The 144179-nt window shown below is 33.1% G+C and overlaps 1 protein-coding gene across 1 annotated transcript; it reads left to right on the top strand.

Moving 5' to 3' along the window:
• The first annotated feature begins 62896 nt into the window (after positions 1-62896).
• GABRG1 (gamma-aminobutyric acid type A receptor subunit gamma1) lies at positions 62897-128145 on the top strand. Its single transcript, XM_006183377.2, has 9 exons — positions 62897-63276; positions 78507-78655; positions 93701-93768; positions 105243-105463; positions 106292-106374; positions 109452-109589; positions 109714-109866; positions 114105-114316; positions 122501-128145. The coding sequence occupies exons 1-9, from the start codon at positions 63173-63175 to the stop codon at positions 122768-122770; spliced, it is 1398 nt and encodes a 465-aa protein (XP_006183439.1). The 5' UTR covers positions 62897-63172; the 3' UTR covers positions 122771-128145.
• The last annotated feature ends 16034 nt before the right edge of the window (positions 128146-144179 follow it).

Below are 144179 nucleotides of genomic sequence, written 5' to 3'. Positions count from 1 at the left end.
TGATAAACATGGGCAATGCAATCTATTTGGTGAGAAGAAACTAATGGACTGGATATTAAAATATGATAATGTCAGAAATCAACAGTATTTCACATTGGTTTTGCTCATTAGCAATTAAGTAGATCTAAAATAAAGAGGGGATTGAGAACTCTCAGCTAGAGTTCTTTAAAAAATGCAAAACAGCCTGCATACAGACCACAACTGACGCTCTATAAAACTATTGAAAATGTAGAAATGTTTGGAGAATTGAGTTATGAAATGCCTTAGAAATGTACATTGGGCAAAAGTGGCCAAAAAAGGGTCCCAGAATGATAGCATTCTTCAAGCTAAAAAAGACATCAGAAATGAAATGCTGTACATACTAGATAAATTTCCATTGCTGTTATGTGATGATTTTGTGGGTAGTGAAGAGAGAAATTAAGGGCATGGTGCAATCTGTCCCTGAGAAGATTCATTGTGAAGTGCTCTCAAGAGAATAAAAGGGAATAATGAATGCATGAGAAGGGAGCAGTTTGTGAAGCAAAATATTGATGAACTAAGAAGGGACAACTCTTAGGAAAGAAACCAAGCCATGGGAGGCAGGTAATTTTTAAACTTCAGTTTCTTATTGAAATATAGGAGAGAATGAACGTGAGGCGATTCTGAAATTCTAATTATAGGGAAATCTATAACAATCACCTTTGCAAACACCTTTAAATGTGACAGTGGGAAAGATTTTTAAACAAATAATTTTCAGGTCTATTGAAAAGATAATGAAGTGTGTAGTTCTTTCTTGGCAGGGACAACAGCTCACTCTGTCCAGAAAATTATAGGGCAAGGAAAACAGAACTCTTGGGCTTCATTAAGAAGCCCACAGCATTCTGTCTACCAGGAGACAAGTAGCTGCTGGAACAGAAGGCCCAGAAAGGCACCCGCATCTTGCTTATTTGCCGTTTCATTCAAATATGATTGTAAGCGTTTTAAATTATTCTCTCATCTCATTCTCAGTAGAGAAAAAAGAATGTTCTGTGTATGTAATGAATCCAGCTGTTCACGTAGGTTAAGAATAATGGGATGAATGGGTATGCATATTTAAAGCTATCGTACAGAGACAGAGAAGTTATTTGTGGTGTAACAATGACAGACTGAAAGTCAAGAAAAATGAGATTTGTCTTGTTGAGCTTCTGAGCAAGCCGATCACAGCTGCATGTGTTTTCACTTTTTATGCGATTGCAATTACTACTCTTTGGCTATTCTGAGAACTCCATGGTAAACTCACATCTGGCATCCTGAAAGGCATTTTACTAATCAGATGACTTTCTGACTTAATATTATATTTTAGGTCCAGATTTTTTTGCATCAAATAAAAACTTTAGAGGCTCAATAGATATGCACCCCCACCTCTTTGATACTGGAAATCAAAGAATTACATTTTCTGAGAACTAAACCCTAGAGTCAAACAAGAAGTTTCAATGTCATATTTAAAGGGCAAGATATCTTCCAGGTCATATGGACAGAAATTGATTACAAGTTTTAACATTTCTAAATAGTAAATTTAAATAGAAGTGTTGTTGGTTATTCACGAAAGTCTAACCAAAGTAGATCCTTAGAAGGAAACATCTGCAGTACCCATCCTAACTCTACCCCAAAAGAGAGAGACTTAGCAAACACTGAAGAATATCCTTGTCCCTGAGTATGGGCAAAATCATGTCTATTGTCAGATGGTTGCGTCAGGCAAAGTAAGCTTAATTTAGTTTAATATTCAATTTAGCATATTCTGTTGTTCTGATTTCTTACTAAATTGGGTGCTTTGGCACCAGTTCCAAAGTGTGTGTTAGGCAGTGGGGGGTTTCCCCACACACATCCTAAACAATGCTTGGTACACTAGCCAGCTGTCCTGCAATTCAACTCAATTCTGACACTACCCAGAGATAGTTTTAGATTCCACAGGTTAAGGGTTCAGTCTTATAAGACCTCCCCTCCTTACAGCGCCCACCCCCCACTTCAAGTACCAACCATAAGCTCTGGTTGTCACCTATACTTTTGACAGACCAGCTATAGATAGGCATTTCCAATGACCCCCACCTGGGACTTCAGAAGTCATTCACGAGTCTAGGCTTTACATATGCTCTGACCAACTGGCTATAAATCAGAGATTCCCAAAACTCTGTCCTCAGGTTTGATTAATTTGCTAGGACAGCTCATAGGACTCAGAGAAACATTTTACTTACTAGATAATTAGTTTATTATGAAAGAATATAACTCAGGAACAGCCAGATGGAAGAGATTTGTAGGGCAAGGTATGAGGAAAGGGCATGGAGCTTCCAAGCTTTCTCAGTTTCCAATCAACTTTCTGGAGAGTTGCTAAACAGACTGATAATGTAAGTATGGGTTTTCTATTTTGAATGCAGAGGAGACATCAGTAGTAAAAGACAGGTCTTGCTTCTACTCTCAAGTGACAGAACTGCATAAATGGTCAATGTTTTATATTAAAATAAAGTATCATCATCCTTGTAATTAGTGAAAATGCTTTGTAAAGACTAGTAATAGGTTTTAGACCCTTTCTACTGTGATAAAATTTATTTATTTACTTATTTATTTATTATTGTGTATAAATGTGTTGATATTCAATGAAAAAGTGGAGATCTGTGTCAGACCCTGCAAATCAGAACCATGTGTAACAGGTGAAGTGTCTAATGCTGACCTAGCATATGCTCATAGAGAAATCTCTATCTGCTCACTTCCAGTCCGACCTTGATCACAGGGTGAAGCTGACCCAGTATGCCTTGATCCTCTACCAGGTTACCATACACATGGCCAGAAGTGTTTCGGGATGCCTTCATCATCACATGTTTGGCAATCCACAAATGTCCAGGCTCTGGTTTGGTAATAAATTCCTCAAGCAACTGGCCCTGAGTCTCCTTCTCATTCTGCTCTCAGGTAGCCTTGATGGAGAGAGTCTTCCCTTTCATTATCCTCCTCATGTGGTCTGCGAGGATCCAGATGTATCCATTTCTTCATTTTCTTTTTAAGCTATCCCGTTTTCTCTTCCTTTCTCCATCGTACAGTTCTTATCAATGACAGTTAACATGTACTGCTCCAGATTTACTTTGGCAGCCACTATGCAAAGACGTTTCCATAAATCCACTCATTTAATTATCATAAAATATATAAGGCAGGTACTAATATTGTGCCCATTAACCAGCAGGATGCCTGGAGCACACTGGAGTTAAGTAACTTTCCAGTGTCACACAACCAGGAAGGGGTAAAGAAAGGGACCTCAGCACCAGCTCTGTTATTATGCAACACTGATTATTTCCTGAAGTTGGGCCATTTTGCTTGGACACATGTACTTCTGTCCAGTTATAGTCTGTGTGATTGCTTATGAAGTGAATATCTAAAACCTATATAAAGGGGATGAGGGAAAATACCTTTGAGAAGAGATATACAGAAAACATCAGGATAAATACTTCAAGTTAAAACTCAGTCACATCATAGTATATTAGGCTCTTACAACCACACATTGTACTAGATTCTTTATTGAATAGTTTCAATATATAAAATATCCAAGTTTTTACTGGTTTGCTCAAGATCCTGATTAAGATACAATCTTTGCTGCAACTTCCTCTTTAATAAAAGTTTAACAAAGTGCTCATGTATAATGGGACTCACTCATTTAGCTGCACCTTGGAAGCTGTTTTAAAATATAATGATGTCATCAAAACATTTTTATTCTTAGAGAATTTTTTTTAGTAGACTCTCAAGATTTATTTGCATAGATATAGGGAGGTTAAGGAAACCTGGGAGCAAATGCAAATATGATGATCTAATTTTGTGTTTTACATTCATTAATATCATCTTGCAGGATAAAGAGAAAAAATTTCTGATACACAATAAAAATCATTTTTTTAAGTTACAGAGACACAGTTGCTCATAAAGAAATGACTAATAAGCTAAGAGCATTTGTGGTTCCCTTGAGGTACATGATTCACCCATTAAACATCTTTCTCAAAGAATATTTGCATAACTCTGTAACACTATCACTTTGGTAACTTCCAGAGTTCTTGTGATGGATGAAGATCATAAAATAATGAACTCACCTGGGATTCTGTGAAGAAGGTGGCAATAATTGCTCGGGCAACCTTATATTAGATCAATAAACTTTGATATGGAATGCATGAGGCTCCTTGCATTACAAATCAACCCCAAAACATCCATATATAGTATGGTCTCTAATAAATGCCGGGTAATGATGCTGAACTCACTGGGAAGAAACATTTGAGAAGGTCATTGTTCTTTCATAAAGTTTTGTACCTTGGTAGTCTCTGGAAGATGTGGTCTGTATAATTTATGCCACCACTCCCCAACATTTTATATCTAGGTAAGTGTTTTAGAAAAAGAAATTTGTTAGTAATAGTGGTAGAATTTAGGGGAAAGTCATATATATTTTTTCATATATATTGAAGAGCTCCATATTTGTAGTCAGTGTCTCCATTTAACAGAAGACACTTGTCCAAGCAATATATGATTGACTGCCAAGATTTGCTAGTGAATGTAAAGAGAAACTCACCCTCTCTGCCAATTAATTTTATTCTGTTTCATTTTGTTTCCTGATAAGAAGTCATTTCTAAGAAAATGGCATCTGGAAGCCTCTGCAGAAACATATGCATTAACACCTTCACATGCATGAAAGTTCCGATACTCACCACTACACAAATGCCTCAGTGCAGAGCCGCCTGCTCAGAAAGCTATCTAAGGTTCTGCCCATCTGGGAGGCCATGCCCACACTACTGGTCAAAAGAGAATGCTGATACTCACTGTTGTTTCTATTCCCCCTACCCCACTCTCATGTTCAGTCCTTCATCAGTTCTTGTCTCTTCTTTCTTTGAAGTGTCCCTTGGACCCTTTCCCTTTCCTTCACCCCTAATGCCACTCCCCTCACTTGGGCCTCTGTCTCCTTTCCTTTGCCTCTTGAACAAATCCCTTGCCTTGTCTCTCTCTATTCCGACTCAGCCTCCATCTCACCAGCAGAGGTTTCTTTCTAAAATCCAAATCTGATCACTTCAAGGTACTGCTTAATAGCTAACCATTCCACAATGAGAAAAATCCAAACTAAGCATAGAAGGTCCTTCATAATAATATGAACACATCCTGAATTACAGACCCTATTTTTTTTTTTTTTTTGCTATTTTATTTTCTCTTTCCTTAAAGCACTTTATCCTCTATCTGCAGTGGAGGATTTCTTGACCCCCCAAATGGGTTGTATGTTCCTTCTTTGTGACTTTTTATGTGATTCCCCATCTCCTTGCCATGTGTTCCATCTTCCACTCATCTCTGCCTGTTGCAAACACTTTCAGAACTCAAGACACAGCCTGGGGAGGGATAGGGGAGACATAGCTCAAGTGCTAGAGCACATGCTTAGTATGCATGGGGACTGAACCCAGGACTTCATCTAAAAATAAATAAATAAATAAATAAATAAATTTTAAAAAGACACAGCTTTGCCTGTAGCTTCTTCTGTGAATTATTTTTATCCTTCCCAGAGTTACTTTTGTCTTTGTGTTATATTAGAACTTTAAATTAAATGTCATTATGTTTAAAAAGCATAGAACAATGCCTATTGATATGAAGTATATTCATTTGGTGTCTGGCTACAGTTTATCTTTTAGGTTCTGTCCAATGTGTCTGAGACTAATAGCCTATGGATGCCTGTGATTTCTGTAGCTCATTTTAAATCATGCCTTTAATAAATTCTCAAAGTCCATAATTCTTCATGCTCTATACATTATACTGATGTGGCTTTTTTTTTTTTTTTTGCTTCTCTTTTTAATGCAAATAACAAGGAGGTTAAAGCTTATGTCTGTTTCAAGAATCCTAATTCCACTTGGAATGAAATTAACTCCTATAATCATGTATTACAATTTATGATCTTCCTTTGTCTGTAGACTTTCAACCATCTGAAATTATGTTCATAATAATTTAAATCACTTGGCAATGCTAATGAACCCCACCTGGGAAATACAAAAGAGCCATAGATATCCATTAATAGTAGCAATATCAGCCAAGCCTGACCACCTCTGCACATTAAAGATCACTCTTTGAAAATGACTTCTGACATATGCAACTGTTTGAAATCTTACAAGCCATTTTGCATGAAAACACTTCAGAAAAATAGATTTTCTATGTATTTTTAATTTTTTTTAAGACTACCTTTTAAAAAAATAGCCAAACGAAGAACCAAAGAGAAATGGCTTAAAAACGTTTGAGGAGGCAGAAAGCTTAAGACTGAAGCCAGCAGGATATCACTGAATATATCAGATACAGTAAATGGAGAGGTAAAGAAAAGCTCTGGAGGATAATATTAAAATATTTTACAAAGTTTATTAATAACATAGTACAAAACATTTGGAATGAAAAATTAGATTGAAGATCAAAAGAAAAATGTAACATATATACCTAAATGGATTCCCCTACTATGAAGACATATGTGACTCCCCATTTCAAATATCAAGGAGAGTTCAGGTAGTAAGTGTTTAGATAGTAAAGGATATAGTTTCCTTCACAAGAATCTATGAAAAAAATATACTCAGTTCTGTTAGGTTTGTGAGTTCACTTAATGAAAGTTTGGATAATGGGAATGTTTATATTTTTATTAGCATCATGCATGTCTGTATTAATTTCTCGGATGATTCTTTAGGCAAAAGTGGTTCTATACCTCAAGAAGACTAGATAGATAGATAGATAGATAGATAGATAGATAGATAGATAGATAGATAGATAGATAGATACAGCCATTGGGAGTGGGTTTCTCTGGAGATCATTTTCTTTCTTTTTTTTGGGAAAGTTTTAAATTTTTCTCATTAAACAATACTGCTTTTATTTTTAACTGCATAAGACAGTTTGTCCTATCTTTTGTTTTTAGCAATTCCAAGGGGGGAAAAAAGATCTTTGAACTGAGCAGTCGGAGAGAAGTTAGAATATCTTGAATGAAATCGTTTCACTCTCAGATAATGAACTTCAAAATGTCCATATCCCTGCCTGTGTATCTACAAAATTCTTGACCTTCATTAAGATCCACAGTCTACTGACCTCACAATTTCCTTACTTATTTTTCCTTTTGTGCTGATCTAGGTCCTATGCTCCTTTTATTATAATAAATACTTGGCAAAGACCCTCAATGTTTTGCCACATTTTCTCTCCTTAATACTTTCCTGGCAAAATCCATATTTGGTTGTTTTGAAATATCAGCCTTCTCTGTACTTCAACCCAAACATTTGAAACATGCTGGAGAAAAGCTACACTACTTGGCAAATTGGTACAATTTAAATCAGTGTCACCACCAAAGGTCACTGAAAATTCTCTGTCAATACCAGCTTGTTCTCTGACATGCTTCCTTTATGAAATGATTATTTTATTTCTCCTCTCTGATCAGATCTTCAACTTCATCCCCTCAACCAAATTCATTCCCATTTGATGATTCACCTCATTTTTAATTGAAAAATAGACGTATCTATTGGAGAGTCTTTTCCTCCTGCAAAATTCTTTGTCAGCAAGTAAGCGGTGACTAAAAACAACAGTGACAAGACAAAAATACATTAATTTACTTCTGTTTAGGTCTGAAGGCAGGCAGATCAGGACTGAATTAAGGGCTTTGCTTCTAAAGTCTCCAGGGATTTGTCCCCTAGCCTTTTCACCGTTTCTCTGCCTCCACTCCCAAAAGCACTTCATGGACTAAGATGGCTCCTTTAACCCCACCCATCATGTTTCCATCCAGCCAGAAGGAAGGCAATACGGAGAAAGGAAAAGGGAATGTGGCATGTGCCAACTGTCTTATAAGGAGGATGCTGCTTTCATCTAATTGCTCAAAACTTAATCACATGGGCAAAACTAGCTACCAGAGACGCTGAAAAGTGTAATAATTATTCTAGGCCACCAAGTGCCTAGCCAATAGTAAGGATTCTAATACGATAGAAATCTAACTGGAAGTTTTCTAATTTTATTAATATTTTATAAGAACGAACAAAGCTTTTGGCTTTGGAGATGATCTCTCTTCATATGCATACGTCTATATCCACAGGTTCCACAACTACTGGCAGGGAGGGACCACTAAGTTTCTTTTTTTGTTTATTTCTGTTATTACCTTTATTTTTTTCCCCCAGCAATTCTTATGTTTTATTCTTTTGCTACCTTCTTCATTTAAACATTGGACTTTTTAATTTTGAAGTTTTCTGTTCTTCTAATATAAATACTGGTGGTCATATATTACCTTCAAAATATTATTTTTACTTCATTTTACAAATTTCCTGTGTAATAGTTTCATTATTCCACTATAACTAATTTTAAATTTCCTTTAGGGTGATTTCTTTCTTTACTCATAGTTACTAAGAAGTGTACTTTTAAAAAGTTTACAAAATAATCGGGAATTTTTATTTATCTTTTACTGTTGATTTCTAACAAGTTGAGTTAAAATGTATTATGTTGATTACAGATTTCTTTCTGACTATTGATACTTGCTTTATGAGTGTATGGAGAATGTTTATTGTTTAAATACTGGGAGGGGAGTTCAAACTTTTCAAACAAAATTGTGTTGTTCAAAATGTATAAATATTTATAAAAAATTTTCTCTACTTCATCTGAGAAAATTATGACTGTGTGTTTATAATTTTTTCCTTTAGTTTTATCAATTTTTGCTCTCTATAATTGAGGCTGTTTTATTACAGGCATATGGATTCACAATTATCTTATCTTCTTGGTGAAATAAGCATCTTAAGCTTGGTAGTAATCTTATTTACTCCTAATGAAGATTATCTTAAAATATGTTGCCTGAATTTAATATAATTTTCATTTGGTAAATATTTTTCCTGAATCAATTTTTTTTCTTTGTTTTTTTACTTTATGTCTTTAAATTATCCTTATGTTTTAAATAAGCTGTTTTTTACAAACATGTAGCTGGATATTTTTAATCAGTTTTGAAAATTGTTCTTAAATATTAAACGTATTCCATTTTTGCTTATTGACAGTTCTAAAAAATAGATTTGGATTTATTTCTATTTTTGTATTCTTTTGACTCCTATTTATCCCTCTCTTCCTGTAACATTTTTCTTTTCTACCCTTTTTTTTTAATACCTGAAGTTTTCTTCTTTTAAATTCTACTTTTTCCTTTTTATACATTTAGAGGTTATACTTTCTATTTTCTTATGCATTCTTTTTCTATTCTTACTTTTTCATTCATATTTTTATTCTTTTAGTGGATCCCTATCCTTTCTGTGCTCTCACATCTTCTCCAAATTCATTTCCTCTTTTTCTACATTTTGTAGAAAGTCTTTTCATATATTTCTGTCAGTAGGAACTCTCTCCAAAATATATCACCTTTACTCTTAAGGTATATTTTTCCTTAAAATTTTTTTTCTCAAATATTTTATAACCTTTGCTATGTTCTCTGGCTTACACTGTTTCTGGTAAGAAGTTTGATTTCAATACTTCTTACTTCTTTTAGGATCATATCTTCGTATTTAATGTTCTCTGGTTTATACAGTTTTTTTTTTTTCACCCTGTTTAGAATATCTTATGCTTTCTATGTCTGTGGGTTTGTCACTAGGGTATACTCAGTTATCATCTCTTCAAGTATTAGATTTCTCCTATTTTCTCTAATCTCCTTTCTAATAGTTTGATTAGATATACTTAAAATACCACACTCTATTCTTTATATTGATTCATTTTTTTCCCTCATAATTTCCTCTTTTGCCTTTCTGTGCTGCATTCTGGATTATTTCCTTAGATCTTTCTGTTCACTATATTTTTTTTCCAACTATATCTAATATGTTTAACTCCTCTATTAACATTTTTGTATCAATATTTATGGGTTATATTTTTTTAATTTCCTTCTTTTAATTTTATATTCCTCTGGGAATTTTTTATACTTTACAGTTCCCTACTTTTTTCTGTATTTTTATCTTTTACTTTAAAAATGTTTTCTATATAATTACTTTTATTATTTTTTTATGTTCTATTATATGAAGTGTTATAGGAGATCTAAATTAATTAAGAATGTTTCTTCAATTAGTTTCTCTGACTCGAATAGTTCCATGTTGTCTTATATGTTTGATGATCTTCGTTTATGAGTAAAATAATTTGCACTTCAATCTGTGGGAATCCAGAGAACCCACATTGGGTTTCTTTTTTTCCAGAAAAAATCTGCATTTGCTCCTGCAGGCCTCCAAGTGTACTACTTTCCTGAGATAACTTTGGCCCTTTTAAAGAGGCTAAATATAGGATACACAGCACTTTAACTAAGATTCAAGGTTCAGTCTCTGAGTTGATACTAGTATTTCTTCCCAGCTGCTTCATTCACCTTTTAGCTTACTGGTTTTTGTTTATCTGCATTTGCTTTTCAAGTAGGAGAGCTATTCCACAGGGATTTTTTTGTTTGTTTTTTTCTTTTGTAGGAGTCCAGACATTCATTAAAATAATGTTTTGAGTAGGATCTAGTTATATTAAGATTCCCTTCACATTTCCTAGTCTATCATTCCCTAGGGAACTTCGTCTCATATTGTTTTGGTTGTCTTTTGTTTGTAAATGATTTCTTTTGTGTGTAAATGATTTCTTTTTTAAGGTCTTATTTCTATTTGAGCAAAGTTTATAGTTTTAACATCTAGAAATATTCAGTAACTTAAATATATGAGAGTTTATAGGGTACATATTATATATATATAGCATAAATAACCTCCATGTACAATGCTGAATAGTGAAAATTGGTTGGTTATTTATTAAACTGTAAATGACAGTTTAAAACTGGAACAACATGTGTTGTTTAATACTCGTTGACAATGAGAATGAAATGACATTTGAATTTCCATATTATAAAGAATTGTTTTTAACTGGGGAAACAATATAAAGTGAATCTTTCACTAAGAAGTTAGACTTCCAGGCTGCTCTGACTCATGGTTTATTTAATTAATCTTATATATTACAATGTAGATATTAAATGATTTAATAATACAAAATGATTATACCAGTGTGCATGTATAAAGCTCTGCAAAATACATCGCCTCATTTAATCTTCACAGCAAATTTGTAGAAACAATGTTGTGGATTTTGTAGATGAGGATATTTCCGTTCAGTGTTTAGGTAATTCACCAAAGCTCAAACACATGCTGAGCCCAAACAGATTTTCCACTTCCAAGTTGAGTGGACCTCCCATTGAATCTTCAGAAAGCACTTTATTTTTCATTCATAAAATACTGATTTGTCTTTACAACACCAATCAAAATGTATCTATTAACTTTCATTTTCTTGTAGTGTCTGTATTTCATGTATGGTTTAATCCTTTTATAATTTTTCAGACAGTCTTACATAAGAATAAGAAAATTACCTTAAGTCATTTTTAATTTTTTCTGAGTTAGTAGTCTGACAAATGAAGCAAGACACTGGAGTATTGTTGCTGATTGAAAATTAATCATCCTTGTTCATATTTGTCCATATCTCTGTCAACTGGGGTTTTACAAACTAATTTAAATTGGGCATGATTTTGATAAATTGCCCAAGTGTCATTCAATATTAGATATAAGGATTTGGTGACAAGAACCATTTCTTGATGAAAAGTTAATTTTAATTATCTCAAAAACTATTTCTACATAAATATCTCAGATTGTAAAAGATAATATATTTTCTTTCTACCCCTAAGAAATAAATGTAATTGGTCTAGCCAATAAAAGTAAGAGAAATGAAACTATTTTTCTAATTTATTATAACTTATTCAAAGGAATGTAATTTTTTTGATACAGTTCAGCAAAATTTAAATAATATAAACATTGTAAGAGTAAATATGAAAACAAAGTTATATGAAGTACTTAGTTCAAAAAATGTGCAAGTTAATATTGTATTAAGAAACACATATACGTGCTATGTGGCTATATTTTAAAATATTATACTCCTCTTTTCATTTTCTCTTTTTACAGAAGTCACAGAGTAACTTCCACTTCTGCTGAAACTGGAATAACTGGGATGTTGATTTGCTCCCACATCCGAAAGGTCTAAAACAAATAGACAAAATACATAAAGCAACATTTTTTAATACATTAGACAGACAATGGAGGACAGTAATTTCTGAGAGACAGGAAATAAATGAGGTGAGCCCTATAGCTTTGAGAAAGTTTAGAGGCCATAGTGTAGGAGTGACAACTAAAGGTGAGCCTGGAGGATTCTGTGAATTGAGGAGAAAGAACTGAGATTCCAGAGAAGCCAAGTCAGCTATGGTTCCTAGGGTACACAGAGGGAGATAACTCTGCAAATCAGCAAAAGGTAATCTGGAGTGTTCTGAAAGTTACCCATCAGAGCAAATATATGAGGAATCTACTCAAGTTTAGGGAAAGAACTATCCAGACAGAGGGAACACTTCCCAGCTCTCACACAGGGATGTTCTCGATGCCTTTTCTCAAGAGCTGGACTAGAGAAACTCATAATTCACAGAGCATTGAATAGAGAAGTCAAAAAGGTCTTGCCTCAGTACTCACAGATAATTAGCCATAGACTGATCCTTGCTTAGAACCCACCTAAAAAATCATAGAAGTGAGACCTGAAATAATCAAACTGTTTTCAAGTAAATTAACTACATCCCAGAACAAAGCTTAAGATTTATAGGGATGCAAAAATATCCAGCACTCTCAAGGTAAAATTTGAGACAGTTTGAAATCATAATGGAGTAATCATGGTTCAGGCATACAAAATGGAGTTGGGTGGCCATGGAAGACCTGGTCTCAGACATGTCCCTATACCACTGAGAATTTGAACTTTCTGTGAACTGTACCATATGCAAGGACACTAACAATCATTTTTAAAACATCGGCTAGCTGTGACCTTGTGGTCTCAAGATTGTTCCCCATTATAACTATGCAAACATTTGGAACCCCTATCAATTCTTGCTTAACAAGAATTCTTACTTCCTGCCAGCTCCAATTAGAATTCTTTATAAACATCTCATGTACCTAACTGTGGCCTTGTGGTTTTTGCCTTCATAAGCTTTCTTCATTTTGTAGTCCAGCAGAACACAATTCAAGTACTTCCTGAATCTGTGGCTCCCAGGCTGTAGTCCTAACAAACCTCTAATAAATGCCTCTTTATTTTGATCAGGTCTTTGATTCTGAAATTTTGGTTAACAAATGCATAATGTTTTGTATTCAATCAAATATTACTCAAGGCAATAGAACACAGCCTACAATGGAGAGAATAATCAACCAGTGAAAACTGACATGAATTTTAGATCATCAGAAAGGGACATTATAACCATGTTACATACTGTCAAATAGTTAGGTAGGGACACAGATGATACAAATAAGATCCAAATCAAACTTCTAGATGTAAAAACTCCAATCAAAGATACACTGGATGGGATTTATGGCATTAATATATAATAGGGTTTAATTAGGCATGGAAGAAGAAAAGCTTAGTGAAATTAAAGACACAGCAGTAGAAGCTATGCAAAATAAATCACACAAAGGAAAAAGAATTTAAAAACTGAAAGAGCAGAAGTGGGATAAATTCAAGCAGAGAGGGTCTGAAAAAAATGTAAAGACATAACGACTGACAAGTTTCCAAATTTAATGAAAATTATACATTCACAGGTCTCAAATCTCAGGATATATTTGAAGGTGCAGCCACAGTAGATTTCATGATAGGTTGGATGGGAAGTTTAAGAGAAATACAGTTAAGTACCATATGATCCAGCAATCCCACTTCTTTCTGAATGTTTATCCAAAAGAATCAAAATCAAGTTTTCAAAAAGTATATTAACATTTCTTTGGCCTTTGCAGCACTATTTACAATAGCCAAGATGTAGATGTCCATCAACAGATGAATGAAGAAAATGTGGTATATACATACAATAGAATATTATTCATCCTTAAAAAAGAAGGGCATTGTGCAGTATGTAACAATCTGGATAAACCTGTAGATGTCAAGACAAGTGAAATAAGCTAGTCACAGAAAATAAATACTGCATGATTTCAGTTAGATGAAGTATCAAAAATAGAATCAAAGAGTGGAACGATGGTTTCTAGGGGCTGAGAGAAGAGGGAAATGGGAAGTCACTAGTAACTGGGCATACATTTTCAGTTAAGAACGATGTGCAAGCTCTAGACATTGGCTGCACAACATTTTACCTATAAGTCAACAATAAATACACTGAACAAATTCACTCAGAGTAATTCTTATGTTAAGTATTCTTACCATAATAAATAGAATTTTAAAAATTTTAGAAGAATGGAATTAATATGACCTCAAGATTTTTTTTTATCTGAGTAACTGAAAGATGTAGTTTCTTTCACCTGATACGAAAATTAAAGAGAGAATCACTGTTTTTCTGAGTTGTAGATATGTTGAGTTTGGAAAGCCATGAGATGTCTCAGTAAAGGTAATGAGATTATATATAATCTGGTGTCCAGGTGAGCAGTCTAGACTGGAAATATCTAGCATGTAATGATGAGACTAGATGGGATACCCAAGGCACTAAATTTATACAGAAAAGATAAAGGTCCAACTAAACCTTGGGGCATTCAACCATTAAGTGATTGAAGAGAAGAAAAACACACAACAAAAGATTATTAGAAGAAACAATGTTGGGGCAGTAGGAAAATCAAGAGTGTGGTGTATCCTGAAAGCCAAGTGTATCTAGAAGAGGCGTATTTGTCTCTGTTAAATGCTACAGAATGGTCTAAAATGATAACTGGAAGTTTACCAGTGAACTTAGCCACGTGAAGGTCATGGTCAACTTGAATAAGAGTAGTTTCTGAAGAGTGGAAAAGTCAGAACCAGATGAGTAAATTTAGGAAGGAAATACATTAAAGAAGAAGTTGGACATAAGGACTATCTTCAGAGTTTTGTTTTGGAAAAAAGCACCAATAAGTGGGACAACTACTAACAGAAGAAGAAAGGTGCTTTTTTTTAATGATGGGAGAAATTTCACCATGTTTGTATTCTGACAGAAATGTGTTCAGCTGCACAAGATCAGGAGTAGAGTAGGTGGAGGGCCGAATTTAACTAGGCTGTGGATTTACAAGTGAGTATGCCAAAGTAATAGGGGAACAAGTGGGGCATTCTGTAAGTATTTGTGAAGTTATATTTTTTCCTTTATAAAATTCCCTATTTTAGAATTGTCAGTCAACCGGGGTAACTCAGATTCAGACAGTTCTTGGTTTGAATCTGTGTTCTACTGCTTAAGTGTCTAATGTTGAGTAAATTAATTAGCCTCTCTGTGCCTCAGATTCCGCCCCTAAAAGATAGGGTTAATAATATCCATCCTCATGGGATTATTGGAAGAATTAATTGAGGCAATGTGTAAAGCATAGAGCACAGTTCTCTAACACCGTACGTGGCAAAAACTCAATTATTGCTGGCTATTTTATATATTAAATATAATTCTGGCCCATTACTTACTCATCTTTGACATAATTACATTGTTCTTACTAATTTGAAATTAAACTTATAATTTAGAAATTTTTAATATGATTTCTATTATATGTAATATAAATTATAATATAATTATATGTTTATAATTATAATTTATAACAAAAATTGACCTTTTGCTGCCACTTGCATTGTAAATATTTTTCCCTGGTTTATATTGCTTTAAAATTTTTTCTTTCACATTACTTTACATACACAAAAGTTTTCATTTTCATTTACATGTGGTTAAATCTACTAATCTTAATTGCATGCCCATTTACTGCTTTTATACTTAGAGACAATTGTCTTATTGAAGAATCAAATTAATGTTCACAAATGTATATCGGTGTCATGGCTGGCTTATCTCTATATAACCATTGAATTAATTTGGGACTAATTTCATGTTGACAAACATTTATGATGTCTTTCAGGGACATCATAACAGGGGAAAAGCCATCCACCTTCAGCTTTTTATGTACAGCCATGCCTCCTTTTCTTGTATTCATGAGAAATCACATTAGCATATGTGTTATATTGTCCATTTTCCAAGGTTTTATTGAACACATACTAGACATTTGCTCAAATGTTAGGTTCCAGAGATAAAGGGATGAATGAGACAGAAATTATGCTTTCTTTTGTGAAGTTTAACTTCTTTACAAAAAGAAAAGCTAAAACTCACAAAAAAAAAACTGTTTACATTGTGATTTAAATGGAATGAAAGAAACAGAAGACAGAGATAAAGAATAGGAAAATATATTAAAGATGGGAGGATGAAACTACTTCCTAAAATTTGGTCAAAACTACTTTTTTCCTCTTTTTTTATTTTTTAACGGAGGTATTAGGGATTGTACCCAGGACCTTGTGCATGCTAAGCATGCACTCTACCACTGAGCTACAACCCACCAAAAAAAATCTATATTCTATAAGGTGGTACTGAACAGAAGACAAAAAGAATAAGAAGAAACTTTGCAGGGTTAACAGCACTCCTCACAGAATAAACAGCAGTGGAAAAGTGAGGAAGCAGTTGAGGTTACTCATGTAAAGAAAAGGGTGAGTTGGTAGGAGATGAGGTTACTGTCAGGGGGTGGTAAGAATAATCATAATTATGTTTCATAATAAATAGTTCATAAATCAATGAAAAGTTAGAATTTAAAATCGAGGGCTTGGAATTTGTATTGTATAAATGAACAGGTTTTTATGAATTGCTCTTGAAGCTTAGCTGGCTTGTCAGAAATCATTTTTATATTAAATAAGAGTGGACTTCTGATTTTATAACCATTCTATTTGAAGCTCATATTTCTCAGAGGTACCACTATTATTGTTATGGTGGGAGAAAGTGTCTTTCAAATCTAATACCACACACTTTGTACAATAAAAAAAAGTGTAAGTATTGGAGATGATGAATGATTGTGATCAAGATATAAAGCTGGATGAAATTCTACTATTCCTAGAAATAAAAACTACTTAACAGTGAGAATTATCCTCATTTATAATATTAAAGGCATTTTGTGAAAGGGACCACTTGTATAATTATTTTTGATCAAGAAATCTTTTGTCCAAGGATGCTGTTTTTTCTTAATTTATAAGAGATACTGAATGTTCTAAATTGCTTTTTTTTCCAGGATTTTACTTATCTTAAAACAACTACCAATACTACTACCAATAATAACAACATTTATTAAATGACTGCTTTGTACCAGATACCATTACAACAACAGTTCTTGTGTATTAACCTTTTTAATTATCTTAATAGCCTTTTGAGATAGATACTGTTTTTATCACTTTTTTTCAAGCAAGAACACAAATTCAAATGCATTAAGTTACTTTCTACATTCATAGAGCTAGTAAATATTGAGGATGGACTATAAACCCAGGCAACTTGGCAAATAATAGGTAGAACTTAATATCTCTGCATATATTTATATATATGTAATTTTTCTCCTCAATTAATTCAGCCTTAATGATAGTCGATTCACTTTAAATAATCATATGAGTGGTATTACTTGGGGTGTTGAAAAAATGATGACTCTTGTTTATTAAAATCTTCCTTTATGATAAAACATAATTTAGTTTGCAGAAAGATGTTTGTTCTTTAGCTATATTCAACTTACAATAAATATAAGCAGTCACTTTAATCACGTTGTCACCAGAATAGTCCTATAAGGCAGATTGTGTATGGAACTGCCTGACTCTGCCTTCATCCCACTGACTTTGGGGAGGATGGTGGAGAACCTGGTTGAGATTTGCAGATACTGACTACTATATATAAAATAGATAAACAACAAGTTCATACTGTATAGCACAGGGAACTACATTCAGTATCTTGTAGTAACTTATGTTGAAAAAGAATATCAAAACAAATATGTGTATGTTCATATATGACTAAAGTGTTGTGCTGTACACCAGAAATTGACACAACATAGTAAACTGACTATACTTCAGTAAGAGTAAATTAAAATTTTAAAAAGGGGCTTTGAGAGGCAAGGACACTGGAGTGGGGTATAGGTGGGAAGGGAAAGATAATGAGTTTGATCTTACTGAGTTTGAGGTATGTAGGTCCAAAGGAATTTACAATGGTCTTCGTTGTAGATAGAGATTTGGAAATAATCAGGAAATTGGTGTTCCCTGAAGCAATGAATGTGGATGACATCAGGAGAAAATATATTAGTGAGAGAATTGAATTCTTAAGCCCTAACATGGAAGAACGTTGTCATTTATAAAAGGGACATAAACATGCAAAAAAATCCCCAAAACCCACAACAGACCAAGAGTGGTCACTAAGTGGACGTATGGTCGATAGAAAAAAATCTTAGGAGAGTAAAGTTATTCCACATCCCCAGTGTTTCAGTGACCTTTTCCCCTACATGGATGGACTGTTTCTAGAACTATATTATTCAAATATGCTAATTTTGCTAGTCTCAGGAAGACAGACAGAAAATGGAATTTATATGTTGGGTTCAACCCCAAAGAACCTAGATCTAGAACAATTTTAGAACACAAACATCCCATTAGCCTGAAATTATAAATTGGTTTGGAGCCCTGTAACATTAGAATCAAGACATGCAGATTCCTGCATTTTAATCTCAGATGAGTTTCAATCTCAAAATATCTAAACAATTACATTTGAAGGTAAACACTTCAAGAAAAAACGATGTATTGTATAGACGTTAAATAGACATAAAGATTTCTCATTATTCAAAATCTTTAGAAACTTGAGAGTCTAAAATTTATTCCTGCTCTTGTTTCTCATTCAGAAATGGCACTAGCTATAATTTTGGAAATTAAAAGGGAAAAATAGTGTTGTGGTTCTCAGCTATATCTACTCATTCATTTATTTGTATTTTAAAAAAGAACAGAGACTGATTTTTCAGTTGTATTTCTCTGATATACATTAAAAATGTGTATTTGTGAATACTTGGTTGTCTCTTCTCTTGCAAAAAATGAATATTCAAATGAGGTTTTATATAAAATTTGGTATAAATTTTCCTCTTTTCCATTAGCATAAGTAGTTAACAAATGATTAGATATACAAATTCTTTGAAATATTTAGCAATGTACTTTTAATCAAAAAATCTTATTGTGAAACAGGTAAATACTATGCTTCTTTGAATTTTGATCATTCTTTGGCTCTCTCTAAATAATACTTTTACAATCATTGCTACCATCAGCAAAGAAAACAATTGGAAGATTAAATAATATTTTCAACTGTATTTTTCTAAAATAAAATAAATTTAATCCTTGTGATTATAAGTTATTGCTTGACTTCTCTTTTAAACTCATCTCACAATGTTTGTAAGTCTTACCAGCCTGAGTTACAGCCATCTTTTTGGTTGAATATAAAGATAAATCTTGCTGTGGTAGAGAAAATGTCAGGAATAAAATGTGTCATGTTTTATTTGTGCAATAGTTTTCATTCTTTGGAAGATCCCACACTGTGTGCTTTTCTGTTGCTTTGCTGAGCAGGAGTATAAAATAAAATGTGACATGTTTAGGTGGGATGATTCATTTTGTCTCTCTACCTCTAATCTACTAACACCTTGAACATTGGTTATTTTACCCTTGCCAAGTGACTGTAGGCTATAAAAAACAAGTCCTACTCAGATATCAAAACAAATAGAATAAGTGAGGGAAATGTATTTTGGGGGACGTTTGTATGTATTTGCTGGAACATGCCTCTAATTACATCATTGGATTCATGGAACAACAGTTCAAAGTAGGAATAATGTGCACATTTTACAGATTAGGAATTGAAGCCCCAAAGCCTTACATAGTAGACTAAAGTCTGATAGATGTAAAGGCGGTAGGAGTCAAAACTTTCCTGGTTCCAAGACCGCATTACTCTGATTTTCTTTTACTTTGGTATTTCACAGATAATGGTATTTCAGAACCATTTGATAATATTTATAATATTAATTATCAATACATATGTGGCACTAATTTTGTGCCATGCAGGAGTACCTTACATCAATCTAGTTACAACAACTCCATCAAACAGATCTCATTATTATTTCCATTTCACAGGTAAGGAAGAAAGTTTAAGTAATCTGCCAAAGGTCATCAGCTAATGAGCAGCAAAACTGAGATTCAATCCCAGTAAGTTATGTCCGGATCACGGGTCTCTTTAATAATACATTTACTACAATATTTTGCAAACAATTCTAGGAGTTTGTGGCTCTTTGAAATTTGCCCAGAGTTAAATCTCCACAGAAATTACTCAATCCTGGGGCTGAAAGATAGGTCTTAAACAAACCTTAAAGAAAGCAATAAATATATTGATGACAGAATTTAAACTGTATTACAGATTTTTCATTTGCTTAATATAGCAGATTACAAAAAAGCAATGCAATGGAGAAAGAAAGCAAAAAAGAAAAATGATAACTTAAAATTATGACTGATCCAACCGGTTTGCAGGACTAACGGAAAGTGTTATTTTAAGTTAAATAAACTTGGGTTTAAGCAAAATACTTTGATGGGCCCAACTTGGCCTAAAAGGAGAGACAAGTGGGGCCACAGGTGATGAGAAGAAAAACAATTCCTCCACTTAGTCTGCAGCAGGCAGCCAGGCATCTTGAAGATAAAAGAAGTGTCTTGGGTGTCCAAATGAGTGGATGAAGAGATACTAATTTTATTTGAATTATAAAGGAAAAGTAATACCAGCAGTCTGAAAGACTTGGGCCATTTCAACTGACATTTATGTTTTCATCATGAGCTATAATATAGACCTTCTAATTCAGAGGCAGCGCGTCTTGTCAGAAGTCTCCATCTGATTGAGGATCATTGGCAGCAAGCCAAATAGTCTGGCTAATGCAGAGGAGTAGTCTTATTCCTTGACACATGTATTTAAGGATTTAACTGTTCAATTTCTCTTTAATCATGATGCATGATTCTTTACAATCCCTCAGGGCAAAGAAAGCTAATTCCTCACATATCGTGAATAATATAGCTTCTCTGAATAAGATGTCAGAATAAGCCCTTTACTGTCGAACAATTTCTAAATTGAATTCCTTGGAGAAGTTTTACAATTATTTGTTAAAAGTCTGAAATAGAAGATTGAAAAACAGAGCTCTGATCTCCACATGTCAAAATATTGATTTGTCAAGATTCATTCCACTAATTGCAATAAATTTGATTTCACTGCATATATTTTAAGTCATACATGAGGTTTTCATAGTTTTTAAGAGTATTCATTAAATATATGTTTTTAACTTTTAAAAAAAACACTTTAAAATAAGAGCTGTGAGAGCTAAGTCTCATATGTTCAATACTCAAATACGCATCAAGTGGAGTGTATAAAATAATTGTAGTATAGTATCGTTTTTTATATATATAGTATATATCTAGTAAATATATACAAAATATATACAAAATATATCCATAGCAGTATATATAGATTGAGAACAAGCAAAATTACACCCACTACTATAAATAAATACATAGGGTTACATTAGTTAAAACAAACTGATTAAACTAACCCATTATTTTAAGAGTATTTACACCTGTGAGGTTATAAATTAAAAGGATATGAGGAAGTTTTCTTGGATTCTGATAATCTCCTTGGCTTGGCTACTGATTATATAGGTGTGTATAGTTGTAAAAATTTACTGAGCTGTATACTTATGATTTGTGCTTTCCTGGTTGTATATTCTACTTCATAAAAAGCTTACATTAAAGAAATGCATATACACACATATTCATATGCATAGATATTCTACATTCTAGATGTATGGATATTATTTGAAAAATAGGTAAAAATAATAATATTGATGAGTTTTGAGAAACAGGCTTGTCAATTAGTCAGTAATGAATGTTTGCCAAAGCTAAAATCACTGTTAAGTTGTTTTATTTTAATAAATATTCTAATACTAAGTACTAATTAATTTTAAAATATGATCACTTCCAGGTCTACTATTTGTTCTAGAAATGAAAAAATACACATGGATATACTTTTAGTGGAAGGGACATTTGATAATTTATGCCTTTAGAGTCCATAACAAAAAATATCTATGAAATATTTAATACGTGAATATTAGTGATACATTAAAATGTTGCTGAATGCTAACATTTTAGATTATTTTTCCAAAGACAATTTTCAAAAATGTTGCTACACAATATGTATTTTAAGATTTCCATACACCCTTTTGGGGGGTATAAAATGGGATAAAATAAACAAATTTACAGAGTTCTGAAATTATATAGTTACAAGCTTAAAATTGTGCTCAATTTGTTTCTGAGATCTTTAAGGTCTAGAAAAGTTCCTTCATTTTGGAATCACCTCCTAAACCTAGTATAATACTCTATGCTTAATGGGTTTTAATGAATAATTGAGAGTGAATGTATGAATGCCCTTGATCCTCCATTTTGTTTGCACATGCATATCCTGATAAAAACAAAGTGGCATGTTTATTGTGATATTCATATTCTATAGCAGTTAGATGGAAGCGTCTCAACGAAGTTACAAAGGAAATACAGAACAGAAATTGTGCCTGACCTGAAGACGCTGACTCACCAGTTTATGCTAAATGAACAGCCTTATCACTTGCTTCTCTTACTTCCACAGATCTAAAAATACTCTCAAATTATTTTCACTTGCCTTGACATCCTTTGATTTGGCTGAAGAAAGTTGTCTAGGCTTTTTATTCCTTAATCTGATCAATATCTAATTTTATACTATCAGTGACAGAAGTTAGCCTTATTTTGGTTTTGTTTGAGTCCATCCATTCTATTAACAAAAGTCTGTAGTCTGGAGAGTCCAAAAGAAAACAAACTCTATATCTACGTAATTCAGGAAAATAGAAAATCAAAATATCCATACACTAATATAGTCTAGAGTTTTCTGGTCTATTTTAGTACAAAATATATTTTTGATCTAAAAATAAAACCCCTAAATATTATAAATGTCCCCTTCACTATCCTAATGAGTACCCGAATTATACTTTAGAAGTATGTAAATAGGAATATAATCTACTTTAAGATATTATAAAAGTGTTATGCGTTGAACTGTGTTCCTCAAAAAGATATCTGAAGTGCTAACCCTCAGGTTTTCAGAGAGCGACCTTATTTGGAGAAGAGTCCTTGCAGATGTAATTAGTTAAGATGAGGTCATAAGGAAATGAGGTGGGCTCTTAATCCAATAGACTAACATCCTTATAAGAAGAGGAGAGAGAAATACTTGAGGAGAGAGGCATATGAAGAAGCGGGCACAGGATGAAGACAGCCATGTAAAGTCTGAGGCAGCTCGGAGTTATGGTGCTATCAGGCAATGGATGTCTAGGGCTACAAGGAGCCAGAAGAGGCAAGAGAGGATCCCCCACCCTCAAGACGCTTCAAGGGAGCATGGCCCCACCAACACCTTGATTTCAGACTTCTACCCTCCAAAATCTGAGGGAAAATTTTTCTATTGACATAAGACACCCAGTTTGTGGTACTTTGTTTTGGCAGCCTAGGAAATTAATGCAAAGGGTATGTTAAAAATCATCGTCAGCAATCTGATCCAAACAAATGCTAATAAGACATATGCCAAATATAATAGCACTTATTTCTAATCAGAGGGTTTCTACGTTTATAGTGAGACCCCCCCAAGCATTTTCCTTTTTGTTATATAGATCTCATCTCCAGTGTCATTGTGTTAAAGAGGTCTTTCCTGACCTTCCTATGTAATGTTTTGCTTTTCATCCCTGCCCCTGAGTCACTCTCTATCAAATCACTTTATGTTTTTTGATTATTTGATTGTTTATTTATTTTTGTTTTGTTTTCCCCTCATGGTATTTAAACTACCTGAAATGATCTTATTTACTTATTTGTTTTTTATCTCCTCCTTGTATTCTAAGTTTGACAACTTGTCTGTCTTGCTCATTTATTGATGTGTTTCCAGACCCAAGAACGATGATTGGCATATGGTAAGTATACAGTCAATATATGTTGAAAGCAAAAGAAGGTAGGTAGATAACTGGGTTAGAGAAGCTGATATTTGTCCATCTTCATATGTAGAGTAGTTTTGAAATTGATCAATGAACGCCACATTTCCCCTGGAATACCCTTTGGATGAAAGATCTTCTCATTAAAGCTAAATAAACTTCTAAGCCACTTACCATCTTTCTATGGTGGCTCACAGTGGGAACTGCCCTCTCTCTAATATCTAATTGATCCTGGTAGAACTGTGTTTATATCTCAGACAGCTCTAAATGATTTTGATAATGCTGGTTCAGAGAGTCACCCAGTCAGTATAATGTGCAAAATAATTAATTCTATATGATCATCATTGTGTTACATAAAATAATTAGGCTTTGCAATTATTAAAGATAGCAATAATAAAATTTTATAGTTATTGACAACCTAATTAATAATGAATAGCAATCATTATCGGTTCAATAAATGTTGTAAACAAAAGTGCTCTATTCCTCCTTACACGTAATAACACTGAGGTTCAGTACTCTAAAAAAATCACAAATTCAATAATGACAAGGCCAGTTTTTCATTACAAGTTGTACTGATGCTAAAATTTGTGCACTTTAGCTCACAGTGAAAAAAAAATGTGACAATGAATGTATGTATGTTCATGTATAACCGAAAAATTGTGCTCTACACTGGAATTTGACACAACATTGTAAAATGACTATAACTCAATAAAAAAAAGTTTAAAAAAATTTGTGCACTTTAAACATTTTGCCTAATTGTTATCAGCAGCAAATGTTTATTGAGTTTTTTTTTTTTTAATGGCTCACAGAGCTTGAATATAAACCCAAACAGTCTGGTTTCAAAGCCCATGTTTGTAACAAGTGCTCTAAGCAACTTCCTCTCTGGTTTTAAATGTTTCTCTGGTCTTCAGTAGAAATATACTTTTCTCTTAAAATGTTAATTCACGCTGCATTTTATATTTTTAAGGATAAATTAAACACGGTTGTCTAGTCAGGGACTCTCTTAAAATGAATTAAGATAAATTTTGAAAATGTACAACAATTATAATTTGGGTGTTATAGTTCTCATACACGCTTATTGTAGTAAAATTAAGAAGAGAAAAATTTTAAAAAATCATTTATAATCCCTTCCTTTAGAGATAACTACTGTCAAGAAATCTTTGACTCAGAAACCAAAATGGTACCTAAAGGTAAGGGAGAAGGAAGTTTAGAGAGTATAAAACACTTCAAGCTCTCAAGAACAATCAAAAGGTGTTTTGATCATTAGGAAAACCATTGAAGCCTCCTCATTTTCACGTGGTGTTATAAATAGAAATCACCAAAATATGTGCAGAAAATGCCATACAGCAAGGTCACTTAACCTTCTGGCATCTCAGGTCTTCTTTGAAATATAAATATAATAGGCCCTAGCTTACTTGCCTCAGGGATGTTTAAGGATAAAATTAGATTAAAAATGTGACAGCTCTGAAATATTTTCTCTCTTGCTGAGCACTTCCCCACAACTATACTCTGTTAGTCTGCCCTCTGACCTTTCTTCTCACTTGAGAATCAGTGTCTAAGCTGGGGCTCTCTTTGCCTCCTTCCTCAACACAGCATAGAAAATCAAGGGACTGCATACTCTCCAGGCTACTTTCTGGCTCCGTGCTGTGATTTCTGGGAAGAAATTAATTCCAAATTGCTAGGAGGAAAAAGGCATGCAGAAAAATGTTGAAAAATAGCTTAAAAATGTTGTCTTCTGATGGTTTAGTGTGCCATTGGTCTAAGCTGTCCAGGTCTTGTGAATTTCTCCTTATTAGTAAGACTGATTGTCAAATAATGAACCATTGAATTACAGTTGACCTTTGAACTGCGTGGATTTTGTTCAATAACTATATTGGAAACTTTTTTGGAGATTTGCAACAATTTGAAAAACCTTACAGATGAACCAAGTAGCCTAGTAATATTGAAAAAATTAAGAAAAAGTTAGTTGTGTTATGAATGCACAGAATATACATAGATACTAGTCTAGTTTACTATTTACTACCATAAAACATACACAAATCTATTCGTGGATGGGCTAGGCTACTGTGAAGCCATCGTATTCATTACACTAGGCAACCACAAAGTAATCATATTGCTGCTTCTTCATTATTAACGCATGAATTGTTATACCTGTAAATAAACACAATTTTCTTTTTCACATTATCTTTTCATTTTTGACGTCTGGTGTTGGCAGTATGTATAACATCTACAGTGTCTTGTATCATATAAGACAATATTGATACAGGTAGTGACAGATCATTCATCTTGTAAACAGATGATGTAAACTTACAGTGTTGATAAAGATAGTACAGGATTGTAAATGTGTTTTCTCTTTCTTATGATTTCTTAATAATATTTTCTCTAGTTTACTTTATTATAAGAATACAGTATATAATATAACATACAAAATACGTGTTAATCAGCTATTTGTTACTGGTAAGGCTTCTGGTCAATGGTAGGCTTATTAGTAGCCAAATTTTGGCAGAGCCAAGAGTTATAAGTGGAGTTTTGACTGTGAGGAGGGTTGGCATACCTCATCCTCAAGTTGTTGAAGGGTCAACTGTATCATATCTACTACTTTCTTCATTCTTGGGACTCTCATTCTACCATTACTTACTTTCTTTTATTTTCAAATTCTCTTTCTTTACTTCTGTATTTTTTCTAACAGCATTTACATATCTCATTACAAAGGAAATCCTCAACTTCTCATATCTATCTTGTTCCTGCCTTATCTAATGTCTTGTTTTCACAAATAGTCTCCTCACACTGTTGTCCATATGCACTGACTCTAGTTACTTCCCTCTTCAAATATGCTTTCTTAGAATCCGTTATGAAAGTAATGTACATAATGATTAACACTTTAAACAGGTTGAAAGAGTTTATAATTATAGCCCAGAGTCTCCATCCTGTTTCCCAAAGTAAAGTTTTCACAGTCAGTCTCAGGTCCTGGAGGAAACCCATTGTCCCCTGCCACACGGCCCTTTTACAGGTCCTCTCACAACCTGAGAGTTTAGTTCTTCAAGTTGAGAATGAGAATTTCTGCTGCTTTGTGTCTCATTTTCCAGGGAGAGTCTGTATCTTTTTAAAAGAGGTTCACCTTTTAGATCAGGACAGGCTTATCTCCCTTTCAATTAACTCAAAGTCAATCATCTAGGATCTTAATTACACAAGTAAAATTCATTCTCCTTTGCTACGTTCTATTGATTAGAAGCAAGTCATAAATTCTACACACACTTAAGGGGGAGGCATTATAAAACTGTGTGGTTATCAGAGCCTGGAAATCTTGGGGACCATCTATAATTCTGTTTGCTGCAGATTCCTCAGTGTAAAATTCACATTTGAGTCTGTTTAGGATGGCTTTTCTATAGATGTATTGTCCAGTAAACTCAATTTTATCAGTCTGCTTCTTTCTATCTTTTGGATGTGTGCCTTGTTTAACAGAGCTTTCCCCATCCTAATACTATGAGAACAACATCTATTGTTAGTGTGTTTTTCCAAGTGCTTTTACAGTTTTATTTCCTTCTTTATTTTTTTCTTTCTTCATTTTGTATATGAATTCTTTGATACATCTAAATTTTTGTTGTTGCTTTTTTTGTTTGTTTTATGTTATTTAGAGATCTTGCTAGCTGTCCTAGTGCTATTTATGGAGTAATCCGTTTTTGACCTACTGACTATAAATGCTACCTTTATCACATAATAAATACTGTGAACAGTTCATTCTCTTGCTAAAACTTTCATTCTATTGAATGGATCTATCTATTTTTTTTTTCCTGATCCAAAACAAAATACTTTTTATTTCTGTGTTCTTTTACATGTGTCTACTCCTTGGAGAAATACTGTCAATTTGTTTATTTTATTCAAACTTTTCTTGGATATTTCCAAATGTTTATTACATATATATATATTTCAGAAACAGCTTTCCTAAATACAAATAATATTGGTAATTTTAATAGGACCATAATATGACATATTAATTAGGAATACTTTACACTATAATAATATTACATATTTTATTGATGAAAATGGATTTGCTTTAGCTAACTCTTATGTCCTTTAGTAGTTTTGATTTTAGGGCTATTTATACATTTGGTTCAGCAGATGTCTTGAACTTTATTTTCATGTGCGATTTTATAAGAGGTATGTATACTTTCTTTCCTTATACTTTTTAGTTGTTTACTTTCATTGTTTTTTGCAAAATAACTTGGTGTCAAGAATCATTATTTAAATACCTTATTTCATTTTAATAGTTTTTAATTAATTATTTTGAATTTTCCAAGTATATAACCAACCAAGTGGAAATGTTGATTTTTTCCTCTTTCTTTTTCAGTTTTATTCCTCCTACATTTTGCTTTTGACAAATGACATTGAAAAGTGCAACCAAAAAGAGTAAATAATGATAATAATAGTGAATATTCTTTGTTATTTTACCATGGGTGCTATTTGTCAGAAATAAAGCATTAAGCTAGAAATTAGATTGAAATTTGTATATTACGATACCAAATAAATAACCATCTAAACTATTTTAAGAAGCACTTAAAGCGGAATTTGATATTGTACTTTATCAACTATATTTTAAAATTCCATAAAGTTGATTATATGTTTATTCCATCATATTATTATAGTGAATATTTTCTAATGTTATTAAACTTCTCTTGCTTGTGGTGTATTAATTTTAAACTGCTGCTATAGCCTAATAATAATATATTGCATTTTTACATCAGAATATATCAGAGAGATTAGAATCTTTTGGTCAACTTTTTACCTATTTTCAACTAAATGTTATGCTGTTTTTAAAATAACTTTCCGTAGAACTCCATGATTTAGAAGCTTTCTTTATCTCTTTATACTTTAAAACGCTTTAATGACTCTAGAACGATCTGTTTCTGGAATGTTTGAAAAAGTTCACCTCTGAACTTTTCTCAACTCTAGAACAATGTGTATTGAACTTCATGGTGAATATGAATCATTGAGGATTTTGTCGGAATGCAGACTGATTTAAAAAATGTAGACTTGGATGCAAGATTCTCCACCTCTAACGAGCTCCCAAGTAATGCTGGTCCTGAGGACACACTTTGAGTAGCAAGGTCTAGAGTTTTTTCAAGGTTAAATTTTCTCTGTTACTTTCATGACAATGGGTCTCTCAGGTTTTTTTTTTTTTTAATTTATAGGGGTAAATTTGGAAGTTACATTTTTCTAATTTTTTTTCTTTCATATCAGGTTTTAAAATCTATAAGAAAAAAGCTGACCAGATTCATAATTCTAAAAAAAGATTCTCCATCCTTACAGACTTGTTTACTTTTATAATATTATGAATTTAAATTCTATTTTATATTTATTTATTTTATTCTTTTAAAAGGAATATCTCTTGATATTAACTTATGTTTACTGATTTTATGTATTTAATTGCTTAACTTATGCTTATATTTAACTTTTTTCTGGTTTTGTGTTATTTTTTAATTTCAATTTTTTTAACATTTTATATTGATTTATAATCATTTTACAATGTTGTGTCAAATTCCAGTGTAGAGCACAACTTTTCAATTATACATGAACATATATACACTCATTGTCACATTCCTTTCTCTGTGAGCTACCATAAGATCTTGTATATATTTCCCTGTGCTATACAGTATAATCCTGTTTATCTATTCTACAATTTTGAAATTCCAGGAAGACATACAAATGATCAATAGACACATGAAAAAATGCTCAATATCACTAATTATCAGAGAAATGCAGATCAAAACTACAATGAGGTATCACCTCACACCAGTCAGAATGGCCATCATTCAAAAGTCCACAAATGGCAAATGCTGGAGAGGCTGTGGAGAAAGGGGAACCCTCCTACACTGCTGGTGGGAATGCAGTTTGGTGCAGCCACCGTGGAAAACAGTATGGAGATTCCTCAAAAGACTAGGAATAGACTTACCATATGACCCAGGAATCCTGCTCCTGGGCTTATATCCAGAAGGAATCCTACTTCAGGATGACACCTGCACCTCAATGTTCATAGCAGCATTATTTACAATTGCCAAGACATGGAAACAGCCTAAATGTCCATCAACAGGTGACTGGATAAAGAAGAGGTGGTATATTTATACAATGGAATACTACTCAGCCATAAAAACTGACAACATAACGCCATTTGCAGCAACATGGATGCTTCTGGAGAATGTCATTCTAAGTGAAGTAAGCCAGAAAGAGAAAGAAAAATACCATATGAGATTGCTCAGATATGGAATCTAAAAAAAAATCAAAAACAAACAAACAAACAAACAAAGCATAAATACAGAACAGAAATAGACTCATAGACATAGAATACAGACTTGTGGTTGCCAAGTGGGTGGGGAGTGGGAAGAGATAGACTGGGATTTAATTTTCAATTTCTTGAGTTAGATGTTTAACTCATATAATGTTAATTGATAATAACTGTATTATTACTTCATCATAGTAATAATCTTTAATAATTTTATTAAGCTATACTTTATAAAATTCACACATTTCAAGTATAAAAAGTTAACAATTATTGATTTTACCATATTGTGCATCCATCACGATAAAATCAGCTTTAGGATATTTCACAATCCCAATATAATATTACTTTTTGATAAAAACTAGGAATGTTTTTCTACAGATTTTTACTGTATTCTTTAGCCTTATCATATAGTTTTACTTCTTAATGTCTTAATTGTTAGTACTTTCTAGTCATTCTGCAATTTTAGTGTTTTTGACCAATTTTTTTTAAATTAAGAAAGAAGATATATCTACACCTCCATATTATGTACTTGGGATTTTATTTAATATTTACTAAATTAACTCTTATTTTTATTGTACCATGTTGTAGTTCTCAGGCTTCTAGAATATCATAACCTTCTGGTTCCTCATCTTCCCTTTTTTGTATTATTCTTAAGTCCTCTGGTCTCCTTTTACATAACTGTTTCCTGAAGACTTTATTATTTTTCCTATTTCCTCTTTCTCTCTTTCTCTTTCTCTTCTTGTTTCTCCCTCTCTCTCCCTCTCTCTCTGCCTCTCTCTGACCATATTTTTACCTGGGTATTACTCAACCACAAAGCTTAATTACCACTCCTTTGTTAAGTTTCATACCTACATATCCACCGTATACTGCTTGCCAAGCTACAGACTTATCCAATGGCGGAGGAACATCTCCCTTGGAATAACAATGCATAAGCACCTAAATGTAAAATGTTCAGAACAGAGTCCATTGACTTTTGCACCTTATCCCTTAACACCCCTATATGCCTTTTTGCTTATTCAAAGCCAAGTAAATTACAAGATACTGTTACCTGCCTTAGAAAGAAAGCCTGTTGTGCTGTATCTTGGGCATGTTGGTTTGGAGTGTGCTCTGCCCTAGTTTCTCTCTGCATTCATGTCCCCCTTCCTGCTTCTCCATTGTCAACTCCCTTCATTTACATAACTTACATTTCAGTGTATGGTTAAAGGCATGGACTCTGGCACCAGACTGCCTTCTTTCAAATCTGATTCAATCAGTGTGACTTTGAGTCTCTCTGTGAACTTAACCTCTCTGCCTCATAAAATAGTACAACCATTACAGGGCTGTAACAATGATTTAATAATGAACATATAAAGCAGTGGTGCCTGGCAAAAAATTAGAACCCAGGAAATGTTTGCTCTTACTTTAGGTCCAAAATTATCTCTTTCCCATTACAAAAATCAAAAAGCTTGAGAAACAAAAAGGATTTTAGAATTTATTTGGCAAGAAAATCAACCCTAGCCTGACGTGGACTTACTTGGATACAAGACCTGATTTGAACTAAAGTGACACTATTATGTTATTTATAAATTACAGTGTATATTTACATTTCTACACAGAAATAGAAATGTTTTGAATACTGGAGTACTGCCCCAAATCTCATTAGAGATGTTACATAATATACTAAATATGTACCATCTTATCTTTCTAAAATGTGAAAAATTCTGAAGTCAGAAATGCATCTGGCTCCAGGATTTCAGAAAAAGGATCGTGAATTGTACTACAGTTTAGACCTTAGCTTCAGTATTACCCTCTTGTGAAAGCCTTTCCTGAATTCCAAAATATCTCTTATGTGCTGTAATTGTGCCTTAAATTTATCCTATCATAGCGTTTTTGAACTATTTTATTTGTCTATAAAGTGTGTGCTTTTTTATTCAACATAGTACCTGGCAACTAGTAGTATTCAGCAATTATGTATTGCAGACTATCTGAATAAATGTATTGGGTAGAACATCCTTACACCAAAACAGACAGTCATATTAACACTTATTTAGTGCCTTGCTGAGCAATAAATTTATTGCATAAATTCATTGATGCAACAATGAATGAGACACAGAATCTGCCTCTGAGTCAATTATAACATAGTGGTTAAAACAAGAATATTGACATGCGATTCACTTTTAAAGAGATTCATACTCTGATAGTGAAATCCACAAGGTGCTATGGGTACTTTGAAGAAGCACCTTTGGAATTCTGGAAATATTTCCTAGAAAAAAAAGACATTTGAGCTGAGAGTTGAAGGAGGAAATGCTGTTAATTCCACGAAGAGAGAGTACTCTGAGAAGACATAGCTAAGGCTATGAGCAAAGGCGTGAAAGCATGGAACTGCCAGATGAGCATGAGGAATCAGAAGCATAATGATCTCCCGGCAACGAGGACGAGTAGGAGAGGAAATTAACAAGAGCCAGAGTCAACTGATATCCCTCCTGGAGATTAATAATCATTGTTTTTCATTTGTAAATGAGAGCTCCAGACAGCAAGTGATAACTGTGCATGAGAAGAATAAACTCTTCATCTATACTAATTGACTGACTCTTCCAAGGGAGGGTCCCCTAACCTGAGATTTTCTTTAAATTTAACCTTTAACTAACCATAGTTATTTAATGATTGGGTTCTATAAACATTGGTTTTCTTGTCTGAAAATTATACTGCTTGATTTCTGCCTCTTGCGAAGATGACAAGAGAGGAAGTACAAAATTATCTTTGTCTGAATAGGTGACTATAAAAAATCCAGGATACAATAAATGTCTAAGTTATTATCAAGATGACTGAAGATTAGAACATCCTGCTTTGAAATAATTTTGTTAGTAATATTTTGAAAGAATATTAAAAAAATTCAAATTACTGCCCTAAGGAAGGTTAAGATTAGGATTTACTAGATAATCTTCAATATGAACAGCTGGACTAGTGACCTTTATTGCAGTAAGAAGAGGAGAACATCATCAGATCTCTAGAGAAATCCTTCATGTTGTTGGCTTTTACAAACCTTGTATACAGTGTTCAACCTTATCCTATTTAAAATACAGCTACATGGTGCACCAGGAACTAACATAGTGTTGGGGGTCAATTATACTTCAAAAACAAAGAAACTCAAAAAAAAACAAACAAACCCAGATTTATGGTTATCAAGGGCAGGGGTGGGAGGAGGGGGGATTGGATGAAGGTGGGTCAAAAGGTAAAAATTTCCAGATAAAAGAAAATAAGTACTAGGGATGTAGTAATGTACAGTATGATAAATATAATAAACACTGCTATATGTTACATTAGAAAATTGTTAAAAGAGTAAATCATAATAGTTGTCACAAGGAAAAGTAGATTTTTTTCTATTTCTTTTTTTATATGAAATGATGAATGTTCACTAAACTTACTGTAGTAATCATTTCATGATGTATGTAAGTCAAATCATTAGCTTACAGACTTTAAACTTGTACAGTGTCAATTATTTCTCAATAAAACTGGAAAAAATCAAACCAAAAAAAAAATACAACTATTTTCACAATATTGATGACGAGACATTGAGTTAAAGCAGAGGAAAGAAATGACAAATAGAGCTGCAAACTGGTCCCTATTGTAGCTTCTGGTCTCAGACATCTATTCTGGTTCCTTAGTTCAAATTGTGCATTGAAAATATAAATTATCTTTTTCTGGAATATTTGGAAACTTAATTTCTTCCTGTAAATACAACAATGAATTGTGTTCTGCTATTTGACTTCTATGCATCACGTTGGCTTTTAGGACGTAAAGAACCAAAGTAAGCAGGAAACCATGTCCACATGAGAGCAATAATAATCAACAGAAAACTGGTTGCATTGAACAATATGAAGACAAACCCATGGACAAAAAAGAGACTTTCCTTGTCTAAATTTTTTTTAAATCACAACTCCATTGGATCTTTGGTCATTACTCAATATTGAAATAGGGTTATACCTATAAAAGTCTGAGAGGCAGAGGGTAAATATGGTACTTATTTCATTGACTAACAGAGAAAGGGTCATTTATTCAGACATTACCTTCAAAAAATTAGTTATCAGAAGGATGAGGTGAAAACCATAAAATCAAAAGTCTTCCAAGCATTTTTTTTTCTCTTTAGGTATAATGGAGTCAGTAGAATATAAATTCCACAAGGAGCTACCTTGTATGTGGTTTATTCTGCAAGGACTCCCCTGAGCCTCCACAGTACCTGGAAACTGGCATGTGATAAAAAATAAAATACAATGTTAAATGAATGAATGAAGAATGACGGTAAAATGAGACATTTAATGACAAGGAAGGAGGGGAGTACTTATATGCTTTTAGTAATTACCTTATTTAACCCTCAGAATAAGTCAGGAAGGTGGGTATTATTATCTTAGTTTTATAAATGAGAAAATAAAAGCAAAGTTAGAATGTACCTCACCCAAAGTATGTATGTATGGATTTATATAGACATATTCATACTATAAAACTAATGTGTGTATATATGCACGTATCTATCACCTATTTTACCCCTTACCCACTTGTCCATATGCCTATCAGCACGTCTAAAAGATCATAGAAGCACCATAGATCCACCTTCTTTTCCTCTTATTAAGGGTCTTATATTTAACATGCAGATTAAATAAAATCTTGGAATGAATTAATATTTAGCTTTGTATAATACTACAAGGTCATAAGGTGATTTAAAAAGCAAAACTTTCTCTGCTCTCTCTTTCCCTCTCCTTCCCTCTCATATATAATAATGGATTTCTGTATATAATAATTGATTTGTCTAGCTTTCTTCTCAATGACTTAGAAAAAGACATTTGTGTTTCCAAATTTTAGCTACTTCACTAATTCAGAACTTTTATTCATTTCCATGAAAACCCTGGCATTTCTTTAGACTTCACACAAATTACAGCGTAATATATTTTCCAAGTTATTTGAATTTGTGTCTAGGGATGTCAAAGGGACAAGAGCTTAAAAGATAGACACAGTGAATCAGAGAGCTAAGGAGATACAAAATTTAAAGTAATATATTCGTTTTGATTGTGCTAACCTTTCCCAACTGACTTTGAATAAAATTACTTTTGGAAAAGAATGAGTGTTCAGAGGCTTTAGGTTGTTGAGAAAATGAGGTCAGTACATAAATGGTAGTTAAAAAAATCCATAAAAATGATGACTTGAAATTCAAGTGTACTTGGAGGAAGTATTTATCAAGTCATATAAAAGATGTTCCCCTAAAACTTAGGCTTCTTGACATTGACCATTTAGGGATTATTTAGTAAGGCATTTGAAAATATCTTAATATATCATTTTCAGAACTCATTCTTTATAAATAATTCAACTACTTCATTGTGATTTGTGTTCATCTGAAAAAGACTTCAGGTCCTTTTTTGCTAAATACTGGGCCAAAAAGTGGAATCCAATTCATTTTATTTTCCAGTAATGAAAATATTACAAATTGTTCAGAAGAGAGACAAGTCCATTAGATAAAGAGTACTGCTTAGCCTGATTACAGACTCTGTACTATTACATTTCTAGCCAGAAAATATAAAAATTTTAGTTTTTGTGTAAATAGATGTGGATAAATTAATGTAAATCTCCTTGCAAGTTTGAGGTGGCTGTGTGACTTGATTTGACTAATGGGTGTGTGTTTTTTCTGACTGGAAGCTTTAAAATCCACTGCATGATTAATCATATTTTGTTCCTCCTGCTACAGTAACCTTCAGGACGAGACAAGGTGGAGTCCTTGTCAGTCCAGGTCTCTGACTACACTGAGTAGAGCTCCTCTGCTGACCTTTACTGCACCTGGAACACACCTGAGAAATGTACCTGTTAATTCTGTTTTTGTTTGTTTCTGAAATATAATTTAGTCTCTTATGACTGGTACACTATAATTTGGAAAAACATTGTTTCTATATACAAATAGTATTTAGGCATATTTGAAAGTATAGAGAAAGTCACACATTAAAATAATTAATAGTTTTATCCAAAAATACTAAACACATATGCTACAGGTGCTATGGTAGCTAGGAATAAATAATCAATCATTGTGATATATGACTATGCTAATTAAAATCTCGTTCATGGTCAGTGAGAGAAGAAATCTGACAATAATTGTATGTCTAGTACAGTATAGGGGCCCAGTAGGCACTCCATAGACAATTTTTTTTTCCTTTGTCTTTTAACTAGCAAGGCCATTAACGACTTTATCTTAAACAGGAGTTTAGAATTTGACTAAAATCAGTATTAGTCATGCAAACTTATAATACTGAGTTCCCAGGTTATTGCATTAATAAAAACTCACTCAGCTCTTTCTTTCAGACTTTTTAATCAAAGCTTAAAGCCCCAAATTATCAGTGATTACTTTCTCTAGTATAAAATAGCCATACTAAAGGGTTTGTGTGTATTGATCACTTACAAGTTAATATAAATCCTGAATCATATGTTTATATGTGCCATTAAATGATTGATTTGTCAGTGCTGATATATCCTATAGGCCATGTTTCCTCATATCTACATGCTTATACATATGATGTTTAACACACATTCACTGAGTGCCTAATAAAGTGCCATACACTATGATCAGAGAGAGCTGTTACTCTTCTGGAAATGCCCATTTATTCTCTGAGGTCTGACTTTCTGGATTTGTAAAAGAGGCTTTGCTAACAATTTTATATATTTTAATGTTCAGAATAGTATGTGACATAAAAATGATAGAAAGAAGCAACTAAACCTGATTGGGTTTAATGTATTTCCATAGTATACACTTTCTCATGATGAAAATGACCATTTATATCCAGGTAATATCCAAAGTCTGACAAATTTCTGCCGCTATTCCTCCTGCCACCACTTTAAATTTCATCTTTATCATTTCACAGAAATGACCATAGGAACTTTTCCCTGACTTAACTACATCCAGTCCTCCTTCCTTCCATTAATTCTGCATTAAGTCACTAGAGTAAACCTCCTGTCTCTACTTTGTACAAATAAAACAAAGCAAGCATAGTAATACCAGAGTCAGCAATCCTAAGACTATCTTCAAATCTCTTTCATCTTCTATATCCAAGTAAGATGAACCACATATCCCTACCTTACTAGAGCAGGCAGTTGTTGACCAGTATTTCAGCAAGGGCTTGTCTTTCCAAATACTGATTAAATTCCATCTTGAAGAATTTGTTCCATCACTAAACTCCTGAATCACTTTTATCCCATAAACCTAATTTGGTACTTATTATTTATTGCATAGTATTATGAATTCCTTTGTACTGTGTCCACATGTTATTTCTGAAACTAAATTTTAAACTTAGGGAAAGTAAGCATGTTGTATTTCCTTCCAAAATATCTATGACATTTAAAGGGTACGTTTATCAATGTGATTCTAAAAACTGATACTTTACTAAATTTTTGAAAAAAAATCATTGAAAATTGGCACATTAGCAAGAATTTATATGAGAATACGAGAATTACCCTCAAACATGAGAAACAAGCTTACTAAATACAAATGTTCTGAGAATTAAAAAAAATTATATTCCCTAATCTGCAGAAACTTTTAGCAGTCTTCAAGATCCCTTTTTGAGAAAACTACTTAAATAAGATAATTCATCTTTCCTTTCCAATGCCTAGCCTTCAGGTTTTGGCATTTATAAATCATTATCCAAGCAGGGTGACTTTTATTTTAGTATGATAACATTATCTCAAGAAGGATGGAAATAAAAAAGATATCAAAAGTATCTTTTAGAAGAGAAATGTGGTTAAAAAAGAAGAATGTTTGCTCTGTCAGAGCAAACAAAAGATAAAGTGGTGAAAAATTGTGTTTGTCAGTGAGTAAGCAGAGCCTATATGTTAATGAAACAATAGGAGATGAGTTGTAAAATTAGATACAAAAACAAATATTGAAAAAGACAAGGAGAATTCATAAAATTCAAGGAAAATGCACAGAATTTCAAGCCAAACTTTTGCCAGTGTTGTGGAGTTAAAATCACACACTGAGGGGGATCATGCCTTTCTCATTCTCTGGCACACAGTTGGGAGCAGAAAAACAGCAGAGTAAAGGATTATAAAATCCCAGATGTTTTATGAGCAGATAGTCACTCTATCTACTTCTCTAAGAATCTCAGAGGCCAGTGGAAAGAAGATAGTTATGTCAGTTTACAAAGACTAACTATCCAATTGCTTAAATACTTGAGATTAAAAGGTAAATCCTACAAATGGGCTCATACTCTTTTCTTCCAGATCACCTTTAAGAAGTTATAATTCCAGATTAATATTTGTAAAATACTTGGAACCAGAAAGATATATCTGATTTTGAGACTTTTAGAGAAATAACAAAAACAAATTAATTTCTAAAAAAATAAATAAATAAATAAGAGCTTACAATTAAATCCAACACAATAGTAAATGCTTTCAGAGAGAGATGATAAGGCAATTCACCTCTGGTGAATCTTGATGATGATCAGCTAAAGGGTCAGATTCTCCCTTGCCCAGTACACAGAGAAAACAAATTTCATCCATCCTAGAAACAGTCTTCAGTCATGGGGCTGTTACATCTTTAGAGTTCCTAGATCGAATCTCTGCTCTTCCTAGTATTTGAAAACCTAACTTTTCCCCTTGCTTTACCTCACCACACCAGATTAAATTTCTATACTGTACAGCAGACCTCCTCTACTCACACTTCCTTCAGTCTCATTCAGTCCACAAAACTCCTAAGGTTAGACTGCCATATCTTTTTGTTCAACTGTAAATGGTTTTTCATGCCATACCTCCAATCTAGAGATGGTGACTTGTGTACCAAACAATGGCAGGTGCCCAATCAGGCATCAAGTCTTGTCATAGAAGACTAAAGAAACAGGCAGCAAGCTGATTGCTCAAAAAACACTGCTCACTGAGCTTGATGACAACTCTGACTTCTTTTAAAGATGGAAAGAACAATATTTTACTATAAAAGAGCTCCAGGTTTGCTATTGTCACAACTCATCTTTGATTAAAAAATATTAAAATATATGGGTAGCTTCAGCAACAAGTGTATGCTGATAATGTGCAAAATTTTCAAAGGAAATGTAGCTTTAAATTCTTCCACTTGCCCTTAAAACACAGAAATAATCTGATCCACAGAGACTACTTGTCACTACAGGGGTGTAAATACCACCTGGGAAAAGTTTATTGACGTTCCCACATATACAAATGGTAGAATCATTACTTAACAATGTGTGCTAAATTAATGCCACGTGGTATGGGGAAGACTGACTGCCAAAACCCTGACCCACAAAGTTGTTGCTTTTGTGATATAAATATTTGTATTATATTTGGATCTTATTCTCTGAAATTTTTCATTCTTGCTTTTATTTCTTTCTCTCTCCCTTTCTTGCTCTCTCTCTCTTTTTAAAACAGATTCTTAATGGGAAGACTTTCTCTCTTTTTCAATACAGGGTAAGTGTTCAGTCATATATATATATAATGTATATGTATACAAAAATGTAGAGAATTTATATATAGAATGTATATTATATATAATGTGTATATAATATACTACATATTTGTATCTAGCTTTTATAATATAAAAACATTAACATTTTATATGTTTTCAAATGTTTCTTGTTTCTCAGCCTAAACATTCACAACTTCTATCTATTACCTTTCATAGATCTTTCTCAGGCACGGGTCTCACCCCAGTGACTCCCAGTCTCTACATTACCATTATCATGTTCTCGCTCCTTGTCTTTCAGACTTGCTCATCTTTAGCTTTAGATTCTCCCTTTTAGTTTTAGGCTAATTTTTACTTCTGTTATTCTTACAGGTCTGCCATATTGATGATATCTAGAAAGGGAAGGATAGGTATTTTACGTTTATGATGTGATTTTAGAAGGGATTTTTTTTTTTTTACTATCCTTTTCTGATATTTCATTGTTAGTGTAGAGAAATGCAACTGATTTCTGTATGTTAATCTTGTATCCTGTTTTATTGTTGTTATCTATTTTATTTTATTTTTATATTTTTATTTATTTATATTTATATATTTCTATTCATTTATTTATATAGTTTATTATATGTTATTTTTTAATTATATATTATATATACTTATATATTTTATTATTTACATATACACACATCCTTGCTTAAAGATCATATAGTAGAATACTGGTTTTCAAACTGACCTTTTTGCAACTCTTATTTAGGGAACTGATTAAGGATTGCTCTTGTTGGATGGTATAGAAATAGAATAAACAACAGTGGAAGAAGTAGGCAGGGATCCATGACCTGTGCCCATGATTATCCAGTTCAGGTCTACTTTTAGCTTTTTTGTATATTGGGATTTGTGGTAAGTTTTTATCTGAGAACAGGACTCTATAAATCAAACCAATACCAAAGCAAAACAAAACCCAAATGTTTAAAAACAATTGGATATACTTCAAGCTCTGCATTGTTAGATGAAGGAACACAGTCCTTAAAATATCCTTTGATTAATGCCTAAGTCACCATTTTAGACCATTTCCTAATACATGTGCCAGTCCTTTTTATGCCGTGACACATTGCTTCGCTTTATGTTAGTCTTTATCCGTTCTATTTAATTCAGTTTATTTCAATAAACATTATGCCCCTCCTGTATCCCATGCATATATTAAGCACTAGAGCCATGAAGATGGATAATATGTGAATGCTTTCCCTCCAAAATCTCAGCGTACTTAACAGACAACAGAAAACATAGATTTCAGAATATGGAAGTAAATACTACTATGAGGTACACCCAAATAGAATTAAGGCCTGTTAAGGCAGGGGTATTTGAGAAAGGGCCTTTATTCCTGATTTTGTTCATTCTGGGTACCAGAATCTTAATTCTAATATTCAGAAAATATCCACATGTTTCACATATCAAGATGAAACAGCGTTAAAGTTCTCTCATTTGTGTTTCTATTACATCATGATTATTTAGTCTTGTCTTTGAGGAAGCCTATGATCTCTTTAGTGAGAGGCTATAACAAAGCCACTTGAGCTGATGTTTGAGAGAATGACTTCTTCATTAATAGATTCTGATGCCATGAGTTTAGTTTATAATCATAAAGTACTGTCAATAAACCCATGTGTCTAATAAATTAGAACGACAAGAAAAACATGGAGAGGATATCTTTAAATTTAGGTAGAAAAAGTCATCTTAGTTATTTCAGGTATTCAAGTCCCAAGTTTCTTTTATGATTAAAGGAATCAATTTTTTTTACCAATGGTATCCAATTTGCAATTTCCTTCTTTGATGTTCTGCTAGCATCATGTTACTTAAATGAAGCAAATATGCAGTTAGCTTTAAGCAGCTACTTAAATTCTTTTGAAGTATAGTGGAAAGCAGCAGGGTTTTGGACTTAGGAAGATCTGGGATTTAAACACCAGCTCTGCCATTTAGTAGCTCTGTAACCCTGGGCAACTTATTTAACTTCTCTGAGTTTTCATTACTCTATCTATAAAATAAATATAATCATATTAGAGTGGAAGATTTCTTCTAGGTATTAAATGAAATACTAAATATATTCAACAAAACCTAACATAGACCCTACTAAAAAGTAACTATTCACTTAATGTCAGTTATTATTAATGTTATATACTGAAATATTTCTCAATTTTATTTTTTATTTTGCATATACAAATATCTTAGAATAATATTATACCTAATTTGAACTACTTTTTATTTAGAATATTCTAGAGGCTTTTACCCAAGACCAACCAAAGACATAAGGAAAGGCTTGGCTGACATGAGGAGGAACAGAATAAATGCAGAGAAAGTCTGGTAACACAAGATTAGTCTATGACTGAAGATGGACCACGGCAATAGCAACTATTATCCCTGCATTTCACAAGATTCAAGCACCAAGTAAGAAGCAGCAATTGTCTGGCACTTAAGGAAGGGCAAGGGCATGTAGAAAGATCTTATCTGTGGTGTAGGTATGCAGAAATTACTAACATTGAAAGAGAAGCAAGGCCACTAAAAAAAGCTGGTACTCTATTCCCCACTTTACACACAAGGTAAGGACAGCCCATTACTAAAATAATTTGAAGAATATGCATCTGTATCAGTCAGGGTTCTTTAGAGAAATAGAACTAAAAGGGTGTATACAAACAGATGCATAGAAAAGGATTTACTGTAAGGGATTTTCTCACATTATTATGGAGGCTAAAAAGTCCCATGATCAGCCATCACTAAGCTGGAGGCCCAGGAAACAACTGAGAACCATGAGGCCAGTGGTATGAGTTCCAGTCTGAGTCCAAAAGCCCAAGAACCAGAAGCATCGATGTTCTAGGGCAGGATAAGTTAGATATCCCTGCTTAAGCACAACAAGCAGATTCTCCCTTCCTCTGTCTCTTTGTTCTAATCAGAGCTTTAACAGATTGAATGATGCATTTGTGAGGGCAATCTTCTTTACTCAGTCTCCCTATTCACATGCTAATATCTTCTGAAAATATTCTCATGGACACACCCAGAAAAAATGTTTTACAAGCTGTCTTGGTATCCCTTAGCCCAGGCAAACTGACAGAGAAAATTAACAATCATAATATCTCTGAAGGTAATAATAACAATAACAAAACCCAAATAGAGTTCAACTGCAAACTAAATTAGCTTACCCCCCTACACTGACAGCATGGCAAAAGAGGCATGACCATTTTCCAGCAAAAATACTATTTACTTTAGTCTTTATTATTCCTGACACTTACTCAAGAAAATTATGACATCTAAAAATGTAAGACAAAAAAATTAAAATTATTGTCAAGAGATAAAGCAATCGACAAAATCAGACTTGGGGATGGTCCTGGTCTTGGATTATGAGATAGAGACATTTACATAAAATTAGTATGTTACAAGATCTACTGGAAAAGGTAGGTAACATACACATGTGAGGCAATTTTAGCAAAAAGATGGACAGCATAAGAAAGCAAAATAAGAATACTAGAATTTTAAAAAATGTCATGAGATAAAGAATTCCTTTGATGGATTTATTAGTAGGTTGGACATAAAAGAAGAAAGAAAGAAGAAAAAAGAGGGAATTCAAGAACAAAGAAACAATATGGAACAGTCAAGTATATGGATAATTGGAGTCCCAGAAGGAGAAAAGAAAATCGGGGTACAGAAGTAATATTTGAAGAGGTAATTGCCAAGATGTCCACAGACTCTTAATCAGTATATATATACATATATATATATATATATATATATATATATATACACACAAAGAGAAACAAACTAACAAAAATTACCCACTTAGATACATCATAGTCAAAATGTTGGTGAAAAAATATTTCAAAAAATTTTAGCACAATCAGGAAAAAAAAGAGAACATTACATAGAAAGAAAAAAAAATCTTATTGATCAGAAATTATGCAAGCCAGAATATAAAAGGTTTACATCTTTAAATAATGGAGAAAAGTAAAAACACTCAAGGCAGAATTGTATGCCCAAAGAATATATCTTGCAAAAAACTAAGATGAAATAAAGAACATTTTTTATTGCCAGCAGACTATTTTAAGAAATTTTTCAAACCATGTTAAGAAATATGATACCAGATAGAAATTTGAATCTAGGCAAAGAAAAAGTAATATGGGAAATAACATACACACAAAAAGAGACGCAACTAGAAACTACATATTTTCTTATTCTTAATATCTAGAACATATTTCATTCTCCAAAGCAAAAATGTATTAATATAATATAGGACTTACAACATATATGAAAGTAAAATTATGAGAATAATAGTGCAATGGGTGGGAATACATAATTGATTTATACTGTTATAATTTTCTTAAACTCTTTGTGAATTGGTATAATATTATTTGATATAAAATCTGATGTTAAAGATGCATATTGTAAGCCCTATGGCAACTACAAGAAAAAGAAATATAAGTAACATACATTCAAATTGGATTAAAGACTTAAATGTAAAACCTGAAAGCATAAAAACTCCTAGAATAAAACATAAACAGTAAGCTTCTCTGTATAGGTCTTGGCAATGATTTTTATAATCTGACACCAAGAGCAAAAATAAGCAAGAGGAACTACATCAAACTAAAAAGCTTCTTTACAGCAAAGAGAACCATCAACAAAATGAAAAGGCAACCCAGTGAATAGGAGAGAAATTTGCAGATCATGTATCTGAGAAGGAGCTAATATCCTAAATATATAAATAACACATATAACTCAATAGCAACAACAACAAAAAACAAACAAACAATTGGGTTAAAAAATAGGCAGAAAATCTAAACAGACATTTTTCCAAAGAAGACATGCAGATGGCCAACAGATGCATGAAAAGATGCTCTACACCATTCATCTTCAAGGAAGTGCAAATCAAAATCTCAGTGAGAAATCACCTCACACTTGTTAGAATGGCTATTACAAACAAACAAATAGCAAGTGTCAGTGAAGATGTGCAAAAAGGGAACCCTCATATAATTTTGATGAGAATATGAACTGGTGAAGCCACTCTGGAAAAGAGAACGGAGGTTTCTAAAAAAAGTTTAAAACAGAACTATCCAGCAGTTCAACTTATACAAAGGAATGCAAACAGTAACTCAAAAAGACATCTGCACCCCATATTCATTGCAGCATTATTTGCAGTAGCCAAGATATGAAAATGACCTAAGTATTCACTGATAGATGAATGAATAAAGAAATTGTGGTATGTTGTGAGTATATTACTCAGCAACAAAAAAAGAATAAAATCTTTCCATTTCTGACAACATGGATGGACCTAGATGGTATTATACTAAGTTAAATAAGTGAGACAGAGAAAGATAAATACTCTATGATCTCACTTTAATGTGGAATCTAAAAAAACAGAAAGCAAAACCAAGTTCATAGATACAGGGAACACACTGGTGGTCGCCAAAGGTGGGGAATGGGCTTGTGGGAAAAAAGGGTGAAAAAAAATATGACTTGTGCCTCCTGGCATGATGCATGGAGAAGGATATATTTTTTTGTTTGTGTTCTTGCTAAAATTGTATAACCGAAATCTAACGTGAGGAAATGTCAGAAAACTCCAGAGAAACATTCTACAAAATAACTTGTCTACTCTCTTAAAAAATATCAAGGGTAAAATACACAAAGACAGATGGGCTATAAACAATATTATTCAAACAAATGTCAAAGTTTGATTAACGTCTATAAATTAGATAATAGTATTGCAACAAGTTTTAATTCCTGATTTGGATCATTGATCCTAGGAAACACACACAAAATTATTTAGAGCTGAGAGATATCTTGTCTAAACTTACCCTTAAATGGTTTAATAATAATGATGATGATTGATAACAATATTATGAAGCAGAATATGTATATATGGAAACAAAATGATCAAAGGTGTGGAAAAATCTTTACCTTTGGGACTATCACAGGAGGGTGCTCTTTTTTTAATTATTCTTTTCTGTAAGTCTGAAATTATTTCAAGCTAAAAATTGACTAAATAAATAACTTCAAAAAGAGGTATAAGTAGTAGTGAAAATAAATGAAATCATAAAAATACTCAATTAATACAAAAAGACATAAAAAAGGATGAAAAGAGAGAAAAGAACAGATGGAACAAACAGAAGACAACTACCAATATGATAGATTTAAAACTCATCAAATCCAAGATTTGATTAAACTAAAATGGTCTAAATATCTCAAATAAAATGAAGGGCTTATCATATTGGATAAAAAATAAGACTGAACTACATATGACCTATAAAGAAACTATGTATAAAGGTGTACATAGATTAAAAGTAAAAAAAGAAGGAAAAGAAATAAAATAATAAAAATAAAAACAGGAATAATTTAAATTAAAAACAGAAAAACACCAAAGAACACCAATGAAGCAAAAAGGTGGTTCTTTGAACATATCAGTACAACGGACAATCTTCAGCCTGAGTGATCAGAAAATCAAGAGAAAAAAAAACACAAATTATCAAAATCAGGAATGAAAGAAGTGGCATCTCTAGATTCTACAGGCTAAATTTTGGCAATTTTTTTCTTTAAAATTACCACTAGTAAATATTGGAATTTCCATGCCACAATACAGCCTCTGTAGCCTAGTACTGTTTGTTTGTTTGTTTGTTTGTTTGTTTGTTTGTTTGTTTGTTTGTTTCTGCAACCATTTAAAAATGTAAAAAACACTTTTTACCTTGTGGGGCATAGAAAAACAGTCAGTGGGCCAGAGCTGGCCCTCAGACTACAGTTTGAAAACCTAGATTAAAAGGATAATAAGTCAAAATTATGAACAATTTTAAGCCAGTAAATTAGTACAATTTTCTTAAAATATAAAAACTTACAATATTCACTCAAAAAGAAATAAATAACAGAGTTGACTACATATTTATTAAAATAATTGAGTTTGTAGTTAAAAACTTCCCAACAAAGAGAACTCCAGCCTAGATAACTTCACTGGCAAATTACTAACAAACATTAAAGGAAGAAATGGTACCAGTTACACATATTCTTCTAGGCTATAGGACAAGGTTGAGAATTTCCAACTCATTTTATGAGGAAGGAAAACACTACGAAATAATAACCCTCAAGAACACTGTATTAGTTTCCTCTGGCTGCTACAACAAATTACTACAAATTTGGTGGATTAAAACAACAGAAATTTATTCTCTCACACTTCTGGAGGCTAAAAGTTTGAACTCAGTATAAGTGGGTGTAAATCATGGAGTTGGCAAGGCTGCACTCTCTCCAGAGGCTTTTAGGAAGGAATGGAGTGTTCCAGAGGCTTTTAGGAACACTCCATTCCTTTCCTTTCCCAAAAATAATTTGGCATTTATGCTAAAAATTGTCAGCAAAGGAGGAATAAAAAGGAACTTTCTCAACCTGGTTAAAGGCATTTACTACGTCCCATTCCCCAGTGCAGCTAATATCACATATAATGTTGACACATTTCTGCTAAGATCGAGAGAAAGACAGTGATGTCCTCTCTTACCATTATGAGTCAATGTCATAATGAATGTCCTAACCAGTGAAATGAAGCAAGAAAAAATTAAAGGTATAGAAATGGGAAAGAATAACTAAAACTAATTCATACTTTGATATAATTATCTACATAGAAAACCCAAAAGAATTTACAAAATTTCTCTAGTATCAATTAATGTATTTAGTAGAATTGCAGGATAGAAGCTGATTTACTAAAACCATTTCAATTTATATCAGTCATCAAAAAATTAAATTTAAAATTTAAAATTACTATTTAAAATAGGATGAAAATGACATCTACAGAAAAAATTTAACATAATATATTCAAGATTTAAAAATATAAAATTTAAATAGATGGGAAATAAAAATCAAATTTTATATTTCTATATACTTACAGTAAACAACTGAAAATTAAAAAATATGATTTACAATAGGATAAAAAAGGGGAACCACTTAGGGAAAAATCTAATAAAGTATGTATAAAATGAATATAATGAAAACTAAAACATCAGTGAGAGAAATCAAAGAAGACCTAAATAAACGAAAAATTATTTGGAAGACTCAATATTATTAAAATGTCAGTGATTCCCAAATAGATTTGTGGATCCAAAGTAATTTCAAACACAATCCTAGCAGTGTACTTCTTTTTTATAGATTAATAAGTTTATTTTAAAATATTTATGGACATGTAAAGAATCTAAAATAGTCAAAACCATTTTGAAAACAAAGAATGAAGTAGAACTCCTAATATCTGATTTCAAGACTTATAACAAATGTACTATATTCCAGACAGTATGGTATTAGCATAAGGATCATTGGCTCTGAATAGAAAGTCCAGAAATAGGCTTATATATATACTAGCAATTAGTTTTCAACAAAAGTTGACAAGGTAATAAAACGGAGAAAGAATAGTCTTTTCAACAAATGGCAATGCACCAGCTGGATATCTACATTAAAAATAGGAGACCAATGCATACTTTGCTCAATACTCAAAAATCAACACAAATTGGATTGTAGACTTAAACTTTTAGAAACAGTCATAAGAGAAGATCTTTCTGAGCTTGGATTAAGAAAAGAGCTCTTAGATAGATCATAAAATCACAGACCATAAAAGAAAACCACATTGATACTTGTACTTCTCAAAATTAAAAATATTTGTTTTTTAAAAGACACTAAAGAAAATAAAAAGACAAACTACAGACTTGGAGAAAATATTTACAGACCATATATCCATTAAAAAACTAATATAAATCCTTATAATTCAACAACAGTAATAATGATAATAACAATAATACATTAGAAATGGAAAACAATTTTGAATAGACTCTTTAAGAGAGAGATGGATGGCAAACAAGCATATCCAAAAGGTTCAACATCGTTAAAGACCAAAATGAGATTTCATTACACACATGTTAATCAGCATGGCTGAAAAATGGCAATGCCTAATGTTGACAAGAATGCACAGCAACTGTTGCACACTACTTCCAGGAAAACAAATGGTGAAGTCACTTTGGAGAACAGTTTAGCAGTTCATGTATAATACATAAGATGCTTCTGTGTATATAATATAATATAGTAAAAGATACAACCCAGCAATCCTCACCCCGAGCATCTAACCAAGAGAATGAAGATATATCTCCACCAAAAAAGACTATAAAACTGATTATAGCAGCAACTGGAAAAAGAAAAAACATACAATGAATAAACAAAGCTTGGTACATCCATACATTAAATTTTGATTCCCAATAAAAGGAACATAATATTGACAGCATCTAATAGAGCAGAATCTTAAATTTTTTGTGGTAAATGAAAGACACAGAAATACAAAACTGCGTATTTTGTGTTCTGTTTATATTACATTCTGGAAAAAGCAAAGTACAGAGATAGACATCAAAACTATAATTTCCAGGACGGGGTATGACATGGCTTGACTACAAAGAAGTATGGTGAAACTTGGGATAGTGGGAATATTCTATGTCTTCATAGTGACACAATTATATATATTTGTCAAAACCTATGGAATTGTACTTCTAAACGGTAAATTTTACCATTTGGAAATTATCTTAGTAATCATGATCTAAAACAACCTAAGCAGTTATTTACAGTCATTTCTGTTAGATTTTAACTGGGTCAAAACTTCCCAGAACTAAATTCTGTCATCCAGTATATAAGTACATTTTCTCTTTTAGCCTCATATTTTTTACTATCTTTCAAAAAATGCCTTTTAATTTTCTTTCAGGGTGACATTGATCAATTAAATCTATACTGTCCTTGTTTGGTTGACTAACCAACTTTAAATCCATACAGACTACAGCTACCAAACAGACTAAAACAACATGTACTCCAAAGACTTCAAAGCCATGACCCTCCACCATGTCTGTCAGCAGCAAGTTCTTGCCCTGCAGTCAACTGAGCTATAGAGAGGGCTGATGGAGTTCTCTGAAAGCAATAATTTCTGTCTTGAATTCCAGCATGAAAAAAGTAAACTTCTGAGGCTAATCCACATATAAATTAATATGGGAAAGTGATATTATTTGACCTTGTTTCCTGATCACACCATTTCCTTTGTATTCTGAAGGTATATAAATACATGGTAATTGCACTGTGCTTAAAATTTAAATGATGTTGGTTGTGAGCCTAGAAGAAAGATCAACATATATGCATGTCAACAGCTATATGAGTAATTGAGGGCAACAGTTCTTAACCTTTAAGGGAGGGGAAAAATAATCCCTTACAGGTAGTCCAATATTTGCTGAATCAATGAGAGTTTGATGGAACTTCTTCCCAGAAAAAAAATGCATGTATATTATTCGTGTAAAATGAAGTTCAAAGACTATGAATCCCATCCATCCTTTCATTAAGAGGTCACCAAACCCTAAGAGAAGGATAATCATTTTGTTGGTTTAGAAATACTCGTTAAGTTCATGGAAATATTTTAATATTCTTATAAATGTGATAAACTTAGCAAAGCTGGTCACATATATATAGTGAACAAATATGTATTGACTGCATTTGGCCATTGTATATGGTATTGGTGGTTTCCATGCAGGCCTCTGTATCCTTTGCTTAGGTATCTCCTGAGAAGCTTCTTAAAAATACAAATTTCAGCATTTTACCTCTGAAACCTTGAATCAGATTGTATAAGGTGGTGGAATTTCTATTTTTAAAGTGTCCACTTAAACAGCTGGATTCGGAAATATGGTTCAAAAATTAATAAGTCCTAGGCTACTTTTCAGTGTTTATAAAAGCATGAAATTATCTAATATGTTCTTTAAGTTAAAGTTCTTCTCAATGAAAAAGAATTATTGATGACCAATTTATTCCTAAAGACCATGGCAGATAATTCCATGCCTTTATAACCATTTAAACATTTGTTCTGGGCAGAATGATTTATGGATGTCTTTAGCAGCAATGAAGGGACTGTTATCAAGTGAATTACTGACTTCAAAGAAAAAATATTGTAATACTAAAATAAAATTCAAATTCAGTTTTCAAAGAATAACATACAGATGTTTGTAATTCCTATGATGGAAAAAATATGGCTGAAATTAATGTCATAAAGACTTCTAAGAATCAGCAGTATTAATCAAATATTTAATTATGGGGAAATATTTACAATATTATGCATATATGTTGTGTAAATTTCTAGATGCTTCCTCCCCTTCTACTCTACTTGTAAAATATTTTAATATGAATTTGACCTCATTTTTTTTAATTTCTCCCTTCTATGCCTCATAGTTTGTTTCAGAGAGTAACTGTCCAGATTCGTATTCTTTGTCATTACCCTGGATAGCCAGACAAATATATTTCTCACTTTTACCCATGAGATATAATATAATTTCCATGATTAACTTTCAAGTCTTGTTTTGACCAACAAATATGCAATGTATCACAATTTTGAAGGGCTAAATTTGCACCAAATCCTTGTACCATCTCAGTTTCCAATGAGAACTGTCTCACCATATTCACCCTTAAATACCATCCTGTAAACCCGAATTTGTGACAAATCTTCAATTATTGATTATGTCTTCATGACTTAAATGTTCTCATTTCTATAGCTAGTTAGCTTGCAGATAGGTAGACAGACTGACAGATAATTCACAATTAACTCTTTTTGATTCAACAATTACAGTGTAGCCACTACAGCTAGGTATTAGGGACCCAAAGGCAACAGAGAGGGTCCCTGCCATAGAGAGGGTGTACCCTATGTTGTTATGACAAACACCACAATATAAAATACCAACTGCTATAAATGGAACACATATACACTGTAGAAGTACAGAAAAATAGTTGTGGATATCTGATGATGATCGTATATATGTGATCTGTCCATAAATATTTAATGTAAAAATATCTTTCACATTGAGAGTCAACACATCAGACCTTATTTATCCGCACATATTTAGACACTAGTATTCTTGGAGACTTTATAATTTGGATTTCTTTCAGACCACCCTTTACTTTTGCTCAAAATGAGTCAGGCTTCTGTAAAATTTTGTGGGTGGTGGTGAGTCCAAAATGGCTATAGGTCAGCAGGGATAGCAATTGGAGAAGAAAGCTGGCAGTGAAGGAATAGGGAAAAAGGGAAAACTGGAAACTGTGGTATTTCTTACAACCTCCAATCTTAACAACTCAAGTAATTTGCAGAAGAAAATGGCATCCTATTTAATCTGCCTGCTACCAGGTGGCTAGTTGATGACCTTGGGGAATGGTACCATACTGGGAACTAAGTATTAGTATCTGCTATTCCCTGGTTGGAAATTTGCCAAGTCACATCATACTTGGTGAATGTATGTTGTTAAGTCTGCACATAACATTCATCACTTTGTGTAAGAGTGCAGTGTGTAATGGCATGGGTGACTGGGGAAAGAGGCTAACTGACAGTCATACAACATATCATCTTGTTCACATGAATGTAAGGTCTTATTTTGCTGAGACTATCTTTAGTCAGAATTCACAGAAGGAACGGAAAATATCTAGATATCCTGTGTTCCCTGTCTATCCAAGTATCTCTTCCTCATTCTTTCTTGTCACCAATTTTCCAAATGTGTCCCTTCCAGTCTCTGAGTTTTAGCCACAACCTACGAATTAATGTGGATACTGTCTCTGATAATCTCTAATTTCAAAAAAAACCAAAACCAAAAAAAAAAAAAACCCCAAAAAACTATATACTACTCGAAGTTCTGCCTATTGGAAGTTTTTTTCACTTTATTCAGGGATGTCCTGGAATAAAACTGTTAAACTGAAGTTGTCTCCTTTTGGGTGGTTCTACCTAATCCTACAGAACCATTTGTAAATAAGGCCTGAGTGTTTTGTTGTTGTTGTTGTTGTTGTTGTTGTTGTTGTTGTTTTCATCCTCAGTTAACTAGTCACAGAAAACTCCTAAAGAGACTCTAGGTGAAGTTTGAGAGATGGGGCAAAGGAGCTAGAGTAAGGGCCATAGTCATCCGAGTCACTTGCTTTTGTACCTTAATCTGTGCCTTCAAGCCTGATTTTTCCTGTGCTGCTTTCATCTGATAATGGACTTCTGTCCATGATGATGATGCCAGTTCAGGATGGGAAACTCAGATTGCATGGTAACTTGGTGGCTCATGTAAAGTGTTTGGTCTCTACTAGAGATCTGTAGCAAGCCGCAATCTATTTCTTACAAGGAGAATAATAATCTGAAGAGAATGGAATAGTTTTGCTCCAAAATCTTACAAGTCTACTTTGTGATTTACCAACAGAGGTTTATTCCTAAGGGCCATACAGTATCCCTGTCTGCTACAGTCATTTCAGACCTAATTGGATTAGCAGTATCTTCGGGCCCAGATGGTAGAGCAGCTTGTGCTATAATCTAAACGTATTGCAGAGTGTTCTCTTTTTCTGAATCTGAATAAAAGCAAAAACCCTAATAAAAAACAGAATTTAAGGTTACTCAGTAAATGGGTTTGAGTAATAAACCTGAATAAGGGATATATTGCTTCCAAAATCCAAAGAGACATTATGCTCCTTCCTTAATGATCGGAGGACCTGATGCAGCAAATTTCTCTTCACCTTCACAGGTATATCTCCATGCCCAAGCCATTGACCCTCTAGTAATTGCATCAAGGTGTAAGGCCTTGAATTTCAGTGGAATTCTTTTTCCACCTTTTGGTACGCATGTGTCTTACCAAGGTGTCCACAAGGTGTTCTTTCTTCCTGTTCAATAGTTCCAATCAGAATGGTGTCATCAACTTAATGGAAAAGCATGATATCTTATAAAATAAAAAGTCAATCAAGGCCCTTTAGACTAGATTATATCACTGGGCTGGCTGTTTGATTTAACTAGGAGGTAAGTCAGCAACAGTGTATTGCTAACCCTCTCCTCTGAAAGTAAACATCTAATGAATTTCATTGTTGAAATATTTGTTACATATCAGGTATCAGGGGACTGTGAGACTCCAGCAATAAGATCACATCTGGGATAATAGCTGCAACTGGAATCATTACTAGTAAAATTTTTGATAATCCACTCTTATTCTTTTGTATCCATCTGCCTTCTGTATAAGCCAAATAGGCAATCTAAATGGGTACTTAGCAAGAAGCACCACTCCTTCATCTTTTAATTCTTTTATGTGGCAGAAATGTAGTATTGCATTTTGTTAATACTATGAGTAGGTAAAGATAGATCTGTGGCTTTTACTTGAGTTTTTCTCCACAGGTCAAAGAATTAATCTGGTACTCTGCTAGTTGCTGAGTATGTCCCTTACAAAGATGCAATGTATAACTGGAATAAAACCACATGATGGGATCAGGTGCATATAGGCTTATGTTGGGATTATCCCAAACCATAAATGCATTGATCATCTCATCTCTGTAGACATCTACTGCATCTACACTGGACCACAGTTGTATTTTGGGTCTCCAGGAATTGCTATCAATTATAACTATGGCTTCGTAGTCTCAAAGAATCTGGTTACTGAACATTACAGTCATTGTGATAAATGGTGGCAGGATTTCTTGAAAGAAGGCTAGAACACAAATTTACAGAATAAATTTTGTATGTGCAAATACAACCTTCCTTAAGCAAACTCCACCTCCCTTTCATTAAGGGACTCTAGTCGCAAGACTAGAAATTGGTTGAGGGGCTTGGACTCGCTTGTGATAATTCAAATCACAACTTTCTTCACTAGACTTAGTGTTTTTCTGGCTATAAAAATCAATAAAATTATATAGGCTGATCATCTCATTTACTTCAGTTTTGAGAATACCATTACCATTTAGCTAACACCAAAGATCTCTGCAGATCAAACCATGCTGAGTACTGGGTTGCCTGTGGTATCCATTTCTGTATTTATGCCCACCTTACCTCTGGTGATTAAGTGCTGCCATGGGGCCCCTTACATTTTGAGATTTTATTATGCCCATTGGATATAGAGAATTCTTGGGATCCCACTATCCCCACTGAAACTGGGAATCCCGTTTTATGGCAGCATGTCCCACTATCATCTCTGGCCTACAAGTAATGTCCACCCAGGAGCTCTTCAAGGGAACTGGAGATTCCCTGATGAATACATTAAAGCTAAGGAAGTATGCTTGGACAAGTTCAGGGGCATGGATTAGAGCTGGTGAGGAGCAGCAATTCATGATAATACCCATTTCTTCTTAAAACTTCAGACACCTACTTTTCAGGATCATGGATGTTTTACCTTCAGAACTTGTTACCTCTGGGTATGTGATTAGTCAACCATTAAAGCAAACTACTGGAAATACTCTTGATTAAACATAATGAATCCAGAATCTTTGCTTAGTGAATGTATCCATTTCAACACATTTTGACAATCTAGCATTATAATCCTTCTATCCTATTCCAACATACTTAGAACTCATTCCCATAAAGGCTCCCCAGGTTTCTGTCAATAAGTACAGTTCTTTTGGTGTGGACGGTACCTCCCCTTAGGATTAAAAGGAGAATTGGAGACTCTAAATGGTTTTCCAGTATTTAATGTGTAGTTGCTGCATACTTCGTTGGACCAAGAGCTGCCACACGACAAATGAAGGAGGAAATATGGAAGTAGAAGGAGGCTCTCTCCCTCTGGACCTTAATGGCCATAGGAAACTAAATTATTCTTTAGCTGCCAGTCAAAACCACATAAATAGACATATTGTGGGCTATAAACTGGATGAGTAGGGAGTTAGGCACTGGATAGGACCCATTCAAAGATGCTCTGGGGGCTACTATTTCAATGCCGGTCGTGCCAGGAAGACATTTTTAAAATAAAATATATTAGGCTATATATGAGGGGAATGAGTAATTGATATAATAAAGCTCCATCAAGACCTTTAAGGTTTTCATTAAATGTCAGGCTTTGATATATCTCCAAGTGCTGGACCTCTTCCTGTAAGTGTCTCATATCCTAAACAGGACTGTATTCCTTTGAATCATGGCTGCTTAAGGGTCATTTTTCAAAAACTCTTTCCCACCTTTGACATTTTTATGGGATGGCCCTTTAAAGTAAAATATGAAAGGTTTTCATGACAATGATGCCCTGGTATGTAGTCATTAAAATAACAGTGTTGGTTAACCTGAGGCGAGTAAAAGTGTCCTGGACAGAAATATAAATTATTTTCTCTAAAGCAGAGATCACGACTCATCTGTCATCCAAAAGACACTATCACCTAACATTTCAAACATGGCCTCTGAAACTTGCCTCCCTAGATTCAAATCCCAGCTTTGCTGCTTGCTTGCTGTGTGGACTGGGAAAGTTACTAAATCTACTATATCAATTTCCTCATCTGTAAAATAAAGGAATATAATGGTAACTGCCTCACAGAATTGTTTCAGGATGTTAATAAGATAATCAAATCTATTAAGATACACAATGTTTAAAAAACTGTAAGGGCTATAAAATTGTTAGCTCTTGATATTTTGTATTTCTTTGCCATACCTTCTTTAATTACTATCATTTTGTACTGGTCAGCCAAGAGTAATAATGATAATAACAACAACTAATATTTCTACATCATGTAATAGTTTACAAAGAGTTATACTACGGTTATTGAATTTGATCTTTGTGCCCATTTTGGTAAGAGGGGTCATTTCCATTTTGTAATTGAGAAATCTGAGGTTCAGAGAGATGTTGTGGTTTTCCAAAGCTCACAAAAGTAATTAGTATAGACAGGATTTAAATTTATGTTAGCTGACTCCAAATTCCTTCCTTTTCAAAGTATAACTTAATTATAGTATTCACGACATTTAGAAGAGTTTACCCACCTGATTCCAAGTCTTTGCCATATATTGAGGGTTATTATGTGTGGCATTTTTGTGTTATCTAATAATATTATGTCAACTCTGCAAACTTCATATTGATATCTTACACTTCTCTGCAGAGAATAAATGCAAGTTTACAGAAATGAAGTATGATGCTAAAAGTTATAGAGATGGTAAATGTAGAAATGTTGTAGTTCATTCCTTCATTTTTTTTTATTCATTCAGCAAATGGCTATGATGGGGCAGTCTCCCGGACACTGGGGACAATGTAGAAAAGGAAAAAAGAAAATCTCTTGTCATCAAGGAGTGACAGTCTGGATAAGAGACAAAAATAAGCAAATATTTGTAAAATATATTTTTAAATTATATTATATATATATTCATACTATAAAGAGCTCAATAGAATGCAAGCTCCATGAGAGCATGAAACTCTGTTTTGTTTATTCTAACATGTTTAGTACATTGACGAGTGCTTGAAACCCTGGTGCTCAGTGACTATTTCTTGAATTTAAAAAATCAGTGAATTATAAAATACTGCAACTGTCAGGAAGGAACAGCGCTGAATACTATTAGATGGCATACTAGAGGATTTAATTTAAATTTGAGAACTGGGGCTCCCTTGAGAACGTGCCAGTGAGTTTGAGACTGAAAAGAGACAAAGAAATAGCCAGATGAAGGGTGAAGGGTAAGGTGGTCTGATACAGATATAGGGAAATCATCTGTAAATCCCTAAAGTAACAATGAGTCATAGCAATTAACAAACAAACAAACAAAACAACCAAGTAAGGCCATTCTGGCTGGAACACACTGAGGGAAGGAAAGAGCTGCAAAGATGGAGCAGGGGAGAGAGGCAGGGGCCAGAAGCTGGAGCTTGGCCCTGAGTACAACAGGCAATCACTGAATGGTGCAAGCACAGCATTGCCAGATTTCCACTTTTAAAAAGATCATGCTGGTAGTTATATAAAGAATAAATTAGAGGTAGGCAAGACTGAAAATGGAAGGTGCTGTAGTCCAGGTATGAGAGGATGCCTGCTTGGATTAGTTGGCAGAAGAGCTAGAAAGTAGTTGAATAATGATTTAAAAACAATAAAAATAATTGTTAAGATTGAGCATTTCTTATGGGCCAGGCTCTATTCTAAGAGCCTTACATAAATTGATTAATTTAATTTTCACATCGATAATATGGGAATCAAGGCATTGAAAAATAAATAAGCTTCTTATTCTTACACAGTTAGTAGTAGATCTTGAGTTCAAACCCAGGCTACCTTATTTATGAGCCCATGACCACTGCAATCTATTTACGTTGGATAGATTGGGGATAAGATTCGCAAATATTGAAGAGTTCATGATACGTTAGATGATACATGTATCTAGAAAAAAATATGAAGTTTCTGGTTTGATTCGCTGGCTAATACTTGTTTGATACATGTATCTAAAGCCCAATAGAAATTCCTAGACTTGCAATTTGAAGGGATATATTTCAGTTTTAAAAATTGTATGTACAGTTTGGGAAATAGATGAGTCTACCCCATATGAAAGTGTGGTGCAAAAATAAAAGTGTTGAACTCATATCTGAGAAACTCCAAAATGTTGAGTTCAGATAGAACAAACATGTACAGAAGCCCAAACAGAGTTAGCTAAAGGTTCCTGAGAAAAACCAGGAAAGTACGGTATCCTGACATGAAGGAGTGTGTTGAGGGAGAGGGAATGGTCACCTGGGTCCAATGCAGATGAAAGATCATACAAGGTGATTGTGGGAAATCTCTACTGGATTTAGCAACGTGGGGCCATCAGTGCCATGGCACAGAAACAGGACCACAAAGTTTGGTGAGTGAACGGGTGGTGATGAAATAGAGAGGAATGGCTATTAGTGGGACTAAGGAGTAGGCATAAAAGACAGAAGGGGTGATGAGGTTAATATAGTATATGTGTACATTTTAATGTTATGCATGAGAATATCTGCATGTTGGAGAGGAAATCAACTAGGAAAGAAAACACTGAAGATACAAGAAAGAATGGAGGAAACCAGTGGCAAAAGGTCAGATTCAAAAATTACAATACAGATACCAAAAGTAGGATGGACTTAGAGTTAGAAGTTACAGAGCCATGGCTGCCTGTCACCAGTGATCAGTTTCTGCCAGGTACAGGATTAAGGATTGACAAAGATTGACAAAGAAAGAGTGTGTCCCTTCAGTTTTATGACATCTCTTCATGCTGGCCCTCTCTTCTGTTTGATTTAAATAATAATCTTATTGCATAAACTAAAGCACCTGAGTTTGTTAATTTTTTTTTTATCATGGCAACCTGTAAATAAGAAAAATAATTAATTCCCATGGTCTGATGGGAAGGAATAAATCAAGCAACAACATTTGGATTTTGTCTATTTTGCAATGAGCACTTGAAACCTACGCTGTTGAAAGCCTTGAATGGCTCCAGAAATATATAAAAGGATTAAAGCAATCCATGTGTTTATTCATTCAATTATACATGAAATACTTACTCTACAGATATTTATCAAGTAGCTATTACTTGCTAGCCATTGCTTGGGACAAAAGGGGTGATGAAAACAAAATCCTTGCCTCCATGGAGATTGTCAGATTTCCACTTTTCTAGGGAGAGGAAAGTACTAGACAAATGTACACATAATATTAAATATAGATTTACTATAATAACATTAAATATATACATAATATAGTGCCAGATCTGATAAGCACTATGAATCTTTAACATAAAATTTAAAAACACAGAACTGATTATTTAGGTAGAAATAGATAGTTTTCAAAAATGTGTATTCCTATGATACAAATATGAAATGGCTGCTTTTAGTGGAGAGAATATTAGATGCACCTATAATGTAGAACCATTAAGAATAATGCCTAGTGACACACAGTGAGCACTCAATAAACAAGTATTAAGTGTTATTATAGGACAGAACTGTACTACAGGCTAGCATGCAGTGAAAAATCAGAGAAGGCTCCTTGTGGAGGTGGCTAGGTGATGACACCTAAACTTAGTCAGGAAGATTGAAGAGAGACCAGGCAGATGAAGAAGAGGGAAGGCCTTCCTAAGTGGAAGGAATAGCAGATGACAAGACAAGACCAACACACAAACAAAAGTATGATACTGAGTGGTAAGTTTAGGAACCTACAATTGTGGTTTTGACTGAAGTATAGAATTTGTGGCCATTGGAGGAAAGGGTATCAGGAGAACTAGAACGTGATTCAAAACGGCTTCTTGCTCTGGAAAAGCCAGATTTCAGGACAATGTTGAGAGTGGGGTGAGAACACATGTCTCCTAATCATCTCCATCTTCCCTATTAGACTGTACATTCTAGAAATTACTCCTCTGTGCCAGGTTCTGTCACTGCGGGCTGGAGTTAATCAATTAGCTTTGAAACCTACTCTTAACAAGTAAACAATGATGAACATTTTTTGAGTAATCTCTATTATCCATGTACTGTTTAAAGCAATCCCCATGTATTAATCCATTTGATTCTTAAAACAACTCAATAAACTGAAAAGTCTGATCACCTTTCTATAGATGAAGAAACCAAGGCAAACAGCAGTAGTTCTTGGTTACTAATGTATTCTTAATTGCTAGGTACAGTGTCTGACATCACAATATCTTAATAAATATTTTGAATGACAAATTAATGGACAAGAGAATCAAGTGGAAAGCTGGCTTTTCTAGGGCCAGGACTGCTCATTCTTAATTAGGTTGCTGTCTCACTGGTCACTTTGTGTGACAATTTATAGGACAATGGTTTTCAAATGTTTTGATGCATCAGAACCTCTAGAGGTTCTCACTAAAAATTATAATTCTTTTGGTCTGGAAAAAAGCCAATTGCATTTTTAATAGGTCGGCAAGCATTTTATTCTAGGGTGATACCTGGATACATTTTGAAAAAAACACTGCTGTGAAATACGAGTTGATAGTCATTACAACGAGATGTAAAATTCTTGGATAATGGTTGTGGCTTAGGCTGTCAAAGGAAGGAGAAGGGGTATGAGGACTTCAATGACAATATAAGGAAATCATCAGGTGCCGTGCAATCAGGCTACCTGCCCACTTCATCTGTAACTGCAGGGATTCTCATCTTTGGCACTCTTAGCAGTTTGAACTCGATAGATCTTTGGGTTTTTTTTTTTTTTTTTTAAATTTTAGAATGTATAGCAGCAACTCCAGACTCTACTCACTGGGTGCCAGTAGCTCACCCAACCCCTCAAGTTGCGACAACTAAAAATATCTCCACACATTTTAAGTGTCTCACGTGGTCAAATTGCCTGGAATTGGAAAACTGCTGCCATAGTGGAAGCCAGAAAGCTTTCTCCAGACTTCCTGATAGCAACTTCTGGCCTTCTAATCTAGAGTTGTATAAGACACTTCAGTTCTCTAAGATCTATAAAATCTGTTTCTCCATAAGTGTTCCTCCAAGAGACAGTATGGTTTGTTTGATGAGCACAGTGTACACTCTTGGCTTTGTTTGGAACTCACAGTGTCATCCTCCACTCCCACCACACACAAACACACACACACACACACACACACACACACACACACACACACAGAGCTGGTTTAATAAATCAAATGAGACAGACTGTCAGGGTCAAGACATGGCTGATATACAAAATCATCATTCCTTCTTCAGGTTCCGGAGGGCACAGATCTCTTTAACAGAGTTTACAGGGAATTATAATTAACTATGACAGCAAAATAAGATCAGTTTCCCAGAAGATATATATTTAAAAAAAGGGCAAAAAAAAATCAAAGGAAGAGACACAGAAATAAAAAAAAATAGATAAAATTGCTTGAAAAAAGGGACTGCAGTAAGTTTGAAATGTTTCAGCCCTAAATTGTCAAAAACCTAGATTTCAGAAAATACAGAAAATTTCCAAGTCTGGAAATTACCCAAGTCCTTTATCTTTTACAAGAATAAGCAGGCAATGTGTAATTACTTAAGGATATATCCTTCACCTTTCCTCTCCATTAATTTCTCTTCACAGTTTTCAGCATCTTTCAGTTATGTATGAGAACAATAAGAGTAAAATTTTGTTAAGAATTTTTGATGGGAAACTGTCAACTATTGTTGTATAACAACATGCAACATCATATTACCATTGATACAGGAAGAAATCTCATCTAATCTTAGCAAAATGCAAAGAGTACCTAGCCAAGTATTTGTTACTGCACACTTCTAGTGAAATAATTCCCAGTTCACTGGCTAATCAGAGCAGTGAATCAGTGTGTGCACCCAATGAAACGGACAGCTAACCAAAGCACAAATTTTAAATGACCAGAAACAAACAAACAAAACTACCCAGATTTATATTGACATCAACTTAACTAAATGTATTCACCTCAAAATCTATTATAATGAAACTTTACTGTTACACAAATTATTTGGTATGAGCTACCTTTACTAACACTCTTTGTGGAAGAGAATAATGCTTCCTAATTAATAAGTAGTAGATGATAAACAAGGAAGTCAATACCTATTTTCAGAGAAGACAAAAGAGATGGAGAACCAAAGAGGGGGAGAAGAGCCCAGCACTGCATCATCTGTTTTTCCGGCAAGAAAATATCTGTAACCTTGTTATCCCCATTCAGCTCCTTTAAGTGCTTTCAGAAGGTAGGATAAAAAAGGTTACCTTAAGGTCATGCACAAACATTGTTACTTCTACCTTGAACTATTTTCTGGGGGACAAATACTCTAAGGTAACTCATTGGTATACTGTAGTTCACCCATGAATCTGGTCAATTCCAGGTCGTTGTGAGATGATGGATGACACAGCCAAAAGAGCCCAACCCCAGGGCTTTGGTGAGAAGCAGTGATTTAGGAAGGCATAAATGCAGAAGATGGCTGGGCAGAGCAAGCCTGCTTCCACCACCACCACTGTCTTCGCCTGTACAGTGGTTGAAGCTGCCAGAGGCTTTCTGGTTGCCATGGCAACTGTTGGGCTCTGCTGCAAACTCAAAGCAGAGCCTCTGAAGTTAGGTATCAAACACTGGAGCTCAACAAACGCAAAGGGGAGAACAAGGATCACCCGTAATAGATCTACAACTCCTATGGCTAAAATGACCTTTTTAAAATCGGAGTTTTGTTCACGTTTTTGTAGAATGAGTTAAGTCTTGCCTGGCATTGTTCATTAGTGTCATCTTCTGGTGCAAGGAGAGAGGAGACTCAAATCCTCTCACTTACAACGGCAGCGGAGGGGGTGTGGGTAGGAAACGTGATTACCAGGAATGCACCGAGCCCGCTCTTTCATTCATTCAGTTCTATATTTCAACATATCCTGAGAGCGTATTTGCGTCAGGCATTGTGCCAGGTGCTGGGTCTGCAAAGAGAAGTGAGGCACCGACCCCCACCTCAACACACACAAATTAACAATAATTAACAAAAATTAGCATAACCTTCGCAAGCCTGGGGAAAACCAGTTAGGCACTGCCAGCTCTCCACGGGTCCCTCTTGGAAGACAGATTCAGAATCCAAACACGCAAAGGGAAAGGAGACCCCGGAAATAGAGCTGGACAGGAGGGAAGGCTGGGGGAGGGGGGAAGCCAAGTTCCCCTAGGGAGGGAAGTCTGTCAGGGCCACGCAACTGTTTCTCTGAGGATGCGAGGGAGAAGAGGTTTGTTTTTCTTTTAGAAAGACGGAGCCCTTTTCCCTACTGGGCTCGATTTCTCGTAGGGGAAGCCCCGCCTCTTTGGGCCTTTGATTGGCCCTACTCTTTTTCAGATAATTTATGCCAGCATCCTCTCGGTCTGATTGGCTCCTTCGCTCTATTCCGCTGGGAGTCGCATCCTACCTGGTTGGGAGGTGTACTGCCTTCTCACACTCCGTCCTCTCGTACTCACCGGGCTGCAGCTGCGGTGGGAGAAAAAGTCCTGGTTTGGAGAATTGAGCGGAAAAAGCGATCCTGATGGGTTCTCGGAAAGCTCTTCTCTTCTCCCCTTTTCTTCTGTGGAGTCAAAGGAGAGGGGTGAGGCTGATATTCCTCTTACTGACTCTGCATCTGGGAAACTGGTGAGTTAAAAACTATTCTTTGGTATCCCCCCCCCCGCCCCTTTCCCCCTCACTTCTCTTTCTTTCAAAAATCATTCTAGGTTAAATAAATTTCATTTCAGTGAGCATATGTGCAATATTTTACCATCATTTTATTTTTGATTAGATCTACTCTTTTGCAGATAGAACAAAATTAGCCTATGTATGAAGCATAGAGATTAGCTCAGTTGTTTTTGACTTGAAGCACGTAGAAACTAGTAAAGGTTCAGTTACTGGGAGTGGGGACAGGAAGTAGAAATGATTTTGCTACTGCCTTTGGTGATTGAATGCCATTGATGAACTTTCTGGATGATTCTGCATTTTAAATAAAAAGTTATTTTAGAAACTTGTTACACAGCATGGTATGTATGATGCGTTTTTATTCACTAATATTGCTTTCTTTCTCTCTCTCTTTTTTTTTTTTTTTGCTATTCTAAAAAAGCAAAGTTTTACATCAAGAAAGATCATAAATATGGCTAAAAATCCATCAGGGTTGAAAGTGTGTCATATTTAACTTAGAAATAATCATGCATATTGAGTTTTGAATGATTTTTATTTTACTTGGCTGTGTACAAGTAAATAAGAATTGTATGGTGATATGAAAGCTCTGGCTGTGTGTGTGTGTGTGTGTGTGTGTGTGTGTGTGTGTGTGTGACACACAGAGAGGGAGAGAGAAAGTGAGAGAGGGAGAGCGATTACCAACCCCCAAGCCTCCAATTCAACAGGAACAGTTCTTGATTTGCTTGGGCTGTAATACCTTTCAATAAAACTTTGAAATCATTCTGCTAGAAAAATAAAATACTCAGATATCACACCTGGATATAGAAGTAGTGGGTGAACAAAATTAAAATATATTGATTGCGACATAGATACTATAAAGGTCTTGGACAAACTACTCATATCATGTAACTGTGTTTTGTACAAATGCACATTTAAAATTATGTTAAGGTATATATGTGATCCTGCTTAGAACTCCAGTAAAGTGCAGTCACTACAGAGATGGAAACATATCTTTATAACTACTTGCATCATTGCTAAAGTTAATTATTATGATGATTATTTTTAGCTTATAGCTAGAGTGAATTTTTTGCCATTACTAGCAGATTTTTCTCCCCCAAAATAGAGAATGGATTAAAACAGGGTAAGTAATATTAGATTTGCCAGAATATGTTTGACACTCAATATTACAGTTTTAGTGAATTTACCCCTTTCCCTTAGAAACTTAAATGTTCTGCATGGGCACAAAAATACTACTTGATTAATTATTTCTTATGTATAACTTGTGTCATAATGGTCTATTTCTTTGAATATATTATACAATTATGGAAGATATTTCAGTAGACCATGTTTCAGTGCTCTCATGTATCTTGATAATATCACAAATGAATCTGTGTTCTCAAAAGTAAAAACAGACTTACTTAGTGGTGTTTCGAAATATCAACCAGTATGCTCCTTTATCTTTGTAAGTGCAAGTTTCTCTGGCAACCTCATAGATAAGCTGCTTACTAAAGGGCACACTGTCTATCTAAAAAAGATGTTTGGGTTTAAATAATACATTTTGTTCCTGAGGAGATTTACATTATGAGCATCGTAACTAGTTTCAGAACTGTCTTCAAGCTGCTCAGAATTAGAGTGGTGTGGTGCCGTGGACAGAGGTGGGCTCTGGCAGACTGGAGACGTGATTCTATGTGTCAAGAGCCCTTAACCTCTCTGAGCACAGTTCCTTCTTCTAGGAATTGGAGGGTAGTAGCACAGTGTTTATGATTTCTTCAAGTTTTCATGTTCAGTATGTCTAAGATTTGAACTGAAACAGAAAATAACTCAGTGCTGGCATCACTGGCTTTTCTTAGTAGTTTTCAAGAGGGAAATTCTAATCGGGAATGCTCTGTACTATTTTCTTGCCATATATATGAGTGAGTGAGAGGGAGAGATGTGTTATACAGTTAAAATAAATCATTTTATCATAGTACTATAGAGAATCTGGATTATTCTGGCCAGTGATTAAATACATATTAAAAATAAAGCTATATGTTGCTGTTGTAAATTAGCTCTTAGGGCCTCAGTTATGACAGTGTATGTCTTCACTTTTCAAAGTAGCTAGCTACAGTTGTGGTGAACTTTTCATCCTTTTAATATTTAGTTGAAGATAACGGATGTTAACATGCATAAGCATTTACATTCGTATTTTCTTCTTCCTTTCTCCTTTTGAGGGAACCTTTCTAAAACTAACCACAGATGGTTCTGTTTACATAAGACTATTGATATCTTCTGCTGGAGTCTAAATTAAATCTTCAAAGTCACCCATTTTGGGATTTACCAGATTGGAAGCTAGTATTTCTTGTATCTAATCAGAGACAGTAGCTTATTTCCTCATTAGTTTTCATCAGGAGCATAAAGGAGGGACACTTTATTGATTTTTATATTGCTGAGCTATGAAAACCAATCCTGTTGTAACTAAAAGCTGTAGTCATGGTTCCTACGTTTCATTCTCTGTGAGGCTGTATGGCATCTTGGCAAGTGTTTAAAATCTCTTAAGTTTGATTTGACTTATTTGTAATGTTGAAAAATATAATTATAATCAGACTTTTGAAAAGAATTGAAAAAGTGCTTTGAGATTTTAGCTCTTCTAAAATGTAATTTATGATACGCTTTGACTAAGAAGTTATATTTTGAGATAGCTCAAGGAAAATAACTCATTTCTGTTTTTTAAAACAATTTCATGAGTCAACAATCATACAATTTAGCAATCAACTGCCCAAATGACAATTTTCAAATCTAATTGCTTTATAAAATATATTATTTTCAAAAAATTTCAGTTATATATTTTGTGGCTGGTAGTGCATGATTTTTCTTTAAGCATTTGGATTTTTGGCCTCATTTTCTAATAAGATATGGAAGCAAACTTGAGGACAAAATGACTAGTGATGCTCTATGATATTAAATATTCAAAGAAGAACTGAGAGACAAAATGATTTTGAAGCTAAAATGTAAAATTCTACAATTAATAAATCCCCTGTGGATTGAGTCCACTAGGTATGCTCTTCTAACATTTTATCCTGTTATATATACTGTGGGACACACTTTTGGTTAAGCAACCAAAGGAAATGTTTTGATTTTTCATTTAAAAATAAAACAGACAAATCTAATATTTTATATTTATACAAAGGTGATTAAAATTTGTCTAAGAAAATAATAACGAAGGGGGTTTGAAAGGAAAGGAGACAAGACAGGGTGGAAAACTGAAAAAGTGTCTCTTGAGATAGTATCAAAATATGATGAATTACTGCCATGGGGGAAGGAGGAGGAGTGAGCATAAATTGAATGTATGGGCCTTAGGAGAATAATTCACATATATACATGCTACCAATCCTGGACTTGAACATTAGGTGTAAATTTTAGTTTCTGCTCCATCACTTCCCTCTAGGGTGATTTCAGGCAAATCTGTGAGGAAGAGAATCCTCATTTGTGAATGGTAGAAATTACATCTACTTTTTCAGCTGTTTCAAGACCAAAAGAGAAAATTTGTGCAAAGTATATGGCATTTAAAATTTTAATTTAAATGACATAAAAATAGATATTCTTGGAATCACAGTAATCCTAGTATTATTTATTCTAGTTTAAGTTGTTTAAGTCAAGTAAATGCTTTGAATCCTTTGTGCATTATTAAATATGTTTTGGTTTATGGAAGAGATCATTCAGTCTTTCATTCAACAAGTATTATTGAATGCCTGCTATGTGCTCTACACAGTGCAATTTGCTGGGTTTACAGTGGTGAATAAACTAGTCTTAAATACTAACCATGTGGATAGTACTTGTGTCTAGTACTCTATATGCATATGGCCATTCTACTCACTGCTAAGACCTAGATTTATGGTATTAATCAAAGGAAAACATCTTCTAGTCAAAAAAGGGAAATATACCTTCAGAACCCCAAAGATGAACAAAGGCATCTACATTTTTAAGGTTAGAGGGTACTGATAGAAAAGATTACAATCAAGGAAGGAGATTTAGAAAGCTATGAAATTACTCATCAGCAACACCAAAAAACCATGAGGGAAATAAATGTCTCTAAAATTCTAAAGACAAATGTCCAACTGAGAAGGTTATACTTAGCCAAACCACCAATCAAGCATGAAACGGAAATAAAGCCCAGATACTGCTATTCTCCCCATTTTACAGATGGAAAAAACCAGGGCACAGCCATTTTTGGGGACTCACTAAAGATCATCTTGCTGTTAATGCTGAATCCAAAACTCAGAATCAAGTGCTCTTTGCCCAGCTCCTGCATCTTAATCACCTTTTCTCTAAAATTACAAATGCCATGTAAATCAAAACATTCATCATAACTGTGGATGAAGGGGCAGAAAAAGTAAGTGAAGGAGGGAAAGAAGGGAAAAGGAAAAGAAAGGAAAGGAAAGAAAGGAAAGGTTAATGCAATTGACAGAAGCACAGTAAGTATACAATCCACTGTGTTTCTATCATATAATCTGGAATATTATACACAATGTTGTATTAATCATTTTAGGGGAAATATCAACAAACTGGAGTACTTGTTCTAGAAAAAACACCAAGGGATAAAGAGTTAAAAGCAAGAATTCAGAATTTAGATAAATTTTGTTGAAGAATCAGATATTTTTTAAAGATGCTATATGAAATCATAATTGAATTTATTATGTATAGATGTAACAGACAAATCATAACCAAGTAGGGAAAGCTACAGCAAGGCAGATTTTCATCAATACAAAAGCCCTCTAACAAAATAATGGATATCTTAGACTTCAAGCAGAAGCTTGTTAGAGATCTTGTATTCTTTGGGAGGCAGATGAAATTTATATTTTTTTCTATTTTTAAATATCTCAGAATCTAATTCTGTCTGTACTAAAATAGTTTAACCAACTGAAGTCTCATGTATCAGGAAATAACCCTAGCTATTAAATCATTTAGTAAACATTTATTGAGCATTAGCATTCATTCAACAACTGTTATACTCAGTGACTACTATGTGCTAAACACAGGTCTGGGAACTGGAGATAAAGTGGCAAGCAAGACATAATCTTTGCCCTAATAGTGTTTTCATAATGTATATAGGACACACACACACACACACACACACACACACACATATGATAGTATATATATACACACACATATATATGATAGTGTGTATATATATATATATATATATATATATACACACACACATATACAACATATACATATGAATGGTAGTATGCATGCTGGACAAAGAAGGCAGAGTTCCTGCCCCCACTGAACTTAGTAGTTAATGTTGGGATGGTCTATTGATATAAACAAGTACAGACAATAAAATGCCATAACTGCTACTCAGAATTCTAGATGAGCTATAGTGGGGACATCAAGAAGGCCGTCTTCAATCACAACTCTGGGAAAAGACTGAATGTTCTCACCTGTGATGGGCAAAAGTTCAGGTTAAGTGGTGGTGAAAAATATACATAGAGATATAACATTACTATTCTGTGGCCAGAGGTATGGTCTCATACTGTGGCAGGCCTTTTGAAAACTATATTCCTAAGGTACCTTTTACTTTGGTCATCTAATATGTGGATTAAAATAACAGCATTCTATTAAAACCTATATAATATAGTTTAATAGTGAACTTCTGAACTGTAGGAATCCTTCCCTTCCAAATACAATTCATCTGGAGATTTAACATTTCTCTTTATTTTTAGACAAACACACTGAGTACCAACTAGTACCAAGTAACAATAGTAGAGACGGTGCTAGGAGGGATATAGAAGGAGAGTTAACATAGACCCTGCACTCCAACCTGTAGTTGGATAGGCATATCAGAAAGTCCACGATGAGAACATAGTGGGTTTAAGTTAATGTCTTAATATTGGTATGATTAGCGTATGATTTGGTTCTCCACGCAGCTGTAAGTCCGCTAGAATCAAGTGCTCTAGAAAGCAAGTTAATCTTTGGGTAGATTTCCAGGACTATGACTTGTGGTTGCAGAATCTTTGAACTGCTTCAATGTAGGGACATCGTTTACCTATCAGTCATCCTAGATGTGTAGAGCTATCAGAATAATTTTCCAACTCATGAAGAAGAGTGTTTGGGGTAAGGATTACCTTTTCAACTAAATAGCTATATGACTAGAACAAAGCAGCCCTATTGGTTGGATTACACTTAAGTGTTACTCAGACATTTGTGTTTTACAAACTAACTTGTTACTCCGTGCAAGTGGCTTATGAGTGTATATTTGTTTCTGTCACTTCTTTGGTAACAATTCTTTTTGAAAAACCTTCATATTGTCATAACTGGAGTTGACTAGAAAGAGCGTTTTGTTGTTTCAGTTCTACTCATTTGTAGTCTCTCTTTTCTGAAGGGGAAGGTCTGAGAGAATACTTATGCCAATGAAAATATTTCATCTCTCCTTTTATGATGCCAAGACTTAGGAGAAAGGTATATCTTTCTGCATTCAGAAGAGTAAATTCCCATTTCTTCCTTCTATTTAATTTTAAGATCCTTTACTATGTTTTATAATTTAATAAGCCTAAATATTATGCTTCCACTTTGCAAAAATTTTAGCAGCCTTACAGAATTTATCTGATGCATAAGAACATCAAAGGCTTAGAGAATGTCAATGTCATGAAGATTTATGTTGTTCATAAGTTTAATTTATGTCAGTTAAGCTCTATGGATATAAAGTGGTGTTGGTTTTAATATACTTTCAATCCAATGGTAATTTTTTTAATAGACTGTAATGAAAAGTCTGTTTCTTTCCTTCCTCCAAAAAATATTCACATGGAAGCAGTCCCCAAAGAATATTTATAATTTCTGGGTATTCTCCATCCCCCTGAATACTATTCTTTGGAGGCATGGTTCCCAATTTTCTAAACTCCGTTTTAACAAAACAGAGTTGGCCAGCCAAAAAGCAAATAAAAAAATCCCAAATTTGTCAGAATATATTGTTTTATCATTAATATTTGTTTTTATTTTAATGATAAATCACTAAACTATATAAATTTCATAATTATAAGCAGAGGTGTTAAGAAAAAATAATCTCTGCTTTATTTTATAATTTTTCCAATTTTGTTCTCTTTCTAAAAATATGCCACTATACTAACTGACATTTTAAAAATTTATTTGGTATCTATCTATACCTTTTCTCATTAGCTGTTACAATTGTACATTCTTATATATAGTCTAACCAGATCAAACTGTGTTCTAATAGATTTAGGAATTGTCCAGACCCCTTTCTGAATCTAACAGTGTAGTACTCTGTGCCCAAATCAATGTCTATTGTTGCTAATTTCCTAACACTGATATAATTTGAAGGATGCTATGTATTCTACCTTACCAAGGAAACTACAGAAAATTCACAGTGGATGAAAATGTCACATTTTATTTTTTCTCCTAGATTAATATTTCACATCTCAAATTGTGGAACCATTAATATACAGTCCAATTTCTGTTCTATTCTGTGGACATAAAATGTCTTTAAATTTAAAGCTTTTTACCATAAATACTTTAGACCTTATTTTCATTTGTTTTTTTAACTAAATAATTTAAATAATCTCTAAGTGATATATATATGTATATACATATATGGTTAAAATATATAGGAAAAACCAAAACTTTTTTCCCCTAATGTCATGTTTTTTAGCATATACTGTTAATAATAATGGAATAATACTTATTGTCAAAATTACTAAGCAATTTGAAGCCTATACTTCCAAATTTTTCCAGAAGTTCAGATAATATATATACACATTTGTGTGTATATATTTTATACAAATGAAATCTAATACTTGTTTTTGTCATACAACCAATATCAAAGATATTTTTCTAGATTAGTACACTTAGTTGTACCTCATTTTTAATGTTGAAGTGGTATTCTATATTGTGGAAGTATCATAATTTATTAAATTATTCCATAACAGTCTCTTTCATTTTATTATGAACATTGTTACTATGTACCTATATACATATGTACATGCTTTTAATTTCAATATTTCATCAGTGTTGCCAAATTACTTGCTAGAGAGGAATTTATTCTACTAATGGTTATAAAAATGCAATTTATCTATATCAACACCAGTACAGAATGTAATGAATCTTTTAATATTTTGTCATTATGATGGCTAAAATTTGTCAGATTTTAAATCTATTTTCCCTTGCTACCAGTAAATGTTGGCATAATTTTATGTATTTATTAGCTTTTGTCCTCCTCTGAATTCATGTATACCAATTATGTTGTAAATATCTTTGTCTCAGTTTATCCTTTGTCTCTATTCTTTGTCTAAATTGTTTTACATCATCTATTTATTTTTTTTGGTCAGATTTTTATTTTTTTTCTTTTCCTGATTTGGTTACATGTTGCTTAGAAAAAGCCTCCTCACTCCAAAAGTTAAAAAAATTCAGTATCTTATTTAATAGTCATATATTTTATTTAATATATTTTGATCTTTAATATATCTGTAATTTATTATGTAAGTAGGAGTCTAATATATTTTTTGTAAATGGCTAAATAAGTATTTCAATCCAATTTACTGAATAATTCATCCTTTCATTTCTAAACTGACTAGTCACGTTTATTATACATTAAATTTTTGTACTCTTGGGATCTGAATTTGAATGTTTGATTTTGTTCTCATTGATTTCTTTATGTATTACCACAATATGATTTTCATTATAGTAACTTTATTTTGTTTTCTTTTATTCTGGCAGGGCAAATTTCATCTAACAATTCTATTTACCAATAATTTCTTGTACACCCTCACATTGATTCTTCCACTTAATTACAGTATAATGATTTTAACCTGTTACATAGGAACTATGGATGTTGATTGAAACTTTATTAAATTTATAAACTAATTTGAGAATTATATATTAATAATATTATTTTATAGCAAGAATGTTTACTTTGGCTTTATTTTTTTTTGTTCTTATGTTCTCCAATTAGTTTTTTTTGTTTCTTCACATAAACCTTATACCTTCCCTGTTATATATTTTTCTTAATTATTTTATAGATTGTGTTGTCATTGTGAATTAAATCGTTTTTTTCATGATGGATTAGTACTAGGATCAGAAAGCTACTGTGTTTTGTAAAATTAATTTTATATTAGTTTAACTACACTAATCAATTCTCTGATTAAGTCCAACATTTTTAGTTGTTTATTTTCTTGATTCACTATAATTTTACCTATAAACAGCAGGATGAGTTCTAATATTCTTTCCATTTATTCATTTATTTAGTAAATTTTTAAATTGGATACACACTATGTGTCAGGCTAGGTGCCAATTGTATCACATTGAAAACCTTAACCCCTGCTTTCTATGAGCAAATAGAGGGTTGTGAAAAATAAGGTAGTGATTAAGATGAAATGTGATTAACTTTATAGTAGAGTTAAACACTGGACAGATTCAAGCATATAGTAAAACATACATAGTATTCTAGGCCTGCTTCCCTTCCCCCTCCTCAAATGTCCAAAGCATTCTTCTCCATGTGTGTTAAGAGATGGGTCCCCCATTCCTTTGTGCTAATAAGAGAATCACAGAGTTGAGTTGACTATCATTTCACCTCTCTAAAGCTCTAGAAGTTCAAATCTATAACTTTGTTATTTATTACTCTTCTACTTATTTTGCTTCTCTACTAACTTTTATGTGCAATAAAACTAATTCAGTGCTACAACCCTAAAAAGAGCTTTGTACAAAAGAATTAAGCAGCTAGACTATAATGGCCAAAAGAAAATAAGACTTTAATTTTTTTTTTAATTTTACTTCTATTTTCTTTGACTTCCAGCTCTAAAATCAGTGCCAACACATATTTTTAAAAAGTTAGCTCCTACAGTCATTGACATTAAGTCTACTCAGAAACATTAGAACAGATATGTTTCTTTCCTGAAATTTGTCACTTAACTTATAGAAATGTATCTGATGTTTTACTTATAAACACTGATTTGTCATGAGCAACAGATCATTGTTGAGGCCTGGCTTTGAAGTTCCATCTGCACTGTCCTAACAGTTTAGTGGGCATCTTCCCCAAGGGTCAAAACCTGGACATTAACATTTGCAGTCTTTATATGATACTTTAAATGAACTATATACAGGGTACAGCTATACAATTTATCACCCAAATTAAGTTATTTGTGAGTGAAAGAGGGGGTGAGTTATTCCAAGACAACAGGCATAAATCAAGATCGTTCTGGGACAATCTGGATGAATGTTTACCTTACATACGAAAAATAGTTTATATTGACTGACTTGATATAGACATAGATTATTTTTTTCTAGCTGTAAAGATGAATTCTTTTCCATAATTCTATGACTTAGCATGCCTTGTCTTTACTTGACCTGTCTCTTAGTTATCATCAGTTTAAAACTTTTGCTTACTATATTAAGAAGAGCAATACACTCATTAAAGTACTTTTTTGCTTATAATAATTTATTATGTAATCAGATAGATTTGTAAAAGTATAAATAGCTTAGTAAGGCAAAAAACCAACACTGACATGGATGACTCGAAAACCTTCTTTAGTAAAAATTTGCAAGTGTCAATTAAAGACTGTGAGAGCAAAGGCCTCAGAGAGGCGGATGCCAAGATGGGATTAGACATTTAAGAGATATTTGAGAAAAATGCCTGTGCAAGGGACAGGAGTGGAGATGGAAGCAAACAGAGAGAGCCTTCAGATAATGATGGAGGTCTGACCCCCTGTGAAAGTACAGGGGAAAGAAGAAATTTGGGTCAAAAGAGTCTCAGGCTATAGAGTTCAAAACAGATTTTGGCCAGGCAAGTGGGAGTCATCCAACACAAGCTGACCTTTAGAGGAGGCCCTAGCCCTGCAGGAGTGGATCAGCACTAGCATTGCAACAATATTCAGTTACTGCCTGAAAGCAGCCTGGGGGAGCTTGGATCTGGTGCAGACACAGGGCTGGTCCCGAGGGCCAGCAGCTGGGCTGTCAGTCAACCACGTTCCCTCCCTGGGAGAACAGAGTGGCAACTTTTTAGGGCTGCCACTTTTGTTTTCTTGGCAGAGTAGAAAGCCCTGCCTTTCTCTATAAAAGGCTCTACTGAATTACTTATTTTGTATAATTAGAAATTTATTTCAGGGCACTATCTGGTGTGTAGGAAGAAGTAGTTCATTTCTAGATAGAAATTATTGTCAGATTAACTCCTTTTCATGTACTTACATTACAAAATTATGCAGAAGTTATAGTATACAATTAATATACAGAAAAAAATTAAACTTTTTATAGCTCTACTAGCATAGAATACTTATTATATTCATTATGCTGCTTTCCTGTTAAATCTTTAGTCGTTTTATACCTAGGTTTTTATAAAAGCCAATTGTTATGTGTGGTTTTTTTATATAACATTACATTATGAAAATAATTTCATATTTTATAGACTCTTCACAATCACCAACTGGATGGATGCATCCATTATGTCATATGGATGCAGCACAATTTGCTTAAAATACTCTTATTGTTTAAAATTTGTGCTATTATAGATAACACTGTGATAAGCATCTTTGCACATGATGGTTTTCTGTATCACACGAATAGTTTTCTCTTTTATTAGAAAATAAAATCATCCAGATCAGGAATGCAATTTTCTTTGTCTCTTTGTTTTCAGCAATTAGCACATTTGTCGTACACGGTATTTCTTCTATAAATGAATTAAAGCATTGGACTGAAGTTTGAGCACAGACATTAGAAAATCTTTTTCATCAGAGAGAGCGTGTGTGTGATTCCTTAAGATTATTGTTCTAACTTAAAACTCAAAAGCAGAGACTAAGCTTCCAACCTATGCCCCTACTACTTACTTATCAGAAGTGTTGCTGTATTCTTATAAATTAGAAAACTCAAAATCCAACCACTCTGGATTGTTTAATAAAGATAAAATGATACTATGGAAACCTCAAAAAAAAGAAAATGAGTCTCTAAACTAAGTCAACCTTATTTTAAATCCTGGCTCTATTACTTAATAGTGTGGATCCTAGAGACCCTATAAATCTATTTTTTCTCTTCTGTAAGATAGGAATAGTCATATTTATTTCATCAGATTACTGTGGATCAAATGACATGACAATACAGAAAAAAGCTGTCACACCGTTCCTGAAACATGGCAGGAACTTAATGGTGCATTCTAGGCACTCAACAGCTGATAACAACAATAAAAAGCATACATCAGTAAAATAAACAATTAGTGAAATTATACACTGAGGAGTCTATGTATTTCCAGTAATGATAAAATTATACTTATTCAGATTATTTGAAAGAAGTGCTTGAGAATGAGTCCAGAAATTTCCAGAGCATTATCTAAGAAAATATGGTATATATGATAGATACACAAGTTTATACTGTATAGCACAGGGAACCATATTTGATATCTTGTAGTAGCTTATGGTGAAAAAGAATATGGAAATTAATATATGTATATTCATGTATGACTGAAGCAATGTGCTGTACATCAGAAATTGACACATTGTAAACTGACTATATTTCAATTAAAAAAGAAAAAGAAAATGATACATTTTTTCCCGAAATGAGTGTTCACTCAGCATATATAAATGTTACCAAATCTTCTAGCCTGTGAAACACAGTGAGACATCATACGCTATATGACATACTAAATTTTTAAATCATGACAAGCGATATATAATACCAATATGATAACTACTGAAGGTAATTTAGAAAGTGTGGAGAAAAATGTAGAAATGTTACCTATAATAAAATTTCCTTTCTGTTATTACCCAGAAGGAGGAACGTAAGCTTTGTAATATCACTGAGGTCAATTTTCATATTAGCTCTGAGCCAGCTGGGAAAAGGGTAATGTAAATCACTATGAGCATGGGCTTTTTGGATTACCAAGTTGTTGCTACATTAAAAAATAAGAAAAGCTTTTATTTTTTCTGGGAACTTCTATTTGACTACAATCATATTTCAAAGAAAAACCAAGTTCTTATATGTGCAGTATTCTGCCTCTATCCATCAGATGTTTTATTCTATAAAACTGGGATTTAAAGCTAAATAGATGACCTAAAATTTTGGTTGTTGACAATATCTCAGCAATTCTAATTAAGTAAAATATTCCTGAAGGACACACCAGCAGGGATTCTTAATACTTCAATACTTTAAATGCTTTAGTTTATAAATGAATGTATGTATGTACTTATGTATACATTTTATTGAGAGAAAAGAAGGAGTTATTTGAAGGAAATTATATTACTATATTTCAATAGTATATTCGTTTTGAAGTTAAATACAGTAAAACAATTAATATAAATGAGTAAGTACTTCATTAAAAATCTGTTAACTGAATGTACCCCAGGAATTCATATAGGGATAAAATGTGCACACTGTGGTAACAAACTACCCCCAAGTCTCAGTGGCTTACAACACCGAGTGTTTTTGCTTAGGCTATGTGTCCATTGTAGGTCAGTGGTGTCTCTGTTCATGTTGCCTTCGCTCTGGAAGTGAAGTAGTGGAGTGGTAGCCTCTGAGTATGGCTGGTCTTCTGGCAGGAGAAGTGGGATATGGTGACTCACTCACTGACAATAAATCTTCTGTTTCGTAGTGATGCATGTTACATATATTCCATTAGCCAAAGCAAATGCACGCCAAACCAGAGTTTAGGAGGGATGTATAATCCTCTTGCAGAAAGGAGTATTTCAGGTCACATGACCAAGTGAGAAGTCCATGGGGTGAAAAGTATAATTCTCTAACAGGAGGAAGAGGAGAAATACTGAGAAGACTAATGCACTCAATTATGCTTTAATAATAACTATCAATACAATTATTGTGAAGACGAAATGAGGTAAAAATACTTTAAAAGTTAAGCTTTAATTTACAATTTTAATTTATACTCTTCAAAAGGATAAAGAAGGTGGACGTTAACTAAGCTTACTGTGATAATCATTTTGCTATGTATACATGTATCAAATCATTGTGTTGCACACCTTGAACATATATACAATGTTATATGCCAATTAAATCTCAATCAAACTGGAAAAGAATTTAAAAGAATAAAGGAGGGGAAGGCTGCATTAGGTAAGACACTTAGGTCCAAAGTAAAAGAGATCTGAGTGAATAGTGTAGAAATATCAGTTAAGGTTAATGAGATAAACTTGGATATCTTCTGTTGGAGGGAAGCCCATCTCTGAAATATATGTAAATAAATAATATACATAGATTTACCCGATTTTACCAACACAAAAATTTATATATATTTTTCCACTGAAGGACTAAGATTTAGTAAAGCTGGCTGTGTGAAGTCTAGGATGATGTCATTCAAATAAAGATGGGGTTGCTTATGGGTAGTAAAGAGAGGAGTAGTTTGCTACTTTTGATGAATTGTAGATGAATATCTATATTACTGCATGTTTCTACCACACTTCATAAGTTAAGCTTGTTAAACACACAGGTGTAGCAGGAAGAGTTAGCTGGAGGATCAGAATCTGATTCTTAGTTTTGCACATAAGTAAGTTTGTGCTTTGGTTAGTTCCTTATTGACTTCAGTTTTCTCATTTACAAAATAAAGGCAGTGGGTTATTTGAGTCTAATTTCTAGTCCTAAAATGTGATAATTATTCTCTTGAGAGCACAGAGATTGAGTTGTCCATCCACTCATGATTTGATAATAAGATACTCTTTGACAAAGTTCTTGGAATAGATGTCTGAGTTCTTCTGACTTAAAAGGAAGAAACATAGATGTGTTCAACAACTCTTCCTCTTTTCTTCAAATCCTGCTTCACTTATCTTTCCTTAAGTCTTCTTTTCTACACATGCATTTTAAAATACATTTTACCAGACTGATTATTGCAACATTTCTTGTATTTATTTATCTTTTAATTTTTACTTTTGAGTGTGATGGTTTAGAGTCATTACACATGTTGTGCAGGTTGTGTACTGCTCAAACCTAGTGCCACTAACATTATCAGTGCATAATCTCTCTGGCCTTTAATGACTATTGTAGGGGTGGCTAACATTTATTTTATCATATTAATATTATATTACTTTTCCTTTCAACAAATTCTTCATTTTTGAATATTATTATATCATAACAGCTCATATGATGAATGTGTTCATCTTACTGAACTTGAAATATTTCTAATACTTTTTCCCTCTTATTACTCCCTTATACAATTATAATAATCTTAAACTATTTTTTAGATACATTCTTTGGTTGAACTTTCTATCAAACAAATTTTTCTTTGAATTCTTTAGTGTTGATAAAGCAGATGATGAAGATGATGAGGATTTAACAGTCAACAAAACTTGGGTCTTGGCACCAAAGATTCATGAAGGAGATATAACACAAATTCTCAACTCATTGCTTCAAGGCTATGACAATAAACTTCGCCCAGATATAGGAGGTAAGTCTGAGGAACCCTTCTGGCATTTTGGTGACTATGAAAGCCACATTTACTGATGTTACTTTGCAAATAATGATATTTTATCCATTTTCAAAATTACATGTCTTTTTAATGACATGTTGCACTAAGACAGAGATCAATGTTGATAGTCCTGGTTTGTTTCTGATACTGGGGAAAGCAATCTATATTTCACTGTTAATTATGATGTTTGCTGTAGGCATTCTCTCTCTCTTTTTTTTTTTTTAAGATTCTCTTTGTAGTTTCTTTCTCTTCTTATTTTGCTAGGGTTCTTTTTAGCTCCCCAATGTTTCAGATGATTTCTGTGCATCTATTGAAACAATTATATTGATTATATCTTGCCCTTTAGTCTACTTATTGTTTGTTCTATAACTAACTTTGACTGATTTTTTAAAACTTAAACCAAGTTTGCATTTCTGTACTAAATGTAACTTGGTTGTGACATGGTAATATTTTTAAAGTATCACTAGATTCAATTTGATAATATTTTGTTTTGGAATTTTACATCTATATTTGTAATGGGCATTAGCCAGTTACTTAACTTTCTGTAATGTCTTTTTCAGTTTTGGAATCAAGATAATGCTAGCATATACAAATGAATTATGTTTTCCCTTTCTTCTCATCTCTGAAAGTGTTATCTAAAATGGATACTATTTCTTCCTTAAATATTTGGAAGAATTATTTGGTGAAGTCACTTTGGCCTAGAGTTTGCGTTTGGGGAAAATTTTTTTAACATTACAATTACTTTAATAGTCAGTTTTGGGTTATTATGAAAGAATTGAAATTTTCAAATTTATTAGTGCTAAATTATTTCATAGTACCTTTTGTGATTTTTTTAATCACCCTTAGGATCTGAGGGTTTTTTCCCCTTTGCCATTCCTGCTATTAGTAATCTATTCTTTCATTTATGAATAAAACTTAAAGGACTTTAACATTTTTCTTAGTTTGTCATAAAATCAAATTTTGACTTTGTCAAATTTTTTATTGAAAGTTTTCCTAAATTTTATTATTTTACACTATTTCATTCATTATATTAATCTATTTTTCTTGCATTTAATATCATTTTCCTATACTGCTTAATTATTTAATTTCAAAATAAAATTTAGATTTAGTAAAATTATGTCTATACATGGAATTTTCATAAACCTTTCAACCATAATGTTGACATTTTACATAATAATAGAACTGTTAGGTAAATCAATACATTAATATTGATACAATACTATTAACTAATATATAGACCTTATTCAAATTATGGCAGATACATCACTAATGTCCTTTTCTTCTGGTTAAGAACTCTAACCAAGATCACGCATTGCATTTTGTCCTCATGTCTCCATACTCTCCTCCAATTTGGTGTAGTTCTCAGCTTTATCTGTTTGTTTATTGAACATGGTACTTTTAAAATGCACTGTCCGGTGGAACAACCCTTAGTTTGTTTCATATTTTCCTTACTGGGCTGCATTCACATACATTTACCAAGAATACCACAAAAGTGACACTTTGTGCTTTCAGTGTAATGTATGAGGAGGTATGTGATGTTTATATATTTTATTGCTGGTGATGTTAACTTTGGTTTAGTGTGATTTTCTTCCAGGTTTGTCCACTGTGAAGTTATTATCTTTCCTTTTTTGATTAATAAATAGGCAATGAGGAGATACTGTCCTGGTAGAAGCTATGCAAGTATTTCTCAGCACACTTTTGCCCATTCAACTAGTCTCCATCAATGATTCTTACCTGAAAGAGTATTACTGTGTGCTGTTTGCCACATGGTAACTCAATATTGTCATCATTCCCTCTACATAAATTAACTGTAATACTACTATCAGGAGGAGCTATGACTTGTCCAAGTATTTATCTATTCACTTTGTCTATTTTGCGTAGACCTCTAGATACATGTTTTATTTTATAGTTTACAATCCTTTACTATCATTATTTATTTTATTGCTCAGAATAAATTTGGCCACTGGTACATCCTATGATTTGACTTCTCTGTCCCTTCACATGTTTTCATCATTTTCTGAGTGTGTCCTAAATTTCCAGCATGAAAGATATTTCAGGCTCATCTTGATCCAGCAATGGAATTCACCATTTCCCCAAGGAACCCTGGTTCCTCTTTTTTTGTAGATTTGTATTCAGAAATCAAGCTCTGGGCACTAGGTGTGTTCATTAATATTGGGTGTCATTGCTTCTTGACCCTCTCAGTGGGCAGAAGGAGAAAATATATGTTCTACCTATACTGGCACCTATATTTCTGTGTCTATCCTTTTGTACATGTATTATAAATCACAAGTCCATATTTATATACCAGTAGCCCTGATTCCAATCCAAAGACAATGGGGTTCATTCTAACTTTCCCTTTTCCTTATTTGTAACTTCTTTTTCCACCAGTGAGACACCTGGCTCATTTACCCATAGTATATTTTCTTATTTGTTAAATTCCAGTAAATACATAAAGTAGTTCTCAATTTTAACACATTATCTATGAAAAATTAACTGGAATAAAGTATTCATGTACAATTATTTTTGTCTTTATCTTTAGAGTAGTAAGCAAAATACTATTTCCTAAAGTTACTCAGGTTAGGTTTTTTTCTTCCCTTTCCCCATTCAGTGTGATTATGTTACCCATTTTTTGAACATTGGTTCGAGTGTTACTGGTTATATTCCACTTTGAGTAGAATTCATTCACACTTACTTTTAGTATTTGTATGGTTTTATTTTGTATATTTAATTCCCTAATGCACTGAAACTTTCTTCCTACATATGGTATAAAGTATGAGTCTAATTTTTATCTTTTTCAAATGGCTTTTCTGTTGACTCAGCATGATTTATTAAAAAGTCAATCTTTGCTTCCATTATTTTAGATGTTGACTTTATCATACATTACATTTCCTTATATACTTTGGTTATTTATGACCTTTCTATTCCATTCGCTTATCTTGCCACCACACTATATTAATAGTAGAGATTCAACAGTATATTGAAACTAAAACATTTAGTATTAATGCATTATAAAACTAGTCCAACCTCATATTTTCATTTTGTTTTGTTTTCCCTTTTCAGTTTTTCTGGCTATTGTATGTCTTAAAAAAAAAGAGAGAGAGAGACAAAGAAGAAAAAAAAGAAAAAGACAATGAAAAATGAAAAAGTTAAAAATAAATTTAAAAATTTAAAAAAACATGATGAGCTTTATTATCAACAAATTTAATTACCACTAAAAAAGACTTGTTGGTATTTTTATTTGTATTGTGTAAAATTTGTAAATTAACTTTGGGAAAACTAACGTCTGTATAACATTGAGTCATCCAACATGGGAACATGGGTTGTCTTTCCAATTCTTCATGTTTATTTTGTGTCTCTCAGGAATATCTTAAAGACTTACTCAAAGATTTATTTTTTTACAGTTTTTAAACTGAATCCTAAGTATTTATTTTTTTCTGCTGTAAATTGTGTTTTCTTAACCATCAAGTTCTCTGATTATTGTTTTCATATATGGATACTACTGATTTATGAATGCTCATTTTATATCTTACTATCTTCCTGTTACTTTACTGATTTTATATTAGTTTAAGCATTGTTTACAGAATACGCTATCATACCACACACAAAAATGTATTTTATTTTTTCTTTACCAATTCATATGCAACTAATTGATGTCTCTAGTCTAAAAGCATTGGATCATAGTATCTAGTATGTCTATGATAATAATGAATAATAGTGAAGATAATGGGTAACTTTGCCTTGTTCAAGTTCTTATGGAAATGACTCTAGTGTTTCTTCATATGCATATTCACATTAAGAAATTATCCATCAATTTGCGTGATTTTGTTTTTAACTTAGGATTTAGTGCTGAAATTTATCAAAGGCTTTTTCAACATTTCTGGAAGTAATTATGAGTTTTATCCTCCTTAAATCTATTAATGTGGTATATAATATTAATTGAAACAATTTGCATCCTGGACTAAAGCCCTCTTGACATGATCTATTATATACTTAATGAGGTGTTGGATTCTACTTGCTAATATATTATTTAGTATTTTGCATTGGTATTTATAAATATCTGTCTTCCATTTTAGTTTTGAGTCCTGTCTTTATCTTTTTAAGCTATTCTTCTTTATATTTGTTTCATGAAAGGGAGTTTTCCTTCATTCTCAGAGGCCTAGCACTTTATCCAGGTGTTAGCATCAGCTGACTTTCGAAAGTTTGGTAGAATTCCATTAGAAATTCATACAGGTCTCATGCTTTTTGGAAATAGTTAATCACTTTCTTTTCTTATGGAAATTGGTTTGTTAGTGCTTTCTGTTCTAACAGGGTGAATTTTGGTAATCTGTATTTCCATAGGAAAAAAGATCATTTTTATCTAGGTTTTCAAGTTTATTTGCAAAGAAGTCTTCAAAGTACCCTCTTAGGATTAAAAATATATATACACTATTTTTTTCTGAGTAAAGTGTGGAATTTAATTCATGTTAATGTATTAATATTTTTTCTTCCAGTTTTATTGAGATATAATTGACACACAGAGCAAGTGTATAGCAGGATGATTTGATTCACTACATCATGAACTGATTATCTCAATAAGTTTAGTGAATATCCATCAGCTCAGATAGATACAATATTGAAGAAATGCAAAAAAAAAGTTATTTTCTTATGATGAGAACTCTTAGAATTTACTATCTTAATGACTTTCATATATAATATCCAGCAGTGTTAATTACATTTATTATGTTGAGTTTTGTAATATCAATACTTTTTTATCTTATAATTGGGAGTTTGTACCTTCCAGCTGCCTTCATCCAATTCCCTTCTCCCCAACACCTTCACTTCTGGTAATCACAAATCCAATCCCTTTTGCATTAATTTGTTTGTTCTACTTGTTTTGAAGTATTTGAAAGTGATATATCTGATAAGGGCTTAATATCCAAAATATACAAAGAACTTATACAACTCAACATCAGAAAAGCAAACAACTGATTAAAAAATGGGCACAGGATCTGAATAGCCATTTTCCAAAAAAGTCCTATAGAAGATCAACAGGAACATGAAAAGGTACTCGATATCACTAATCATCAGGGAAATGCAAATCAAAACCATAATGCAATATCACCCCACACCTGTTAATAATGGCTATTATCAAAAGGCAACAAAATAACAAGTGTTAATGAGAACGTGTAGAAAAGGGAACACTCGTGCACTGTTGATGGTAATGTAAATTGATGTGGCCATTATGGAAAACAGTATGGAGATTACTCAAAAAATTAAAAATCAAACTACCAATGATCCAGCAGCCCTGTCCTGGGTATTTTATCCAGAAAAAACAAAAACACTAATTTGAAAAGGTATATGCTTCTGTGTTCATTGCAGCATTTATTTACAATAGCTAAGCTAGAGAAACAACCCAAGTGTTCATCAATAGTTGAATGGATAAAGAAGATGTGATGTAGATATACAGAGAAATACAGCCATAAAAAAGAATGTAATCTTGCCATTTGCGAAAACATGGATGGACTTACAGGGTATTGTGCTAAGTGAAATAAGACAGAGAAAGAAAGTACTGTATGATTTCACTTATGTATAAAATCTAAACAACAAAACAAATGAACAAGCATAACAAAACAGACACAGAGTTGTAGATACAGAGGACAAACAGGCAGTTGCCAGATGGGAGGGAAGTAGAAAGAGGAAAGAAACAGGTGAGGAAGATTAAGAGGTACAAACTTCAGTTGCAAAATAAACATCAGGGTAGGAAATGTACAGGGTAGGGAATACAGTCAATAACTATGTAATATCTTTGCATGGTGACATATTGTAACTAGACTTATCATAGTGATCATTTTGAAATATATAGAAATATCAAATTACTATGTGCTGTAACAAGAACTAACATAGTCTTGTAGATCAGTTATCCTTCAAAGACAATCAAGTGTATTATTCTTGGAACTTAAATAATCTACATATTTGTTGAAAGAGCTATGTTAAAAATCTTATGACTATCAATTTGTCTATTTTTTAAAAGTCCAGTCAGTTTTTGGTTTGTACAAATTGAGACTGTTTTAGGTACATACAAATATAGGACTGTTATACCTTTCTGTTGAAGAGAAGTTTCATATTTGGTTTCTGTTTCATATAATTAAGTCTGACAGTCTTTTTACTTTCAGTGGAGTGGTTAGTACAGACATACTTTAGATAGTTATTGTATATATATTTTAAATCTATTGCTTTTATATTTGTTTTCCGTTTCTCTAATCTGCTTAATCCATTTTATACAAATTTTATTTTTCCTCTATTCTTTCCCTCTTTTGGATTCATCAATTAGTTATGATTTCATTTGCTCTTTACATTATCTTATACATATATATATAATCATTTATCACTTTTAGTGATTAAAATATGCATTCTTTATTAGATTTAATCATACAGGAATAAATTTATTCCAATTTGAGGACCTTATAAGCCATTTACTACATAAACTCTAGTCATCTTTTTTGCAATTATAGTCACATATTTTCATTATATATTTTGAAATTCCAAAAGACACTATTATTATGATTTTAGAATACTCAACAATTCACTTTTACCAAAAAATTACCCTATCTGATATTCTTTCCTTTTTTCAATGTTGTGTTTCCATTTAGAAACATATGTCCTGGAGTTTTCTTTTGGTGAAAGTCTCCTGGCAGTAAGTTATTCCAGTCCTTAAATGAAAATATTCTTCGTGCTGCCCTCATTTTTGAATGATATTTTCAATGGATACAGAAACCCAAGATGGCTGTTACTGCCTTTCTAAACTATAAATAAACATCATACCATCTTCTTGCTTCTATTATTTCTGTTGAAAATCACTTTTAAACATTAATGTTGCTCTTCTAAAGGTAAAATATCTTTTATCTCTGGCTATTTTTAGTTTTTTTTTTTTTTTTGTCTTTAGTTTTCTGCAGTTTTATATAATATCCCTAGACTTTTGTGTTTTGTTTTTGATGTACGTTTGATGAGGATTCACAGGGCTTCTTGAATCTCTCAATTTCTTTGTGACTCCATTGCAGATATGTTTGACATTTTCTCGATCTCCATTGCCTCAAACACTTTTATTTTATTTTCATTATTTCCTACTTTGTGTTTCAGTCTGTTCTTTATTATTGACTTTTTCTGATTTAATAATTCTCACTTGTAGTGTTTATATCTGATTTTTAGAGAAATTTCAGGTATTTTATCAAATTTGCTGTCTTTTCATCTATTTTCTCATATGTATTAATCACAGTTATTTTAAAGTCTTTGATAACCACAATATCTTGATCACATGTGTGACTTTCAAAACTTTTTATTTTTCATTTTATCTCTTGGTTAAAGGTGATTTGCTTCTGTTTCATGGAATTGACTTAATTTTTTATTGAACATATTAAAAATAATGGAGATTCCAGACGATGTTATTTTCCTCCAGAGAGGATTTAATTTTGTTTGAGGAGTCAGGATGAGTTAAGGAATACAAACTTCATTTGGCCAAAATTGGTGTATTTCCTTTCGTAAAACTTTCCTTTCTCCTGGGGCATAGCCATTTGAAATGTCTCAACTGATAACCTAAGATTTGAACCAGGAATTCCCCTCCCTGCTGGCCCCAGACATCCCTGAAATAGCTGAAATCCTCACATATTACTTTAGAGTTCAGTAGCTGATTTATATTTGTTTTCTCAGTATTGCACGATGTAAATACACAATTTAAGAATTAGTAAATGCCTTAAGGGCAAGCTGCCTGTAGAGTGTCTGGTTTAATTTCCTGTGTTTTCCTTTGTCCCAGGGAAGTCCTAGTTGTCTTGATAGACATTCACTCCAATTTTTGTCCCTTCAGTCCAATGAGAAAGGTACAAGCTCTAAGCCACTTTGCTTTGTTTAGACACTATTTCTGTGCAGTGAAACAACAAATGCACCAAGGGGAAGAAGTGGCCAAAGAATAGTGTAGAACTCACATCACTGCAATTTTTATTTTTCCCAGGAAATTGTTGCATCAAATCCTGACTGTCTTAGCTGCAATGTGATTCCTTCAATGGTCTCCATTTTTACATTAAATTAATTTATAGTTTTATTTAAATAAACTTATAGTTGTTTTTATTGAGATGGTTAATTTGATACCAGTTACTTATCACATGAAGAAGTATAAATCCATATACTTCCATTTCACTCATCATATTTTACTATTATTACTTGACACTCTCTTTTCCTTCAATTAATGTTAGTTCCCAGAAAGCAGAAATCACTCTACTCCTAGTTGCTAATACGATGCCTGAAACATAAACTCTGTTCACTTAATATTAACTGAATGAATATTTTCTGAATAGAACCCAGTGTGTAAAATCTTTTTTATTTCATGGGTAGGTATTTTGACAGTTGCTCTTCTTCATGAATTTAGCATCTTAACTGCATTATTTCAGATCAAGATTTGTTCTTTCAAATGCTACATACATCTATTACATCACTTTGTTTAACAGATTAGATACAATATGTCCTAAGTCCCTTGATAATTATACCAGGCATAGTAGCTTTTATCTGTGCATCTCATACATAATGAATGACAATTGTTGAGGTGATTTGTCAGCATTCCTTCTGTCCAAAACTTGTCTTAGCATCTTTCCTCTTCATTGATGGTATGAAAACAGATTCAATCAACCTACTGAGGACTTTCAAACTTAATGGGGAAAAACATCAAGAGCTTTTGCAATTCTAGTAAAGCTTCAATTACTTTATGTCCAAACTTCTTTTTTATTATTTAAGAAACTTTTCAGGTAGAGTTTATAGATTTCCAAACACTTTCAATAATTTAAATAGTTTGATAAAATCTAAAATTTAATATCCAAACAGAATCAAAGCTACCCCTCTCCCAGGACACATGGTAGACAAATGCCACTAGAAAGGGATTTGGGGTAAAGAAGGGAGGAGGTATGATCTGCTTTTTTTATTACATCTGTTTGATTCTTCTGGGTTCTTGGTGATGAGAACATGCAATGGAAATGAGAAATGCTTTCTGGGCCCATTTAACTGGGTGCAGTTGAAACTTGAGTCTTGATAGTTTTTACTTCTTTTGGGGCTAACACCAGCTGGCCCTTGGTGTCCATTGAGAGACAGATATATAAATGATGACTCTTTTATAGGTAGGAGGGTAGGAACATTTTGTTGTTGTTGTTGTTCATAGGCATTTTATACTGCTCTCTTCTTTGATATGGGAGACCTGGATGTTTTTCTATATTTTCCACCTGCCTTAGTTCCTTTCATTAACAGTCTAATCTGGAGATATGTGCTGTTGGTGGTCAAAAAACTGGTAAGATGCCTCTGGCTCAATTATGTTCTTTTGGTGTAAATTATACCCACAAGAAAATAAAATATCCTAGACATTCTAAAAAGTCGATGTGCAAATACTCCACTGCTGCTTTTTGTTTAAATCCCACCATTCCTCTTTAACTTGCTTTTCCCCTTATCAGATAAAGGACCAGCAGCAGGCTGCTAAGTTGCTGCCTAAACAGATGTTTAACTACAGAATGAGACCAGTTTTTTATTCTCCTAAGAAGACATTCCAAAAAATTTATATATATATATTCAATATATAATGTTATATATAGATATTAATAAGTCATGTATTTATGAGTATTGAATACTTAAAATTGGTTATTGGCTATTGAACACTTGGTTAGTATGACTAAGCAAATATATTTTAATTTAATTTAGTTAATTTCTATTTAAATGTAAGTAGTAATATACACTATGCAGAGTAGCATTTAATCTGTTCACTTCAGAGTATACATAATAAATGACAAGTTTCTTCAACAAATGGTGTTGGGAAAGCTGGACAGCTACATGTAAATCAGTGAAATTAGAACACTCTCTTGCACCATATACAAAAATAAACTCAAAATGATTTAAAGACCTAAATATAAGACATAGCACCATAAAACTCCTAGAAGAGAAATAGGCAAAACATTCTCAGACATAAGTCATAGCAATATTTTCTTAGATCAGTCTCCCAAGGCAAAAGAAAAAAAAGCAAAACTAGATAAATGAGACCTAATAAAACTTAAAAGCTTTTGCACAACAAAGAAAACTACCAACAAAATAAAAAGACAACCTATGGAATGGGAGAAAATATTTGCAAATGATACAAGCAACAAGAGGCTACTATCCAAAATATACAAACAGCTCATACAACTCAATATCAAAAAAAAAAAAAAAAAAAAAACCCGAAACAATTCAATCAAAAAATGGGCAGAAGCCCTATGCAGATGGCCAATAAGCACATGAAAAGTTGCTCACAGTGCTAGAGAAATGCAAATAAAAACCACAATGAGGTATCACCTTACAGTTGTCAGTACGGCTGTCATCAAAAAGTCTACAAATAATAAATGCTGAAGCGGGTGTGGAGAAAAGGGAACCCTCCCACACTGTTGTTGGAAATATAAACTGGTGCAGCCATTATGGAAAAGAGTATGAAGATTCCTTAAAAAACTAAAAATTGAGCTACCATATGATCCAGCAATTTAACTCCCTGGCATATATCTGGAAAAAACAAAAATTCTCATTTGAAAAGATACATGTGCCGCAATGTTCATAATAGCACTATTTACAGTACCCAAGACATGGAAACCACCCAAATGCCTATCAACAGATAATACATATAATGGACTATTACTCTGGCATAAAAAAGAACAAAACATTGCTATTTGCATTAACATGAATGAAGAGAATATTACACTTAGTGACATAAGTCAGAAAGAGCAAGACAGATACTGTATGATATCAGTTATATGTAGAATGTAAAAAGTAATACAAATGACTCTATATACAAAATTAAAAAAAAAAAAACTTATAGTTACCAAAGAGAAGAAGGGGTGGGGAGGGATAAATTAGGAGTTTGCAATTAACAGATACAAACTAGCGTACATAAAGTAGATAAGAACAAGGAGTTGCTGTATGCCATAGGGAATTATATTTGATGTCTTATAATAGCCTATAATGGAATATAATCAGAAAAAAATAACTGGATCACTATGCTACACACCTGAAACTAACATAATATTGTAAATCAATTATACTTCAATAAAAAAGAAATTTTACAACAAACAAATGAACACATAAACAAATAAATAACTTAATTGTTGAAGTGATCTTTGTAGGCATTCTTTTCTACCCAGAATTGGTGTGAGAATCTTTTCTAGCTGTCTGTGTTAGTACCTACTGGCTGAAGTATTAGCACAGCCTTCCGCTTCTATTTAGCCACATGTCCCTTTTCATTCATACGTATCCAAGTGTCTGTCTGTCCTATGTCAGCTGGGGAGGGGGATGGCCAGTGTTAGTTGGCATTCCTTTGTTGTTAGTAAGGCCTGGGAAGAAGTCTCTGGACTCAGACATGACACCTTTTGGTTGAGATCCTCTACTGTCTATTCTAGGGCAGTAAGACGTTCATAGTTCTTTCAAAGTCTGTATGTTATAACTGCCATACCCAGATCAGTGGGGCTATTTCTTTTTTATGCCATTCTGGGGCCATAGGAAAAGACCATTAAACTTATTTTCTAGGATTCAAGTTTTTGACTGACCTAAATTAATTTTAATATCCAAAGTGACCAAAAGGCTACATAAAATGCTAAAGATATCTTAGATTAATTGGAACAGAGCATCCAAGGAGGTACAGATAAAAACTATTATGAAGAAAATATTTTTTAAATTCATTTTAGTTTATAGCTTCTAATTGATAACCGATTACCCACCTCTAGAACTGGCTGTCTTCAGTTTTGCCTTAGCTACCTGGAAGCTGATTTTTTTTTCTTTTTCCTTCCACATCCTATTTTCTGGATTACTGAGTTGCCTGGAATGTCTATTTCTATTTCCACTAGGAGTTTATCTACTTATATTCTAGTGAGATACTTAAAGCAAAGTAGTTAGAAATTACAGCACAGAAAGAAGCCTGGCAAAAATAATTCATCTTTACATTTCTTCCCTCTGTCTATCAAAAATGTAATTTGCTGTGGCAGTACATGGTTTTCTTAGTCATTGTTACACTATCGCAAAAAAGAGATCTTTGATCTCTCTGTGTGTTGATGAATTAAACATAGTCTGTACCCATTCTCTAACCATCATTTAATGAGTTTGGAATAGCAAATTACTCTAAGTTTAATTTTTTTTTTTTTAGTTTTGGGTTGAAGTATGATGTTTTCCTTTTTAAAATATCACTGAAATCCTATAATTGAACAAACTTTGGACTGAGAAAATCATGGAGCCCAGAATGTACTGACTCAATTACTAAGAAAACTATATTTAAGTGATTTCATCCATAAGTACTGTTCATAGTACAAATTAATAAATGTAGTACTAAGTCATCATTAAGAAACAATTAGAGATTTCTGTTGTTTTTCTCTTTACTGTATATTTTGAAGCATATAAGAACTAGCTATAGTTTCAGAATTAATCTGAAAAATTTAACTTACTTTCAGATTTATTCTACTCAAATACAAGCATCTCAAAGTTATAAAATGAGATACAAAGTAACTAAAAATACTCATAGTTTGCAAGTATATATATATACTGAATTACTTATCGGATATTGTATCTGTAAATAGCAAAGTTCTACGTTGGATTCACTGATGTTATCCTCCTTTTGTCCTATCCCAGAAGAACTTGATTTATGTTCATCATGAATTACCTCAATGTGGTTCAAGCCCTAATGCCAGAGTTAATATTTTTGTAACATGTATATTTGTCTTATTATTAGCTAGTGAAATGTTAATATCAAGAAACCAGGGTAGGTTACTCATATCTAAAACTTTCTATACTGTAAAATGTGAGAACTATGACCTACAAATAAAAATGACCTCAGGAATCATTTAGTTCTTGGTGTAGACAAGTGTTCAGCCCCCAGAATCATGCAATAAAGAGCAGGCACTCAGTATTTGTTGATTTATCAGATGAACTGAAGAAAAATCTAATCAAATAAGAGTGGTATATTGCACTTAACTGCTTATAACTGATAATAAATATACTTGCTAATGAAACTAATAAACCTATTGTCTTGTTATTAATTGGCTTTCATAAAAGCCACTCTGTAAATCTAGTAATAGCTTAATTATGTGATATTTATTGGCTACAATTCATAGCTAGTCAAACTAAATGGCAAATGATTAAAGGGACTGATTTCAGAAGTCCTCAGCTTAAGTTAAATTGTGAAACCTGTAAGTCATAGAATCCGTTTTTATTTAAGAAACCTAGCAGTTGGCTAGTAGATGGAGTTACATTTTCATGTATCATATAGGTCCAGAGTTTTGCATACTAAAACTATTTCTAACAAATCTCATTTATTTTTCTAGCTAAGAAAATATGTATGCCATTTAATAAAATAATTTCTGGAGGGTAAACAAACTATATAAATGTCGTATGCTTTTCCATGTGTAGGGTTTTTTAATTTCAAAGATTAAAAATAAACATTGTTTTAAAGTAATATAGACACTATTTTTCAAAATGCCTCAAGTTTTCATCGAAGCTTGCCAGTTGGAGGCTTTGCCAGACTAGAAGTTACCAAGACCGCCTTGTCCCATCCCTTGGGACTGGATCGGGAATCAGACAGGCAGACTCAGCTATGCATAAGAGGAGAAGGTTTGTCCTGCCAGGTCTAACATAGTGTCTGAATTGTAAGAGTGGTAAACACTAGGTCAGAAAGGGAAATCACATAGTTTAGAAAGGATTATTGAGTAAATATTACTAGAAACATACTTTAGTAGAGAAACTTTCAATGTACAAGATGGTTTTTCTGCTTCATCTTATATGCATTATCTCTATATAAATCTCCACGATACATAAGGTAGATTTTCTTCTCACAATTTTTTTTTGGAACCTTCTACATGCATTCCTCAACAATTATTTGCTGAATGGATAAACAAACTTATCTTATTTGGTGGGAAAGTAGGGAATAAAAGAAACTATGTGAAAATGTTTTTCATAGCAAACAAAAAATCTTGAGTCAAAATTGTGATTGTTATGGTAAATCTCATTATAGGAAGCCAAAAATACCTGAAAAAGGTTGAAAGCCCAAACCACAATCAAATATGTACTACTGTGTATATTAATCATATCATTTGATGAACATTTAAAAGGCTGACCTGTGTTACACATTTTGATAGAATATAAAAATATTGTATCTATCATTTGAAGACTGAGAAAACACAAATGATTATGTACAAAGCAAAACAGATGAAGTCCATAGTGATGGCTGTACAACATACTATTGAGTATTAGATAAAAATACACCTTTCACTAGAATCAACCATCAACAACCCAAAGGAATAGTTAACAAGGGAGGAATGAGATGTGAACAAATTTTATTAAGCCCCTCATAAGAATCAGACCTGGAGGTATATGCTTTACATACATTTCATCTTTTAATCATAGCCATGCTTCAAGTTCTAGTGTGTGCGGGAACTGGCTTATAATGGCTCACAATAGCCATTTATTATATATTGTCCGACTCTGCATTCAGTGACTTCACATTGGTATCTTTAAATCAGTCACTGTGGGAGTATTTACAACACTGAAATCAGCAAAAGCTACAAATCAAGGCTTTATTTTCTCCGTCTCCAAGAGCAAGGTTGTTAGCATTTACTGGCGCACCACTGATTTGCACTAAGTAAGATTATATAACATATTTAGGCTCTAAAATCCATCAAATCCTAAAATTCTATGACTACTGCAGAGCAAATTATCTAGCAATTTTTAATTGCATTAACTTTCTTAATTTTAATGGATAATTTAGACAGTTTAAGCATTTTTAGGCTGTACATTGCAATGTTTTTAGTCAAAAATGGTAATTTTTAGTTACATAATTGATTTTTAAACAGAAAAGGTTATTGTGTTTATATAATAGGCTGTGTTTCTTCATGTCATAATGAGAAATGTTTTAAAAATGAAATGGTAAAATATTAAAATTATTAAGAATTATTTAAATAATATTTATTTAACACAACATCTAATTATATCTTTGACTCTTTTTGTACGGATATTTTGCAGTGAGGCCTACGGTAATTGAAACTGATGTCTATGTAAACAGCATTGGACCAGTTGACCCCATAAATATGGTGAGTAATGAATATTAAAAATAGCTATCAGGCATAGAGTTCTGAAGTATATATCATAATAGTAAAATGAATATGTGAAAAATTTTGGTAACTGATTCTGAATGAATTCAGGGCAATAGGTTCAATTAGTTCATTATTTGTGCACAGGCTGACTCCAAGGTATGGAGATGACTTTACAGATGGTGGAGGCATTTTCTGAGATAGGGAACGTAGCCATATGTGCCCTCAAATGCTAATGGCACATTCAGGAACTGTCCAGCAATGATTTGGATTTTAAGTTCAGGAAAGAAGTTAGGATGGGAAATAGAACTAAATTGGGAAGGGAAGAGAGACAAGCAACCTAAATTATAGCTTAAATCCTCAAGAAAAGATCCAAGGGAGATGCAGATTAAGAGGAGCACAGATCTAAGGATCAGATGGTATAATGAGGTCAATGCCTACATAATACAGCTGGAAGAAAGAGAAGTGCAGAAAGGAGACACAGAAGAATCAGAGACGTGGGAAAAGACAAGATGATATTATAAAATCTCAGGAGTATAAGAGGATGAAGAAGAAGGAACTAAAAATAAATTGTCGATGTACATGAGATTCCAATGATAAAGTGATTAAATTGGGCCCACTGGTGTTGGTTGCATGGTACTAGATAACTCTGTTAGTAGAAATGAAATGGAATTGTGAAACGTTATGCCTCTCCTCCATCCTCAGAATTGGTCTTATATCCAACTTCTTGTCACACAGCCCTGAAATATGCATTGTGTAGGGATAGATATGCAATCATGTGCTGATTTCAAGATGATGGAGAGTAAGTGATTATTCTTACCAGTTAATTTTAAAATGCAGGTTAATTTTATGAACTCCTAGCTTGAGAAACCTGACCTAGAGGAGAATGAGAGGAGTATGATGGTAGAGAGGGAAGAGAGAGGGTATAAGAGAAATATGAGCAAGAGAGAGACTATGAGAAAAAGTCAAGGGAAAGTATTTTAGGATGGAAAATGACAAAGTATGTATCTATACTCTATCTCTTACACATAAATAGTTTTTATTACTATTTAAAAGATAGAATTAACACCTCCAGTATAACCCACAGTCATTATTTAAAGTAGTTTGAAATGCACTGTTCCAAACCCTTATCCCATTTCTGTGAGTCATACTACTGGGTCCCATTCAAAGGATTCAATCACGTGTTATGGTCGTCTCTTTTCATTTTGTCACCTGTCTCTCAGGTGCCATAACAAAGAACAGACATTTATGTCACTAGCTCTGAAGGACAGAAGTCCAAATCAAGAAGTTAGCAACTTTGCCTTCTTCTTAGTCCTTCCTCTATGGTAGGCAGATGGCACCTTCTCACTATGTTGTCACGTGGGCTCTCTCTAGTGCATCCCTCGTGCTCTTTGTGTATCCAAATCTTGTCCTTTCTTATAAAATCAGTAGTCAGATTGGATCTGGGTACACCCTAAGGACCTCATTTTAACATAATTGTCTCTTTAAAGGCTCTATCTCCAAATACATTCACATTCTGAGGTATTGGAGATTAGAGCTTCAACATATAAATTTTGGGAAGACACGATTCATAACATAACACCATCCAAAGATGATTCTCTAACACATTGATGATTTTCTCCCTCATTTCATTTATTGATTATTACAACAGTCAAACTATCTCTTTATTACAGGTTTTAACCACTTTATACTTAAATAACCATCATTACATACCTAACAATTATCTGTGTCTGCTTATTCCTATAGTGTTACAGTCATATTCAGTTTTCCTCTTACTCAATATGAAGTTCACATGATTGTCATTAACTTTCACAGCTGCCTATATTGATTACCGTACTGACAGCATTTTGGCCACCCCATTAATGGACATCTTTGTTGCCTTTATACAAATGAATATAAACTGGCTGTGGATAAATTGAACCTGAGAGTCTTAAAATAGAAGCTAACTCTCAGGAGAAAGGCCTGGAGCAAACATTTGTCAGGAAGTAGCTAAATCCCTGAGGAATCAGCAAAAGTCTTAAAGTAAAGGGAGAAGGAAAAAGAAACAAATATCAGACCTTGAGGAACACATACACTTAAGGACCTGAAAGATGAAGCTTAGCTAGTCAATTAAACAGCAAAGTTGGCAAGAAAATGAAGATAAATCAAGGGAACAGAAAGTTTCCAAGAGTGTTTTAGTATTATATCTACCCCAAACAAAAGTTCTATACAGCCACTTGGTTTTTGTAATGATAAAACATTCTATATAGCTGTGTGCATTAATTTAACATTATGCAAATATGAGATTTCATAAAGTAATGCCTTACTAAATTGTTAATTTTCTCTTTAAAAGAATCTTAAAATGTTCATTTTAATGTTCATAACGAATGCTTAGATAAGCCTCTCTGGGCATATAAAAGTCTAAATTTTCCTGGATTGTATATTTTTTATTTGGGGATTTGTTTTCAATTGAAATGAATTTATTAAACAAAAATGTGGTCATTAAAATAAAGAGAAGTAGGATTAAAGACTGAATTAGCATTCCAGAAATACTTTGACAAGAATGGCTATCAGGAGGCTTTAAAGATGATCTTCCTGCATAAAAGTTTCATGGTATAAAAGATTGAGTTTTCCCAGTGGGGCAATTACACACTTGTAACCTTGGACAGTGATAGCTTTTTGGAAAACTAATTAAGTGAATTATGATTAAAACTGGTGATACTAAAGCAAATACAAGAAAAAAAAACTATGGAATATTTGATAGTGTTTATTAAAACAAGCACTGTCATATTAGGGATTAAGGAACCATTTACATAGAAGACTACTTTAACAACAATGCAGGAAAATTAGAATTCAGTTATTATAAAATGAACACAGTTGTTTTGACTGTGAGTGTAATCAAGAAAGCAGACTTTAGTGTAATTAAGCAAGAAAGTTATTTTCCCTCTTAACTGCGCATACACTTAAGTTACTGGTAAGGAACAAAATTAATATATAGGTTTAATGGTTTTATTTTTTTAAATGAGACAAAATTTGGTTTGGTGCAAAATAGCTGTTTATTTTTAAGCTTGGCTACATAAAATAGTATCTCTGTATATTACCGATAAGACCTAAAACAGTATCATTCTCCAATAGGATATGTTTTTCTTTTTTTTTTTAACCCAAATTTAGATTAATAGCTTCAATCCTGGTATCACTATCAAAAAATTGGATATTCAACAATTGCATGTTGAAAGAATGCATAAATTAGTCAGTGAATAGATTGTTCCTATAATTTCTATTTTGAGAATTTAAATGAAAAATGAATAATATATAGAAGATTTAAAAAAATAGCTAACTTGAGGAGAGGCTGTCCAACTATGCATGCACTAAACTATTTAAATGTAAACAGAATAAAAATATACAATCAAAACTAAAGGCAGAAATGGTAATATAAGTTATTACACTGGAATTAAAGTGTTTTTTAACTTCTTAGTTGTTTAGGTTTTGAGGAAATTATGCATGTCACTCTTTTGAGTAAATGTCTCAGGATAATTAAACAACTGCAGTTATCCTCCGGTAGCAAGTACGACCTTCAAGGGTTACAGCAATTCTCTGAATGAAGTCAGAATCAATGAAAGCTCTAGGAATCCAAGTGATACTACGAGTATCTAACACGGGGGAGTAAGTACAAAACAGTTATAATTGAAAATTCCAGGCATAATTTGGACATGGGTTTACTCATAGGAACTGGTGCACACTTCTGTAGTTCAGTATTAAGAGATTATCAATATAGGCACTTTGAAAGTGTCAGACCAGAGAGAGAAACAGCTATAAAAAAACTGCTCAAGAATGAGATTCCAATTCATGTCTGCAGAACTTAACTTTTTATTATTCTAACTGCCAGAGGCATAGGTCACATGTCCTAGAACATGGTTCCGAAGCGGGTTAGATTCTTCTAGTGTGGAACTGTGACTGGTCTTGGCAATGCAGACGGGACTGAAGAATGAGGGCACCAGCTATGAGAAGGACAGCTTAGAAAGGAACCGAGTGCCTGCTGGAGAGGATGCAAGGGGGGAGCAGGACACAAGTTGGATTAAGTGAATTTAGCAAAAGACAAGTTGTTTTCTCTCAGGCTAGTATAGAAATATTTCACCATAATGCTCCGTTTTAGACTCCTTTTAACAGAAAAGGAAAACCCAACTAGTCCCTAAAGAAGAAAAAAAAATCCTTAAAAATGTGGGTGGAACTACAAACATTATAAACACTATTCATTACTATATGGAAATATAATAAAGGATTTAAGGAAATACAATGAGGGGAATAAGAGATTTTTCCCAATAACCACATTTTCTTCCATCATTTAAGGGGAATGGTCAAATATCCAGTGTGCGTATGGAGAGGGCGTAGAGTTAAATCATCTATCTGAGAATGATGAGAACTGACTTTTAAGACTTTTTTTTTTTACTTTGTCTTGTTTATCAAACTCATTTTCTATAATAAACTCCCTAGACAAATAACTTGTGTTTAAATATTCTCAATATATTGAGAAAGCTGATGATCAGAGAAAATGTTTTTCTCCACGAATTTCTTGCAAGGAGCACATTTCTTCAACATGGTTCATACAATCAAAGCTAATGTTCAATACGTTCATCTTTCCATTGCTCTCTGTCTCTGCATCTCTCTGCCTTTCTCTCTGTCTCTCTCTCCTTCTCCCCCCCACCCCGCCACTCCTCTCCATCCTACCCTCTCATTTTTGTTCCTCCTGCTTCCAGATTTAAGGAAATAAAGCCCTAAGCACAGCTTCTATATATCATAGTAACCTTTGTTCTTTTCATTTTACTGTATTAATAGGAAACAGTCACTCCTTGCCAGGAATTATGAAACAGCAAATGCATTAAGTTTATTTGTTTGGTCTGTACAATATTTTAAAGCTTGCTACCATAATTTTAATTTCTTTTCTTTTGCATATTATGTTAACATTTATTTTTAGAGTGGGTACCCTAAAGTCTACTTCACTTACAAGCTTTATCTTAAAATAATACAGAATTTAGGTATTTTTTGATTCAACACCAGCAGAGAACAAAATTATAAATGAATGAGTGATATTTTCATCTCTATGCTTCTTTGATCCAGAATGCTCCTTTGCCCCATATATAGGAAGTTAAATGTTACAGTTGGTTCAAACATACCTTATGATTCTACATCTTTACCTCTTTAAAATCAAATTATTTAAGTTATATAGTACCTCCCAAGGTTTTTCAATAATGAACTCAAAGTTATTAGGCAACAGCTTTGGCTGTTTCGTCTTAATATAAAATTTATTTATGCAAGGAGAGTAACAAATGTTATTGCTTTCCTAATATAAAAATACAGAAAAACAATGGGTACCTAAGAAAAAACAGTTCAGCACATATGGTGATAATTTAACAGGGCCTAAGATAAGTTCAGAGGGGTAATATTTTTACCGTTTTAGAAGATTACATTCTAAAATTCTGTAGAGGTATATTTATTAGTTGAATGTTAAAAACCAAACTTCTCTTAAAGATACACACTCATCAACACATGTTCTCCTATAGTGTTTATATAGAGAGCTTGTATTTAGAGAGAGGACAGCCTATATTTTTCAGTTTGAAGAATTCTGTACAACTCTTCATCTATGCATCTTTCTCTTCTCTCTTTTTCTCTTACCTTTATTTTTTTAAAGTCAGACGCCTAGAAAACATTAGATATAAATGCCTTAAGAAAGGGATAGGATCTTAGGTCAAAATTTTCCAAAATCCTATAAATGCAAACTGTATTTAAGAAAAGTACAATTTTCTCCCCTATTGCTCTGATTCAGTAATCTGGGATGGGGAGCTAGAATCAGAATTTTGAAAATGCTCTTCAGAGTCTCATCAACCAATTTGGCAGCCACTGGCTGAAGCCATTTTCAAATACAAATTTAGCAGGAATTAGGTGGGATTAAATGAAAATAACAAAGACACCAATAGATTGGAAGTATTTTTATGAGGATGGGTCATGGGACAACACCATGCCCATCTTAGCCTTCATTTCTGTTTATGCTCAGAACGTTTCTTAAAAAGTTCATTTCTATTATTTTGTAACAGCCTCACGATCAATAATAGTCTCATGATCACCGCGTCTTAGAGCAGGGAAAGATCCGAATGATTATCTTGTGTAGTGCCCTCATTTTTCCACTGAGAGAAAGTAAAGAACCTGCTCAGCATTGTGCTGGTCACAGAACTGGAACTATGACATGATTTCCTGACTCCGTCCAACCAGTGTTCTTTAGATTACATCATAACTTCTTGCTACAACACACACTTTTGATGTGTTAGTATTTGTTTTGTTGACTGTCTGAAAACTGCTTAAAATTACATATACAATTAAAGACAATGCCCCATCCCTTATTCAGTATGTTACTTTTATGTTTCTTTTTTCAGCTCAAAGGCTTTAAATAATGTATTAAAAGTTCAGATTTTAGAATGCCAATGAATTTGGACTAACATAAATTACTCTGCAGTATAATTAAAATGTAAAGGAGAGAAAACTTGTTAAATGCCTCCACTTTTGATATTTTGCTGTAATGGAAATCATGACAAATGTCTATAATGGAAACTGTGCAAACTGTGTGATAGGTTTTGGACTTTCTGGTAAAAGCATTCAGCTCTGTGATATGTACAATGTGATCCAACCTACGAGGTAAACATCAGAAGCCAGTACTTCAATAAAGTGCAAAGAATGCTATTCTAGTAGTATATGGATAATGTCAGAAAATTCTGATTGCATTTTTGTGTTAAGATTTGGACTTGTAACAATGAGTGGACCACAAAATTAACTTACTTTTTAGAGATAAAGTTCTCTCTTTAATGTTAGTATTCAGCTGTGTTTGAAAGGTATAGCTATAAAGTTCTTTGGAGGTTTTGTATATTTATATTCTTTTATTCCCTCTTCCCAGTCCTATATCTACCTTACATACAAGTTGATATATTACAATTGATTGGTCAGTTTTAAATAACAGCTGTCAAAAACTCTCCCAGATATGGAATATCCTGTGTATTTGAGGAACATACATTCCCTGACAGACAGAAAATTCACAGCATTTTTCATTATATGTGGCTTGAGTTCTTTTTCTTCCTCATCATGCCCTATGATTTACTACCTCTGTACTTCTCCCCGTCTCAGCATTTATTGACTGACCCCAATATTATCTGAGTGTTCGTATATTCTTTAAAATTCAGTTTAAATACAACTTCCATCATAAAGTCTTTTTTAACCTCCCATAGCTGAAAATAATCTCAACTGTTTCTATTTCTCTTTAACTCCACCTCCTGTAAGTTTTATTAATTTCCAATTTTGATCATGTATATATTCATAACAAGAAGTCTTCATTTTCATCTTTGTAAATCAAGAACAATATAGAAGTAATTCAAGCACTGAAAATATTTGTTAAAAAGTTAATTAATGAGTGCACATGGGGTTATGTACCCTTGGCAATCTACATTTAGAGGCATAAAAATAGAACCCATGGGGTTGATAATTGAACCTAGGATTTATGTCTACTTTTTTATTATCTCTCAGTGAATTGCTGGTGACTTCAATGATTTAAGTGCCTCACATAACCTATTCGTTCCTTATTTCTTTTTCCATTTGAAAAATAGAGTAACACCAAGATTTTTACTTATCTTGTTGTGATAGTATCAAGAAGTTAGTGCTTTTACAATAATTGAGCAAAGAAGGGCAGAATCTTATGAACTCTTACCACTAAAGCTACTCAGGCTGGGAATTAGCTACACTTGAACATTTTCTCCACATATTTACAGCCTTAGAATCCAATTTACTGCTAACCATTGACCCACCATACTATTTTGGCCATGTGAATAGATAGTTTAGGGAGAGATTAATGCCAAGGTGGAAAGACCAGCTCAGGATCAACCAAACTTCATGACAAAATTATGTACTTACATTAATTACTTGGGTCTGCATTTTGCATGAAGTTTCTTCCATTATTAAGACAAAAATACTGAATTATACAGTGCTTTTAAATGTTAGACAAAATACATAACTGCACAGCTGACAGTGAATCAGGAAGACTACACTACACACACTTTTATCAATTATGCTTTGATTAATTGAGTTAGAAATCAGAATGGCTCACTTCTTCACCTTTATTCACTAATGCTCTTTTCTGGACTAACTTTCAAGGAGACAAAGTTAGTTTCATAATGTACATTGGATCTTCAGCATTAAATGCACTGCTCCTCATCTTGAAATGTTTATCCTAGAAGCTATTGTTCTTGTTGTTCTGAGTGAATGGAAGTTCCTTTTCACGTTTCTTTTGCTCAGTTATTATGCAGGTAATTATAACCTCTCAATAGGAACATGAAGTACAAGGACACAGTTTGATCACTTACTGAAAATTACATTAATACAAATGAGCAAACAAAATTGGATTTTTCCATTACATATAAAATGGCACAAACTTTAATAACCTTCTTATCTCAACGAGGCATTTATTAAGGATTAGCAATTTAAAAGCACTTGGAAATATTAACCTCTGCAAAAAGTTTGGGAAGGATAGATTATCAAGATGTACACTCTGTATCTTTCCCTTCTTGAATTCAGGTTTAGGGAATTGTGAGCAGAAAAAAATTTCACAGTTTCCCCAAAATCTCTGCTTGGGAGAGTTTGGGACTTTGGAAACCGTGACTCATGCAACAGTGATTAGCACTTTTATAAACAGGCATGCTAAAGAAGATCGCTGCTAAGATGATTTACATCTGCTTGCTCTATCCCATCCTTAGACAAGTTAGTTCTCAAATGCCATCTTTAATGCCCTGTTAGGAATACTCAGTATACCTATGAAGTAGCTTTAGATTTCCTCTATCAACCACTATTGCATCTTTGCAAAGCCATAATCCTGGTGGGTATGTAAACTTCTTCCTTTATCTTAAGCAGTGTCTGCTGTTTGATTCCTTACAAAAGTACAATGTAATTCTGGTATACAATGTAGATTAAATACTCCTTCTAGGATCTACCATAGAATGAAGGTGACCCTCCTTTCTATTTGTATTTACTATTAAAACCAGATACCATATCATTAACACAGGGTGCACTTTTAGACTCTCAATAGTTAATTATTTGTGTCAGTTGAAGAAGCTGCTTGGGCAAACCATAATTTATTCCAAAGAAAAGACATCTAGCCTGAGAAGCAGGAGTTCAGAATGGGGATTGCAGATAACTGTTGTGAAGATGTCTAAGAATTTTCCCCAAGGTTCAGGGAGGAGGTAAACCAGTGATATTATAAATGGGAGTCCACTGGCCCTCCTAAATGCATGCCCATATTACGTACCACTCCATTAATATTACTCAGAAAGATGATTAAGCACTTATAAAATAAATATTCTTCATTATTATATATTATGAGATGTTTTGCATTATGACTCAGTTTGAGTTACAAACGATTAGTACATCATCAAGGTTGTGGCTCTGGAATGTATAAGGCTTACGTAGTTGCAATGGTACTTTCAGCCCAACTTCTAGAGCACAATTTGATTCTATGCCATCCCACACTAAGTTTTAATCGTCTCCCTCTTGAAGTTACTCTGGCAACCCATGGCGACCAAGACTACATGAAGAGGGGGTCATGATGCAGTGTTTTTTAGCTCAAGGACTTCATGTCTTCACATCCATGCAAAACAATGAACGACACACAATAGATGTTAAACATGTAGGTGGATTATTGAATGATCACTAATTACATTATCATATGGACAAATTATCCATAAAAATTTAATAGATTTTAATCCCTTTATACAGTGTACTTCTCATGCTCAAGTACATAATGTCTAGGCCTTTGTTGGATTTTAAATAATTACTAATAACTATATGGCTTTGGCAAATTACAACATTGTTCATCCAAAAGAGATAAAATGATAGTGTTTAAGGGTATTAACTTGTAAGGAGTATTAACTAAGCCATAAAGATCTAATGTACAGCATAATGAATATAGACAATAATATAATACTATAATTAGGTAATGTGATAAATATTTCTACAACACTAATCATATCACAATATATAAATATACCAAAGTAACACACTATACAACTTAAACTTATACAATGTTACATGTTAAATTTACTCAATTAAAAAACTCACAAATAGATAAAATGAGGTTTTCTCTCAATTTACTTTCTGTATTCCAGTTAGGTAAGCTAAAATTATAAATATCCTTCCTGGAAACTGGGATTTGATCCACCTTCCCTATAAAAAAGTTGACTTCTAATTTGTTTCATTATTATTCTCTCTGCCATTTTTTAAAAACGATTTCATTCATCAGTCAAACTCCCAATTATACATCCACTTATTATATTAAATATTTCCCACCAGGTAAATTGGACAAGAGCTAGCATTATATCAAGAGTGAGCAACCAAACTCCCCACCACAAGTGACTCATATAAAACCTTGTGTTTTTCAACTTACTCTTTTCTTTCCCTTTTAGTATCAAAGTTGTGCACTCACACACACATATATATATAATCATTTTCTTTTCTCAGTAGCATTGATTATGCATTCTTATTAATTTCATCAGATAAATTTTGATGCTTATAATATGGCAGGCGTTCTGTTAGTATATCAAGATGGGTTATACCTGATCGCCTGCTCCTAAGAACTCTCTCGTGACCGTGCAATTTCCTGCTGACAGTCACTTGCTGAATTAGGGCAGAGCCTTTGCTCTGATTATGACCCTTAGCATGCCTTACTTTGACCACCATTATGTATGGTTGTTATACATGTAAATTTGGTATTCAATCTGCAGTGCCTCAGTTTTTATATCATCTGCTCCATGATATAGGGAGAATTATTTCATGTCTCTATTAATAAGTGTTCATTGAGAATAAAGATTATCGTAGTACTTACTTCACAGGTTATAGTAAGGATTTAATGACATGATACTTACAAAATGCAACATAGTACTTGGCATATTATAAGTCCTCAATAGGGCTTTATGTATGTGTGTGTGTGAGTGTGGTTGCTTTAACACATTTGAAAACAGTGGATCTAAATAATTGTAATTAATTTTTTGGACAAAGGACAAGGTAAGGGCTTTTAGATAATATGGTGAGTGTTTGTATCTTGATTTTGTAGTTTCTGAATTTTTTATGTGACTTAAGTCATGAAAGTAAATATAATTGTTAATCTTAAAATAATTGGCTTTTATATTTAATAACTATATCCTACATATTATAAAAATCTTGAAAACAATTTACTATATATAAACCACACTGGGTAGTGGTAATTACCAGAAATCTTGGATTTTAATTTACATGACTCATGTAAACAATAAAAAAGGAAGGTAAAAATAATGGTGTACATTTTTTTCTCCAAAAAGACTGAGCTTAAGTGCTGTTTACTTAAAACTTTAAAATATAAAAATCTAAATTTCTGAAGAAAATGTCTAAAATAATGGCTTTACTATTCTGTCATTACTCTTCTTTTTATCTCTTAGGAATACACAATAGATATAATTTTTGCCCAAACCTGGTTTGATAGTCGATTAAAATTCAATAGTACCATGAAAGTGCTTATGCTTAACAGTAATATGGTTGGAAAAATTTGGATTCCGGACACTTTCTTCAGAAACTCAAGAAAATCTGATGCTCATTGGATAACAACTCCTAATCGTCTTCTTCGCATTTGGAATGATGGACGGGTTCTTTATACTCTAAGGTATGACTGTTAAAAAAATATACAGTTGCTCTAATTTATTTTCCATGCTAATATGTGATCAACTCTTAAATATACCTTTTTTCAAAATTGCAAAGGAAGAACTTCTTTTATATGCTAAAATCTAAAATAGTGAAATATTTTGGAAACAACTGTTTAAACTCAGAGTTACTGGTATGTGAAAAGGACTAAAAGCAAAGAAGAAAAACTCCTTGATTTCCCTTCTTTGAAGGTGAAGAGGTTGTGGCATAACCTCCTGTTTTTTAACCTATAATGCAAATGACTGATGGAGATTTTATCTAATGAGTCCATTCTGCCATAACATTTTAAAATACTCTGATTTTTCAATGCTGTAGTAAAACATCCCTAAGAAAGGATTAAAGGTTGATGTAAGATTCAAGTTTATTTAATTCACTGTCTTGAATATATCTACTTATTAAGAAGCATATCCTTAATGGAAAGATATTTATGATAAAGAGTGAAAAAATCACCATACTTAACCATGTACACTATGTCAATCTTCATGTGTATGTACACACATACGTGTTTGTTGAGATCCTGAAGTGTAAATTTTTAACGGTAAACACAGATCATACTTAGATTAATTGGGAGGCATCTTAGTTGGTTGAAAAGAAAAATGTGAGAAGCTTCTTATTTATTTATGAATGTTATTATGTTACTATTTAAGATTTTGAGAACTCAAAATTATTCTTTCCAAGTATATCACATTCTATCATTGTCAGCCAAAATCATGTTTTAAAATTAGACAAAAGATTTTTAATGCTTGGAATTATTTCTTGTTATTTAATATTTATTTTTTCATCTGAATAGATTGACAATTAATGCAGAATGTTACCTTCAGCTTCATAACTTTCCTATGGATGAACATTCATGCCCATTGGAATTTTCAAGCTGTAAGTGATAAAATACTTGGTATTTTCATAGAACATTATAGTTTCTGATCTTGATTATATAAAAATGTAAAATGAAATGAGATGAGCTACAATTTTTACAATTTTCAGAAATGTGGATTATGTCCAACTTTTAGATAAAATTACAAATGACATATTTGTTTCTTGCTTTTAAATTAAAAAGTGACAATAAATGCATAGTGAATGTATATACTATATTATATCATTCTTTACAAATCAGTTTTATCCAAGTATCCTTTTGCTATTTTGATTAAATAAAGGACTATTGAAGATAAGTTTATGTTCAAATATTTTTACACTGCCATGAATAAAAAGCTGATTCAAATTTTATTCGTATTCCTGGAGGCCAGATTTAACTTTATTATTGGTGAAGAATATTTACTACATGAATAGCAAATATCTGAGAAGACTTTAATGAGGTTGAAAAACCAAGGTAGAAATAAGTTTATTTTATCCAAAAGAAGGAATGAAAGCCAGAGAAATGATTAGAGCAAAATAATTTGGATATAAAATTTAGTATTTTGTTCTAAGGAAATAGTTACAATCTTTCTATATCAATATCAGTTTTATTTTGTATTTACTAACATATTTAGCTTTACATGTGTTTTTATAAAAATATTTTTTCTAGATAGTATATAATTGAGCAAGTCTTGACAACATGTAAAACGACTTTAAAAAACGGTATTGCCTATGTCCAGAATTATGTAATGCTAGTTTCCTTTTTTAAAATTCATTTTTTTAGATATCACATTCTAGAATTTATTCACAGTAGATTATAAGTACTCATAAGTATTATCCTGCATCTTCACTTAATACATTCCCAAATATCTCCTGTTATCCCTTATTAACAATTTTGTCTTTTCTTAATAATTTTATCTCACTAAAAAGTCCTTTTAAATTCATAATCTAACATCTCACTGCTTTGATTTTCTAACATTGACTTCTCAGTGAATAAAACAGCCAAATCTCAACAAAGACTTGATTAATAGGAACATTCAAGGAATAACTGACATGCAAATATTTGAAGATTTAGCAATTATTGTACTCACCTCTAGATACCATGCCTAAATTCTTTGTGTGACATCTCTTTAGCTTTGATTGTCGTTATTGGGAATTAATATTCTATCCCTGTCAGTGTAATTGGGTGTCACGGACATAAACATAATAATCATAGCTAAGTTTTTTCAGGCACTCTGTATGGGTCCAGCAGAGAATTAAGCCTTCTCCAGCTAATGTTTAACAACAAATATATTGGGAATGTTTCAATAAGGCACCCATTTTAAAAGTAGATATCATGAGATTTAGAGTGGTTACGTAATGAGCTCACTATTTTTAATTTGTGCCTACACTCCTATATGCTATGACTGTACTCTGTTGTGTCTATAATTATATTTAAAAAGAACGGGAAATATGGAAAAACAAGGTGTCTAAACCTTGAGAACAAGGGAGAGAAGATGGAGAAAGAAAGAAAAAGATCCTTAAACAGGCCAGCAAAGACAACAGCTATTTCATCACATGGCTGATAAGGGAATTGATATACAGTTTTGGAACTTTCTCAAGGTGATAGTGAACTCCATTTCTGTAATACGGTAAACCAACTCTTTTGTGGAAAACAGTTTAAAATAGTTTATTATTAAAAACTTCTCAAAAATGAGGAAGTGATCACTAGTAAGGAATTTTCAGCCACAAAATCCACATTAAAAATTGATGCCAGAAATATGAAGTTTGGAGCCAATTTTGACCTGAGGACATTTGTCAAGCAAGATAAATTTGAGCTTTGATGTTTATAGCCTTGTGGAATAAAAATGTAATAAAACGTGATCTCTACATACAGCTTAGGGTAACATGAAAGAGTGTCCCCCATACATACTCACACACGTGTACATACAACCACTAAGGTCTAAAAGGAAATTTACCTCTGCAGTCAGCATACCAGGGTGAAATAACTCCTCGAGAGGATTTAATCACAAGCCCACCCCAACATGGATTGCCCAAATTTCCTTTGCTCGACTGGACCCAAAGGCCTTGTGGATTTCTGACATGTAGCAGAAACAAAAGCATATCCTTTTTGAAAGAATTCATTTCCATTCTAGACAGTGACAGAGAAGGCAAAGACAATTTAAACACAAATGACTAACAAATGTCTACTATCCAGAATGTATATAGAATTCAAACAAAAAAGAAAGAAAAAAAAGAAAACCCAATAAAATAATGGGCAATTGAACAAATAGTTCTCTAGGGAAGAAATCCAACAATCTAATAAACACATGAAAAGATGTCTAGGTTTTATTTATAATCAGGAAAAAGTGAAATAAAATTCACTCTACAGACTAGTAAAAGTAAAGAAGGCTGCCAACATAAACTTTAATGTGTATATCAATCTGCATGTACTTTCATACTCTGGCTATTGCGAGATGAGGTTAGTATACTCTCTATGGAAAAAAGATTGACATTGTCTCGTAAAATGGACATTATAAATAATCTATTACCCAGCTATTCCATGCTTAGATATGTATCCTAGAGGAACTTCTGCATATACATGCTTTGTGAGGCATATACAATAATGTTATTTGCAGCAATATTAATAATAGCCAACAGGAAATGTTACAAGTGTCTACATAGTAAAACAATAGACTAAATTTAATACAGCTACATACAAGAGCATGGGTGACTATTACAAATATGATATTAAAAGAAGTAAGTTATAAAATAATGCATCCAGTATAGCAATAATCAAGTAGAGTTCAAAAAGAACCTAAACCAAGTCATATTTTTCAGATGTGCTGTTTAGAATATCTGTAACAAAACACACGTTTTTTCCTGGTTGCTAACAAGGTTTTATTTCTTGATTTGAGTAGTTACATTAATTATCATTAATCACTATATGATTATTCTTTAAGCTACACATGTAAATTTTATGCAGAATTTTTCTATATTTGACGTATAATAAAAAATGAAGAAGCATTTCAGAGAATTTAGATGATGTTGATATTAAAACAGTAACAGATTTGGATCTGCTAATGTATATGTTTTAATTTTAATTTTAATTTCGTACCTAGATGGATACCCTAAAAATGAAATTGAGTATAAGTGGAAAAAGCCTTCTGTAGAAGTGGCTGATCCTAAATACTGGAGATTATATCAGTTCGCGTTTGTAGGGTTACGGAACACAACTGAAATCTCTCACACGATCTCTGGTAAGAAGAAAACAAGTCAGTGACTAATGCTAGCATTAAATGGCACTTGTATTTAAATCTATGATTTGGAATCTATACTTATAAGTATTTTACAGCTAAAAATAAAACATTTTTTTTCTTCCAGGAGATTATATAATCATGACAATTTTTTTTGACTTGAGCAGACGAATGGGATATTTCACTATTCAGACCTACATTCCATGTATTCTGACAGTTGTTCTTTCTTGGGTCTCTTTTTGGATCAATAAGGATGCAGTTCCTGCAAGAACATCACTGGGTATGACATGTAATATTATGCTTCAGTATCATAAGACTTTTAGTAACATTTTAACATGATAAAAGTTTACAGTTTAATATATTAGAAATATTCCTCCAGCTACAGTCAGGCAAAAATTGACAGATACTCTACTGCAACATGATGTTGAAATAAATATATGAAAAACAAGTAGGAAATAGAATTGTAAAGAGCTTGAAATTTCAGAAATGTTTTTAAAATAGGCCAAGGAAAGCATAAATAATCACCAAGAATTAATATATGAAAGGCATACATAATCCTAGGATGTTAAATTTGGTCAATATTTTCAATCACTTTTCAGCAAGATTTGATTTTATTTTTTAGCTGAATCACTAATAGCCAGTATTTGTTGACTGGTGTGTGCTTAGAAGTTCCCTGCTCTTACAATGGTGTTAATGAACAGTCAGCTGTTCCAAAGGGCAGGTCGCTGAAAGGAACAAGAAGTTTCCAGGCTTCTGTAATCTATAAAATGTGTGATTAGTCTACAAATATTTTTGAGAGTTGCCTGTACAGTAACATTGATTAAAAGAGTAATTTGTAATTCATACATGATAAAGCAGACTTGTCCTTTCTTTCTTTAGCAATCTATTGTGATAATCAAAATCATGTAAGAAAACATGTCTAATTACTATATATTTTTAAAAGAAAATGATAACCTAAAACCATGTATTGATATATAAAGACAACTTAATGATTAATTGATTCATTCCCAACAAAAGTGCAAGATACGAATCACACTACTAGTAACTGTGTCTTAAAAAACGTAAAGTTGGGACAGTTTCTGTTTTCAACAATAAAGAAATTCTCATGTGTTTTCTATGATAGCTGGTAAAGAACTCCATGTAATAAATATAATAAAATGCAAATCACATAAAAGTGGCAAGATAAAATCTGAGGCACCTAGTTCTATCTTGGAAATGCAGTTCCTTGGGAGTCTATGCAGACATTGCTAGGGGACAAAATGCACTCATATCAGAGTTTTGTTCCCCATGTTATTTCAAACTATTTTATGTTTCAAGGTAAATAAATTACTTTAGATTTTTTGTATGCTACTCTGAGTATATACAATAATTTAAATATTGTATTTTGTTTTCAAACATTATTCTCATATTTTTCCTCAAAGAGAATTTGAAAGGACTGTTTCTGCCGTTAGGATTACACAAAGCCAAAATTCTATGCCAGTGTCATGACAGAGAATAGCCAATTGTGGAATTATGGCTTTACATGAATCCATGTTTTTTAACATTACTATAGCAACTGTAAAGATAAGCCATAGCCAGATCTAACTTAAGGAATATCTCTTACAATTGTGGGTCCTAAGTAGCTGGAGGATCAGGCTTTGTTTGTTTTTTTTTAAGTATACATGCATACATACGTCTCTGAAGGGCAGTTTTCTGAGCTCATTTATTCAATTATTATTATTGCATTCTCACAAACATTTATCAAATGCTTTCTGTGAAATAGGCAGTGTTCTAGGTGCCACAGTGTGAACAGTGAACAAATACTGTAAAGTGCTCATGTTCATTTTAAAATATAAAACATTTGAGCAGGGTGTGCAGGTAATGTACAAGTATAAAAAGCATATAATAAAATGTCAGTGAGTAATAAAGGCTAGGAGGGAAAGCAAAATAAATAGCTAGAGAACACCAGGGGATGTTGGTGGATATACTGTTCGCTCGTTCATCTCATGGAGTCAGACTAGACCTCTCTGAGGAGTGGGCAGAGGCCTAGCGAAGTGTGGGAGGTAGCCTGTGGATATCGGCTAGAAAGAACCACAAGGTTCTGAAGAGGGATCTTCTTTGCTAACCATGCTTGAGGTTCAGAAAGAAGACAACTGTGTCTAGAGGTAGCCAAGTAGTGGTAGAAAATGAGATTGGAGAGATGGCCAGATGTTAGATCAGATGTCTTTAGTAGGTCATTTTAAGGACTTTGGATTTTATTCCAAAGGTAATGGAAGGTTATTATAAGGTTTTGAGCAGGAGAAGCCATGGAGGAAATATCAATGAATCTTCTTAATATTCAAATGTGTTTTTACTTTCATGGACTCAGAGATATTTTAACAGAAAATCCACCACATTATTTTAAGCTAAATTCTGTGATAACAACTACTAAATTAAAGAAATAAATGTCTGGGAGCTAAGTTCTGCTATAGTTTACCTTAATTTCTGAAATAGGAATGTAATAACATTTTAGTTAATTGAAATTTAATTTGATCATTGATAATGATATCAAAGAACACATTGGCCTGAAGGTTTTTGGATGTTTTGTTTTGTTTACTTGAGAAGCCACCTTGGGAAATCTGCCTTTGTCTGACTATGGGAATGTTATGATTTAATAAGTTACCAAAAAAAAAAAAATAGTGCATGTTCTACACTGGAATTGACACAACATTGTAAACTGACTATAATTCAATAAAATAAATTTTAAAAAAATGAAGTAATAGAAGATAAAAAAAGATATTGAAAATCTGAATGAAATTACAACTACTTGACCTGATTGGTATTTATAAAACAATACACCTAACTACAGAATACACAGTAAGTTCAAGTGCATACAGAACATTAACCAAGATCTTAATAAACTGAAAAGACTAAAATGTTTCCCAAGTATATTTTCTGACCAAAATGGTAGTAAATTAAAAATTAATAAAATAATATAGATTAATATTGGCTTCCCTTATTTGAAATTTGTTTAATGACCTTTTAGATAACCCTTCGGTCAAATAAGAATCAAAAGGGAAATCATAAAATATTTCAAACTGAATTTTAATAAGAATTTAACATTAAATGCTTGTGAGAGGCAGCTAAAGTATTCCTAAGAGGGGAAATTATAGATTCAAAATGCTAATGTTAGAAAGAAGATTTTTAATCTTTCTTTTTAATCTAAGCATCCACTTTAAGAAAAATAAGTAAAGCAAATACCTTTTGTATAAATTTATTATACAATTTATTAAATTACTGTGCCACATTTTTTTAGATGAGAGGCACAGAAGAGTTGAGAAACCCCTTTGAGGTTATGGAGCTAATAGATTGGACATCAAAATTTGAATCTAAATTTGCCTACATGACTTACAAATCATCATACCTGTATCATCTTTTTTTCAATCCTGAGTGATGATGAAAATAAAAAGATGGAAATGTGAAAGGAATTATTATTAAGGCATGTTTCAATGTAGACATGAGGGAAAGAGATGGCCATTGCCTTCACCATACCAAAGACATCCTTTCTATTTTTTTCTCAACCCGAATATTTGGCTCTATAAATATTCAGCCAAATTAAGAATCATTTGGCATTATGAGAGTAAACAATTCCACTCATGGTGTCTTATTTCATGAGACAAAGAATGAGAATGAAGGCAGTTTAGATAGGAAGAGATATAGTCTGGACAGGTGTGAGTTAGGGGGCCTAAAATTTAGCCTCCACCTCCCTTAGGTAAGAGCCATCAAGAAGGTCATGGATAAAGAGAAACAGACACCCCCAAAAATCTACACAACACACCTGGGGTCCAGGAGGCTATCCCAATTCTATACACTCAATCCTTCAAAATACAAACTTTTAATCTGTGCTTCAAAAGTATTCCCTTGATACCATTTTGCCTGTTTTCTTTACTGAAACTTCAAGACTAGAAAATAGATTTACTTCAAGTTATAAAACATACTATACTAGTTTGGATTAATTTTAACTGTGTGGCAGGAAACCTAAAATCACTGTAGATTAAACTAGGTAGAGGTCTAAGATGGCTTCTGATGCTCTGGCCATTGTATTCCAGCAGAAACAATGAAGAAGGAAAGAAAGGTATTGCCTGTCTCTTTAATGGCATCTTTTGGTCATTAATACCCTTTGCCTATTCTTCTTGGTGAGATCTCAGTCTGTGGCCACATATAGCTGAAAGCAGCTGGCAATTATGGTTGTTCTTCCAGGCAGGCACAGACCAGCTGAAAATTGGATGGTGTATTATTATGGAGGAAGGGAAGGGTGGGTATGGGGTGTCAACTACTTGCAAGCCAGAGAATTTAGATGATTAAAACTCGCAGATGCAAAGAACACGTTGAACACAATGTCACTATGGTTACCAGAATTTTTTTTCTGTAAATCACAGGTAATCACATTCTTTTGTTTCCATTGTTTATTTCCACTCAGAATATTGCCAAACCAGCTGGAAGGGTAAAAACAGTCTAAGTTATTTTTCATCATCTGTTTTCCTTCCCCTTCTTCCACAGGTATCACTACAGTGCTGACTATGACCACGCTGAGCACAATTGCCAGGAAGTCCTTACCCAAGGTTTCATATGTGACTGCGATGGATCTCTTTGTTTCTGTTTGTTTCATTTTTGTTTTTGCAGCTTTGATGGAATATGGCACCTTGCATTATTTTACCAGCAACAAAAAAGGAAAAACTACTAGAGAAAGAAAGCTAAAAAACAAGGCCACGGTATGTTAAAAAAAAAAAAAATCCTCCCTTTTATTACTGTAAGAGATACTCAATTTTGAGTTCTCTTGTTATACTTTCTTAGACTGATATGGATGCTTGAGGCACCCTGACAAAACATAAATCATATTAAGATCAAACTGGGGTACTGAACATTGCCCACCTACAAAAGTATACTTACATTTTTCCCTAGAAAAGACTCTTGGATCACCTTTATGAAGAGTGGTTTCTCACACTATGAAATTTTCCATAAGTGGTAAATTCTTTGTATCTTTTAAAGAATAATTTAAAATTATTTTAAATCTCCCCTTGAATCTATTTTTGTGTTAGGATTTGGATTTCTAACATGGGTGCCCCACAAATTTAGCTAAATTTTTAGAAATAAAGATCCCTTTTTAGTGTTAGTGTTCAGCTGTGTTTGAGAGACATAGCTTTCTGTGTCATAGAAAAGACACCTTTTTGGCTTTTGTATATTTCTATTCTCTTACTCCCCTTTCCCAAGCATATATCTACCTTAACATTTATCACATCAAGCTGATAAATTAGAATTAATTCTACTGGTTCTAAAGTACTTTAATATTGGATAATTAACCATAATTCTTTTTATAATGGCAATTATAAGAAACTTAAAGTAGTATATAACACTTACTGAGCATGCCAGAAACTCCTCTAAGCATTTACATGCATGATTTAATTTATGCTTGTAGATACAATTTCAGTAATTTGCACAAGGACAGCATTAGGAAGTGAAGGACCCAGGACTCAAACTCAGATCTTTTTTAGTGCCAGAGTTCAAGTTTGTAATCCTTCCTTAAGTTGCCTGTTCTCATAAGACTCAGAAAGGTAAACATCTGTTTCTCCAGTATTGACAAAAAAGACACTTCATTGATGATTCCAGTAAATGTTTTCAAAGAAAATTTGTTCCAAAATGTCTTTAAACATGAAAACTGTACAAAGCAGTTATGCATGGGTGCAAGCTTGTAAGCCTACCATGGTGTGTATATAATGAAGCTTGGAGTTTTCCATGTTCTAACTTTGTAAGTTCTAGGAATCAATGTTTTTTCTACCTTTTCCCATTTCTCATTAGTTTATTTATAAAACTTTGCCATATTTTAAAATTATATTTTACTTTTTATGTTATACTCCAAGGACTTGCAATTTGCTTTCAGAGTCCCACAATATACTAAGAAAGATCACATTGTTGGTGGTAGGCATTTGAGAACATACATTGTAGAATTAGCCTGTGACTCCCTCAACATCACATGATTTTAGCTTATCTATAGGACATGCTATGGCCTCTGAATGAACAAAGCATCAGGGGGCAACAATTTCAACCTTAATATCCATTTGCTTAATTTTTAGTTAAAGAAAAACACACATTTGCTATACTGTCTTCTGTTAATCAAAGCCAGGCATCCTCTCTGGATTTTCCATTTCATCATTTCCTCATCCACAGCTCTGTTCAATTGCTACCTTGACTTTTTATTTTGGGAAACTGTGACTGAAAGTATTTAGAATAATACTAATTAACATTATAAGCCAGGCAATGTACAATCTCACATGGATTCTCGAATTTCATTCTAAGAATATGTAATAGGGGTACTAATATTATCTAAGTCTATTCAACCAATAAGTGGCTACTGTAGGACTGCAGATAATCATTTTGACTCCAGATTTGTCTCTCAACCACCTTACCAGACATCTCATTTACTCAGGAAGCAGAAACATTGGAGTGCACACTTTAAAATTATGATGTTCATTTAATCATTTGTTTATCAAATACTAGTTAAAGATACTCATGTTCTAGATATTGTTCTAGAATAGTTATCCAAGAAAAACATCTATATATTGAGTATTTAAATTTTAGCATCAAGCCCAGGAAGCAAAATACTAAAGATGAAAAATTAAGGAATAAAAAATTAAATAAGAGCTTTGAAGAACTAAACTGCAAAATATCAAAAAAGTTAAACTGACATGTAATTGACTACCTGGGTACAAAAAAATATATATTTTATTTAGAGCCATCCAAAATAAAATCTGTAGTCTGTTCTTTCTGTTCAGTTATATGCTTCATGAGCTCCTTCAGTACTAAATGACACTTGGAGTGAAAAACTAGATCAGTAATCAAATCTGACTCCCTGCCTAGTTCAGTGTGCAGCCATATGGTCTTGCTTAATCAGGTAAATCAGAACACACTTTTATGAAGAATAGACAACTCTGCTTGCTGTTGTTCCAAAATGTTCTATTTAAGGGGTTCGCAGGATCTGTCTTTTTCTTCCACTCTGCCCAGGAGAATCAAATGCAAGTCTAGACCCAGAAATCTTGCAGCATCTTGCCTTTATACCTGTTTCAATCGTTTGTGAGTTTATCTTCCTTTCTCTTTCTCTCGCTCTCTTTCTCCTTCCATCTCCCCACTTTATTTTTCAGGCTTAAAATTCTGAATGATTTGAAATCCAACATTTCCCTTTGCTTCACCAAATTATTTATGACAATAGGCCAGGACCAAAGAACTTGCTTTCAAAGTCACTGAAAGGTCAGAATATCTGTTATTAAATGAAACTAAAATCCGCATCTTGACATCTCTTTGACAGCTTAGCTGAGAGTCCCAGAAAATCCCAATTTATTTTACTTAGGAAGAGATGATATTTGAACACAATAGATTTTTAGCTTCCATGACCCCTCTAAGAAAAACAGAACTTAATACAGATGCTTTCTACTTTACTTTCCACATGATATATTTGGCCTTTCCTCTCTCTTTCCCTTTCTTGCTCTTTCTCCCTCTCACTCTCCTTTTTTCTCCCCTTCCCTTCCCTCCTACTTTCCTTCTTCCCCCTTCCCTCCTTCCTCCTTCCTTTCATTCTTCCTTTCTTCCTTCTGCCCTTCTTCTCTTATGTCCGTATTTCTTTCTTTCTTCTTTATTTTTATTATTGTGAATGTCAGTAACATTTTGACTTGGCCCATATTACCATCCAAAACATTTTGTTTTGTTTTTATTTCTACTCACTGAGAATCTGATTCAGATGTTTTTGTGTCAATAACTTATTTTCAAGAAAATCTAGTAAGTTAACTATGTTGAAGTATAGAATCAAGATCCTTTATAAAACAGGTAAAGATCACAGAAAAGCAGTAGCAGGAAACCAGCCGACTAAAAAGAGTATTTCACGTTGAAACTCAAATATTCAGCCCATAGATGAGAAATCTCAGAAAACCATGTTATATCTATATGAGGGACCTGATATACCCATTTGAGGATAGAATTTGCTTATTTGTGATCTCTCAATTGGTTAGAATATTAAGTAACAGAAGTTTATTTCACTAACCTTGGATAAGACACTTTGAAGAGAGTAACTACAGAATGTGTTCTCTGCATTCAGGGATCTTTAAATCTAGTTGTAGAAAAACACGTTAGAAATGTAAACATAAGATAATAAAGTATAAGACAAATAACAGTTCAATATAAAAATCAAAAGTAAACAAAGACACTATAAGGATATTAGCAATTAGGTAACTGGTTTCAAATACTTCTTCAGTCACAGAATATTTTCTATGATATAAGTTAAAGATATTTTAAAAGACGTTCTTATGGAATGAGAGACAGGTACCACAAAGGCTGACCTAAGTGGCCTATCCCTTGCACTGAGGAAATTTGGAGACATCATGTAACATGGCCTGCGATACACTGACTTATTAGCAAGCACATCACGTTGAGAAGAGGCTCTGTCAACATAAGCCACTGTGGAGCAGGTAGCCTTCTTCCATTTCAAGTGTAAATAACATATTCAAAATGTATGTAAACTAATTCTTCCAAAAGTAATGTGATAGAGAAAATTACAGAGAAAGTGTGACAATGTTGCACTAGTTCTTTGGAGAATAAGTTGCAGTTTTCAGGAGAACAGATTAGAAAGAGTAAGACAGAAGAAACCAGGTGAGCCAAGTCGAGGCGACTTCACGTATGAGAATAAAAAGTAGATTGGTATTTTTCACAAGCTGCTGGTCTAATACAACAGCTAGCCACTAGCCACATGGCTAGGCTGATTTAAATTAATTAAAATAAACCAAAATTTAGAATTCAGTACTTTAGTAGCATTAGTCACATTTCAAGTGCTACCTGTAACTAGTGGGCAATGCTGATACAGAATATTTCTATCATTGCAGAAACTTCTATTGGATAGTGCTGGTTAAGCAAATAGAAATATTAGGAAAGAAAATAATCCAGGTTGAGGGTAGAAAAGTGGTTTATGGCCAAGATATGGAGAGTCTCCTGAGTCATGTCAAGAAATTTAGATTTGGCCCTATCAGCACTGATAAGTCATGCATGTTTTTAAGCAAGATGGCATATTTGTATCTGTTGGTGAAAGACAATTATTGGTAGTATAGAGTACATACCTGAATGGCAAAATAATCAGTGAGATAAACTTAAAGACTATTGCAGTAGCTCAAGAAGCAATATATTACTGAGAGTAGAACTAAGGTATCAGAATGGAGATAATGTATAGAAGGTTTTTTGTTATTGTTTTTGTTTGTTTTTTGTTTTTGCCCACAATCCCCAACCCATAGCCCTTTCTCCACAAAGGAAAGATCTTATTTTCAGTCAGTGCATATGTATATGAATAAACATTCTTCTACCTTTCAGAGCACAAAAATAATGAAAAGCTGCATCAATACAAAATTTCACAAATTATAAACTTTCTTTCCTGTAATGGTATTTGGCAAAGCTCCCAGGAAGGATTATTTGATATTGGTGAAATGTGAAATACATCAAGAAAGTTACTTGTGCATTGTTGAAACAAATTAAATTACACAATATATAAATGTACAAGTGAAGAATAAAATTCTCTGCTCCACAACTTTGGTCCCAACCCTCAGAATTAGTTGTATTTCTTTTCTTTCCTTCTTTTTTCTTTTCTTTTTCTTTTACTTTTTTTTTTTTTTACTTTCCTCTGATAACTATTTCCATTAACTTCTAATTTCTGAAATACAAAAACTGAGAACTCAGCATCACCCAAATCCACCTCATGTCTGTTTTTAACACTGATGTGGATTTTGTAATTTTTGAAATCCTGACTGATACTTGACTAGGATTTTGTGAAAGTGAAGTGGAGAACATCTATGCTTACTGTGGCATTCTCATGTGCAACGTTTTAAATTATAAATTTAAAATAATAATGTTAGTATTTCATAGTATCAATAACATGGCCTAATGTTTGCTAATCATATTGCTAATACTTAATATATTATTAATGGCATCAGTATATAATCTAAATAGTAATTACAGTATTCTATAAATGCATACATAAATATACTTTGTACATAAATGTTTTATTTACTATTTATTTGATATTAGTATGTCTTGGCATTTAGAATATATTTTATGTGCTTAACTATATGATTAATCTATAAGTAGTAGAATATTTAAGCTATAACCAGACACATACATATCTTTAATAGTGGAAATGGGATTGATGTCTCAAAATGTTAAGTTCAGCTATATTCTTAGTGACTTTTTGAAATAACAAAAAAAAAAATGGCATATTCTCAGAACTATTCTCAGAACTACATCATTTGAAGTAAAAGAAAATTCTATTCCATTGTGCTGTTTCTTTTTTATCATTTAAACAGATTTACTTTATTTATACAATGTTTGCTATTTTGGGGGCAGCAGGATCTTTATCTGAGAAATTATAAGGTGGGTTATATAGTTGTACTTCAGAAAAGTGAGGTTTGTAATGTGTACAGTCTTCCAATCAATTTGTCAGTGGTTTCCAGGTCACAAATCTATGTATCAAAACTATTTTACTGGTAATGTGTCAGCTTTTTGGCTATTTTTCTCAGCACGTAAAATTGATTTCTAGTCATATTCATCATTCAATGAAGCGTGGGTTCTTTGAATTTATGAATTTGTGGTGTTTTGGGGGAGGCAGCAGGAAACTAGAAAAGTATCAATCTAAAGGACACTCTCCACGATTTTAAGCACCAGAGATTAGTCCATTTTTTAAATGTCCACTTGCAGGTTTTTTCCATTTTTGTGCACTTTAATCTTTAGTTACCTCTCTTATGCACAATTGCTCTCTTCCATCAAATACACCATCTTTCCACTTATATAAGGCAGTTCTGAGTGATATATGGAATGGATTTTATGCCTTATCATCTTGAAATTACCAACTAACAAACTGGTATTTTAACCACTTTCACTCTGATTAACATTGAAACATAGGCTATAAACATAGTGACAAGAAAATGAATACCAATTTGTCTCATTTCTGTACATAATTTTAGTGCTCCACTAAAATTTAGGAGTCTAGTCAAGTATCCCCAAGTATCAACCTCAAAAGATGTTATTAACATTTAATAATATACTGCCTGTTTTTTTTTTTTAATGCTGCATCCAGGCAAGGGGAGTCATGAATTTATTTGTGTTTAAGGCATTGCTTCTTATCTTCAGGCTGCACATTTTGTTTCTAATATGGATATTACAACTTGTGTGATGCATTTATCTTTTTAAAATATCACTGTGATTTTTTTGCTTCTTTTTCTATCTACTTAAGGTTTAATATTTAGTGGTTTAGATTTTGTATTTCTTACAAATAAAATGGGTTTAAATATAGGTCCAAATTTTGAGAAATTCTAATTTTTGTGTGTTTAACTTCCTAAATCTTTCTCATACAATGTTTAATTTTCATGGCTTTGAGATGTATTTATTTCAAAATTTAACATAAAAAAATTTCATAAACATTTTCATTAGAAATTTAAGGTCAGGTTAAAACTATTTAATTTCAGCATTGTATTCAGTGTTTAGATCATAAAACCACTGACTTATTTATAGATTGTGAGATTCACATCTTAAAGTAACCCCTGAAATATCTGGAAGTTCTAAGAGATGAAGAGTTACTAAAATGGCAATCTTCATTCATATTTTACTTGCCATTTTATTCATGTGTTCATTAATGTATTTCTTTCCAGTAACATTTTCATAAGGTCCAAGTTTCTGTTGTTGTTATTATTGTTTGCTTTAGCACATATTTTATAGCCAATTTTGATATATCCTCTTCAGGAATCAATAGTAGCAGCGGCAATTACAACAACAATAAATGTTATTTATTGGCAGCTAAATATGTGCTATGTTTCAAATATTTTGCTTGGTGCTTTATGTATATCATCTCATTTAATCATCAAACAGATCTGTGTATCTGGTACAGCAAAAGAGCAGTGACTCCCTGTTCAAAGTTGCAGGACTCTACTGGGCAGAGCTGGAATTACAGCCTAAGTGATGGCTTTAATAGTCCACCATATCCAGACTCCAAAATGATGGCTTTAATATTCCACAATATCCTCGCCATGCTTCAATTTTTATATTTAAAAAAAATTATTCTTCTTATTAAAGTTTTACTTAAAACCTAGTACCATAAAAACTTAATTTGACATGAGTCCCAAATAATCCTGATAGTAACAACAGCTATTATTACTGGGCAAGACATAGCACTGATCATTTTACATGTTATGAAACTTACTCATCACAACCATCACAAAAATTCGGTGCTAAAATCATTTCAGCTATGAAGACAACTACATTGGTAGAATGAGCAGAATTGTGAACACCAGTTGTTCCCAAACTTGAGTTTTTAACTCCTGCACATTCTTTCTCCCAAATACATGGCCTTGCCCTTATCCACAACTGCAAACCTCATATCATTTTGATTCATACACAGCTTCTCAAAGTGTTCAGCTTTATCAAAATATCATCTTTACTATTTATCCTTGCTATTACTAAAATAAAGTGCAGAATGTAACTATAGCAAACCAACAGATATTTAGAACACTGTAAATGTTATACTGTAAAATATCATAGAAATATATAGTTTATTCTCATTTTAAAATAGGATTCATGGTTAACTATATTTTAATAGATCAACTTTCTAAATGTATAAAATATGTTTCCTTTCTGAGTGTTTTTTTCCTGCAAAATCTTTGTAATGTAAAATAATGTTATGTGATACAAAGTAAATCATGGTTTAAAACCATGTTAGGACTGAATATTTGTTTGAATATTTGTTTTGAATATTTGTTTGGAGAAAATAAGATTATTTTTATTTCTTATCAGTCTTTTAGAGTTTGCCTTGAGGGGACAAGTTGATCTTTTTTAATGCTGGGTTTGTTTTTTCCTCAAAACTCATTCATTGTTTTACTCAGATGTCATCTGGACTCCATCCTGGATCTACTCTGATTCCAATGAATAGCATTGCTCTGCCCCAAGGGGAGGATGATTATGGGTATCAGTGTCTGGAGGGCAAAGATTGTGCCAGTTTCTTCTGTTGCTTTGAAGACTGCAGAACAGGCTCATGGAGGGAAGGAAGGATACACATTCGCATTGCCAAAATTGATTCCTATTCTCGAATATTTTTCCCAACGGCTTTTGCCCTGTTTAATCTGGTTTACTGGGTTGGCTATCTTTACTTATAAATTCTACTCACTAGGCAACAATCATAAGTCTGACTAAAGCCATGTACTCTGCTGGCCTTCAATAACATGAAATTTAAATTCAAAATGCAGAGAAACCAGTGGTTAAAATATGAAGTTATTTTAACTATTGTAAGGCTTTCATAGGTAAATAAAGTAACAGCTTTCAGATTAATTTACTTAAATTTATGTAAGATGGATTAGTTGGAAAATCTAGTATATTAAAATAGTATTATATATTTGTACTTTAATTTTCTTTATTTTTGCATATATTAGGGTTTTGAATTTATAAGTTCTGTGATTCATATTTCAAAGATGAATTAATTTTAATACATATTTTATTATTTAAATATAATCTTTCATTTGTAATGGTAGCCTACTCTAATGTGTAATATTTATGTAATAATTTTTTGCCTAGAAAATATTGCTAATTTGATTTTTTTTCCCTTTTTATTCGTATGCTCTGTTTGGAATAGAGCTAGTTGAAAATATAAAGCCACAATTTCCTTTTATTGATTTCTAAGATGTCTTACTCCCAAGAAGAAATTAATTTATTTCTAAATTGTTTATTAATTAAAGAAGAAAAGGTCAGTTTTTACCTCATCTTTAATCCAGTTCATTTTCTGATAAAATATTAAATAGAACTCCAGTTACAGATTTGGTGATTCTCAAACTTGAATGGAGATCATCAAACTCGTTTATTTTAAATACAAGATAAAAAAATAAGAAAGGATGTTAACATTTAACCATTTTATTCTCTGCCTCATAGTATTTATGAAGAATGAAGAGATGAAAACTGAAATGTTTAGATCTACCAACACTGAAAGTAAATGCAGAAATAATTGTTTTTTTAAATCCTCTACAAAAGTGTTACATTCCTTAAATTGACAAAAAAACATTGAGGAACAGAGTTTGTATTTACTCATTGTGGCTAAAGAATTTGTATCTAGCAAACTGAGTTGAAATTCATGTTGAGGATATGGTCTTACATGCATACTAGTAACATTTTTTGAGACCAGAAATGTTCTGGAACACAGTTTTAGACCTGTGTTGTACATCACCTTTCCTAGCTCCTAAATTTGGACCTGTTCAGTGTTGCTACTTTTTCATAAATTGTAATGATATTCTCTTCTCTAGAAAATAAGAGCAGGCCCAAAAATCATGGTCATTACGATCGTCTCTTCTTTAGAAAATGGGAGCAGGCACAAAAATCATGTTAAAGGTGGAGTTCTGCTGGAGGCACCTCGAACAAACCCACGTGTGAGAGAGCTCTCGATTCTTAGTCCTACTGCCATTTAAAGCCTATTGGTTAATGTTTCCCAAATGTCTGTTTTGTTGTCAGGAAAGTTAAACTTAGGCTTTAATTATTCTATTCCTGTAACTAGTTTGGCTTATCAACTATTGGTAAGAACTCTCTAGTCAGTCACCATCACCTAATTATCTGAAAAGTTACCAGAATGATCTTGGAGATAGCCTTTAGAAATTATTTCCATTTGCCAAGAGCAACTATCAGGATGAAGCGTTTTATGATCAAGGCCTAGCTCATGGCATGTGGAGGAAGCTATCACCTGTGCACCTGTCACTCGTTTTTAGTACACTTCCCCACGTGGTCAGTGAATACCTGACTAGGCTCTGGCATGGTTATACTTACATTTTTAGAATACATAATGTTCTTTTAAATCTAAATACATTTTACTGTCTGTCCACCACCTGCATCTGAATTTTTTCACTTTGCTAAAAACCTCAGAAAAAAAGTAAGCATGATAAATGATAATGCCCAAATATCCACCGACACTGCTTTTTTTGAATGGAGAGCCAAATTAAACTTTGGCCATGTATATATTCACTTACAAATTGCTCATGCATTCATTTCTATAACACTGAGTATTGATGGATATTCTTAAAGTAAACATCAATCTCAATGAATATATGTATGTTCATGTATAACTGAAAAATTGTGCTCTACACTGGAATTTGACACAACGTTGTAAAATGACTATAACTCAATAAAAAAATGTTAAAAATAAACATCAATCTAAAGGTAAATGGTAAATGAAGTACCAGTGAAGAATAAATCATTTCACTAAAATATCATGGCTATTTACATGCTCTAATCTATAGCCTGCTCATTATCATGGGGGCAATTTTAATTCTGGGATTCTTTCAAGTCTATCTAAGCATGACCATATTTAAAAATACTTAAAAATGCTTAATATAAATAGCTTTGATTGTCTCACTAGTGTTCCATTAACTGGGCTTTAAATGTTGACAGTATTTATAAGTGGAAATAAAATTGATAAAAGTATGACAGATGCTTTTCTCTATACAACCATTGTATATACCATTAAAACAAGTGCTTTGTTTTCAAAGCCAGTGGTGTTCTGAGCAGTCCTATTTGAATATGCAGATCAAAAAGGGAAGTGTACAAATCTTATTATTTCTAAAAATGAGATTGTAAAAGTGAAAATATAGTTAGATTATTTTTACAAGAAATCAAGAAGGGCTTACTTTCAAGGGGAATGCAGTCTAATCTCTGTTTCTCTCTTTTTGCAAGTATTAGTTTTTTAATCCTGAGAAATATTTTTTTTTAAATCCTCTTTCTCTAGATGCATTGTACCTTAATTTTATTGGATCATGGGCACTTGTGTTTCCTGGCAGCTTTAAATGCTTTGAACGCAAATATAGACCAATAAGAGTGGATATGGATGAAGGGAAGGATAATCGGAGTAGAACAATTTGTAAAAGTGCTAATTCACATACAGTCATCCTCTAAATATGCGATCAGGTTCTAGAAGTATGGAGAAGGGAAGTTGTGACTGGCATGATTGTACTGTCTTGGATTTACAATTGCATGATAATATTTTATCTATTCTTGAATTGCATAGATAGACTCAGTTGAAATCAATTCCTAAAATGTCGAGTAGTTTCTGAGAAAAAAATAAATAAAAGAACTTAGGTTAACTGAGAATTCGGTAAGAATAGGGCAAATTTCAAGAGTAAATCTAACTAAATATAAAAGTGTTAGTGTAAGGAGAAATTAGGCAATTCATTGGATGCATTATATTTTAAAGATAAAGTTTTCATTAAAGAGTTTTCAAAACTGATTAGCTGAAGGTTAAAGTACAATCAATGTGGATAAATATATAGACAATCCCCAGGAGCCTCCCCATTGGCGTGTCTCATATTCTGATATCAGTATTTAATCACAAAATATACCATATTTCAGCATAAGAAGAAGAAGACCCAAAATGAGGGCTGCATTCTTGCCAATGATTCAGTATCAACAAGAATGGTTGATGGTACTCTCACATCAAGGACCTGTGATTGTAAGATGTGAAATTATATTTCAAGTCAAGTTGTGAAGAAATGTAATCTAGTACTTTGATTATTCAGGAGATTCAGATAGGATGATTTGAGTAAAATTTAAACTAATAACCAATAATTGAATAAACACATAATAAGTGAATAAGCACATGTGTAAAATTATCAGAGTTTTATATGCATGCCTATTCTCATTGCTGCACAATTTCCTGTCGCAAGATACAAAATTCACAATTATTTCGGTCTTAGCACTGAAGTTCAGACATAGATATTTAATGATTAAGAATTTGTCTCACCACAAATATTTTGAAAATAATTTCCGACCAAGCTATTTTTCTTTATATTACCAAATGTATTTAACTCCTCGGTGTCACACCAAATGAAGTCCAGGCATACTTGGTATTACGTTTCTCTTGGTCATCATTGTTTTTTTACTGCTAGGAAGTCCTTGACAGGCCACTGCAAAGTCACAGAAACCATCACCAAGTCTCTATCAAAACATTCCAAATGGAGTTTCCAGACACTGTTAACCACATTGCTCTAGTAAATGTAAGGTCATTGTGCTTGCATTTTGGAAATGACATAACCTAATCCAAATATTTATGCAGCACTTTCTATGTATAAAGAACTGATTTAGATACAATCGGGAATATAAAAATGAACTCTCCAGGAGAGTATAATGTAATCAGAAGATTAGTGATACAATTTAAGGGAGGGAGGATAACCCTGGGAAAGCTTCTTGGAGAATGTGTGTTTAGAGATGGGAGCTTGAGAATTCAGTATGTCAATAGGTGAGATTAACAGAGACTACATTTTCCAGTTAAGTAAACAGCTTGAATAAAGCAGCATGAGCACAAATAAAAGTTCCATTTTAATTGAAGGTTAAGATTCATCTAAAGACAAGCAAAGATGAGGCTAGAAAGACTTGTCGAACCCTATGGCAGAGAGGCAAGAATAGGAACTTCAGGAGGCTGGGTGATACAGACTTGTGAAGAGTTCACTAAGGTACCTGAGTAAAGATGAACCATCATTAAAACAGCAGACGTTTCACCTTATTGGTGTTTTATGTTAGAGTAAGATAAGCCAGTTAGGAAGCTACCATAGTACAGGAGGTGAGAGAGAATGAAGGTCAGGATTCTGGTGATTGAAGTTCAGTGGAGAAGGGGGAAGACAGATCCTGAACTAGAAAGGAAAAGTGGCAGCATGAAGCTGAGTAATGTGCTGTGTGTGACAAGAGAAGGGGTCCTGTATTGAATAGTAGGTATTTGTGTGTAAATAGACACTATAACACCACAAGGAAATTCTGAATATATTATAGTCTTGTTTGCTGTTACTTTTAACATTTTAACCAGATTTTATTTTTCCTACTGATCTATGTGTTTCCCACATTAGGGATGACGAAAAAGAGTAATCTCCTGAAGCAGAACCATAAGGCAGGTCTGTCCAGATTGTTATTATTTTTGTAAAAATCTGTTCCCCACTAAAAGGGCTTTCTCTTCAAATAATTTTCTTTTTTCTTTCAAACTAAGAAAAAAAATGTATTTGAACAAAGAGAGAAAAGGGGGAGAACTGTGAATAGAATTAGGCTGCTATGTGACCAGACAAATCCAGGAAGTTGATGTCTGATTCTCAAACAATTTCTGAAATATGTGTCTCAGAACAGACTAATTTTATTATTGGACAGTGAAATGTACTTGGAATCTTTGAGCCTCTGAATGGTTGAGTCTGTGATAACTGTGATTCAGTTAAGCCAAAAAGGGCTAAACAAAGGACTTTTAAGATATGGTTGACCTAAATGGAAGTTGTTTGGATCTTGATAAACCACTGTAATAAGTTATTTGTGTCCATTAAGTGTATGTAGTCACTTCATATAGTAAAGTCTTATGGCTTGTGATTGTAATGGCTTCTGTCATTTGCTTCTGCCTCACCATTTCGGGGAGTATTTTGTGAGTGTGGCAAAGGTATTTTAATTTATCAGTCTTCTGTACATTAATGATTCTAAGTGCAAAATAAATGCAGTAACTTGTTATGAAATAAAGAGTTACATTTTCTTAAAATGTGTCTTTTTTTTAGTTTTCATACAGATATGTCCCTTTATTGTTTGAGTATGTAATCACGATTTTAGCATTGAAGTTAATTTCTGATCAGTGTTATCTCACATTTTTTTTCATTTAAGAAAATAAATTTAAGAGTTTCTCTTTGGTAGAGAGTCCTGAAAATGAGTTAAATTATAAAAGGATAGGCAAAGATAATTAATGTTTATGCATGATTTTCACTGCAAAGACTATGAATTTCTGGATTGTTCTAATAACCTGTGATTTCATCCTAGTTGGAACTGCCAGATAGTATTCCACAGGTGAATCCATGAGCACAGAATATATCAGCTAGGATTAATACCTGGGTCTTTCCAAACACCCTGTGTTATGAAAATGTATTATTTCATTTGAGGAAACAGTGAAGGAAAAAAATGCCAGAAAATCAGGAAAGAGGTTATCTTCTGCCTCACCCTCCTACTTTTCCCTTCTCTGCCACTAAAATACAGTACTTTGAAAAAAAATTATGGTTCTTCCTTCAGGCCCAGTGCTACTTTTATAAATAACTGAAGAAGATGAAGGGGGATTTATTGTTTCTTGAGCACCTGTCATGTGTCTGGAACTTTAAATGTGTCATATATTAATAACATATTCTTCAAAGTAAAGAGCTCTAACTAACAGATGGAAAAACTGAGGTCCAGTCTATTAAATACGTTCTCCAAGTTCACATACCTGAAATTAAAGATAGGTACCTCTAGCTGTACAGACACTTCTCTTTCAATTACACAGAACTACTCTGATGACAATGTGATTGTTCATATTCCAACACAAGAACAAATTTTCTTCTCATAAGAGATGATTAGACCCAAAAAGCAACCTACTCATCTCTGTTTAAAGCACAGAAACCCTACATTATCCTGTCAGAACATAATCTTTGTTATCTCCTTACTTGTTATTTACAATGTGGACTTAATTTCAGCTGAAACATTTTAAACAAGTACTACAAGTGTTCTGAAAAATTACTCCTGATAAACAATCAAATATAACACAGATTACCAGGCATGCCTCAGAAATATCGCAGGTTCAATTCTAGAGCACCAGAATACAGTGAATATCACAATACAGCAAATCACACAAGATTTTTGGTTTCCCAGTACATGTAAAAGTTATGTTTACAGATGGCTGTAGTCTGTTAAGTACACAATAGTGTTATTTCTTTTAGAAGTACGCACCTTAATTAAAAACCTACATTATGACTGAAAAAATGCTAACCATCTGGGCCTGCAGCAAGTCATAATCTTTTGGCTCGTGGAGAGTCATGCCTCCACATTGATGGTGCTGACTGATCAGGGTAGGTGACTGCTGAAGGCTTGTGTGGCTGTGGCATTTCTTAAAGTAAGACAACCACAAAGTTTGCCACTTCAATTGACTCTTCTTTACAAGAACAATTTCTCCCTTGCACGGAATGCTGTTTGGTAGCATTTTACCCACAATAGAACTTCTTTCAAACTTGAAGCTAATCCTCTCAAACCCTGCCTCTGCTTTATAAACTAAGCTCATAGAATATTCTTAATCCTTTGTTGTCATTTCAACAACAAAGTTTGCTGTCTTACATGCGCATGGTTTGTGGTGCCCGAAAATAATTACAATAGTAACATCAAAGATCACGAATCCCAGATCACCATAACAAATGTAAGAATAATGAAAAGGTTTGAAATATTATGAAAATGACCAACATGTGATACAGAAACAAGAAGTGAGCAAGTGCTGTTGGAAAAATGGTGACAATAAACTTATTTGACATAAGTTGCCCCAAACCGTCAATTTGTAAAAAACACAGTATCTGCCAAGCACAGTAAAGCGAAGCACAGTAAAATGAGCTATGCCTGTGCTGACTTTTTAGAAAAAGGGGTGGCACACCGTGGCCACAGCAATGATTACTGGCACATAGTCAAACCGCTTTGTTTACATACTGAATATGATTGCCTTTGTACTATACTGGCAGGGAAGAGTAGGTGAAACGGAAATCAAACAGCCCATAAAGCCACATTACGTACTTATCTGGCACTTTACAAAAAAGGTTCGCCAACTCCTGTTCTGGAATAACTTTATTGCGCCATTTACAAAAGACAGTACTTTTTTTTAAAATACATTTTCTTAATTTTTAAAAAATAATGCTCTGCACTGTACTTTATCATCTCAAATCCTCTCAAGAGACATTAATCAAAGATATGTTCTCTTTTTTGAATCTGTAAAAATCTTATTGTAAATCTGTTTTATTGATGAAAATACATGCTTCATAATTATGTCAATGTTGTCTGAAGTAGATAAAGTAGATTAATCTAGAGAAAAGATTGACACAAGATGCTTTTAAGTAAAAGAAAAGTGATAAATGCAAATGTTAAAGTAATGTTAATATTTTCCGTCTTGAGACAGCATAAGGTGTGTTTCCTCATTAAAGTTGTTGTGTCAATATAAAAATCTTGCTTTTAACATTTTTCACAGTATTAAAATCCAAGCAGCTTTTTCTGAATAATTTCATTGGAATAAATATTTAATTCACTTTGCACATTACTCACGTGCTTTTCTCTGGATTTCAGGATGTGCATTTCAATTATTAAAATTTACATTTCAAATAGTCACAGAAATTTGTTAAAAATTTTATAATCTGAATAAAAGAGGAAAGCTTTTTTATGATAGTACTACAATAGGTAACCATAGTAATGACGCACTCAACATTTACCATAAATAAGATCTCTGAATATTGATTCAAGTATGCTACTAAAAACTGTTTATATTCATACTAAGATTCAGATTTTTAATTTTTTTAGCCTTTAACCTTTAAATTGTTGAGCTAAAATTTCAATTCATTATGACTTGTCTTTTTAAAAGTTTACTCCCATAAAATTTTTGAAACGGTGAAAAACTTAGCTTTGCATTAATCTTAATAATTAATATTAGCATATTGTTTTCCTACGCAAAATTTTAAATTAATGATCGAAGGTGACCAGCAGCAAAGCCTATGCCACATGAGAGGCCAATACTAAGCATTCTATTTGGCAAAGGAGAAACTGTGGGCCAGAGTTCGGATGGCCCAGGCACATGACACACATCAAGCTCAAGTCTTTTGTTTGTAAATTCTGTATTTACAATGAGTTTAAGGCATGTTATAAAAGAATTGAACCATTTGTACTGCATGCATAATCCCTCCTACATTCCCTTACTTTGTCTTCTCAAGGGTGAGGAAGGAAGACAATAAAATGTGTCTTAACTCAGTACTTTCTATGTGTTTTTCAGTCATGCTTCCACAAGGAGAATAACAGGATAGTTTAATTGTGTGATTTGGGTAGGGTTTAATAAAAGGACACTTTATAAAAGCATGGGAAAAGCTAGAAAAGCCTCCAAGCATCTTCCAGAATCCTGAAAGAAATTCCAGAAGCAGGAGCTGGGTCCAAAGGACCAGAGGGGAGGCAGTAGTTGCAGGGAGCAAAAAAGAAATAGCTGTGGGCAGAAGGGCCTATGACAGGCACTGTGACCTTCAGCTGAAGGACACTGGCAACTTGTGGCAATCCTTTTGGAGGGAACCTGTGGAATAAATACCTTGGTGACATAATTTCCCTTTTTCCCTCCGATCTTCTGCTAGTCTCCTCATTGGCAAACCTAACTAGAAGCCATAGAACAAGAGAGCATTTGATCCAATCCATACAGGTTGGTTTTCTAGAATATGGAGCAGAGGGTATAGGCTGGAGGCGTTTGGAAAGGAAAGTGAAAAACACCCATAACAATGTTTGAGGACACATTGAGGGATTCGGAACTGATTATAGTTAATAAACTTCATGGTCAAATAATTACTTTCTCTCTACCTGGAAAACAAGAGCTAGAGGCAGCCCCGGGCAACTCTGAGCTCTGTGCCTCTCCCTGCACAGTCACTAGCCATGACTGGACCAGGATGCCTCGGCAAACTTGACCTGTGAATCAAATAAGCTTCTCTGTCTCTCCAGCTCCATTTTCTCTGATACAGGCAGGTATTATTTTTGCACATTGGTGCAGTAAATCTAGGTGTGTTTGTTCTAAGAGCAAAGGGCTAATTTACTAGATTTTTTTCAAATTGACACTTGTTGCCAAAATTCCGGTTAGTATAAGTGTTTTTTTTTCTTTGACTCTATTGTACATTTCTTTTTCTTGACAATTTGAATGGAAGAATTGAAGCAGGACCAAGAAAGACAAGATCCAGGTCCTTCTAGCTCTTCCTTTCTAGGTAAGGTTACAACAATGAATATGATATAGTTTCTGACTTCAATAATTACTGTAAACTGGAGTGAAATAGTACATACTGAGTTTTACAATGTGCCCAGAACTATACACAAAAATTCAATCATGCATGAGGGTGAAACTTGAAAATGTAGATGGTACTGACTGGTCTGCAATTAAATATCTGTGATACACAAGCATAGCATATTTCAATTCTGATTTAACCACCTTGGGCAAATAACTGTAATACAGGAAACTGCAGGTGACACACTGAACTAAGTATAGTGAGAATAAAGCCATGTTCTTCTATAAGGAATTGTGAGGGAATGGCTTCTGACAATACGTAAGAGTGGGTAATGAAATATAATGTGACAATAAGAAAGAGTAATTTTAGCTAGTACACAATGTATACTTGACATTATCCTGAGTTTATTCATAATAACAACATCCTTAAATAGTTACTATTTTAATCTGCAATTTATGTGAAAGGAACCTGAGGCACAGAGTGGTTGAGATACTTGTCCAAGGACACAGAGAAAGTGAATAGTACCCCTGGGATTAAACCCTGACATGCCAGCCTGACAGCCTGTTCTCTACATCACTCTACAAGCTGCCTCTCTATGCATCCAGGCCCCACATACTCAGCCTAAGTCCTAAAGTATTACTATAAATATATATATGTAAGATATTATATATATTTATAATCACTGGCATTGGAGAATAAGTCAGCCAAAGATACATGTCCAGGATGGGATTCAAAACAGATTTCATTAAGGGGCTGACAGATCGGAGAGACAAGATTATATTAACCTATATAACTGGAAAGTCAAAGGCCAAAAGTTAATTATCCTAACATGAGACTGCAGAGATGCAGGAAGAAATAAAAAATGGCAACCTCCAAATGGAATCTACATATTTCATGTTTTAAATTCTTAATTAATTAATTAAAATTACTTCTATAATGATCCAGCAATCATATATATATGCCCACATAATTACTTTCTGGAGATATATATATATATGTCTCCAGAAGAATTGAAATCAGGATCTCAAAGGGATATTTGCACACCCATGTTCTTTGCAGCATTATTCACAATGGCCAAAAAGTGGAGGCAACCAATGGCTATAAACAGATAAAGAAAATTTAGTATATATATATACAATAGAGTATTATTCAGCTTTTAAAAAGAAGAAAATTTTGTCACATGCTACAACATGGATAAAACTTGAGGACAACATACTAAGAGAAATAAACCAACCACAGAAAGAAAAATAAAGATTTCTTCTGCTATCCAAAAGTAAAGCATTCCTGCAAAAAACTTTCCTAAGATAAAAGAGTGTAAAGCAAAGAAGCAATTACCTTAAGACACATCTTGCTAACAGAGACATAAAATAAATGGAGACAAAGTACAGATGCTCACAAAGTTGAAAGTTATGGTGGCTTAATGCTGAGATGAGGAGTGTGGTTCCTGGAAGAGGGTCTTGGTGGTGCTATTCTGGCTATTCACTGTGAGCCCTGCCTCTATAAAAGCTTGCTGCAAAACTGATGCTGAACACTATTTTCATTTTTTGCCTTATTTTTGTAAAGCAAAAATTCCCTTAGGATTTATTCTGGTTAGCAAAATCAGGTACCCACGTAGGTCTTCCCAGAAAAGTGCAGTGGCATTAAGTGGACTTTTGAAAAGCAAGGGATACCTGCACTGTAGATTCCCCTTTATGAAGTATCTAAAACAGTGAAATTCATAGAAACAGAAGTAGTATGGTAATTGCCAAGGGCTTGGGGAAGGGGGCATGGGAAGTTGTACAATGGATATAGAGTTTCAGTTTTGCAAGACGAAAAAAATCTGCAGAGCTGTTGCATGATACTGTAAATATAGTTAACCCAACTGTACAGGTTAGGATGATAAAATTTTCATGTTTCTTTTTTACCATAATTAAGCATATGTCTACATATCTATCTATAGAACATAGATATACAGAAGAAAAATTACTTCTACAATCTTCTTTGCAGACTGGATATAAATGTGTAGTATCAGCAACAGTCATTATATTTAGGAAAATCACAAAACTTCTGTAGCAAAAATAGAAACAGCATTGAAATTACGCAGAATTAGAATCAAATCCCAGCACTTCCTTACTTCTGGGTGGTTATGGACAAACTAACTTTATAGGCCTTGTTATTTTTTTTTTAATCTAAATAGTAGGGCTAACATATACTACAAAGGATTTAATAAAGATAATATTTACGGAAATGTTTGGCACCTTGCAGATGCTCCAAAATTGTTAATATCTGCCCCTGATGTTTATGAGAGGGGAAAGACTTATGAAAGGGAGATTTCTTGAAATAATTAGTTTTTGATCCAGGACTGTAATAGGAAGCAGCTTTATATAGCTGTTGAAAATGTGACTGAATTCAGACACCCAGTTTGCAGCCCAGCTCCACTAGTTACAGACCACAGGGCACCAGGAAAATTACTTAACCCTTTCAAGCCACACTCATCCCAACTGTAAACCATGGATGACAATAAATGTACTGACTCTACAGAATGTGCAGCAGACACTGTGAAGTGAGTACCGAAAAATAAGTACAATATTGGAATATTTGGGTGTTCTCTCCAGTGAGCTTTTCTTTTTCTTCTTAAGAAATATACTAGGCTGCTGTCTGCACTCAGTCCTTAGATTTTTCAGCTTTTGGCCTTCCCCTTCTTCCTCTTGGAATTCAGACAGAAGACTAGGACATGCAGAAGTTGATGTACAGAAAAAAAGAGTGATTGTTATACCTTTGCTGGACTGCTTATTCCAAGATTTCTTGTTATGAATTTAAAAAAATAAAACAACCCTCTATTCTTTAGGACACTGTACAGGCTTATTGCAAGCATTAAAGGAAGCAAAAGTAAGAAAACAGTTAGCACAGTGACTTTCCTGTAGCAAATTACTGACAGACATGTATGCCCAGCTGCATGTGGACCTCACAATCCTCCTATTTCATTTTCTATGATGCTGAGCATATGCTGGAAGACTGCATTGGTATCAATCTGCGTGTAAGCCATGATCGGATGTTTTTATCACTTTCTTAACCTTTGACAATAAATACATAATAATGAAGGGCCAACTGTATTACAGTTTTCCTCAGTTTTTACAAAGCTACTTTCCATTATATTCTAATTGATGGATTGAACGTGAGGAAAGTAGACATTCAAGAATGAGACTGTATTATAAAAATTCCAAAGTGTTTGTAAAAAATCATTTCTGGGATAAATTTCACTGCTGCAGTAAAAAAAATTGAATCTGCATCTGGTTTTGGATTATTTTGATGAGCTTAAAATATCTTGGGGGGAGTACAGTGTGTATACCATATGCTCAAGTTTTAGTTCATTGATTAGTTTATTGAGCTGTGCTGACTTCCTAGTGTAAAGCTGATTCACTGTGTGATTCATCATAGAGAAAGCTAATAAGCTGAAATGCTTTTTCTACTCTTATGGAAAATGTATGTTTCCTAATGGTCTTTAAATGGTGTAGTTTTCAACCATGACCTGCTTTCCTTAAACTATCAAGATGAAAATTAAAATAAAATTTAAGCTAAACTAAAATGATACATTCAATGAAGTAAAGATGTGACTGGCTCTTTGAAAGCATATGAATCAAATCTTATTTCCAGAGTTCCATTATTTCCTGAACCAGTTGCATAACAGATTGCATTTTCCAGAAGTGGTTGCAACAACATTTCCCAACATACATTTTTTTTTTAACAATATGATTTTTTACCTTCCACCAATTAAAAGGTAGGACTTAATTCAGTTACTTATTTCCTAGAAAGTCCTGCAGTTTCTGGCCTTACCAACTTCTACAAGTTTGTCCAGTGCCATTTCAAAGACCCTGAAGTGTTCACAGCTCAGAACCTTGGAATAACTTATTATTTCTGCTTAGACTATTCTTTCCCTTTTAAATTGCTTTGTTGGCTCCTGCTTATATTGTAGCTCTAAGCTTAATTTTAATGAAAAAAGAGGCATTCTCTGTTCTCTATATCTAATTGATCTGAGTCTTATTTATTCACTCTGTAGCACTTACTACAAGCAGGAACTTTAAAAAGTATATACACACATGTTTATTCATTGATTGATTGTCCTCTACTTTGTAAACCTTAGATAGTCAGGGGCCAAAACAGTTACCACATAAAAGGAAGCTAATAACCATTGTTTGAAAAAAATCTTTGAAATAATAATTCAAAAAAGAAAAAGAGTCATAATTATACCTTGATTACAATACAATGAATGTACAAAATTTATTTTTAAAGAAGTATGGGATGCAGTATATATTTAATCCAGTAAATGAGCAGTATTTAATGCTATCAGTATCAATAAAAAAATAGATTGAAAAGTCAACAAAACAATACAACAAATGCAGGAAAACCAGAAAAGAAACATAGTAAAGAAAAAAATTATAAATTGATAAACGTAACATGAATTGATAAACACAGGCAAACAATTAAAAAGTAAAAAAAGAAAACTCACTTGTGAAACAAGAGAGAAGAAAAAAGATAACTCACGTAACCAAAGTTGAAAGTGTAAAGAAGATAAACCATCAACTAGAGAAAGAATTGAGACATTTTAGAATTCTCTGTGCAATTACACAATAGTAACAAGACAACACAAAGCAGGCAGGATTAACATGAAAGTACTAGGTATTACAACACGTGACTCAAGGGGAAATGGCACTGGAGTCAGAGACAGTTAACAAGAAATTATTTTATATTTCAAGGAACACACTAGAAATAAGGTTTAAAAACCTCTCAATTTGAATTTTCCAGAAAATATATTTTAAAATCTGAAAAGAAAAAAAAAGAAAACTATAGACTTGTTGCATAATTATAAGTAATACATTTTATATAAAATTCTAGCACATATAATTCAATAATCGTAGTGCCACGGTTCTATGACTGACTGTGAATATTCTTGGGCCATATGGCCAAGACCTTCTAAAATGATAACCCAAGAGAGTTGTGATCAGCAATACCTCAATATCTATACATCTTACAGAGGAGCACGTAATTACATAAAGTAAATGTTAACAAAGATCACAAAGATGTTGCTTCACAGAGGATTTTCCCAAAGCTAAATTTCCATTGCCACAGGCTATCTGTTATGACTTTCATATGACAATTTACAACAATATTGTTAGCTCAATATTTATAGTAATAAATGTGCACATATACAAATATGCTTTTAATATTTCAAGGAAAATAACAGTTGGAGAAAAGAATTTATACATTATTTCTTTTAGGCAATTTTTACCATTATTGAAGAAATTTCAAACCAAGTTAAGTACTGAAGGAATATGTATGTACTAAGGGGTTATCAAAAATAGTATTTTTGAACTTATATAAATTAATTACAAAGTTGAATAGTCTAAGCTTATATAATCTTCCTTCTTTAATTTTTCTCTACCACGAGAAAATTTCACTGAGCACATTTTATTCAGAGGCATCTTGAAAGCATAATAAATGATTTCATGGATGCCTTGATTCCACTATTTGAAAAATTCCTGGCTAGGGAAGGGAATGAAGGTAGAAAATGGAGCCCTGTCAGGAAAGAAAATCCATCGTCAACATGTGCTTAAATAGTGGCAATGCTTGAGACATTATTTCATTCAATTCCTGCAGTCTCCTGTGAGGTAGTTATTTTTAATGAGATACTGAAAGTTTTGGTACTAGAGTTATCTGTTCAGGTCATGTTGTTGGTAAATGGCAGAGTTAAGACTTGAACTTAGATTAGCCTGACTAAATATGGTGTGCGTGTGTGTGTATGTGTGTGTGTAGTGTGTATTGTTTTCCTTCTTTCATGGTTTGATATAGAGAAGAATAAAATATATTTTTTTGTCATTTGAATTTATTTTTTCTCTAAAGAAACCCTTAACTTTCGAACTCAATATACTTTTCACTTCTCTTCCCATTAACGTGAATGTGATTTTTACAAGTGTTTTTAACAGAACACTCTTCTCACAAGATGCTTTAAGGCTGAATAAAGATTTGGTAGTCATTAAGTTTGGAAAATACTGTATTTTCTATCTCCTTTCATGAGACAGATGATGCACAATTTTGAAGCTCCTGAGAAGTCCAGCAATGAAGAAGCCTGTCTAAGCAGTTTCCTTAAACTATTTGATCACAAAATCCTTTTACTATTTTGAAAAGGGGAAATCTAATCAAACTGGAATTACATAGAATGCATTTTAAGAAATGTTCTTCTAGAGTATATCTACAGAAGTATGTTCTTGAATTTATCAATGTGGCCCTTAGGAAGGGGCAAAGCTAGATGGAACATATTTTCACATGTCCAAACTGTACACAAAGTTTCTTTGCTGCCTTGAAAAAGAAGAAATCCAAGGATAAATTTTTCTGGCAAGATCCAAAGGAAACTTCAGCCAAAGTTGGCTGATGGGGCTCTTTGCTGCCCCCAGTTTACAGCTTGTAGGTGATGATTCAATATGTGTTAGTTAGGCAGTAATAGCCAGTGGATTAATAATCACCTATACAAGCCCTGTTTTAACACCAAATCTGGGAGACAAATAAATTGCTGCCTCTGAAGTCCTGAAAAATGTGCTTTTCCTTATGTAACAGCAATGATTTCAGTGTAAGAAGACTTGAAATTACAATATGACAAACATTACTATATGTCTAAGAGCTGTGTTCACTGTACGTCTACCTCTTGTTGAGAAGTTTAGTTCAACCTTGGATGAACAGAGTACTTGGAAATGCAGACTTTAAAGTTGGCACATGTAATACAATTATTGCTAAAGATGATGCTCACTATTTGCTTATACAAATAAAAACGTACAGAAATCCTTTGCATATCCTGACTAGTCACAAAATTTCTTTAGTTAGAGATGATAAACCAGTTCAAGCCAATATTTCTTAAAACTATATAACTTTAATAAATGAGAAACTATACATATTAGTGATCCTGCTTCTTTTAGAATTTTGTTTCTTTTCTGATTTTATGTAAATAAATTGGGAACATGTTAAAAATTGCTTAAGTCATTTTTTTCAAATTTCTCTCAGCTCTCAATATGTACAAAAGCTTTAAAGTTAAGTTACCTTGACATAAATTCGTTGACATATGTACTTTTGCATTATTTTATACTGCTTATTTAACATAGGTGACACAATATCTCCAATTTTTTTAAAAAAGTATCCAGTCTGCAACTATTCACTCAGCCCTTTCTTTTTGCTAGGTATAATCTTAGAGGTTTAGAATAAAAAAAAAATGAAGAATACACAGTCTCTGTCATCAAGATGCTTATAGTATAAAAAGAAGGCAGGCATGTATGAGACATATGAGTGAACAGTGTCAGAGAAGCCATAGAAAGATAATAAAGTGAAGCATTGTAGAGCATAGAGAATGAAGAGTTTGATACTACCTATAATGTTTGTAAAACCTGATGCTTTTCAACAGTTGCATTTAACCTTCAACGTTGCATCTTAACCACTAGCTAAAATTCTGTGAAGACCGAGGCACACCGTATTTTAAAATTTAGGAAAAACACTTAATACGTGAATTAGAAAATTTCACAAACAGAAATACCATTGTATTTCCTTACACTAAATTCAGAATTGTGGCAAAGATAATGCCTCCATGGTAACAGAAAGACCGATGCACTGGATAGAGACTTTTTCATTATTAAGGGATGTGAAAAGTAGCCTCTTCTTCCTATTTATTCAGTCCTAACCCTGGACAGTGTGGAGAAGGCAGAGAATGCCATAGACTTAACTACTTAGCTGCTTTAGAGGTAAGATGAAGATGTTGGATTATATGATTATTAAAGGGCCTTTGAAGCTTAATAGTTTATACATGTAATCCTAATTCCATTAAGTAAGAACAAGACAGAATGCGAAAGAAGCAAGAAGGAGCAGGAGGGGGCCCCCAGTAGATCCCGGGACTGAATAAATTCTGACAATCAGAGAGGTGTGTGAGAATGAGCAGGCCAGGTGAGGGCTCCTACCCAGTCCTTCCTGCATTATCGCTAAAAATGGCAGGAACCTGGATATTACTTCAGATATTTATTTTTGAAAATCCTTACTCTGATTTCCATGTGGTTGCACAGGAAAGCCAAACACCTACACTTAAATCTCTACTCTTTGTTGAAGTGCCAGCACACAGAGCAAGGAGCTGAACATTCAACCTGGAGGAAGCACCGTCTGTCTCTAGACAGGGGTAACAGGTTTCCGTTTTTGCTTTGATGAAAGGTTCCTGGGCTCAGGGGAAAATATTCCACAAATCTGAATGAAATCCCTTCGGTATGAAATTTGTGCATAAACCTGGAAGGAGGCAGTTTTCATGTGGCTTGGGGCTTTCTGATGAAAGTTTCACATCGTTCTGGTTTGTTTGTTTCCCCCAGGAACCCTCACAAATAAGCCTGTGTGAAGCAGTTCCCAGCAGATATTTCACTTTATTAGCTTTCCTTTCTTTCTCCTGTGGCTGCTTTTTATCTTTCTCTTTCAAACTCTTGCAGCCTAGCTCCTCAGAGCTACGTGTTAGGTCAAAGCGTTACTGCACTACTCTCTGAGGGCCCATGCGGGGACGGGATGCTCCTTTCACTGTAGTACATGAACTAAACACTCTGGGCACATTTTTCCATCAGAAAGCTCACTGAGTCCATCTAGCCCAACATCTTTATTTGCTACAGATGAACCTGAGGCTCAGAGAGGTTAAGTGAAATTGGTCTCCCTACTCCTATGACCTTAGTGACTCAAGTATGATGTTCTCTCTTCCTCTGTTTGCTACACACTTACCTAAGTGTCTCACTGTCTTTAGATCTGCCTTTTGCAATCCACTCTCCACATTGATTATGAGAATTTATTTTTAAAAAATGCACTCTTCGTGCCATGAAATCTCTAAGTCATCCCATTGTTTTAACCCCTTAATTTCCATCCCAAGTCTGTGACAGATCTGTCCACTTCTTATTGTATTATTTAATTATTTCATTTTAGTGGAGGGGAGGTAATTAGGTTTATTTATTTTTAGAAGAGGTACTGGGGATTGAACCCAGGACTGGCCACTTCTGATTTCCAGCTTGAACTCTTCTCACCTCTCTTTCTCAAGGGCTGTCCTCTCGCCTTTTTGACCACAGCATGTTTGTTCTTGCATGGCCTTGGGGCTTGTAAATGCTGATCTCTCACTCTACAGAAACTTCCACCTTCCACTGAAGTCTTAACACCTAGAGGTTACAGATCAGAACTCAAATGTCACTAATATCTAATGTGTACTGCCTTAGTTCCCTGCCCACACCTCCCACTCTCCTCCCAAATACTGCTTAGCAACTATAACATGCATTGTGATTTTTTTTAAACTGTATGTTTATCCAGCAGACTATGAGCTCCATCAGAGCAGGGTTTTTATTTGTTCTTGCTAATTGCTGTAAGTTATGTAATTAGCACAGTGTCCAGCATACAAAGGACTTAAGATATCTGCTTATAAAACAAACTGGAAACAAATTCCCCCCCTTTCAGTCTGATACTCTTTTCTCTATTCCATATATTTTAATTTCACTTGAATCACTTACAATCCCACAATGACAGTCTGAGTTTATTCATATTCCTAGCCCTTTTTACTACCCTTAAGCACACTGTGGTTCCAGTTTAAAGAATTACCTACTGCTCCTCTCAAGCGCCACTTGATTTGTGACTTTGTTCCTCTACTTCCCCCTCAATCTGATGAAATCCTATTCACAGATCACCACCTCTATAAAGCCTTCCCAGATTGACACTTTTGTGTCTCCACTGTATTTTCTCTGTACTTAGCACACATTTCCAAGTCTAAGAGGACTTCTCCTACACATATTTGTCACTTACTTCCAAGGTGTTATTTTACATTTTTGTTTGTATGTTTGTTACTCTAGTACCTTCAAGATTCATAGATTTAGGGATTATGATTTACTCTTCTTTTTTAAAAAATTGAATTAAAGTCAGTTACAATTTCTGTCAATATCAGTATTATCACATAATCTGATGCAAATTAAGCTTAATAAGTGCTTCTTAAATAAATAACAAAACTGGTATGATATTTGTACCTGTTCTTTGTCCCTTTAATTTCTGCAAATAAGAGAAGAGAGGCACTCACGTAGCATAAATTAAGGCACATACATTTCATGTCAGAATGCCCCAGGGTTCCACTTTTACTGTTTATGAGCTGAGTTACCTGAGGCCACTCACTTTACATTCTGAACTTCAACTTTTTGATCAATAAAATGAATTGAACATAAATAAAATAATTAAAAAATTAAGTTTAAAATTAAGATGTTTACATGAAATCCATTGTGACTCTCACGAGAATGAATCCAAAGTGTTTTTTAATCAGTGACATAATATTCTTTTTGATTATTAGAAATATACAGATTAAAAATGAGATCAAAATTTTTCCTGTAGCATAAATTTATTTCAATTGTTTTTTATATTTTAAAGAATTATGATTATTTAATTAAAAGTAACTTAAATGTTTATGAAATATCTTTTTCTAAAATAAAGTTTTTCATTTTATAAATCATATATACTCAATATATAAAATATGAAATATTTACAAAGTAAATGGAGAAATGACACAAATTGAAAAAGGAGGACGTATATTGTTTAGGTGAAAAACCTCATTGGTAAGCAAAGAAATATATACTGTAAAAATTTAAAAAAATTTTTATCTGTGTAGTAAAGTAAAGTAGTGTACATATGGGAAAATATAAGAATATTTGAAACTTAAATGTGTAACGTTTTGCATAATGCTGGTGGGAGTGTACATTCGTATTTCTAGTAGATTTATGAGAAAAATTAGTATAATCAAATAGTCTCATGTTTGTTGCAAATATTCATCCTACTTTACTCTTCATATTGACTTTTGATATTAAGAATTATTTTGAGTGGTCACTGCATATTATCACTCTTCCATGTGGTTTACCTGTATTAACACACTTAATCCTCACAACAGCCCATCCACTGGGTACTGTTATCATTCTTACTTTAGATATAATATACAGTGAAGTTAAATAACTTGCACTGGCAAGTAAGAATTATCACCAAGATGATCAAGATGATGTGGCCTATGCTCTCTGGCTGTACATCATACTGTCTCAAGATCTAAATTATTCATAAAATGTGATTATTTGAAAAACAATTTACTTTATTTTACATTTTTTTACTACTCTTGATGTGATCCAGAAAACAGCTCTTTTTTTAAGTAATAAACTACATGGTTCCACCAATTTAGATTGTTGTACATTAGTATATTTAAGTTCCCAATTTTGAGTTCTTTAGATTTGTCCCAGATGCTGTATGCAATTTCTAAGAATTCAGATGTCTGCAATATTTTAAATTACTGTAAAAAATCAAGAATCTTTTAGCAGATTGGAAATATGAACAAAAGAATCTCTTCTAAATTCACCATGCACTCCAACTTAATAGATCTGGCTTTGATAAAGTGAAGCTATACTTGTTCAAAATAACCTGTTGAACTCTCATTTGACTTTTATGCTCTCTGGAATGAAATTCAAAAATATCAGTTATATATTATTTTGAAATGTCATCATTCATAAACATTGGGTGTACTATTTTATAGGATTCTCTGACTTCTCATGAGTTATCTGTTTGCAATTTTAAGATAGCAAGTACCACTTGAACATCAAACAATATGATTTATTAGATAATGTGGTGACAGAATAATTTACAATGTACATTAAACAAGCCAGTGCATAAAATAAACCTTCCAGCTTGAATTTTTGTACACAAGACAAAGCCTATTTAACTAGCATCAATACAAAAGATACTACTT

Source organism: Camelus ferus, chromosome 2, assembly GCF_009834535.1.
Source record: "Camelus ferus isolate YT-003-E chromosome 2, BCGSAC_Cfer_1.0, whole genome shotgun sequence".
In the NCBI taxonomy this organism is placed as follows: Eukaryota; Metazoa; Chordata; class Mammalia; order Artiodactyla; family Camelidae; genus Camelus; species Camelus ferus.
Note: the sequence above shows the minus strand (reverse complement) of the source record. Positions and strands in the feature narration are given on the sequence as shown.

Bases quoted from the DNA above. Each gene is read 5' to 3' on its own strand.
- GABRG1 (XM_006183377.2), top strand. From the start codon at position 63,173: ATGGGTTCTCGGAAAGCTCTTCTCTTCTCCCCTTTTCTTCTGTGGAGT. The intron at 78,656-93,700 runs GTAAGTCTGAGG...GATATTTTGCAG, and splicing joins ACTTCGCCCAGATATAGGAG to TGAGGCCTACGGTAATTGAA. The intron at 109,590-109,713 runs GTAAGAAGAAAA...TTTTTCTTCCAG, and splicing joins AATCTCTCACACGATCTCTG to GAGATTATATAATCATGACA.